The 141,643-nt window shown below is 52.6% G+C and overlaps 2 protein-coding genes across 20 annotated transcripts in view; both read right to left on the reverse strand.

Annotated features, from left to right (window-relative positions):
- LOC126078281 (E3 ubiquitin-protein ligase RNF144B-like) overlaps window positions 1-1,127 on the reverse strand; it is an 8,292-nt gene extending 7,165 nt beyond the window's left edge. For 4 of the 6 annotated variants that reach the window (XM_049888628.1, XM_049888629.1, XM_049888627.1 and 1 more), the window contains exon 1: window positions 1-816. This exon is cut by the window's left edge and continues 672 nt beyond it. The gene's annotated coding sequence lies outside the window, so the exon portion shown is untranslated. The other 2 variants (XM_049888625.1, XM_049888630.1) reach the window with 2 other exon arrangements.
- A 5,288-nt stretch (window positions 1,128-6,415) lies between these two features.
- Window positions 6,416-107,197, reverse strand: KIF1A (kinesin family member 1A). 14 transcript variants are annotated; one of them, XM_049888632.1, is made up of 50 exons: window positions 107,124-107,197; window positions 73,362-73,526; window positions 65,700-65,776; window positions 65,366-65,545; window positions 64,636-64,701; window positions 64,019-64,197; window positions 63,352-63,463; window positions 62,446-62,523; window positions 61,766-61,831; window positions 61,005-61,022; window positions 58,950-59,025; window positions 56,582-56,660; window positions 55,567-55,709; window positions 54,902-54,943; window positions 53,456-53,589; window positions 51,756-51,835; window positions 51,213-51,288; window positions 49,467-49,546; window positions 48,834-48,940; window positions 47,654-47,737; window positions 46,039-46,219; window positions 45,610-45,682; window positions 45,251-45,344; window positions 43,608-43,756; window positions 43,084-43,262; window positions 40,713-40,850; window positions 39,737-40,003; window positions 32,463-32,581; window positions 30,616-30,701; window positions 30,048-30,186; window positions 29,664-29,832; window positions 29,372-29,462; window positions 28,355-28,473; window positions 27,209-27,264; window positions 26,623-26,731; window positions 25,593-25,659; window positions 25,305-25,389; window positions 23,446-23,551; window positions 20,689-20,715; window positions 16,003-16,117; window positions 14,486-14,619; window positions 14,114-14,175; window positions 13,466-13,611; window positions 12,885-13,085; window positions 12,408-12,485; window positions 12,048-12,169; window positions 11,134-11,286; window positions 10,341-10,533; window positions 9,585-9,703; window positions 6,416-8,920 (listed from the first exon to the last, which is right to left on the reverse strand). In XM_049888632.1, exons 2-50 carry the CDS (start codon window positions 73,465-73,467, stop codon window positions 8,878-8,880), a joined length of 5,403 nt encoding a protein of 1,800 aa, XP_049744589.1. In that variant the 5' UTR covers window positions 73,468-73,526; window positions 107,124-107,197; the 3' UTR covers window positions 6,416-8,877. The 14 variants fall into 14 exon arrangements, with proteins under 14 accessions (XP_049744589.1, XP_049744591.1, XP_049744592.1 ...); XM_049888634.1 differs by lacking the exon at window positions 107,124-107,197 and adding an exon at window positions 106,151-106,262 and having other exon boundaries at window positions 47,654-47,734; XM_049888635.1 differs by lacking the exon at window positions 107,124-107,197 and adding an exon at window positions 106,151-106,262 and having other exon boundaries at window positions 39,737-39,982.
- Window positions 107,198-141,643: the final 34,446 nt, after the last annotated feature.

The raw sequence follows: 141,643 nt of genomic DNA on the forward strand, positions 1-141,643 counted from the left end.
GTCCCCAAACAGCAACAACCCAGTGGGGTGGACTGGACATGAGCCAGCAGGAGCCAAGTGAAGTAGTAAAAATGCATTGTCTTTAGTGTTTTAATATTAGAGGGAATATATTTTCTGATTTGTCTTAGTAGAGCTGTATAAACTGTGATTAATCTCTAGTCCTTGGAAAATGGTTCAGGCTCTGTTCAAAATATAGCTGAGCGGCCTGTTCCGCTCTTAAAACGTAATAGACACCCTAATACCTTACAACAGGTTTTCCCCTATTCAAAATAGGTGACCGAGAGCTTGACATGACTAACGCCATAAGGATGCTCTACGTAACCTCTAAACATTTTTTATCGCACCAGCTGCACCCGTCTCTTCTAAAGGGGTGCAGAGCTCTCTCAGCTCCTGTGGCCTCGGTCTTCTTTTTTGTCCTCTTGAGAAATGGCCCTCAGCCTGCAAACCGACAGGAAGGCTCTCTGGCATTTTTAATCTGCAACGTCCCTTCTTGCTCCCTATCTCAGCCGCAGTGGACTTGGCAAAACAGCTCCACTAGCAGGGAGATTCTTATGTGAGTTTTTCAGCCTGTTACAAATATACTGATTAGAGTCCGGATACCTGATATGCAGATATCTTTAGTTTAATAAAGAGTGTTTTGTAGTTGTTTTGTGACGTATAAGACCATCGGTGGACTACGTGCTCAAAACATTAGGTAACCCTGATCTTCCCCATATAAAACCCTCCCATCAACCCTTTAGGGTAGACAGAATTTGGGAGAAATTTAACTCCCTCTGTCTCTCGGGTACCGGTATTCAAGAGGTAAGCCCTCTTACTGCTTACCTCCTCCTGTCTCAGTATTGGCTTTGCGGCAGGCAGCTCGAACCCGCGATTTGCGACAACACCCGGGCAGCACCAGTGTTCTCAAAGACGCTTCTTGTCCTTGGTGATCGATTACCAGCCAGTGGCTGGGTGCCCTGTCATTGTGACTGGTGCCATTTCTTTTCCTCGAGAGTGCCAGTGAGTCTGCCAGGCCGAGGTTGCGGCTCTTTGTCTGCAGCCCAGTGGCCACCGCAGGGACCCTGTGGGCTCCACACAGGGACAGCAGGATTCACGCTGGTGCCAGCTCCTCAGGGTGGGCGGGGGGCCTGGGGGGGAGGGAGAATTGGGGTGGGGATGTGGGTCGAGTGCTGGTCCTTCAGGGCTTCCTCCTCCAGGAATTTTCCCTCCCTGCCCCTGTCACGTGACCTGCAGCTACAAGTTCTCAAATGCCTCAGAAGAGAAACAAAACTGAAACAGAGTTTCAAACACTGACCCTCCCCCATTCCTTGCCCTGGCTGTGGAAGGGGCCCAGGCCCTGGCCTGAGGAGCCGTAGCCGGTCCAGTGCCAGCTCACCACCCAGAACCTTCCTTGGAGGCCAGCAAGGAGGGTGTTGTACCCTGGGGGCAGGGCAGTCTCTCACACTCCCAGGTCCCACATCCCTGCGCCCTTGGGCACATTAGTAACCCTCTCTGAGCCTCCGTTTTCCCACCTCTCAGCTGGGGGTGCTGCTGGGAGTGACCTGGCCCCTGGCTGGGAAGGGTGGTTTAAAAGAAAAAAAAAAAAAAACCTGTTGCCTTTGAGTCAATTCTGACTCATAGCGACCCTATAGGACAGAGACCCTATAGGACTGAGTAGAACTGCCCCATCGGGTTTCCAAGGAGCGCCTGGTGGATTTGAACTGCTGACCTTTTGGCTAGCAGCTATAGCTCTTAACCACTAGGCCACCAGGGTTTCCACAGGGTGGTTGGGTTCCTGCGATTCCCTTGCCCTTTCTAAAGCTGGGGCCAGCTCCTCCTGGCTACTTGCGTAGGGTGTCCGGGAGGGTCCCGCCAGGGGTTTTGCCCAGCGTCCCTCCCCAGGCACTGCGACCCAACCCTCAGGAGATGGCGAGTAGGCTCCAGCACCCTCGCACCTTGTTCCCCAGAGTGGAGCGCGGGACATGGGACCCCCACCTGGGATTCCTGGAGTCTCGGGGTCCTGCAGTCACGAGAGCCACAGTGGGCACCAGGAGCTGGAAGGCGGGCGCAGGGTGGGAAGCGGGGCTCCTGCCCCCAGGGCAGTGCTGAGCCGAGTGCTTGTGGGACTGGACCTTGGAACCCTGCTCACCTCCCCACCAACGCTGCAGCCTGCCATCAAGGCTTCTGGGGAGTTCTCCGGAAAGGAGAAGCTGGCCGGCTGTGTTTTATGCCCAGACTGTCGAATTCCGGACTTGTTATTCATTCCTGATTCTTCCCTTGGCCTGGTAAAATTTCTACCTTTTTTCTCCTTATGTTGTCTCTTTGTTTGAATGTACGGGAAAGGTGTGGGACGGGATAACGGTGTGTACCTCCATTCAACTACTCTGCCCTCTCTGGTCCCCACCTTACGTTGATGCCATCGTGACAGGCAGAGAGAGTGGGCTACCGGGGCTGGGGGCCGGAGCACTGTGCTGGGGGTTGGGGGATGTTCAAGGAAGGCAGTCCTGGCCCTCAGCCAGGATGCGCCCTAGAGGGTTCTAGTCTGGAGAGTGGTGGTCTCCCACTGACATTGGCTCCTCTGAAACCAGAACACCAGTTAGGCTGCGGGGGAGCTCAAGCGGGGCCAGGCGTGCCAGGTTTTTTCGAACAGAGGCCGTGTCTGCCCTGTGTGCCCCTCGGAGCTCTTGGGGGTTCTTGCGCCTGTTGTTGTGGGATGCCTGGTCCTGTGCCATTCCCATGATTGGTTGTGGGTCAGACCATTGTGACCTACAGGATTTTCACTGGCTGATTTTCCGAAGCAGATCGCCAGACCTTCCTTCCTCGTCTGTCTTAGTCTGGCAGCTCCACTGACACCCGTTCCACGCGAGCCCCCGCTAACAGACAGGTGGTAGCTGCCCATGAGATGCACTGGCTGGGAATCGAACCCAGGTCTCCTGCATGCGAGGCGAGAATCCTACCACCGAACCACCACTGCCTCACAATAATTCGTTAACCGTGTAATATTTATATTTGATTGTAGGAGAATGTGAAATCCTAAGTGTTCACCATTCATTCTTCTGTCGTTAAACATGTTGGCTGTGAGTTAATCGGGTTAAGCAGTTTTCTCCTATTCCGAGTTTTGATCAGGAACGGATGTTGGGTTTTGTCAAAGGCGTTTTCTGCACCTGTAAGATGATAATGTGGTTTTTCTTTTGTGAGTTTGTTAATGTGGTGAATTGCATTGATCGGCTTTTGAATGTTGAACCAACTTTGTGTTCCCAAGATAAGTATCAATTGGTCAAGGTGTGTTATTCTTTTTGCCTATTGTTGGATTCAATTTGGCAAAATATTATTGAGGATATTAGTATCTCAATCGATAAAAGATATTGGTCTGTAGTTTTATTTTCTTGCAATGTCTTTGCCTGGTTTTGGTATCAGGGTGACGCTGGCCTCATAAAATGAGTTCACTGTAGCGTTGATATTTTCTCTTCCTTACGTGTCTGGTAGAATTCACCATTGCAGCCATCTGGGCATGGATTTTTCTTTATATTGAAACTTTTAAATTATGAGTTCAATTTCTTTAATGGATATAGGACTATTCAGGTTATCTATTTCTTCTTGAGTGAGCTTGGGTAGTTTGTATCTTTTAAGAAATGTGTTCCTTTCATGTAAGTTTTCAAATTTATGGGCATGACGTTGTTTGTAATATTCTGTTATTATTATTTTAATGTCTGTAGAATCCATAATATGTTCTCTTTTATTAATTTTCTAGAAATAATTAATTTTTCTTGAGCATTTTAGCCAGAGGTTTACAATCTTATTAATCATTTCCAAGAATCAGATTTTGGTCTCATTCATTTATTATTCTTTTTGTCCTGTTTTAAATTTCATTGATTCCTATTCTTTATTATTTTCTTCCTTCTGCTTGCCTCGGGTTTAACATACGAAAAAAAGTCATCGACACGAATAAGTAAAGTTGAAATGTAACGAGGTACCATTGATCAGCCGTCAATCAGGAGAAGAGAGGAGACTCTTCCGGTGTAGCCTGTGGTGAGAGTACCAATTGGCAATGCCCATCAGAAGCTGTGTGTGCACGTGGGTACATGTGTCCACACGCATAGGTACATACATATGTACAGATATGCATATGTGTATAAACTCAGACAAAGCAATTCCAGCTAGGAATTTGCCCAAAAATTTAGAATAAGGGCACCGTTTCATGTATAAAGATGCTTCTCGCACCATTGTTTATTATCCTGAAAAGTTGAAGAATAAGTTTTATTATGGTACATCCACGTGGTGACATTTTATGAAACCTTTAAAATGCTGTTGATTCCTGTTTGTTGACAAAGAATAAAATTCATTCTTTTATTTTAAACCGAAAACAAAGGTTCTGTGCGCGTGACAAAATCTGCCTCCAGCAAGAAAGCGTGCCGGTTTGTCAGAGCAGTCTTACATCTGCCCTCCGCTCCATCTCGCATTTCTACGGAGAAGCTGTTTGGAGGAGCTGGAGAGGGACCCCTTTGCTCCACATGGCAGAGGAGGGGGGCTGGGGTGAAGAGCGGGGCGGAGGCCGACTCCACGGGGGGCAGCAGGAGAGGAGTATCCTGGGACCTGGAGCCGACACGTGGGGAAGAGACAGGTAATGGGAGTTCTTTGGGAATACTGTTTGCTGTGAGGTGGGGGCCGTCTGGGCACCGCACACGTGACAATCAGGATCTCCTTGGTGTGACTGGGTTTGGGGGACACTGGGAGGGGCTGTTGGGCCTGGCAAGGAACAAGCTCAGCCCACAGGGCGCCCGTAGCTGAGGGTTTTAGTCGGGGAGATTTTGCATCCCAGTCCTGCATTGTGCTGAGACTACAGGTCATCCCTTTCTACCAGCTGGGTGAGGGGCACACAGGACCTCTCTCTGCACTATTTTCTGCAACTTCCTGGGAATCTACAGTTATCTGAAAACTAAAGAACAATTTTCCCTACAATTTCTAACTTTCCCTACAATGGCTTTGGATTTCTGCATGACCCTTTTAAAACAGAGCAAAAAGTAAATGAAGGCAGAATTCTGTGCGAGGCAGAGTCTTAGCCACAGCCTTGTAGGCTGTCGACAGGTTAAAAGATGTGACAGCTGTAGAAGGCTCAGACCAGGGCCTCACAGACTGAGTGTGGGTGGGGTTAAGTTTTTATTTAAAAAAATAGTAAACAAAAGTAATAAAATACTTTACACAAGAGCATGCATTTCAGGTTCAAGGAGACACCCACCAGCACCTCAGCACTCTGGCTCCACCCAACCTTCCTTGTGGGGGATCCTCGGAGACCAGTGTCCTCAGAAGGTTCTGGAAGAAGGCAAGCGCTGAGAGCCCCTGACTGGCCCAGGCTCTGATGCTGGGTCTTCCCCTTTGGTGTGGAGGCTGGGACAGTGTCCTCTCCATGGGTAGCTCTGGGGTGGCCTTGTTGTGGGGCCTTGTCCACCTGCCCTGCACAGCCCGTCCTGGCTGGGATGGCCTTTCTCTCCTCACTGGTTCTGGCAGTTACCTGGGCAGTCCTCCGACCCCGTCCCTTCTGCCACCAGCCTGCTTGGTGGGCCTCCCTCATGCTGCTGCCTCAGAGCCAGAACAGGCCACTGTGGGTCCCTGCATTGCCCCTGAGCCCCCCCCCAACTCTCCCTTTCTCAGCTCCAAGGGGTGCCGGCCTCCTTCTGAGAGCAGGGGACTGTGTGGAGGCAGGGTCTGGGGCGAGGAATGGGGTCAGGTGCTGCCCAGCAGCGGAGTTGTCCTGAGGCCCTGCCTGAATGGCAGCGTCTGAGAGGTTCTGGGGCCCTGGTACAGCCAAGGCTGCTGGGGACCCTGGGACCTTGGGACCCAGCCTCACAGGACCCTGGCCTGTCCCACCAAGACCTGTACTCCAACCCCAGGTGCCCCTAAAAGTACTCTCCCAGCCTGACCCTGTGGCTGTCTCAAGGTCCACAGGTTGCGGGCTGAGTCGTCTTTGGGGCTGAGCCCAGCCTTGGGGACGCCTAGACAGGAACCTTAGTGAACCTCCCTCACCCTGCAGCCTTCTCCTCCCCTGTCCCCACCACCCAAAGCCTGAACCCACTGGACTGCTACTCCCTGCACTGGTGCTCCCCAAGCGTGGCCCCAGAACCTCTGAGCCTGAGCCCCCCTCCTGAACCTGAGGGTAAGCCCTCCTCTTTGCTGGCCTGTGTGCAGCCAGAGGGTCACCCCCTGTGGCCCTGGAGCCCATGGCCCAGCCTCACTGGGCAGGGCTCTGAGGGGCAGGCCCCAAAGGGTCAGCATCCCTGGGGAGGGCATGGGGAGCAGGTGGGTGTGCCCGAGACCATCACTTTTTCCCTCTTCCATCAGAAGCCAGCTCTCCAGGCCTCGTCTCCAGACTGGGTGCCTGGGTGTCTCAGCCGCACCAACTTACTGAAGCTCGAGTAATGACACGGCTGGTTGTGCTGCGTAAGAGCCACATTTATTTCTTACTAGACAGAGTCTGGGAGCACACAGACAGGACAGGGCCACAGCCCACCACGCAGCAGAGAGTGGGGCTCAGTGACGGGGTGGGTGCGGTACAAGCGGGCCAGTCAGTCACGTATGTACAAAGTGGGGATGCAGCTCGGTGGTGGGGGAAGGGCTGCAGGGGGGCTCAGGACGGAAAACTGGGGCCAGGCCGGGAGGAGGATAGTCAGCCACGGCTGGACCTTGGGGCAGGGGGCCGCCCTCCCAGGCCCTGTGACCTCACTTATGCCCTGACAGCGACATTCAGGGACCTCACCTGAGCTGGGCAGCAGCCCATCCTGAGGTGGGAAGGGGGCAGTGGGGAGGGAGTCATGGGGCAGGGGTGATGGTGGGAACCTGGGTCACTGCAGAGGGCCCAGCTCTGTGTGTGTGTGGGGGGGGGGAGGGCCTGTGTGTAACTCGCTGGTATCTTAGGTACAATCAGAGTCTGGACCCCCCCTTGGTGAAGCCCTGGACTGGTGCTCAGGGCCCCACTTCCCCCAGGGCCCCTGGTGGGTCACTGGGCAGCAGTGGAAGGGGCACCCTTGCCCTCAGGGACAGAGCGACCCCCCAAGGGGAGGAGAGTGGTCCCCAAACCATGGTGGAGCCACAGCCTGGGCAGTGTCAAACATGACAGCAAAAACCACCCAAGGGGCGACTTTGTCTCCACCTCTCAGGGTGTGGGAGGCAGCAGCCCGAGACTGAACCCCCTCAACTCCCTTGATGGGCATGGTGCCCTTGCTGTCTCAGGAGCAGAAACCAAGTCCCAGGCAGGTGAATGAACTAAACACACCATGGAGGCAGTTGCGGGCAGGGCAGTACAAGAAGCCAGGAGTCCTGACTTAGATGCGTGTTCCGGACTCCACTCGGGGGGGCCCCCCATTGAGCAGACTCAACAGAGGAAGCAAACGGGGCCTGGTGCCCCCAGCTCCGCAGCAGTGCAAAACCGCTCCAGGCCCAAATGAACCAGCCGGAGTCTGGGAGTCCTGGATGCTGCATTCAGCTGGCTCCCACCCCTCCTTCCTCCCCCCATCCCAGGCAGTAGGTGCTCTGCAGGTTGGCTGGCCTCAGACACCTGCGTCCTGGCGGGAGGGCTCAGGCTGCCCACGGCCGGGCTTCAGGTTGGCTGACCTGCACCCTGAGTGGGGTGGCCGGCCCTGCGCCCCCCCACCCCCTCTTGCTGAAGGGAAGGTGGTTCTCAGGAACCCTTCCATCTTAGCTTGCTCCCCCCTGCTGAGTGTGTACATGCTCCTGACATCCTGTCACCTGTGTCCCCTGCTGGAGTGGGAGCACTGGCCCTATGCTCCCCAGGATGGGAGCCCTCCTCTGGTCTGAGGAGAGCTGCTGGTTCTGTGCGTCATGGATGTGGTGAAGACACCCCCTGTGGGGATTTCTCATTGCATGCACAGAAACTCTCCCTGGGGCCAGGAGAAGGAAGCTCTCCTATAAACACGTCTGTCAGGGAGCCATGGGCTCCTCAGCCATGCTGTGCTCAGTCACCCACTTCTCGGCTGCACCACAGGCCGCTGGCCACCCCAGAACTCTGCCCCGCCCTGCCATCCTATAGCTCTGCCTAGAATTCCAGTCACCATCCAGGTGATGGACAGGTGGGGGACTCGGCACAGTGGCACAACCACTGTCACCTTGGTGGCTGTGAGGCTGGCACCCAAGCCTTCTCCCATCTGGCCCCGCCCTGGACCCTGACCCGCCCCACCTGTGACTGCTGACACACACACCCGCTCCCATGGCCTTTGGTCACATCCCAGGTGTGCCCAGATGGGACATGGGCTCTACCTCCCACTAGAAGCGGTGTGATACCGCCCATCCCAGCATCAGGGCATTCCCCCCCCACACACACACCCTGGGACAGTGCGGGGGAGAGGCCCCAGGCCAGGGCTCCCCACGAGCGCTGCCCCAACCCTGTCTTTCCCTAAGAGGCTGGGGATGAATGTGGGGACAAACGGGGTGGGGGCAGGAAAGGGGCGGGGTCCATGGGCATCTGCCAGGTCTGGTGAAGGCGTCAGAAATAAATATTTATAAATAGAACAAGTCTCACAGTTAGTTTCAGGAGGGACTGACTGCTTCATTGTCACTAACTAGCGATATATTAATTATAAGTCTGTCTATCCTTAAAAAAATATTAGAAGGGCAGTGCCCCCACCCTACCCCGCCCCCCACGTGTGCCCTCTGGGGGTTCCGGCGCCTCCCGACTCTTCCTCTCCAGTAGCTAAAGAAATGATAAGAACGGCGTCAGCTGTGAGCCTCGGTCATGTGGCTGAGCCCCTAGGTGGGGAGACCCCGGGGCTTGGTGCCCCCCACCATGGGCATTCACCACCTGGTGGGGGCAGGGCTGATGGCAGATGACAGGACAGATGGGATAGGGTGGAGGCAGGCTGGGTCGGTGGCCATCACTGGGGGCTTCGCTCAGACCCTCATCTGGGCAGACCGCCTCCGGGAAAGCTTGGACCTGTGTAGGGGTGGGGAAGGGTGGTCACAGCCTATGTCAGGGAAGGCAGAAGGCTGGTGAGAGGTGCAGCCCCTCCCTGGGGGCGCCCGGCCCTGCACGCCCCTGCTCACTTTTCAGCCCTTCCCCCAAAAACCCATTGTTGCCATGGAGTCGGCCCCAACTCCTGGCACCTCCGTCTGTTAGAGCAGAACTGTGCTCCACAGGGTTTTCAGGGGCTGATTTTTCAGAGGTTAGTTGCCAGGCCTTTCTTCACAGGTGCCTCTGGGTGGACTCAAACCACCAACTTTAAGCTGAGCAGCTGAGCAGATTAATGTTTAGCATTCCTCTTTTCACCCCAAACAGAGGGGTTTAACCCGTTTCCTGCAAATACTTGTGGCAGCCCTCTGCCTGTCCCTCCCCACTGATTTGTATAAAGGCATGGAGGAAAGTTTCCAGAAATCTACAGTCTGTGTTTTTTCTCCTTTCATCAAGGCCCACTCTGGGGTCTAAACCCTTCTTGAATAGAAATGACCCCACGCAAGCATCGACATCCCCACGAACACCTGCACTCCCTTCTTTGGAACACTCGGGTGGTGCCCTGGAGGCCGGAACCTCATCAGGGTCCCCAGCGGACCTCTGCTGAGGCCGCATGGGGAAGGGGCACCCCGCCCGGGTCCCCACGCACCGTATGGTCCCGGCCAGGAGGGGGTTGAAGGCGTATAGCCAGTCATGCATGTCCTTGTCGCTGTTGGCCTGCAGCAAGATCCCACGGTGCTCCGTGCACACGGCAAACGTGTTAGGTGTCTATAGTTGGCGGGGAGGTGACTGGTGAGACCCGAGGTCTGCACTGACCCCCAGGGCTCAGGCTGGGGGGTAAGGACCCCACCAGGAAAGCTCAGGGATAAGGGGGCAAAAATGGCACCAACACCAGGGGCTAGAGAAACTGAACACAGGCTTCGACCCCTTCTGGAAACCTGACCCCACAGCTCCCAACCCAGGGGCACCCCACAGGGAGCATCACCCCTCCCGGGTTCCCTTCCCTGCTGGCCGGGGTGGTGGCCACCAGGCCTATCAGTGGTGGTGGACATGCCAGATGGTTGAATTCACACTGCCCTCCCCTCCACCCTCCCACGGAGGGAGTCCGACTCGTAGATTCCCCCTGCAGGCTGCAGCAGACACCTGACCCAGACAGCAGGAGCGCCTTCCCCTGGGGCCTCCATGGCTCAGCGAGGAGCAGGGTAAAACCCAGGAGCAGGAGGTCAGCGCCCACCGCGCTGCCCGCCCCGGTCTCAGTGCTGCCTCACCCTGGTCTTCACCAGGACTCTGCAGGCAGGCAGAGACCCCAAGATGGTGGGGGGCTGGCCATCAGGTGGGCAGGCGAGCCCAGCCCTCCTCTCCGGGGCTCTGGGCCCCGCTCGCACCCTGAGCCAGCTGGGCTCACCTTGAGCATGGCCTGCTGGTCCTCACTGTACTCCACCTGGGCAGTGGACAGGTTGAGCACGAACCTCTCCACGCTGTCCTTGTCACTGTTGTACATGTAGGCATAGGGGCGCCGCACCACCACAAAGCGCTTGGCCCAGCCGGCTGTGTGCGGCTCCAGGAAGTGCAGGTAGCCCTTCTTGGAGACAATGGGGCTGGGCGGGGAGGGGTGGGGGGGATAACCTGCTTACTCAGGTGTTCCAGACAGTCAGTAGGGGACCCCAACCAGGTCCTCCATGACTCCCGAGCCAGGCCCCACGGCAGAGCCAGCCCCAAGGAAGAGCATCCAGAGCCGGGTGGTAGGGGCACTGGCAGACACTTCTGTGGGGCTGGGACCACAGCCGTTGGCCAGCCCCTCGTCTTCCAGCTGTGAAGGGTGGGCTTAAGGAAGCTAGAGACGCCCCCTTGGGCCTGACACCGAGGCCTGACCCCACCCAGCTTGTTGCAGCCTCCTCAAGGCTGGAGGGCCACGGGGCCTTGTCCAGAGAGGTCGAGCCAGCCAGTGAGCAGAGGCACCAAAGCCACCCTCCTGCAGGGCTGCCCACCAGGGCGGACCTGGCTGACACATCCTCTTTCCTGCTACTGTCTGCCCACTGCCTACACCGGCCAATGAGCACAGAGCCTCCCCCCACCCACGGCCCAGGGTGCTGCCTGACCCTCCTGGTGCAGAGCTGGCCTCGCTTGCAGGCTGGGGTGGATGCCTGGCCCCCAGGCCCCCTGTTTGGGGCAGGTCCAGGCTAGACGGCCTTACACACCTGACCCTGATCTCCTGGATGTCGGGCACTAGCAGACGCTGGGGCTCCTTGTCCGTCTCTGTGGTCTGGGTGGGGGAGGGGGACTTCTTCGTGTCCACCTCAGGCACTGGCTCGGGCTCCGGGCTGGCTGGCCGAGAGCAGGGCTGTGGGGTCCTGGGAAGCAGAGGGGACGGATGTGTCCCTGTTAGATGATCCTCACTGGGCCAAGCCAGCCCACCTGGGGTCCCCCGCACGCCCAGCCACAGGTAAGCCCCCACCCCCACCTGTGTGGGCCAGCCCTCACCCCTGCCCCTGCAGCAGGGCAGCTGAGATGAGGGTGCCTGGACCCCAGGGCTATGTAGGCACCACGGGGAGGGCTCCCCTACTGACCCCAGTGGCTGGCCAAGGGGCACAGCTGACCATGTAGGCTACTGCTCCCCCCCTGCCCCCGCCCCAATAAAGCGGGCCCAGCATCTCCTCATCCTGTGACATGCTCAGGGAACCCATGGCACTGCCAGGCCCAAGTGACTGGACCTTGGGGGGGGGGCAATGCCTACTTCTATCGTTTTTAAAACAAAATTTGGAAACCCCAAGGTACTTTAAAAACAAGAGCAGAAATTGCCAGCAACAGAAACACTTTATAATCGGTGCCTATATACGACTGGTTTATACCCGTCCCATCTGTTTGCAGCCTGGTTTTTCTCCAGAGTGTTTACGAACTCGGATCCGTGGAAAGGGTGGGATTTTTACAGCTCTGGTGTTGGCCACTTTAGCAGACAGGCCGTCTGAAAGGTAACCACGCCCAGGGCTGTGATGGAGGTGGAGGGACAGCACTCCCACAGTGAGGGGCGCACTCTGCCGCTCCAAGTCCTAGTCTCGGCCACTGTCACTGGTCATGATGCTGGAAGCTTCTACAGGCACCGGCGATCACTCACCTCAGGTCAGTGTTGTAGCGCCCTTCGACCAGGGAGGGGCAGGTGGAGGAGGGTGTGAGCGTGGCTGCTCCGAGAGGGGACATGGAGGGGTCCCGCAGCAGGGTGACGGACATCTCAGAGAGCTGAGGGAAGGGGAGAGAGTGCCTTTCCTGGGGGCCTGGGGCAGTGTCCCGCCCACTGTGCGAGGGGACACCCCTCGGTGTGGACTTGGCTTCCCCCTCCTCCATCTCTGCTGGTCTTCCTCCTGCTCAGGAAGACAGGCTCGGCCCGGAGGACGCTGCCTCTGTCCCTCTCAGCACCCGGCTTCCCAGGGCCAGGTCCCCAGGCCCTCAGAGGGGCGTCCCTGGCACCCCCACCCACCTTGCTCTCACTGGCGCTGATGCAGACGTGGCTGTGGGTGTACTCTCTGTTGAACGTGTGCGTGAGGAGACGCAAGCACTGTCAGGGAGGGGACAGCATCGTCAGGACCCCCTAGACCTGGCAGACAGTCGGGGGCCACAAGGGCAGAAGGTCGAGGTGGGCAGCATCCCCTCAGGAGGTAGGGAGAGGCAGGGAAACCTCAAGGTCAGGCCCAGCACAGGGCGAGGGCCAGAGTGGCAGCTGTGCCTGGGGTGGTGAGCTGCCCATTCAAGGGGGTATTCAAGGGGGTGAATCACAGCTGGTGGAGGAGGCTGTAAAAGGCCCCAAGATCCCAGGGCAGGTTGAGAAGTGAGCAAGGGGACTCTAAGAGCCCCCATTTCCCTCTCCCAGTGGGGTGGCCCCAGCCAGGAGCCAGCTGCAGAGAAGCCCCAGAGCAGAGGTCCAGTGCCCAGCTGTGCTGCTCCCAGCCCAGCCCACCTTGACGGCCAACTCCCGCTGCCTCTCGTTGGGGACCTCCAGGGGTGATGGCCGGCCCTCGGCCGAGAGAGGAGAGGAGGCACCAGAGGAGCTGCGAGATTCGGAGTCCTCGCTATAGATGGGCGACAACACCTCGGGGCCGGGCCGCTGGGTGGTCTCCAGCTTCTCCCGCAGGAGCAGGTAGTGCCTGGTCTTCTCCACCTGCCCAGGATGGATGGGCGGCCTCACTCACTGCTGCCCGGGGTGCAGCCACCCTGGCCTCCATCGGGGCTCCTCCCCACCCCATCCCCTGGGTGCTGCCCCATCCTCCAGGACTCCTGAGACCCCAGGCATCATCCCACCCCTCCCCGGGCCAGCTCACCCTCCCTCCCATCCCCCACCAGCCCTCCCCCTACCTCCTGCGGGACCCCTCCCTGAGCCCTGCCCCACCTCCCTGGCCACCTACTCCCCGGCCCCCTCCCTGGATGCTGTCCCACCTCCCCCTACTCCCCAGCCCCCTCCCTGGACGCTGTCCCACCTCCCCCCACTTCCCGGCCCCCTCTCTGGACGCTGTCCCACCTGCCCCTGCCCTTCCACCCTACCTCCTGCAGCAGGCTGAGCTTCTCCAGCTCCCACTGGTGGTCCAGGATGAGGCTGTCACTCCGCGGCCTCCAGCCTGCCAGGTTCTCCTCACCACGCACGTAGGCCACAGACGTGTCCAGCACCCGCCTGCGGCGTCGCTGCATCCCTGGAGGACAACCCAGGGTCAAGTGCATCCAACCATAGCCCAGGGGCGACCTGAGGTCAGGCGCTTCCGACCACTGCCTGGGGGGCCATGGGTCCAGGCCCTACCACCACTCACTCTGGGGCCATTCTGGCTGCTGGAGTCCTGTCCCCTCTGGGATCAAGACTGGACTGTACCGCCGGGCCCACCCCCACCCCCATGCCCAGAGCCCCCCAGACCCTGTGCTGCAGGTGAAGAGAGAGCATCAGATGAGGGCTGTGTTAGACCCACTGCCCGACCGTGACCCCTACCCCTTGCTGGCCCCTCAGGGTGGCCACGGGAGGCACCGAGTCTGACCTTCACGCCACCCTCACCTCCCTGACCCCCTTGGTTCTCAGAGTAAGCCAGGGCTGCAGGTGCACACGTGCATGGCAGGTGAGGCCACCTGATGATAGCAGAGCTTCCAGGGACCCTGCCCCAATACTCCACAAGGTGCGCCACCCCCACTGGAGGGTGGGGCGCCTACCTGGGCTGCCTGCGTCGGCCACGTGGCTCAGGCTGAGCTCATACACGCCCGTCACGCGGTTGCTGTGGGGGCAGAGGGGGCGACGTCACCCCAGCACGAAGAGGGGTGCAGATGGCGGGCCCCCTCCCACTTCACCATGCCCGCTGGCACGAGTCCCACCATACTGAGCCCTAGGTGGCCTCGCTGGGTGACCGCCACACGGGTGGGGGTGTCGGAATCCCCATGCTGCAGGCCGAGGCAGACAAACACCCAGCCCCTTCCAGCCCTAGTACTGGAGGTTACCCGGAAGCAGGGAAGCAGCAGGGACCAGGGCGAGTCCCCCTCCCATCCAGGTCCCCCACTGCTGGGGTACCTAGTGCCAGGGCTGCTCACCTCTCTGAAGCCCTCAGGCTCCCACTGCCGAACAGGTTTCGGATGGATCGAGAGGCGGGCAACTTGGCATCCCGGGAGTAGAAGACCATGCAGAAGTCCTTGGTGACGACGGCCGGCTGCGTGCAGTTCTCCATCTGGGGGGTGAAGGGCGGGGCGGGCTCGGCATGGGGACACCGTGTGCCCCCCAACCCTGCCCCGACCTCCCCCTGGGGGCCCAGGCTTGGCCTCAGACCAGGCAAAATCTCTCCTCCTCCCCAAGACAACTGCCACAGGAAGAGAGTACCAAGGTCCTGCTGCCAGCCAGGGTGCCTGGGACAGGGTGTTAGGGCATGGGGTCCCCAAAGGACCCCAGACAAGGCTCCTCGGCAGCACAGACCCCGGCAGCTGGTGAGGAGGGTGTCAGGCCCTGCCTGTGCACAGAGACCCCAGACACCCTGGAGACCACTTCACAGCAGGCCGTGCTAACTTTCACAGTCCTGCCTTCTGGCTTCCTGACGTTTATAGTAACTCTGTTGTGTGGACACCTGCTGATGGGTTGAGCAGCTAGCTAACTGTGTCTTCATCACCGTCCCAGGAGGCACTCACACGCCGTCCCCATGTGACAGACCAGGCACTCAGGCTCCAAGGAGAGGTGGCGTCCCACTGGTTATCCACTACAACCTCCCTACCCCTCACTACTGCAGTGCCCAGCTAGAAACGCCCATACTGCCAGTGTCCTGTACTTCAAAGGAAGGCCACGACCCAGCACTGGGCTGCTGACTCTGTGGGTGGGGGGGTCCTTCAGCTTCTGAGCTGCCTGGAATAGTGATGCAACGTGTGGTGGTGTTGCAGCCATCTTTCGACCCCGAGGACAAAATCCACACACTACAGATTGAAGAGTGGGTTAACTCCAAGCATGCCCATTAGATACATGGGTTTAAACTGAGGACTTGAGAAGTATCTGGGGTTGTCCAGAGCTAACCAAACAAAAAAACCCAATTGCTGTAGGGTTGATTTTGATTCATAGCATCTGCTCTATAAAGATTAAAGTGAACCCACTGCCATCAAGTCAACTTCAACTCACAGTGACCCTATAGGATAGAGTAGAACTGCCCCATAAGGTTTCCAAAGCTGTAAATGTTTACGGAAGTAGATCGCCACACCTTTCCACCACAAAGCAGCCGGTGGGTTGGAACCGCCGACCTTTTGGTTAGCAGACAAGTGCGTAACCGCTGCACCACCAAAGCTCCTTCCACATGGATTACAGCCTTGGAAATCCTATGCGACATTTCTACTCTGTCCTATGCGGCCACTATGAGTTGGAATCGACTCGATGGCAATGGGTTTGGTTTAATCTTTAGGGAGGCTGCTTGCTAGGTCTTTTCTCCAGCGGAACAGCTGGTGGGTTCTAAGCTTAACCACTGCACAACCAAGGCTCCTTCCAAGGCTAACGAGCACCCTCATGTCCCCTGTGTGAGCACCCCAGGCTTGCGAGGATGGGTGATTTGTGGGGAGGGCCCCGGACATAGGACTCTTGCCTCAATGTAGGCAGAGAGGGTCATGTAGATTTTCTCCCGGTAAGGGGTGACCCGGTTCAGCAGGAGAGAGTTGTGCATGGAGCTGTCCCACGCGGCCTCAAACTGGTAAAAAGTCCTGGAAGGAAGCAGACATGAGGTAAAGGTAACCGTGTGTTGCCGCTCTCAGCTGGGAGGGGACATGCAGACAGACAGACAGACACAGGGAGAGCCAAGGAGGTGCCTAGGAAGGCTGGGATCCTCCTTACTCAGGACCCAGGGTGCCGCGAGGGGCCTCCAGTGCCCTTCCAGCTCCACGCAGGCGCTCGGTGGGTGGGAACAGAGTCCTCCCAGCCCCACGCAGGCGCTGGGTGGGTAGGAACAGAGTCCTTCCAGCTCCACGCGGGTGCTGGGTGGGTGGGAACTTGGTTGCTGCAGCCCTCTGGCTAAGGCTGGAAGAGGAGGGTGGTGGAGAAAAGAAGGGCAGAGAGGAGAGGGAAGGGAAGACAGGGAGGGTGTGGAGCGGAGAAGAGAGGGCAAGAGAGGAGGAGGGATGGGATGGGAGGGGACTGGGTGGCCCGGCCCCAGCCCAGCCTTGGTCTGAGTAAGGAGGCGCCTTCACCTCTCCCTGGATCTGAGGGGACCTGGCCTGGGCTTGCCGAGAACCTCCCTGGGCCAGCCCCAGTGCTGTCCATGTGGGGACAAAGCACCCACTGGGGGAACGGATGCGTTGAGTGGAAACCGGGGAGGCGGCCCCGCTGTGAGTGAGCAGGTCTCTACTTGGTGCTAAGGAGAGCCACCTCTCCTCTCTGTCCCTGATCTCCAGCCCGGAAAGGTGACGAGGGAGTGGGACCACAGACGACCAACCCCTCCTCAAGCCAGCTCGGCCCACCCAGGAGGTCCCACCAGGCTCTGGACACACCCGGTGCCCCCTCCTCTGAAACAAGGCTTTCTGTTATGGGACAGTTTCTGTTCCCAACCCGTCCGAATGGTCAGTAAAGCCAGTCGCCATCAAGTCAACTCCGACTCCTGGCAACCCTACGTGTCAGGTGAGAACTGTGCTCCGTAGGGTTTTCAGTGGCTGATTTTTCTGAAGTAAACTGCCAGGCCTTTCTTCCGAGGCACCCCAGGTGGACTCAAACATCCAACCTTTCAGTCAGTAGCCGAGTGCATTAACGCTTTGCACCACCAGGGACTCCAGTCCTGCCGTGGGCCTGGGCTCACGGAGGGCCATTCACTGTGAGGTTGGGAATTTACCTTGATCCAAAGGCCCTGGGTGGCCCCCTCAGCTTCCCTGGTTTCCATCAAAGCATCCTCACAAACACACAGCTTCACAGAGACATGTCAGCGCAAACAGTGAGGGTAGCAGCTCGCACCCCAACACGGCCAGGCCCTTCCCACGTTCTGGGTCCCCCGGGGCACCCAGGTAAGGCACCCAGCCTCTCCTGGGCAGAGCCAGCTCCCCTTGGGCATGGCCACGTTGGGGCACAGACAGTGCCACCACCGCCAACTACTCCAGAGCCAGTCCAGGGACACAGGGACATGGAGTGAGTAGAGGGACGGGGCGGGGCCACTACCACACACGTCACCAAGGACAGAGCTCCAGAGGACAGTGAAGACAGGGAGCCAGATGGGGTGGAGGGGAACGTGAGCAGAAGGGATCTAAGAAGCGGAAGAGGACAGACCAAGCAAGGGTGGAAGAGAAAAGTGGGGTGTACCTAGTGTCATTTCCGAGTGACAGGCTAAAGCGGAGGCAGCCCGGCACACACACGACACACACAGAAGAAATGAGAACGTCAGAACGCGTGTCAGCCACATGGTGCCCAGGTGCGGCAGGCGTGTGGGGGCGTGCCCTGTGCCCCCCACTCTCCCCGTGAAGCCTGGCAGCATGGATACCCCCTCGCCCAGTGTCTGCAGGGAGAACCACCACTGAGGCCGGGAGACACCTCCCCTCCGAGCAGGGACTGCCGGGGCCGGCCCCGGGGTCTAGAGCCAGAGCCCAGGACACCTCAGGAGGCCAAGAACACCCTCCAGATGCCTGGCTTCAAACACCACCATGCCACTTCACAGCCAAGTGACTTCTGGGGGCCACAAAACGTCTCTGCCTCCGCCAGTGCAGCAGGGCTGTGACGTCCCTCCACACGGGAACACGGTGTCAGTGAGAGGGAAGGACTGATGAGAGGTTTGAACTGCGACTCTAAAAGCGTCAATTACACTACATCCGCCCCCACCGCCTCCGTCTGCTCTCTCGGTGGCCCTGTGCAACGCGTCTGTGTGACCTGGAACTGGTCACGATCAGCGGCAGAGATGCTCAGCTCAGTGAGTGTGTGTTTTTAACCCGACACTAACTGGGAGGGGGTAGCCACAGCGTCACAATCACACCTGTGACCTGACCCGTGCCAGGCCCCCTGCTGGGAGATTTCTGTGCCCCGTCTCACTTAATCCTCACCACAACTGCGTCGGGCTATCATGGCCCCCATGTTCCGGGAAGGTTCCAGGGTGCTCGGCCACTTGCCCACATTCACACACTTAGCAAAAGGCCCAGCCAGGCCACCCAGAGCCCAGCCTCACCTCCAGGCTCTGGGCCCACTCCTGGCTCTGGGACCAGGCCTGCCTTCCCCCACCTCCGCACCTCTGCTTGTCCCCTGTACCACTGCCATGATGGCTCTGTGCCCCGCAGAACGGGGCTCTGGGCAAGGAGGCTCAAGCAAGACCGCATCTCGGGGCCCTCACCCTCGCTTTTCCTCTCAGTGCCCTGAGCGCAGTCTACTGTCCACCGAGGAGCTGACGAGCTCACCTATCGAATGGAGAAGGAGCTCATGTATAGGAAAGACCAAGGCCCACATGTTCTGGTACAGGGGCGAGGAGCCCCGGCCCACCTGCTCAGGTATGGGGGTGAGGAGCCCCAGACCACCTGCTCAGGTACAGAGTAGGGAGCCTCATAGAGGCCAGTGAGCTGGAGTCCTCCTTGATCCCTGTTGCAAAGGAGAACCAGCTCCCTCTTCCTTGGCGCCTCCACTGGTTGCCCCCCAGCCTGAGACTTTCTTTGCTTACCTTACCCAGAACCCGATCTAGGGTGGAGTTGGGGGGTGGTTTGGAGACCAGCCTGCATGCCACCCTCCAACGCACTACGCTGTTGTGAACCTAAAAACTTGACAACTGTGACTTCAAACCTTGCGCAGGATAAGATCTGACTGACAGGCCTGGGCATTGCCATGTGTGAAGCATATAGCCTCCAAATCAGGCCCCTCCCCAGGGACACCCTGTGTTGCTCTGAGAACAGGGAACTGCCTGAGCAGGCTGCAGCCACCCTGGCCAATCCGACCCGCCCTCAGAACCTAGCCAGCATGCTGCCTCCTCCAAGGAGCCCTCTCTGACTTCCAGGGAGACCTAAGTCCCTGCTTTGGCCCTGCAGGGCAGGGTTCCCATCTCCGTCGTATGCACCACCACTGCAGTTTTTCGTTACAAGTCCCATTTCCTTCTGGGAGCAAGGGGCTAGGGGTATCTGCCTTACCTGGCTCAGGGCCCTAAAACTAGCACAGCCCCAGCCTGTAGCCCCTTTGGAAGCAGGCACGTCTGCACACTTGCCCAGGGAACATGCGAGCAAGGAAGTCCAGCTCCACTGCCCTAAGGGTCTCCTTGTGGCCGCAGTGGCCTTCATCCACAGCTGCTCAGGCACACTCACAGGGACGTCTGTCCTGCCCCCCATGGCTATCATGGCCAGATCTCAGAAAGCCCTGGCTGGGCACCCACCCTACCCTGAAGGGTCAGGCACGTCTTCCATTGACTTTAAGGCTCAATACGCTTGCGTTGGAGATTTCTGCTGCTAGTTCATGAAGATGCTGTCATCCTTTCAAACAAGCCAACCCACAGAACCACCTCCAGGAAGCCTGGCTGGAAGCCCACGGGCCCCGACTCCCATTTGGAATGGATTTGAGTTCTTGTGGCACTTGGAAGCCAGCGCGGGCAGGGGCCTTGCTTGATCCAGCAAAGATTCACAGCTCCTTGCCCAGGAGCCTGTGGGGCGCCTGAGTCCCTGACAGCCCTAGCCTCTCCATGACTTTACCACCTGCCTACTTTTCAAATGCTGGTGCTCTGGCCATGGCCAACAAGTGTGGCTGGAGGCACCATCCCTCCTCCCGGCCCGGCCAGGCGAGAGGATCACAGGCAGAGAGGGAACTTGCTGGAGCCTGAGTCTGCCGTCGGCCCCTCCCCGTCCTTCACTCCTGGTGAACTGCCTGCTAGGCCCCTGCCCCTCTTTTCTCTTTCACCTTGCACAGAGGGCCTGGTCCTCAGGAGCCGGTGCAGCCACAGGCAGCCTGGCTCACATGCAGAAGCGCTGGCTCTGCGCGGCCAGGTGCAGTCAGCACAGGGCAGGCAGGGCTCAGGGCGGGAGGAGCGGGGGCCAGCCAGTCTCTACGGAGAACAAGATGCTAGGAAAGCAGCCAAACTCAAGAGTGAGGGGCAGGAGGGGCTCAGCCAAGAAGATAAAGGAGAGAAGCGATTAAAAAAAAAAAACCGAAGGAATACCCCAAGGAAATGAAAATAAAGGAGACAGGAGAAACAGAAGAGAAAAAGTGAGCAACTGTGTGAGGAACCCAAAAAGCTGAAGCTAAAGGTGATGTCCGGGATTGTGGGGTGGCGGGGGGGGGGGGCTGGGGAAGGCGGGAGGAAGAGGAGGCTGAAGTAAAGCCAGGGAGAGAATGATACCTAGGCAGGTCCGAATCAAGAAACTGCCTGCAAAACACAAACATCACACGTTAGTGAGGCCGGGCGGAGGGCCGGGTGGAGGGCCGGGTGGAGGGCAGAGGACTGGGCAGAGGGCAGAGGGCCAGGCAGAGGGCTGGACAGAGGGCCGGGTGGAGGGCAGAGGGCAGAGGCCAGAGGGCAGAGGCTGGGCAGAGGGCAGAGGCTGGGCAGAGGGCAGAGGCTGGGCAGAGGGCAGAGGGCCGGGTGGAGGGCAGAGGTCTGGGCAGAGGGCAGAGGTCCGGGCAGAGGGCTGGGCAGAGGGCTGGGCAGAGGGCAGATGGCCAGGTAGAGGGCAGAGGTCTGGGCAGAGGACAGAGGGCAGAGGGCTGCGTGGAGGGCAGAGGGCAGAGGTCCGGGCAGAGGGCAGAGGGCAGAGGGCCGGGCAGTGGGTGGGGCAGAGGGCTGAGTGGAGGGCAGAGGGCAGAGGGCTGGGCAGAGGGACGGGCAGAGGGCAGCGGGCAGCGCAGCAAGTGGGTGCTGCAGAGGGAGCCAGAGGCTCTGGCGGCCACATCCGGTGGCCACTCTGAGGGGAAGGCAGCCAAGCATGGCCTCTCAGCCGGGAAGGGTGAGACAAAGCACAATGGTAGGCTGGCCCTCGGCCGAGCCAGGTCTGGGTCTCAGAGTCTCGGCATTTGTGGGTAGAGGAAAGCTGGACTCCCCACGGGACCCATCATGGCCACAAGCCAGGGAGGAGGGGCCCTGTCTGCCTGGCCAGCTGAGCCCCCACGGTGGAGGGTTCTGAGACTTTTCTGGGCAGGGCTGCGGGTGGGGTGGTCCTGAGGCAGCACCAGCGTGGGCAGAGCCAAGCAAGGCCTCCAAGTAGCTGAGGGCAAGGTCTACTCCCGTCAGCCACGGGCCTTCCTCTGTCCATGGTCCTAGGGCCTGGGCCCTGAGGTGGGTTGGGCAGACCCCAGAGCTGCCGGCCTCACTTCTCACAGCTCACAGGGAGCAGGAGGGAAGCCCCTTCAGCAATGGACTCCAGGGCCAGGGCCTGGGTCCTCGGGCCCCAGGAACAGAGATAGACCCAAGGACAGGCCCCCAGCTGCTGTCTCCTAAGCTCCCCTCTGACTCAGCCCTGGGACTAGCTTCTCCCCCACCCCGCTGGGCAGTCCAGGGGCCAAGCTGGCCAGGAGGACGGGCAGACCCCAGAACACAGCACTGGGCCTCAGTCAGGGAGCTCGAGGTGGGAAGGGCCAGAGATACCCATCATCCCACCCCCCTCTTTGTGCCCTCCACCCCCCAGATGCTCAAGAAGCCAGGAGTTTCTGGGGCTAAGGGACAGTCAGAGGTCAGGGGGAACACCGAGGTCACCTCCCAGGCTCCAAAGCATGGCTTAGCAAGGCAGACAGACCCCTCCCAGAGGCCCAGGCATGGTTGCCCACATCCCTTGGGTGGCCCTGTGGGGCAGTCCCTACAACTCTCTGCTGCTCCCAAGGCCAGAGCACGCCCCTGCGGGGCCCCAGGCCCACCCTCTGCATGAAGTCTTAGCTCCCAGGTGTGACACCTCCACCCTGGCCTGCCTTTAAGTGGAACACAACTCCCAACCCAGCATCCTTCACCCACTGGACATGAGCAACAGGGTAAGCTCTTCTGGAAGGCCCCTGCCCATTGGCCCCACTGCCCCCCTGCACTGCCCACCCCACAGCCCCTCAGCACACAGCCAGCTCCCACCCTGAAGCTGCTGCTCTGCTACCGGCACGGAGGAGGTTCTCTTAAAGTTCACCTCCCACATCCGTGAGGAAACCAAGCTCTGTCTGAACACAGGAGTCGAAGGAACAGGACGCGACCCCCAGGATCCTCTTCTCCTGTGGGACAGGCCTCCTCCTCCTCACCCCTCTCCGAGCACAGCGGGCCCTCAAAGATGGTTTTCCTGCAAACTCGGGAGCAGTGGGCAGACGCCCCTAGCTAGAGCCCTGAGAGTCAGCTCCACCTCTGTGTCCGGGGGGGATGAGGGGTTGGGAGTGGCCCTCGGGGAGCCCCCAGCACACACTCAAACTCTTTCATCTCCTCAAACTCCTGGAGAGCTGGCTTTGCAGATGTGGTCACAGCACCTGACGTACCCACCAGCACCGACCAGACAGGGGTCTCGCCCACCTGTGAGCTGAAGCGGCCCCACCCTTCTCAGAGTCTGACCGCACATGCGCCCCCGGCACATCCCACACCACTGCAACCACAACCACTCTGACCGCCCAACCAGGGGGCTCTGGCAGGCTCGAGCGCCTGGCTCATGGCCCTGCCCACAGCCCCAGGTGTGGCCAAGGAGAGGCCCAGGCAGGGCTCCAGCTACAAGCTCTTGGCCACCTCCCCCAGGAGCCCCAAGAGTAAAAGCCCAGTGACAGGGAGGATGCGTCAAGCCATGCCCTGTGGGCCCACCACCTCCAGGTGCAGGGGCAGGCAGAGCACAGGACCTCACACAGCCTGCCTCCGAGTAGCTCAGGACCCTGTCCCAGAGTCTGTGCAGTGTCACCCTCTGGCATGGGCCTACAAGTCTGTCCACCTACCCATGACACTCCCAAGGACAGGACTCTGCCAGCCACATCTGCTAGAGAACCCCACGAAGGGGCATGGATGAGTGTGACTGCAGACAAGCGAGGCCACCAGGCCCCCTCACTGCCCAGCACCCTCGTTGTTAGTGCAATTGGTGGAGCCTAGTATCCTGACCCAGGCCCGACCCCAGGGAGCAGGGGCAGAACCCACCACCACCCCACAGGGACTCACCGGTCATCCTGGGCAGGGTGAATGTACCCAGATGAAAGGATGTTGAGAGACAAGATGTTGGGGTCGATCAAAGACTCGTCGGTTTCTGGGGTGTTCCGGATGCGACCTGCGGGAACGCAATGTGTTACCCCAGGGGGGGCTGGTGGGGTGCTCTCTCTGCCACTGTCTCCACCTGGCAGGGACCAGGAGACTGTGATTCTGCATCTGGGGGCCAACTCCACATGGCCAGAGAGGACTCTGAGGTCAGAGGCTGGCCCCATGCCATTTGTCCACAGGCTCCCATTCATTCCAGCTTCCTCCTTCCTGAAGTCCCAGTTCTGAGCATCTCAGCCATAAACTCTGTGTCCATCCAGGTCTCTTTCCCTTTTCCCTTCTTCTTTTCCTGTCTGTCTTTCTGTGTTTCTCTCTGTATCTATATTTCTGTCTCTGACTCTTCTTTTCTTCCTCTCTGTATGTCTCTCTATCCTGGCAAGTGGTGCCTGCAGCGGGGCATCTCATAAGACACCTGTGCCTGGGTGGTGGCTCGTTTGGTGACTTCACCCTAATGGTAACAGTTAAATTGGCCTCTTGTTTATCCAAAGGCAAAAACAAACACCAAAAAGTATCTTTGTTATGGGAAGAGGGTCACTGTCCCCCACCCCGACTCCCACGCGCAGTGGAAGTGAAACACAGGACTGGCTAGATTTGTGCTTCCACACACACTGGGAACTGCCCGGAGCCCCCTTCTGGAACCTTCTTGATCCTGCCTGGCAGCAGTATCCAGATTCTGAGAGGAGGCAGATGTAGGCTCTCCCCAAGGCGCCCTTTCTCCAGTTTAGGGTGGGGCTAGCTTGAGGGTGCATCCCCCATGCTGCAGGCAGACAGGGTATCCACAGCCAACCTCCAGGCTGGGGTTCAAATGCAGGCGGGAGCTCACCCAGAATCAGCCTCATGCCTCACTGAGCCTAACAGGGGAGCCCAGCCTGTAAAACCGATGCCCGTAGAGCCACCCTGGTCAGGGTGGAGATGGGGGGATGTATGGATGCAGGAGCTGGGGTCCTGCTTCTCATTGTCTGCACCTCCAACCCAGCCCCAGAAGGTCTTATCCAGAGCTCCCATGAGCATCGTGGCCACCGCGGGGTCCCTGCTTATCACTCACTGGGAACAGGGGAGGTCTTGTCCCTTTTTCTGAGCCCCCCCATACCATGTCCAGGTCACTGGGCCCAGAAACCCTCACAGCTCTTGCTCCACTGGGGTCTCACAGGGGAGGGGGCACTGGGGTCGGAGGAAGCACGTGAACAGTGAGTTCAGGGTCCTGGGGGGCCAGAAGAGAGGCTTAGATCCCCCCAGAAAGACTCCACTGCCCTGGAACTGTGCCCAAGCACACATCGGCTTGATTTAAGACTCCCAGAGAGGCAACTTGGCGGGATTGGTGTTGACAACAGCATCTCCAAAAATCCCTTTACGTAGTGCCCCTCCCACACACAGATGCCCCTCTCCAGGCTCTGACCTGGGGCCCAGGGGGCAGCCCCAGAGACACTGGTCTGGAGCCACCACCCAGCCACAGGCACCGAGGGTGGAGCTGCAGGGGGGGACCTGGGGGCCTCCTGCCGACCAGACACATGAGTGGACAGTTGACCCTGCCCTCCATGATGCAAATGGGAAGGTAAACTCCAACAGCTGGCAAAGGAAACCTGAGGAGTGGAAGGAAAATGCCTGACACCCTTGGTGATCCTGCAGAAATTCGGGGATCATCACTTGGCCCAAGGTTCTCCCCTTCAGGTCAAGTGGTAGCCGCGAGCACACAGCAATAGGGGCAGGGCTGCGTTAGAACGCGGGTGTCTGGCTGGGGCTAGTGTTCACACCCCGGCCCCGCTCACCCACGACCAGCTCGCGCACTTCCTTCCAGCGGATGTGGCTGCCGGTCTCGTGCAGCAGTGTCACGGTTATCCGCCTCTGGATTCCCTGCAGGGGTCAGGAGAGAGGGCCATCAGACCACCTGGGGCCACGCGGGCATGGCCTTGGAGTGGGGAAGCCAACCCGACCCGGACCTCACGGGGCGGGACCTGGGCCAGGGGCGGGGCCTGGGCCTGGGGCGGGGCCTGAGCCGGGGGTGAAGGCAAAGGTTAGGTGGGGCCGTCAGAGTGCGGTGGCGGTGGGCTGCACACCTGGTGAAGCAGGAAGGTTCCCATACAGGGCATACCCCCTCGGTGGTCCACCACAGCTGGGATGTAACTGCAAGAGAAAGATGGTAAAGCGCTGGCCCCGCCTCCCTTGTCCCCTCTTGACGCCCAGCACAGCCCCTGGTTCCGGAGTGGTCAAGAGGTGGAGAACCAGGACACATCAGTCGCTCCCTAGGTCAGAGATGGAGTCTACAGAAACCAGAGCCTGCGGGGCACAGAAACCCTCCCTGGGCCGCAGCGCCCATCACCCACCCAGTTCCCCCCACTGCGCCAGGAGGCTTACGGCAGGACGAGGTCAGGCCACTCCAGCAGGCCGTCTCCTGGCTTCCCCTTGCCCCTACAGATTCACAGCCTACAGCCAGAGGGCTGTGATAGAGTCGGCCACGCACCCCCAGGCCTGAGGCTCCCTCCAACTCAGGGCCAAAATCCAAACTGCCCCCTGCCTGGGTGGTGGCCCTGCACCTTCCCCCCCCTACCCCAAGGCCTCGCCTGCCCCACTCCAGCAGCAGCAGGGGCTCTGTGCTAGTCCCCACACAGCAGGAGATGCCCCCTCACCCCTACCCCTGCCCCGCCTTTGCGCAGCTGTTTCCCCCCAGCACCCGCCCCGGCGACCTGGGCTGCTGTCCCCCCGATATTTGCTCATGTCTTCCTTCCCGGTGAGGGCTCCCCTGTCCCACACTGCAACCTCCAAGTCCCTACCCCAGCCCCCCTTCACTCATCACCATGAGGGGACAGGCGATTGCTTCCACCCCACCCCTGCCTGCCCCCATCAGCTCCGAAGGGCAGGGTTCTACTCCCCAGCACCTAGCCGGGCAGCATGATGCCTGGACTGCACCAGGTGTACAGTATACACCTGCTGAAGAATGACCACCTGCACTGCCAAGCCTTGAGGCAGCCCAGCACCTGGCCCTCTCCTTCTCCCCCACAACCCTCAGGGACACCCCGGCTGAGCCCCCAGGGCTCTCTCCTCCCCACACCATACTCCCACATGGTCCCCCAGCCCACCCGCACTCACTCTCCATTGGCCTCCAGCTCGCAGATCTCGAAGTAGACCAGCAGGTCATACTTGCAGTGGCAGGGCCCTGGGGAGGGCCGTGTCAGTGTGCTCAGCTTGGTGGCAGGCACTGAGGAACAGGAGGAAGCAGGTGGGATCCTGGCCCATCAGGTAGGGAGGGCACATGCTCCGGGAGGGGCAGGGAGGGGAGAGTGTGTGTGCTTGCCTGAGCTTGGGGGCAGGGGCCTCAACAGTAGTGAGGGAACCTCCCTCCACTCCTGCTCCCGCCGGGGAAAAACCAGCCACCCGCCCTGTCTCCAGCATCCAGCCCAGTCCTGGCATGGTCAGGCCCTGGCACCCATGTATGCTCCCTGCCCCATCTGACATGTCCTGCTGCTCTGTGTCATCCTGGAGGGGTGAGCAACAGTTCCACTTCTGAAGCCCTCGCCCCAGAACGGAGCACCTTGCAGATCAGGGGACAGGAGAGGGTGGTCAGGTACAGGGGCCCCAGGGCCTGGGCAGGTACAGCCCACCTCGGGAGGAGGGCACAACTTCGGTCCCAGACTGGGACACGGTGGGGCGCACGCTGGCTGGGAACCTCACCTACCTGGCTTGGACAGTGGCATGACTCTCGGAAAATGCCGGCGTGATGGCCTCAGGGGGCTGTGTAAGGAGAGGCGCAGGCTGAAAGGGAGCCCCTGCTGTGAGGCAGCCCTGGGCAGGCAGGCAGAGTCTGCGGGGACCCTGGACCAGAGTGGCCCCCACCCACCAGGCCAGTCTCTGGGGCCTGGAGACAGCAGGGATGCTGATCCCATGCCTGTCTGTCCATCTGTCCTCCCTCCCACCAGGCTTGGGAAAGGCCCCTGTCTCAGGCTCTCCACCATCTTGAAAGGGAGAGGAAGGACCTTCAGGATCCCCCCTCAACTGCTCGCCGGACGCCTGAGGCCCCCAGAGGCCACAGAACGTCAGGCCAAGGACCAGGCACTGATTCTCATCCCGGTCAGAGCTACCCTCAGCTTCCTGGGACTGATGAGGCTCCTAGGGCCAAACATCCCAAAATCAAAGCCTCTCATGGCCCTCTTCCTGAGCCTGGACGTCCTGCTCAGTTCTGGGTCCTATACGGCAGCTGAGGAGGGATGGAGTGAAACCAGGGGATCCCAGAGCCCTAGGGCCTGTACACGGTTCTCTTTGCTCCCCAGGCCTGGCCCCAGAGAGGACACCCTACCCACACGCTACAGGGTTTGGGGGAGCATGGCCCACGGTGATACACTGATGAGGGTTCTGGCCTTGACCCCCAGCCCTGGGAAGCCATGTCGATGCGGGGACTGGACACATACTCCCCAGTCGCTAAAGACCTGGGGTGAAGGACGAGCTGGGCTGCCTGCAGAGGCCTGCCTCTGGCCCAGCACTGCTGCCCACGCCCTGCCCCGCTGGGAGTCCAGGTTCGGATATCAGGGCTCTTTAGAAGCCCCCTCCTCAGCCCTGCAGGGGAAAGCCGGGTGCAGGCCCAGGTCTGATCAGCTCTGAACTGTGCCCACCTTATGTAAAGGGCTAGGGATGGAGAGGGAGGTGGGTGTTGGGAGGAGCAGGGCTCTGTGCCCCAGACCCAGCCAGGGTCTGCCTCACAACTTGGAAGTGGAGGTGCTACTGGGAGGTAGGACGAGGAGGTGTCCAGAGTGGGCTTTAAGCCAGCAGTCCCTGCCCCATGCCACCCAGAGCCTCCCCATCCAGCTCCCCTTGTCAAGGTGCTGACCTGAGCACGTCCTTGCAGAGGGGCGGGAATGGGTGCTGCTGGTAGTGGCCGAAGACTTCAAACACGATAGGCTGGCTCTTGATATACTCGATGAAGGACTTGGTCACCTCCACGGCGATCTGGTGGCAGCGCCGGAGGGGGAGGGGAGTTGCACAATGAGCGCTCAGTGGAGACCCAGGCCTCCTGGACCAGCCCAGCTTCGGCCAGCGCCCCCAGGTGGGGCTCAGCGGCCCTTTCAGAACTCGGAGGTGGAGACCATGAGAAAGGGCAAGCACTGTCTCTGCGGGCACTGACCCATAACAAGCCCTCACTCATTCATAGAGTGTCCCCAGTATCAGAACTGGCCTTACACCCGGGAGTAAAAAAATCAGAGTCCCTGAACGCCTGTTGGTCAGGTCTGGCTATGCAATCTACAGGGGCCCAGGGCCATGTGAGAACTGGGGCCCATGAAGCAGTGATGAAGGTCACATTCACACTCAAGGCTCCACCACCCACAGCTTCTGTGGTCACCAGTGTCCACACATCTCTCTCCCTGCTGCCCACCTAACCCTGTGTGCAGCCCACCTAACGCTATGTCTAGCCCCAGGGAGCTGCTGCACCCCAAGAGCCTCTGCTCTCTACCATCCTGACAGCCTGGCACTTGGCCCTCTTTCTGCCCGGAACACTTTCCTGGCTTCTCTCCCCTGGAATATGCCCCCTTTGTGCACGGTACGGCCCCTTCCCTGATGTCCAGGCCAGGGGTGCCTAAGAGCTCCCAACTTCCCAGGGATAGTCCATATGCCTCAGCCTGGCACATGGCAGGGGTTCAGAACATGGAGAACGGACGACGGGGAGAACAGACGACGGGGGGAACGGACGACGAGGGGAGCGGAGGACGGGGGGAGCGGACGACGGGGGGAGCGGACGACGGGGAGAATGGATGACAGGGCAATGATCAAGAGGAGAACGGATGACGCGGAGGATGACTGTATGCTCGGTGGGAGGGTGGAAGTATGGACAAGGGCTCCAAGGACATACATTCTGGACGTGATAGAAGCCAAGCGGTGGGCCCCGGCCTGTGTTCTTCAGAGGCTCCGTGGAGAAGGCCTCATCATGGCGGTGGATAAAGCTGCAAACCAAGAGGATACATGGTTTAGCCCCACAGGGGCACTTGGGACAGGGGCGGAACCCACACCACATTGGAGGCAAAAGGGGGCATGTGGGCATGCACACTGATCATGCCCCCCCCTCCCGCTCCCCGGCTTGTGTCGTGCTAACGGCAGAGAGCAAAGACCACCAGTGCCCCCGGAGACACAGGACACCGGCTCACTTGAACTGGCAGAAGATGTCAGCGTATTCAGCGGAGATGCTGGATGCCTGTAGGACTGTCACTCGGAAGGTGAAGGTGCTGCCGAGGCGGAGGTGGTCCAGGGCAGCGTCCAGGGGCCCATCCAGCATGGATTTCTCTGGGCTGTCTAGGAGGCCTTCAGGAGGCACTGCTGCTGGAGACCAAGTGGACAGTGATGTGATGGGGGACCCCAAGGGAACCTGGGCCTCCAGGGGTCAGGCAAGGAGCCCATGAAGGCCTTGGCTGTCTGTGGGGTTCATAGCTTGGGGGCTTGGAGGGGTTGGGTCTAGAGCTTGGTCTGCTGAGCGGGGATACCCACGTCTCTGTGTGCCTCAATGTCCTTGGCAGCTGAGCAGGACAGCCTACCTGAGCAGGTGTTGTTGTTGACCTCGTCAGCAGAGGGTCCCACATCAGCACCCTGGCCCTGGCCTTCCACGATGCGTAGCTCTTCCTGGGAGGTCCCTGAGCGGGACATCCCCACCACAGGGCAGGACTCGGACTGGAACTGTGGGGAGGAGGAGGAAGGCAGAGTCAGAGGGGATCCGGGAACTGATGGAGAGCCCACCCAGGGTGGGGCCATCCACAGTCCTGTCCAGGGCCCACCACCCCCACTGCCCCTGTAAGTGTGGACCTGAGCCTTCACAGACCTGTGTTCCAGATCTACCCTGCCTTGGATAGGACACCCACTTCCTGAGGCTTCAGTTCCCCTGCTATGAATTGGCCTCAAAGTCACCTTTGGGCTCTACAGTTTGTGGTTATCTGAAGAGTGAGCCATTTTAGTAACAGCTCACCACCTGCCCCTCAGCTCAGCAAGAGAAAGTGGCAGGGAAGGAGCAAAAAGGTGTCTGATCTCCAACTATGCCTCATCACAAACATGGCACCCCAGTCAAGCATGCCACAGCCCTTGCTTCTGCCCACCTCATCCTCATAGTACCTTTTCGAAATGCTGGTCATCAAAGGAGATTTTGGCAGTTCCCGACTGGCGGACGCCTGAGCCATAATCGGGGGCTTCTTCATCAGCTGAAAGAGGAACCGAACAGGATAGTTGGGGACCAGCTCATCCCTGAGAGGTGGGTATGCTCAGAGCTCAGCCAAGCCTCCCCATTGGGAGGGGGTGCACAGGAACAGGACAGGTGGCAGGGCTCCGACCCACACTAGGGCAGCTGAGCCCTGGCAAAGCCCCAACACTGCCAACTGCAGCTCAGTAACCACAAGGGTGCCCCTCTTGGCATACCCGGACACCCAGCCTGTGCCACAGCAGGGTCCCAAAGTCAGCTGTTCTCTCAGCACAGCCCACTCTGATCAGTGCCGTGAACTTGACATTTTAAAAAACAAAATTCCAACAAACTAGACAACCTGGATGAAACGGATAAATTCCTAGAAACACACAAACTACCTAAATTGACTCCAGAAGAAACAGAAAATCTGAGCAGACCTGTTAAAGGGAAGAGATTGAATCAGTAATCAAAAACGTGCCAACAAAGAAGAGTCCAGGACCTGGTGGCTTCACTGGTGAATCTACCAAACATTTAAAGAATTCGCACCAAATTCTTCCCAAACGCTTCCAAAAACAGAGGAGGAAACAAGAGTTCCTGACATTCTGAGGCCAGCATTACCTTGGTAACAGCCAGGCAGAGACACAAGAAAACTACAGACCAATATCCCTTGTGAATATATGTGCAATGATCCTCTACAAAATACTACCAAACCAATCCAACAGTATGTTAACAGCATGGCAGCCATGACCAAGCAGGATTTATCCCAGGACTCGAGGTTCTACATACAAAAATCAATCAACTTAATACACCACATTAATGTTGGTGTCGTGTGCTGTCAGGTTGGTTTTCTTCTCAAAGGGAAAAAACAACCAGAAGGTCATCTCAACTGACCAGAAAAGGCATTTGCCAACATCCAACACCCTTTTATGACAAAAGTCCTCAGCAAACTAGGAATAGAAGGGAATTTCCTCAGCCTGATAGAGGTTTTTATAATAAACCCACAGCAAACATCATACTCAATGAGAAAACACTCTCTTCTCACCCCTCTTTTGTTTGAAGCTCTCAGTGGCTTCCCACTGTGCCTGGGTTAAAGCCCGAAGCCCCTTTACCTGTTGCCTAAAGGCTTTTGATCCAGTTTCTGCCACCACTCCACTCTGGCCACTCTGGCTAAACACCTCACCCGAGGGGACTTGCAGGCCTCCCTCCAGCGGCCTGGGCCTTCTGTTACACACCTCCACCCCTCCTACACCCAGTGCAGCCTGGGGGACTGTCACGCTGCCCCAGGGGATCCTTTGAGCACCAACACTCCTGGTTCTAGCCTGTGGCTTCCAGGGCAGGGCACGTAGCACTTATCTGCCATTGCCCAGTGGGGCCCAGTGCCAACCTGAGCCCATGGCCGAATCCCCCAAGTCTGTAGGTGTGGTCAGCGGCCTTTTCTAAGACTCCTTTGCCACCACAGCCACTGGACTGTGGGAATGTCATGTGTGGCCCAAAGTAAAATCAAGGTCACCCTATAAAGCGTCCTGCTTGATGGGATCCAGGTTCAACTGGCCCAGCCTGTCAGGATCCCAGGGAGAACCGAGAAAAGCCAAGGAGGGCAGAGACCCCCACCACCACCCCGGCAGAGTCTCCTCCTTGAGACAGCATCATTGCTGCTCCAGCTGCTGGGACGAGCCTGGAGTATCCCGACCCCTGCAGCTCCCACCCCAGAGCCCCCACCTGCCCACACAGTGCCTAGGAGACCCCTGCCCCCCAGGCACCCTCCGGGACGGCCTACACACACCTGAGATGGCCTGAACAGCCACTCGGAGGAAGCCCTTGACTTCGCCCTTCTCGCTGACAATGGCCACACGGTGCACCAGGGGTACAGGGTACAGTAGGTTGCTGAGATACACAAAGGCCCTGGGGAGAGGAGAGGCCGAAGTCAGGGCCGCCTGTGCACTCCGACCAGAGGTGGCGGCAGGGCCCAGCCCACAACACGATGGACACGGAGCTGCAGAGCAGAGCAAGCGAAGCGGCCATAGCCAGCAGGGCAGCGAGCAGGTGGGCAGCCGGGCGTGGGGGTCCGTGGTGCTCAGAGGAGATGGAGGAGGCCCAGAGAGACATCGAGGAGGGAGGGAGTGGGCTGCAGAGAGCCGAGGGGGCAGGAGGGAGGAGTGAGGTGAGCGCAGGCCGTACCTGTCCAGTCCAGGAAGAACGTACTGGGGAGGGGAGGTTCCAGCCTGCTTCAAGAGGACTGGAGGGTCTGAGCAGGGCCTGGACCATAACCTACAACCCTAACACAGGCACTGATGCTGGCTGGCCCCCCATCCCTACTTCACCAAAAAAACAAAAAACCGACTGCTGTAGAGTTGATTCCAACTCATAGCAATCCCATAGGACAGGGAAGAACGGCCCCATAGGGTTTCCAAGGCTGTAATCTTTACGGAAGCCAACTGTTGCATCTTTCTCCCTCAAATGGCTGGCAGTTTTGAATCGCTGACCTCTGGTTTAGCAGCTGAGCGCTTTAACCACTGTGCCACCAGAGCTCCTCCTTTCCTTACTTCACAGGCCTCCACAATTTCTTTCTGAATCCATCCCTGGAAACGGCAGGGAGTCAGCCGAGCATGGGCATGCCACCCACAGCCCAGTGCTGAGTGGGCTCTCTGAGAGGTGCCTAAGGATGGCCCCGGCTGCCTGGTGCGCCCCCTCAGCGACCCCACCCTGCTAGAGCTGGGAGGGGCTGAAGCAGGGGGGGCCACATGGGCAGCCAGGTGGCATTGGCCCTGTGTCCCTGCCAGGTGGGTGGCAGACATGGCACAAAACTCCCCTGCTGTTCCGGGCACCTTCTAGGGGTCACCATCCTGGTGGGGTCACCCTACTGGGGCAGAGGGAGTGAGGTGAGTATCGCTGACCCACTCAGGCTTCAGCTAGAAACCAGCCCTCATCTGCCCACCCACCCCTGACTTCCAGGTACAGCATCAACCCCTGAGAGGCACAGATATGAACAGCCCCAGCCCCCCACAAGGGCAGCGGGGAGGGGTCCTGGAGGAGGGGCACCAGAAGAGCAGGATTTGGACACAGGGGTGGGTGGGAGGCAGGGAAGGGCATACATGAACAGGTGTGGTCACCTGGCCGGGTCTAACGCAGTGCCAATGGCAATGACAGTGACAACGATGACAACCAGGAGGGAGCAGCTAGTGACAGACACCCAGTGAGTCCAGGTGCTTCTCAGGGGTCCTCACCCGGGCATGTCAGCCCCCAGGGGCATCAGGCAGTGTTTGTACACACTAGACTGGGGAGTGCTACTGGCACATAGTGGGCGGAGGCCAGGGATGCTGCCAAACACCCTACAATGCACCAAACGTCCCCAAAAGGACTACATGACCCAAAGGTGGATGGTGTGGCATGAGGATGCCTGTTGTACTGCGTGGCCTTGTTATGTTGCCCACGCTGCAGAAGGAGGGGTGTCACTGTCCACAGAAGAGGACCCACACTAATGCCAGCCCGGGGCTGCACCCAGTGGCTAGCCCCAGAGCCCTTGTTCTCACACCATGCTATGAGGGGGTGCAAAGAGAAAGGGGGCTATGGGAGCTCCCCGAGGACTGAGGGTGTCAGAGCAGACAGTGAGTCAGGGAGGGCTGTGTGTTTGACCAGGGAGGTGGAGGCAGGAAGAGCTCCAGAACCAGTCAGCATAAGGGTAGGTGAGGGGCAGGAGGCAGGAGTTGGAGGCTAGGTGGGGTCCAAAGGCGTAGCCCTGAGATGTCCAGGGCCTGAGCCAGGGTGCTGAGGCAGAGGGTCTGGGGACAGGGAGAGTTTGCCCTGCTCTGGCCAGGTGGGCGCTGGGGCCAAAGGTGGGTGGCTGAGGGTGTGTCACTTGTCCCTGGTTCACTCGCCCCAAGGTCAGACCCCAGGCTGTCCCTTGGCCTTGCCTACACCTCAAGCCCCCGCACACCCCACTCCAGCAGGAACAGCTTTGAGTGCCATACGCTGGGCACAGAGAAGGGCCAGACTCCTGAAGTGGCACTGATGACCCAGCCGAGTGGCCCAGAGATCAGAGACCTCAACATGCCCCAGCTGGCCACAAACACCCTGGCATACCTCTTAGGGGCCCTGGTCTTGCCACCCCCTCCCCACATCAGATGGCAGGGACCTGGGCACCTCCCTGGCTCCGTCTTTCTAACTAAATCCTCAGTTCTACCTAAATCTCCTCACAGTCCCCTTGGCTAACCCACCATTGTCTCCTGAACGGAGCCTCCAGCTGCCTTCCTGCTGCCCCTACAGCCACATGGCAGCCAGGGGATCTTAGGGAGCCATCGGAACCTGCCCCTACACCACTGGATGAAGTCCAGGCTCCGGGCAGAGGCAGCATGGCCCACAAGTCCCCAGCCCTGACTCGCCCTCCTGATACTGCTCAGTCCCGCCCGCCCACACCAGCCGCTACTGGGCCCCTCTAGCAGATGTTCCAGGCCTCTAGCCTGCACCCTGAAGACCTCACTGGCCGGGCCTCTTCCAGGGAGTAGTGCCCACTGCAGCAAGGCCATGGCTGGGAGACAGAGAGGCCCTGAGGACGTGGAAAGTGGCCACACCAGGAGCAGACGCAGAGTACCACAGCCCTCACCACCCTCGGGCCTCAAGACGGGTGGGATGAGGACACAGTGCCAGGCACGAGGGCCCCTTAATCGGCACAGTGTCCCTGGAAGAAGAGGTCAGATGTTCAACCAGGGCTGCCCGGCCAGCAGGGTGGAGCCAGAGAGCTCAGAGCCCCAGTTGGCCCAGGCCGTCCCCTGGAAACCCAAGGGGTAGTTAAGAAGAGCTTCCTTCTGGCTAGCTGGCCAGGCTCTGGGACCCTGACTTGCAACAGGCACTGTCCTATCACTCTTGGAGCCACGGAGGTGACCCTCAGGCTTGTGGGTGCCCCTGGATTCATATTGGAAGGGACAAGGCTTCCCTAGCCCCAGTGGGTGCCCCTCTCTCTTCCTGAATTCCCAGAGTTAACACAGACCGGCTCCCGGCCTCTCCCACCCTGCTCCCCAAAAGGCTAGGCCCCAGGGATTTGGAGGCACATTCTATCCAACGGCCCGCTACACCGAGAAGGAAACCGAGGCAGAGGATCAGGCCTGGCCCAGGTCACATGGCGAGGCTGCAGCAACACAGGCCCCGCTTGGCTCCCCACCAGGGCCTCTCTGCACCCCAAGCCTGCTCACCCAGAGTGGACGCTCTCCTGCCATATTGCTAGTGGTGAGCTCAGTAACAAGCTGTACACTGCACAGAGAAGTCAGCCACAAATTAGATGGGGGCGGGGCTCATGGACAAGGCCCAGACCCTCATAGGTCCTAGGCTCAACGTGAAGCAACATAAGAAAGGGCAATCCAATTAGAAGTGACAGCAACCACTACGTGCAGGGGTGAGCATGTGACGGGGCTGGAACAGGTAACTTCCAGCACCCTGGAAGGGGGAGGGTGTCCTGTCTCATGTGTCTAAGACACACAGTTTGTTCCCATCTCAAAGCTGATCTGGGACATGTCCTCCCCAAAGGAACATCTGAGTTCAACTGACGGCAAGGTCCCTCTCTTGGGCACACAGAATGCGGTGCCTTACACCTCAGACGGCACTCAGACCTGGTAATATGTTATCCACACCCCATTCTAGAGGAAGAAACTGAGGCACAAGGAGGAAAGGAAGTTGCAGGGCCAGAAGCTTAATAGAGCAGTTAATCAGTCAATTAGATAAATTCTTTCATGATCTTCCAGAATGCTCTCTCGTCAAAGGTAGAAAACTCAGACCCCCGTGCCACCCAGGGTAGCCACTGACCACGTTTCAACTGTCAGACAAGCTGGAACCAGCTGTGCCCCAGAGAGAGGGTTCCCCACAGGATGGGAGGCTGCAAGGGGCTCCCGGTTGGGGGCTGGGGTTATACCCCTTGGGTCTGTGGTTACCCTCTTCTCTGCCCTCCCAATCCGGCTGTGGGCAATGGGTATCCTCAGGCCCGTTCGCCGGGATGCCAAAGCCAGGACACCCAGGTGGGATCACAGACTCAGCAGCATCTCTGCTGCTGGCTGTTCCAGAAGGAAATGGAGGCTTGCTGGCTCCTCTCCCAGACCACAGTGGGGGACTTGCCTGAGCTGGAAGGGACCTCTGGGCCAGCACCCCCACCCCATGGCCTGCACCTGCCCCATGACCAGCATCCACCCAGAGGGAGCTGTGAGCCCAAGCCTGGGGACTACGTGGCACCCAGGCTACAGCAGGACATGGCCTCTTCCCAGGTCTCGCAGGACCCGCACCTGGCTGACTTCACTTTGAGGTGTGAGGTGCCAGGCACGTGGTGCAGGCCTGAGGGGCCCACGACTTTGCCCCCCACCCTCCAGGTGCCAGAGACCACCTGGCATCAGCTCCCACCACTGTGGGGGCCAGGACCCAGACCCTGGACACCTGGCTTGGGCACGGCACATGGACAGCTCTGGGTCCCTGGGCTGAGAGGCTCCACCTTGGCCATGCTAGCAGAGTCAGCCCAGCGTGTGGAAGGCACCACTACGCAGTCCCCGGGGCTCGGAGTGGGCACCCAGGCCCTCCGTCTGCACCCAGAGTCCTGGACCCTGTCCCTGGACAGCGCCTCTGCTCCCTGGATCCTTCCTCCCCCTCCGCAGCCCCTGCCTGCCCAGCCTTCTCCTGTGCTACCCCCTTTCTGGAAGCATCGGTGGTCCAGGCAGGGAGAACTAGCCTTAAGAGCCCCAGGCCAGTTTTCTGTCTAGGCAGCAGGAATCAGGAGGCTCTGTGGCCTACAACCCCTCCCCAATTCACCTGGCACCCCAGATGCTAGAGGGAGAGCCCCTCGGCCCTGCCAAGGACCAACCCAGGGCTGGGGAAAGGGGCCCTGGCTCAGGAGAAGTGGGGTCCCCGCTAGGCGGCCTCGCCTAGAGGGGAGAGTACCTTGAAGCAGACTGAAACCCCCTCCCAGAGAGAAAGGAGGCGGGCGGGACAGGCAGAGCCGGGGGTGTGGGAGGGAGGAGGCAGGCGCTGGCCACAGGTTGGTGAGGCAGAGACGCATGCTGGCTGAGAAGAGCCTTTCAAAAGAAGACAGAATGAGGCCCCCAATTTTGCTGAAGCTTTGGAGGAGAGCCAGCAGCTACAAAATGGTGAAAGGAGCTAAAAGATGGGGGTTCACCCACAAACCCGTGGAAGCACACGTCACAGGGCAGGCAGGCGGGCCTGCACAGCTGCTGCATGAAGCCAAATTGTGCCAAACCAAAAAGATTGTCCAGAAGCTTCCGAACGAAGCCCTTGGCAGAGGCCCCATGATGCCAGGCGGCCAGGCCTCGCATAGATTACTTCGGTTTGGTTTGGTTGTTTTGTAAAATCTCAAATTCACAAGGAGAAAAAAAAAGTGTTGGAAGGACCCAGCTCTTTTCGGCCGAGACTGTGAGAGCCCACCCCGTTTCTGCTCGCGTCCTTGACCCCCTGCACCCCCTGGTCTCGCAGCCACCTCACAGCCTCTCAGGAGCCACCCCTCTAGCCACCCTGGCTCAGCAGGTGAGGGGGCATGGCAGCCAGTACTCTGACCGCAGGGGGCTGTTCCTCACTCTTGGGCTCAGCAGAGCCCAGACCCAGGACATCATGGGGGACAGCGCACAGGGTCTGACGCAGCGGGGCAGCATGTCACAGGCGCGACTGGCCCAATAGCCTCAGGGGAAACTAATCAGAACCAATCCATGGTGCTGATGTGCACCCACAGGAACATTTCCTTCTGAGGATGGCTGGGGCTCCCAGTGTAGACCCCAATATCTGGAGGTCACCGTCAACTTTCAGCACTGGGGCTCCAAAGTCAAGGCTTCTAGAAACTTCTATCGGGCTAGCCCAAGGAAACAATCTCAAACTCCTAAAAAAGTTTCTATTAAAAATTATCTTTTTCTATACCTAAAATACGTAAAACCTGTTTCGTGAGCCGAATTCCCCACGACAGCCTTGTTTCCAAAGCTTCCCCTCACCTGTCTGGCCTCCATTTCACAATAATAAAACCATGCGTGGTGCGCTGTAATTGCCAAATCTGCCTGCAGGATGCCTCTCCCCCCCTCCTGCCAGGCGTGGTCCCTGACGGCCTCTGTCCCCTCTCGACCTCTGCCTCGCCTTGCCCATCTGGGAGACATAGCCCCAGCAGTTCTCTGCAAAGGGCACAGCTGGTATCTCTCACCACGGCAACCTGGAGGTCAGCAGGGATGGTCCTGTCCTCACCTTCACACAGGAGACAGGCTGGGAGACAGGCAGAGTCAGCCCCGGCTTCAGGGGTAGGTGACCGAGCTCCCGCAGGCTCCTGAGCTGAGGCCTGCCCCTCACCAAGCACCGGCCCCTCCTGCCCTCCCTCCGGCCTCCTCAGGACTCTGCCCCCCTTCCCTGTAAAACAACCCTGAGTGTCTCCAGGCTCCATGAACCTCCAGTGGAGAAGTGCCATCAGCTGGGAAGAAGCAGGAGGTGAAGCTGGTCCGAGGTGTCAGCTCGGGGGCCCGCCTCACCTTCCAAATGTCCCCTCGGGCTGGCTCAAGAACTCCTAGAGGATTTTGGGCATCTGGGGCCTGGTTGGCATTCCCATCCCCCCTCCCACAGCCTCTGCAGAAATAATCCCACCTGCCCAGCTGGGTGACCCGCGCTCAGGTCTGTGCCCGGGGCCACAGATGCAAGCTCAGGGCCACCCTGCCCTTTCCATAACTGGTACCCTGGCTCTGCCTTGCCCCAGCCAAAGCGTCATGAAGACCAACTGAGAAGACGAGTGTTCTGGAATGTGCCGTGGGGAGCCTTTGTGCTCCCTCGAAGCCCTCTCCTGGGGGAGGCCAGCCCCTCTGTCTGCCCCACTGCCCAGGGAACACACCTGGGTCCCTCATACCTGGGTCCTGCATATCTGGGTCCCTCACACCTGGGTCCCTCACATCTCGGTACCCTCACACCTGGGTCCCCTCACACCTGAGTCCCTCACACCTGGGTCCCTCACACCTGGGTCCCGCCCTGTGGCGGCCGAATTATGCCCCAGCAGTGCTCTGTGCAAAAGAGCTGGGTCCTTCCCAGCATGCGCGCCTCGATCTCACCAACCTTCCTACTAAACTGAACAGGGGGGGCCGGTCGTAAAACGGGTCCCGGCCGTGGCACAGCGCGTGCTCCGGAAAGACGTCGTCTTCCTCCAGGTCCTCCTCCTCCTCCTCCTCCTCCTCCTCCTCCTCCCCCATGCTCTGCTCCTCGGCCGGCTCGGTGACATCGGAGTCGGGGCTCGAGAAGGTGGGGGAGGGGGTGAGAGCAGCCATGCGCTCGCTCATGCATGTGTTGAGAAGTGGGTAGCTGCTGCAGCCAGAGATGACTGAACTGAGGTTAGTACGACAAGACAGAGAGAGGTTAACACCAGCAACTTGCGGGGGCGGGGTGGGGCGGGGGAGCATCTCTCTAAAACCAAACACACAGGCCATCAAGAATGCAGCTTTCAAAGATGAGAAAATCCAAAAGGTACCCCATCTCCAGGCTTAGAAAGAAACGGCAAGGTGTGGTAGGCCAAAAGGTGCCAGAAGGTACTGGAAGGTACCATGGAAGGCACCAGCTGGTTTAATGGAGAATAGGGGTGTGACTGAGGCCGTGTAAGACCTCATAAGCTTGGTCCCGTGGGTGCAGGGGGCCTCAGATTGGGAGACGAGGGAAAGGTGGTCGGTGAGGGTCTGGGGTGACACGGTCCTGCTCCCTGCTCACCCTCAAGGCCATGAGGTGACCCCAGAGACCTGCCCAAGGCCCAGGGATGCTTGGGTATCTTACATGTTCACACACGTAGACATGTGCCACCTGGTGGCTGCAGCCCTGCAGCAGGTGTAGGGACAATACCGGGACCCCGCGCCAGGTCCCCTGAAATCACAGGGCCTCCGAATATGGAGGGTGGGCTGGGGCACTACAAGCCGGGGGACGACGGGGGGGTGCAGTCTGGGCAGGCACGTGAAGGGGTGTCTCGCTGGCTCCCTTCCCCACACCAGGGTCCAGGCCTTGGCTCTCTCTCCCTTTCACTCTCCCAGCTGGGGGAGGGGGCACCCACCTGCCCACGAGCCGGAACCAGGGGAAGCGGTCGTAGAAGGGGTCTCCACCGGTGACCACGTTGTCACAGTCCTCGATGATGCTGGAGGGCACCTCGGCCGCTCGGTCGTACATCTCCCGCATTAGGTCTAGGCGTTGCCTGTGGAGACCGAGGGGTCAGTGGGCGCAGCCCAGCTCCAGCCACAGCTCCCTGTTTGGCCCTGGTCATTCCTGGACCCAAATGCCTCGGCCAACTGCCAGTGGCAGGTTTCTGGTGAAACACGCAAGTTTACCAGGAATCCCTCCCAAATCTACCAAACAACAACAAAGCGATCTTAACAGGTAGGATGGGCCAGGACAAGCCCACAGGATGAGGACTGAAGAGGGGGCGGCTGTGCTTGGAAGCTGGGAAGCCGATGGGAAGGGGGAGAAAATCCCAACTGAAGCTGGCTGGTGTGGGGAGGGCTCAGAAATGGGGCCCCACAGCAGACCCTGGAAGGTTAGGAGTCGGGACAGATTGGTGCTGGGGACGCAGAACACTAATACTTTAAACATTACCGTTCCCAGGAGAAAGCGTCATACAAGGAAGGACATGCAAAGTCAGGCTGTCACTTCTAGCCTATCGGACTGTGAGAGAATAAACTTTTCTTTGTCAAAGCCGTTCACTTGTGGCATTTCTTTTATAGAAGCACTAGGTGACTAAGACAAGTGTGCCAAGTTCCTGAAGGGTCATTGAGCTGCACACTTACGGTATGTGCGTTTTCCATACGCACGTGACACTTTAAGAGTTTTTAAAAAGTTACACAGGGCATGGGACAAGCCTTTGATGTGTGGTATTGTCCAGGGCATTGCAGGACCCATCGTTCCTGGGCCCCGCCCACCAACTGTCAACAAAACAAAACAAAAACCAAATGTGCGAGTTCAAGTGTGAGTGTGTGACTGTATGTGTGTCTTCCAAGGTGTGTGAGTGTACGTGTGTGTCCATGAGTGTATGAGTAGCTGCCAAGGTGTGTGAGTATGTGAGTGTGTGTATGTTTGTGAGCATGTGTGCATGTGTGAGTATGTGAGTGTGTGTGGGTGTATGCATGTCTGCCAAAGTGTGTGTGTGTGTATGTGTCTATATGAGCGTGTGTCTGCCCATGTGTGTGTGAGTATGTGCATGTTTGTGACTGTGTAACTGTGCTTGTGAGTGTGTGTGAGTGAACGTGAGGGTACGCGTGTCTGCCAATGCGTGTGAGACTGTGAGTGAGTATATCAGCATTTGCGTGTATTCAAGCATGAATTATTGTGTGTGTGTTGGGTGCCTGAGTGTGTGTGACTGTCTATATGAACGTGTTTGTGTCTGTGAATGAATTGTACAAGAAAGGAAAGTTTATGAGTGTGATTATGTCTGAATGTGTGTGAGTGTACTTGTGAGCATGCATGCCTATGTGTGAGTATGCACGTCTGCCAATGTGTGTGTTATTTGTTAGTGTGAATGTGCTTGTGTGTGGGTATGTGAGTGACTGTGTGTGTCTGCCAATGTTTGAGTGTAGGTGTGTATACAAGTATGTATGTATGTGCACGTGTGTGTATGTGTGTAATAAGCATGCGTGAGTGTACATATGTGTATATGCATGCAAGTGTGTATTTATGCACGTGGGTAGTGTGCATGCGTGTGTGGGCATGTGTATGAGTGTGGTGAGTGCGGGTAGAACTTTAGGAGAGACACCATCTCTCAAGCTGAGCAATGGAGGAGGCAGCGGGATAGCAGAACATGTGTGTGTGTGAGAGTGTGTGAGTGTGAGAGTGTATGAGTGTGAGTGAGCAGTGGAGGAGGCAGTGGGACAGCAGAACGTGTATGAGTGAGTGTGTATGTGAGTGTGTGTGTGAGTGAGCCTGAGTGTATGAGTGTCTGTGAGTGAGCAGTGGAGGAGGCAGCAGGACAGCAGTGGCCTCCTCGGCTCCCTCCTCACCCTCAGCCCAGCCCCCCGCCATGGGGCTTCCTCCACAGCCCCCCTCACCTCTACTGGGTTGGCCAAGGGAAACGTCTCCTGCAGGGGTGGGGTGGAGGAGTGAGAGGTGGGGTGCTCCTCCCCCCATCCCTGTGTGGCCCAGCTCAGGTAGCCCAGCTCCGCCTGGCTGTCATACCACCGCCCTGCACTTCAGGCCCAGGCAACAACTCCCTGCTTGTCCCTGCCAGCCCTGCTGCTGCCCGCAGCCCTGCCCTCACCCCCCAGCAGCACTGTGATGAGCTGGTGGCCCTCTGGCCTTCACCTGCCCCTTTCTCCATGGAAACACTAAAATGTCTCTCGACCATGCTAGCATCAGGAGATACTCCATTTCTGTGGCCTCGGCCCAGGACCCCGCCTGCCCTGTCCACTGTCTACCCCCTGCCCGTCTACCAGCCACACCTGAGCTTCTCCAGTGTCCAGTAGTGAGTGGCCCCATTCTTCTGGTCCTGCACCTCCACGGCCACAATGGTGCGGGGAAAGGGACGCGTCTCCCTGTCTTTGGCGGCCTCGGGGGGCAGCAGGTCGGGGGGCAGTGGGGAGTACAGCGTGTCCGTGAGGAGGACAAACTGGAACTGGACCTGGGGCAGGCGGGAGGGGCCATATGTCAGCCCCATGGGGTGACCGGGTTCCCCAGGGGTGCCCGCCCCACCTCCCGGAGGCCTGTCCCGAGACCCCTCTGCACCCACAACCGTTCACCAGAACCTTCCAGCTATCCTGGAGCGAAAGCTGCGCCTGCCCACCACCAGCCCATTGGCCTGAGTTCCCCCACCGCCTGCCCTTCTTGGGATCCAGGTGAGGTGGGGTCCATTCCACTCTCCCAGGCTGGTTGATGCCCCATCCCAGCTGTGAGCCAGGGTCCCCATCACTCATGGATGGGCCATTGTCTCTGATACATGCTACTGACTGGCAGGGAGGGGGCCCACCTTCTTCTTGAGCTCCACGCTGATGGCATTGGCCTCCTTGAGGAAAATGGCATTACCCCACAACAGGTCACGCAGGGACGTGAACTGGTACCACTTCCACTTCCGGAAGGCCCACAGTGCCAGCTCACACTCCCGTTCCGTCCACTGGACTGTGGAGACAGGCACGTGGTCATCATGGGAGATGCCATGGCCTGCCTGCCAAGCATCCTGGCCTCAAGGAGGCTGAGTGGACAAGACAGCCCTGGTCACTCTGTAGGACTGCCCTGAGCCGACCCCATGCCCTTGCAGCCAGCACTGCCAGCAGGGCTGGAGCTAAAGGTGGCCCTACCCCAGGGTCGCTGTGACTAGAGGTGACAGGAGGAGGCCCAGGCCCCTGTTCCACACACACTTCTCTTCCGGGCCCAGAGAGAAGGAGGCAGGAGAAAGAGCTGCCTGAGGAGCAATGTGCAGAGGCCCGTGTACCCCAAAGAGCAGAGGCCTCAACTCCATGAGCTGGCTGGGAGCTGAAGGGAAGCTCAGCACAGACCACGGGAGCCTCACAGCCAAGTACAGTCCCACGCCATTGGGGGTTGGCATCCGTGGGAGAGGAGGCAGGTGGGCAGGTAGCCCTCACCCTCACCCAGCTCACATGCCCTCTCTGAGCCAGGACTCCAGGAAGGCTGGTCCTGGCCCCAGGGCTCTACCCTGTGCTCCCCACGCCCCTACCGGCCTTCAGCTGCCCACCCAGAGCCCATACTTTGGGCGGGAAGGAGCCTTGGTGGGCAGATGAGGCAACAAAGTCCAGACCACGGAAGAGGCCTGCTTGCCCAAGGTCACATATAGGCCAGAGGCTGAGATGGATACGAACTTGTCCCCAACTCCATACCCTCAGACCCCAGGACAGCCAGCATTCGACATCCAGCTCACGAGCAAACCCTCAGACAGGGAATTCTGAGGGGAGGTGGAGCAGTCTCCGTCCTGGAGGGACACCAGACACATGGCTGGCTGGGTGGGGTGAGCCAGGGCCACTCCATCACCCATCAGAACCAGCTGTGTGCACATGTGTAAGTACATTGTGTGTGTACAATGTGCACATATGTATGTGTGTGCACGTGCATTTTATATGTGCATGTTTGTATGTGCACATGTGAATGCATTGTGTATGTATGTATGGCATGTGCACATGTATGTGTGAATGCGCATTTACACGCATGTGTGTGCATGCATGTGCCTTCAGGTCTATGTGTGTGTGACTCTGTATATACACAGGATGCACACATGTATGTGCATGTGTGTTCACTGCATACACGTGTGAGCACATGTGCGTATGGCACACGCACACGTACGTGTGTTTATGTATCTGTGTGCTTGTGTGTGTACGTGCTCGTGTCCTTTAGAACCAGCACGTGCACACATGTGTATGTCATGTACACTCATGTGTATGCATGTTTGTATGTGCACATGTGTGCACTGTACCTGTGTGTGCATCCCTGTTGCATTACAGCCCCCCTGAGTCCCACCTTGGTGGACGCTCCCAGGAATGAGGTGCCCTCTCCTGGGGGGGGGGCAGGCTGGGGCCTCAGGGCAAAGCGATGACCACTGACCTCCAGAAGGACCTGGGGCTACCTCTTCTCCAAGACCCCTCCCCACTCAGGCCCTCTCACCTTCATCTTCCAGCTCCTCCTCCTCCTCGTTCACCTCTGGGTAGTACCTGGAGTCCATCTGCTTCTTCAGGGCCTCCAGCTTACTCTCATAGTCCTATGGGGGGAGGAGGCCACACCAGCTGGCTCAGCCCCTCCACAGCTCTCCTGGCCTGGGTGGGGCTGCCCCCGGGGAGCCTGGACACGTCCTCGCCACATCCCACTCTGTAGGGGCAACTGAGGGCTGGGCAGGTGCGCAAGGGTGGGCTCTGGGAAAGCAGGCACACCCCAGCTTCTCCAGAGCCCCCGACCACCCAGCGTGGGCCAAGAGCCTGGGCAGGGGCTCCCCAGGGTGTGGCATGTAGATGGGGCTGGGTCCTCACCAGCCTCTGCTGCTCCAGCAGGTAGGTGGCCTCCTCCCGCTCCTTGCGGTACTGGTCCTCCAGCTCCTGGAGCCTGCGGGGGCCAGGGGTGAGCAGGCACTGAGGATGTGGGGGCACTGGGGCACGGCGGCCCTACCTCTGCTCTGCCCCCCACCTCTGCTCTCCACCTCATCTCAGCCCCACCTGCCTCACCTCTGCCCCTCTCTTCTCCCCTCGCCTCTGCCTCTCCACCTCTGTCTCCCTCACCATTCCCCACTCCTGCTCCCTTCACCTCTCTCCCACCCCTGCCCCACCAGCCTCACCTCTGCTCCCTCTCCTGCCCCCATCTCCCACCCCTGCCCCACCCATCTCACCTCTGCTCCATCTCCTGCCCCTGCCCTGCCTGCCTCACCTCTGCTCCCTCTCCTACCCCTGCCCCGCCCACCTCACCTCTGCTCCATCTCCTGCTTCATGTCGATGCCCTGTTTCTCCAGCAGCTCTCGCTGGGCGAAGGCCCAGTCCACGGGCTCAGCGGGCGTCTCCGCGCAGGGCGTGCGCTCCCGCTCTTGCCGCGCCTGCTCCGGGTGGTTGAAGCGGAACACGTGGCTCTTCCCCATGATAATGCGATTCCCTGGGGTGAAGGCCAATGATGTGAGGGTGAGGAGGGAGAAGAAGAAAAGAGGGGTGCCGGTGCCCACTTGAACAGCCTGCAGCCTCTCCACCTCGAGGGGCCCTGCCGGCTGCCATCCAGGTGCTCAAGCCAGAACCCAGGGGCACCGATACCCGTCCTTAGCCTACATCCCCTTCACCGTACCCCTCCCTGGTCAGGCCACCCCACACCTGGGTCTGGACAGGCCTCCTCACTCCCCAATCCAGCTGAGCCCCACACCCATGTCTGTAATCCTCCCTGAACCCCCTGCCCCATGTCTGCAGTCCTCCCCAGGCCCCCCACCTGTGTCTGTAATCCTCCCTGGGCCCCCCACCTGTGTCTGCAGTCCTCCCCGGACCCCCCACCCATGTCTGTAGTCCCCCCCGGGCCCCCCACCTGTGCCTGTAATCCTCCCTGGGTCCCCCACCCCATGTCTGCAGTCCTCCCTGGGCCCCCCACTGACCTCTATGTTTACAGTCCTCCCCAGGTCCCCGCCTGTGTCTGCAGTCCACCCTGAGCCCCCCACCCCGTGTTTGCAGTCCTCCCCAGGCCCTCCATTGACCCCCATGTTTGCAGTCCTCCCCGGGCTCCTCCCCCCGCAGGCTCTGTGTCTGCAGGTCAGTCTGCCCTCACTCCTGCTGGCTGCCTGCAGCATGTCACCTCCTCCGTCCATCCTGCCCTCGGGCCTGCATGCAGCTCAGCTCAGCTCAGGCACCAGGAAGGAACCCAGACTGAGGTTCCTTCTCAACCCAGGCTCTGCCTGAGCCCCTGGGCATCAGGGACACCCCAAAATGTCCAGTGGAGGATGGAAGCAGCTGTCTGAGTTGGCGCCACTCCCTCGAATGGCACCAACCAAACACACTCACCAGTGGCTGACCCAGCTCCCACCCCCTGGATCAGCTGCACAGGGACCCCACCCCCTCCACAGCTTTCCTGGGGCCCAAAGGTAGGACCCCTGTGGCCTGGGGGTTTCTACAGAGGCTAAAAGCTAAGCCCTTAAGGGGTGGGTGGGTGGATGGGACAGGAAGCCAGTGTCCACCCCCAGCCCTTCCTGTCCCTTCCACCTCCCCCAGGCTGTCACCCAGTAGAGCCACCTTCTAAATTTTTACTTTTCTAAAGAACAGACTTTAATACGTGTGTGTGTCCTAGAACACTGGTGGTCTCTACTCCCAGAGCCAAGCCCAAACCCGGGGTGCTGACTGCAGAGGCTGCGGGCCGCTGCCCCTCTGCAATAGCCCCTCCCTGCCGGGTCCCATCAGCCCTGGAGAATGGTGCTGCCAAGTGAGAGCAGACGGGCAGAGCAACGGGCCTCCGGAGAAGGGGCGACCAGGCATGGGGGCAGGGCTCCCTCATGGCCCTATGCGCCAGTATGCAGTGGGTGTGGGCTACAGGGATGGGCCCACACCCCTGCCATACCTGACCGAAGGATGCTGGGCTCTGTGACTTTCTTGCCGTTGACGTAGGTGTCTGCACCCTCACAGGGCTCCAGGGTCACCACTGCTGTGGGACAGATGGGGCGGGGGCCGGGAGGGGCCGTGAGGGGCCATGAGGGGCTGTCCACACTTCCCCTACCTATGCAGGGGCACCACAATGCCTCTCTCCTCTCTGCTAGTTGCAAAGACACCTAGGTTGGGCCTCAGAGCAGCGAGGGGCATCCCACTTAACAGAGGGAAGTGACCCCTGGGAAGGAGACCTATGTGCCTGAGTTAGAGTGCCAGGCCGTCCATGGGGACTGACCCGGGCGCCAGACACTAGCCCAGGGCTCTCTCAAGGTTTTGGCTAAGGGCATGATGAGGAAACAGGGGCTAATATCTCCGGGCCCCAGTGATGCAGCGGTTAAGCGCTCGCCTGCTAACCAAAAGCTTGGTGGTTTGAACCCATCAGCAGCTCCACGGGAGAAAGCTGTGGCAGTCTTTCCTGTAAAGATTATAGCCTTCGAAACCCTATGGAGCAGTTCGACTCTGTCCTAGAAGGCCGATATGAGTCGGAATCCACTTGTGAGCAATGGGTTTGGTTCTTTTTTGTTTTACTGGAGCCCCAGGGCCTTAGGCCATCAACATGGGTCGGGGTGGGGGGGTGGTGCAGGGCTTTGTGGGCAGAGCAGCACTGGGGCCACCATTCTGAGATGGCCCCAGAGGCCATGGGGGCCTGGAGGGAGCACGCCCTCAAACTGGGCAGATGGCTGCTCCATACCAACACGGAAATGGGAGTTAAAAATCGCTTCCTTTCCCATGTCTGGAGCCCCCTCCTCACATAGATACGGTCCTGTCCACCGGCCCCCATGGCCGCCAAGCTCCTGGCCAGCAGCCTTGGGCACAGGGAAGGTGAGGAGGCAACTGGCCTCTGCCCCCACCCCACTTGCAGCCTCAGAGAGACGAAGCTTTCCAGGCGCTGGGCCCCCAGGGTGAGGGAGAAGCCAGTCATTCCAACTACCTTCCTAGTGGAGCTTCATCCCCAACTGTTGCCCCCCAACATGACGTCATGACGTGGGGACTGACTTAGCACCCAGAGGCAAGGCTGGGGGACCTGGGCTGACCCAGCCAGCAGCACCGCAGGGAAATGAGGGGGGACCGGGAGCAGGGGAGGGCGGGGATACCTTCGGTGCCTCCCCTGGAGTCACTCCTGAAGATGCAGTGCTCCTCCTTGATGAAGTGCCCGCTCAGGACAATGTCCTGCCGCCTCTCTCCATCCTCCCGGCCCACTCTGCAAGAGGACATGTGTCACTAGGGCCTGGACTCAGTGCAAGGGGACACACGTCACACCAGGCCCAGACCCAGTGCACGGGGACATGCATCACCCCAGGCCCGGACCCAGTGCAAAGGAACATGCGTCACCCCAGGCCCGGACCCAGTACACAGGGACATGGGTCACCCCAGGCCCATACTCAGTGCAAGGGGACATGTGTCACCCCAGACCCAGTGCAAGGGGACACACATCACCCCAGGCCAGGACACAATATACAGGGACAGACATCACCCCAGGCCCTGACCCAGTGTGCTCACGCCGTCGCCCACCAGGCTACTCTGGGGAGCGCTGGGGTGAGTATCAGCAGGGAGTCAGAGGGGACACAGCCCTGCCGCAGAGTGCCTGTGCCCAGCATGGCCACAGGAAGCAAGTGGCAGTGGGTAGGAGCCACAAGCCCGGGGTGGGGGTGGCCCTGGTGGCCACAGGAGGCAAGCTGGTGGTGGCAGGATCCGAGATCCCCCCAGGTCTGGTCAGCCCCTTGCACCTGGTGATCCCGTCCTTGATGTAGTAGAGGAGACACTCGGACATCAGCGGGTCCTCATTCAGGTTGACCAGATGTGGTGTCTAGAGGGAGAAGGAGGGTCGCCCTGTCCTGGGGAGGGGGCTGGAGCCCAACATCACCCCCCATCTCTCCCCAGAGACTGACCACCACCAGGCCTGCTTCACAGGGGGCACGGGCCATGAGGAGGAAAGCCTCCAAGGAGGGGCCTTTGCCAGGACACGCCAGCCCCGAGCCCCCATCTCAGCTGCCCAGCAGGCTAGCTGCTCTGACCAGAGTAAAGAGCAGGGTAGGCGCAGGCCCTGCCTGGTGGGCAGTTGCCCAGAGCAGGCTCCCATGCTGGAGTGGCACGACATCCCTGTGCTTCAGGGGAGCAGGCTGGGGGGCGCCCAGCTCTACCACTCCACCCAGCCTCAGACTGTGCCTGGATACAGGGAGCCCACAATGGGGGGACAGCAGTAGGTGGGTCAGGGCCCATCTGCTGCTGGGGGCAGAGCAGGCTGGGTGGGATGTGCAGAGTTCAGCAAAGTCCCTTTGATTCAGTGCACCTTAGCACCTGGAGACCACCTGTGTGTGCCAGCAGCCGATGGCAGGGGCGTAGGAGGGCCTTGCCTCCCCCCTCCCCGCCCCGTGCACACCCCAGAGACCACCCTCCATGACCCTGTACTCCCTTAACGGAGGCTGGCACATGGGGAAGCCACCACCACAGGCATCTGGCCCTATGGCCACATCTCCCCCCCAGGAGGAGTGAGAGGAGGTGGGGACAGAAGAAGCCTGAAGCTCCTGGCCCCTATCCCCACCCCCAGGGAGTGGCTGCCCTTGATAATGAGGCTCTTCTTGGGCAGGGCCCTGAGGGCCTTCCCCCTGGGGGTCTCCAATGCCAAGGCCTCCAGGGCAGTGACTGGCAACTGCAGAAACCCTTCCCCTAAACAGAGTTGACCAGGGCGCTGCTCTGGAGGTGGAAGGTGGAGCTAGGACCCAAGAGGCCAGCACTGGGGGCCAGACAAAAAGCCACTTCTCCAGGGAGGCTTCCTGGGACCCTGGGCTGATCTGCAATGTTCCAGGTGCATGTGTGTGTTGTGTGTGTGTGCGTGTGTGTGCGCACACAAGGATCAGGGTGTCTGTGCTCTGAGAATCACCAGAGACCTCTCCTCAAATGGTGTGCTAGACCTGCTCAGTTGGGGGAGGGGCTCACATACATCCTGAAGAAACTATGAGGGGCTCTGCTCCATGAGAGGAGAGAATCCCATCTGGAAGACCCCGCCCCCCCTTCCAGGGAGGGAGCTTTCCAGTGCAGGAGCCAGGCCTGGGTGAGAGAAGAGTGGTCCCTGTCGAAACCGGTGGCTATGACTGGCCTCAGCTCCATGTTCAGTAGCCCAGGGTCCTAGCCTCTGCAGGTCTGCAGCCCTGGGCTCCCAGGCTCTGAGGGGACCCCAGGTCCTCAACCTTGAGGGGATGAGCACACCCCTCAAACAGCTAAGTGACTGGTCCCCAAAGCCACAGGTAGGCCCACAGTGGGGGGTGGAGTGTGGTGCCCTCAAAGGGGGGGTCTGGTTGTGGGCAGGAGGTGGAGCCCCACTCTGCACCCGGGGCCACATAACCCCACACTCATTCCCCTCCCAGGACCCCTCTGGCCTCCCAGGAAGCTGGGCCTCTGCTTGTTTCGTGTGGCACCCATAGAGCCAGCGGGCACCCCCAGGGAGTGTGGAGGTCACAGAGGGACCAGCCTACCTTTTTTGGAGAGAACACACCCAGGGTGCCACCGTCCTCCCTCATGGCCACGCCCATCTCGGCCAGCAGTGCCTCCCTGGGAACATAAGATGGGTCAGCAGAGCCCCTGCGGGATGCTGGACTGGCCACGCAGGCTTGTCTTGGTTGGTGAGGGAACCCCTGATGCCACATGTATGGCAGCAATTTAGGGAATAAACCCCCCAACTCCGTGCAGGGGAGTTGGTCCCCTGAGAATGCCCCTGAACTCACGGGCAGACACCTGTACCCTGGTGGTGGTGACACAGGGCAGGGGTCCCTCAGTGAGGGGGCAGAGCCCCAGGGTGCAGGAACCCAGGGGTGGAGCTCAGAGCCGAGTGCTAGCGCTCCTCGGCCGGGTGCTTGCTGCCTGCCCCCTGCAACTGCCTCAGTTTCCATGAGCTCACTGGTTGCCCGACTCAGCTTCCGCGAGCTTGCTGGCTGCTCCCATACCACCACCTCAGTTTCTATGAGCTCCCTGGCTCACTCCCCAGCCACCTCATTTTCCCCACTGCCTGCGGCGCCCACCTCTCCATCCGGATGGCCTCTGTGCGCCGCAGCTTCTCCTCCCAGGTCTCGTTCAGCTCAGCGATGATCTTCTCCGTCTCCTGGGGGCCGAGAAGGCAGTGAGGGGTGAGGATGAGCAGAGACAGGCAGGGCATGGAACAGAGCACACGACCCACCAGGTCCCAGAGCACCAGCGCCGGGGCCGCCCGAGCAGACAGGACCATTGCAGGGTTCAGGGTCTGCAGACATAACCACAGGGAAGAGGAGAGGGCAAGCATACCTGGGACCCCAAGACATGGCTTCTCAAGCCCACTGTCCCTTCGCTGCTGAGAACCCCGATGTCCTCGCCCTTTTAGGGCACATCCACATGGTCTCACCCCTTCCGTCCCAGTTCCACACTCCAGTTGGACCCTTACCCCAAGTGGGCTCCCGACACCCTGAGAGGACTCCCACCTCAAGTGGGACCCCTCTAACCCAAATGTGACACCTACAGACCAAGAGTGTCTCCACGCTTCAAGTGGACCCCCACACACCCCCACTCCCAGTGGGACCCCCACCCCAATGGGTCACCTACATGCCAGTGGGACCCCCACCCCAAGTGTGGCTCCACACTTCGTGGACCCGTACATCCTAATGGCACCCCAACACCCAAGTGTTACCCACATCCCAAGTGTGACTCCACACTTCAAGTAGACCCCCATATCTTAATTGAGCCCCCACACCCAAGTGTTACCCCACATCCCAAGTGTGACTCCACACTTCAAGTGGACCCCCACATCCTACTGGGGTCCCCACAGCCCAAGTGGGCCACATGTCGACAGCCATCCTCCAAGCCACGAGCACCCCCAACCCCACAGCAGCCTCAGGTCCGGCCTTGTGCCTCTGTCCTCACAGTGCTCACCCTCCCGGCCCCCTCCTTGCCACAGGAACGCGTGGATGGAGGCCCTAAAATAAACCTGCAAGGCCCACTCGATAACCCAGGACGGTGGCTGTGGGGCAAATGGCTTGGGCGGCTGCATGTATGTGCAGTGTCAGAAAAAACACTTCAGAAGGGCTGGGAACCGACAAGTCACTGCCCTTCTCAGCACCTGGAGCCCTGGAGTGGCGCTGGGTAGAGAGCCAGCAGAGGGGAGCAGGTGGGGTGGGGAGCAGACAGCGGAGGGAGGTGGGTGGGGTGAGGGGCAGACAGCAGAGGGGAGTGGGCAGGCTAGGGGGCAGACAATGGAGGGGGACAGGTGGGGTGGGGGACAGATAGCAGCAGATGCCAACAGACTGGGTGAGGGCACAGACAGTGGTGGAGGGGTGTGAGAAGGGGGCGGACAGGGACGGCTCCCCAACCACTCACAACGCTCCCTGATCTCTGAGCCTCATGCAGTGACGTCACCTCTTGGGTGGGTGGTCCAGGGGATCGAGGTCCCTTCTCCTCCACAGCGCACTGAGTGTGCCGGGTCCTGTCGATGTCCCCACACAAACGGGGTGCTTTCTGCCAAGTGGTCTGTCTGGCCACTGGCCAAAACTGTGCAACCCCAGCCCAGGACCCCCAAAAGGACCAGGCTGCTCTGGCACTGTGGGTGGGCTGGCACCGGTCACAGCCCTGTGTCCTGTCTGGTCCCGTTGGCCACATGCTGGGGCATCTGCTGGCCACCTCCCTGGCCCTGTGTGGGAGGTGGACTGCCCCACCTCTTCCAGGGCCCCAGCCCACAGTGCCCAGCCGCTCTCACCTTTAGCCTCTCGATGGCCTCCTCGCTGCCCGGGGCAAACAGGATGCGCTCGTGCAGGCTGGACACAGAGGCAGCGCGGCTCGACAGGGCTGAGAGCGAGGATGAGGGGCTTATGCCCACCAGTGCGTTGGTCACTGTGGAGAGAGGGTCAGGGGCGAATCAGCCCGGCCCTGCCACTGCATGGTTACTGTTCTAGAAGTCTGACAATCTGCGGGGGGCGGCGAGGGGCTGACAGATGGAAAGAAAAGACGGTTGGGAAAAGCCAGAGGTGGGGAGGAGGGGGCAGAGCCAAAGCCAGAGCAGCACAGCGGGACGAGAAGCAGTGCGGTGGACAGTGCATGCTGGGCCCCCGTGCCTCCTCGCCCAGGCAGGCCACTCCCAGGTGTCCATCTGCCTTCTCCCATCTGCTCTTCAGGCCTCAGGCTGGTCGCCTGTCCACGTCCACACCTGGGCCCACACCCAGCTCCAGCTGTGCCCTGGACCTCCCCGACCCTTGTGCATTCCTGTCCCCTGCCCTTTGCTGTGATCTGTGGCTGCCCGGCACCCCCGTGCTCCTGCTCCCAGAGGATGACCCTGGCCCTCGTCCTCTCCGCGGTGCCCCTGCCCCTTCCCACATGCCCACCCCCAGCCCGTCAGCCCAGCTGGGCATGGGAGCCGGTGCAGAGACCATCCACGAGACCATTGGGGAGCCCCTCCTCCCTCTTCCTCGAGGCACTGTGGAGCACCGAGAGTTCCCCTACACAGCTCGACACCCCCAAGGCAGGAAGGGGAGCTGTGACCCCTTGTGGGCTGTGGAGCCCAGGGCCCCTTCTGGCAGAAGCAGACACGCAGCAGAGCAGCAGCAAGCACAGGATGGCACGGATGGGGAAACTGAGGCCACCTGCAGCCCCAGGGAGGGGCTCAGCCTCGTCCTGTGCCCTGGAGGCAGGCCCGAGGCCAGTGGGAGGCTTTTCCCACTGTGAGCATTTCCAGGCAGAGGGACCTTGGGGTGCGGAGGAGCAACTAGGGAAACCGCAGCACGGGGGGCTCTGGGCCAGGGGCCAGAGGACCGGGCTGCCTCTGTCTCCTCAGGGAGGCTCAGACTAATACTCCCTGAGCCTGCGGCACCAACATTCTGAGCGTCCGGGCCTCTGGGTGTGCAGGCAGGGTCAGAGGGCCCGGCCTTGGCCTCGTGGTCCCAGAAAGGTGTGCTGCAAGCACCTTGGCCTCCCTGGGCTGCAGTTCTCCATATAAAAATGGGGGTGACCAGCGGTGGACTCACACATTAGGGGAAGTCCCATCTACCAGGAGGGGCCCTGAGGGCAGAATGGGCCTCAGACCTCCAGCTCTGGAAGGACAGGCGGGCCTGTGAGCCTCCCCACCTCCCTGGGCTGGGCCCCCACCGTGCCGCCCTGTGCCCTATGGGGCTGGACCAAGCAGAGCGCAGGCAGCAAGGGGAATACACACATTTGGGTCCTCCGGGCACAGTGTTGGCTAAGGTGGGAGAGGCTTGGGGAAAGGAAAGACAGAGAAACAGAAGAGTAGGTTTGTCTCCAGGGTCCCTGCCATGCCCGTTGCAGGCCGGGCAGCCAGGAGCAGGGCTGGCGGCCTCAGCGCAGTGAGGGTCTTCAGTGCAGGGACATAGGGACCACTGAAGCCCAGCACCCTTGCCTGATTGAGTGGCTTCCAGGAATACCATTTCTGGCCAGCTTGGGCCAGCACCAAATGCAAACCAGGCAGTTCCATCCAGGCCGAGGCCAGGAAACATCCCTCTGGTCCAGGGCCCACACTCCAGCCTCCCACCCACAGGCGGTGTCCCCCAGGAGCACAGGGCAGGGACTGGGGTTTGCCAGAGGGGGCATTGAGGGACTCAGCCAGTGGGGGTGGTCCCAGAAGGGAGGCCCTGGATCTCAAAGCCCAGCTGCTTGGGCCAGGCTGGGCTGGTCAGACACTCACTGTCTGCGATGTGACCCAGACCCTGGGCGTACAGCAGGTCCCACAGCTATGAGTCTGAGCCTGCTGCCCTGCCCACGCAGACACTCACTGTCTGTGATGTTGCCCAGACCCAGGATGTACAGCAGGTCCCACAGCTATGAGTCTGAGCCTGCTGCCCTGCCCAGGCAGACACTCACTGTCCGCGATGTCGCCCAGACCCTGGGCGTACAGCAGGTCCCGCAGCCGAGTCACCTCGTCCTTCAGCTCGCGGATCAGTCTGTTGTTGGGGTCCTCGTTGATGACTGCGTTGCAGCGGATCTGCTTGGCCCGGTCAGCATACCTGGGCAGCAAAGGCAGGTGTGGGCTATGCCTGGGAGAGGGCTGTGCCCGGTGGGTCCAGGGCACCCAGAGCCCTGGTGGGGGAGGGGCCTCCGCAGCTTTGACACAGCCTGGTGTGGACTGAGGAGTCATCCCCACTGCAAATCACTGGGGGTGGCTGCTGGGCAACTAGCCAGAGACCTGTAGGTGGGGCCAGCAGCCTCCACCCAGGGAAACAGGCCCCAGGACACAGGACAGGGCAGTGTCCTCTCCCCATGTTGAAGGTCTCAGCATCTGGCCTGTGGCCCCAAGGAGACAGGAGCAAGTCCAGCCACAAGGGGGCAAGAGGAACTGAATGAGAACTTACACATGTATGTATATTGTACCCATACCGAATATAAGCAAACACCCGAGAAATGCTATAAGTAAGATGTATCTATATGAGACACATGCTCTTTTTCTTCTTACTAGTGGTGGCACAATGAAAAGAGGGTAGAGGACCCAGACTACCAAGCAGCCTCTGTGGGGTTGGGGGGCACAGGTTCCCCACCTCTAGACATCCACCCTACAGCCAGAGGGATCTTTTCAAACACAACTGTGCCCCTCGTTAATTAAAAACCTTCGGTGTCTCCCACTGTTGACAGGTGAGAAAACAGCACACAGGGCTCACCAGTCTAATGCTATGGTGCCCTCTGCTGTCCGCAGACCCGAAGTATACCCCATAGAGTGGTAGGAACAGAATAGGGGACATGAAGCCCTGGGAGCTCTGTAGCAGCCACTTTGAGCCTCACGGAGTCACAAGTGAGACCCCCCCAAGAAGTACCCCCTTTCTCACTGGTGTTCCTGACTCGGGCACAAAAGGATCTATCCCCACCCCCAGACAGGAGAGCCCACCTCAGTGTGCTCAGGGTTTCATCATAGTTGATGTCTGCAGGGCTCAGGGCTGCCACCATCGCTGTCCTTGAGTTACCACCTGCAGGAAGAAAACTAGGTCATGTTCAACAGGGAGTCTGGCTGCACTGCTATGTCCTCTTCAAAAATAACCACATGGTTATCCAAAAATAAACACAGGGGTCCTCCCTGGCTACATCTACAGCTGATTAGGCTGAGGCTCAGAGAGGTAAACCAAGTCATGGGCTGACCTAGTGAAAGCAGACAACTGTGGAGAGGTCTCTTGCCATCTTTGGCTGCCCCCTCATCACTGCACTGGGCACCTCTGTGATCTCTCTCCTACTCAGTGTTTTTCTTACATTTGGGCCCATTTTACAACAACCAGGCCTCACCTTCCCTCCCCCATAAAAAAAGGAAAGTTTTAGAGGATCTTACGGCATTTACTGCAAGGTCAGGACTGTTGGTGTCCAATAATTTTTCACACACTTTGACATTTTGTTTGAAAGAGTTTTCTCAATATTTAAGGTCAGATTCCTAGTCCAGGGCAGCACAGACCCAGCATCAGGTAATACGTTGTGTGAGAAAATGGACTGTTCTAATTTTTCTGTCACTAGATCATTGGTGGGGCCCGAATGCAGTGAATATTTAGCAGTCAGTTCTGCCAGGGGCATCGGCCTCGAAATCCTGACAAGGCCTGCTCATTAACCCACCTGGCTACATCACCAGGACCTTGGCCTGTCTGTGCTCCAGCTTTGGACACGTGCTTCACCTGCTTGACCTCAGGTGCTTGTGTTCTCAGGGCCATCTCTCTGGAATATGACTCCCCAGTGAGGTGATGGTGTGAAGGAGGGCCTGGAGCACAATGCTGCGTTGGGCCGTGTTATGGATTAAATTACATCCCCCAAAATATGTGTTGTAAATCCTAACCCCTATACCTCTGGAGGAAACCCTGGTGGCATAGTGGTTAAGTGCTATGGCTGCTAACCAAGAGGTCAGCAGTTCGAATCCTCCAGGTGCTCTTTGGGAACTCTATGGGGCAGTTCTACTCTGTCCTATAGGGTCACTATGAGTTGGAACCGACTCGACGGCAGTGGGTTTATACCTCTGGGTGTAATCCCATTTGGGAATAGGGTTTTCTTCGTTACGTTAATGAGGCCAGTGTAGGATGTGTCTTAAGCCAATCGCCTTTGAGATCTAAAAGGGGCAGATTAGGCACAGAAGCAAGCAGAGATGGGGGAAGGTAGATGCCATGTAGAGATCTTCAAAGAACGCCAAGATGAATGCTAGAGAAGCTGACACAAGAATTTTCCCTCAGCGCGGACAGAGAGGGGCTTCCCCTAGAGCTAGCGCCCTGAATTTGGACTTCCCATCTCCAGAATTGTGAGAATATATTTCTGTTCTTCAAAACCACTCACTTGTGATATTTCTGTTACAGCAGCACTAAGAAACTAAGACGGGCCCCAAGACGGGTTCAGGGTTTCCCTTGCCCCTACCCTGGGGTTTCCTTCAAAGGATTAGCTTAGGAGTGGCCTTGCGGTAGGACCTCCTTTCCAACTCTTCAGATGAAGGGACACATTCCTGTGGCACTCGTGTCCTTGCTCAATGGGGTCAGCCTCCCCCCAGGAGCTCCCATCTGCCCCCTCCTCTACCAGGAGACCTCAATGCTGGCCAGGGCTGGGGGTCAGCCTGGCTGGTTCTGGGGTGTAGGGCCTCAACCATGCCTCAGCCATCCAACCGAGGAAGGATAGGAAACCCCAGTTGTCTATGTGCACCAGGTCAGCCTGATCTCAGTTTTTCCTATGGGTCTCAGCCTACCTGACTGTAAATGTAGCCAGGGAGGACCCCAAGGCTATTTTGTGGGAAAGGGATCTGTGTGGGACATTTTGGCCTTCGTCGGCCAGCCCCTCCCCGATTCTCTCTCACTGGCTCAGAACTCAGGTGGGGAGAAGGTTGTGATTTATCTCAGTCCCTCAAAACACAGCAATCAAGCAGGGCTCCCCAGAATCATCTAGTCCTGGGCCCGCTGTTATATTTGGAGAAACTGAGACCAGAGGGGTAGGGACTTGGTTTGGGTATCAAGTCGACCTGAAGCAGGAGTGCTGGCACCAGTGGGTGGGTTCTGTGGAACCCATGGGACCATCCTGGTTCCCAGACAAGCTTTGGTCAACCTATTGCCAGTCGCTGCCCCAGGCCCTCTGGAAGGGCCACGCTGAGCTGACTGCACCCTCTAGGCTCGCCTCTTGGCCCTGGCACAGAAATGGTGAGAGGCCTCCCAGTGGTTGGGCACCCCACCCCATCAGGAAGAAGACATAGATGGCAGCCCGGGCTGAAGATTGGAAGCCAGGAGTGGGCAACCCTGACAAGTGCTCACCCAGGTTTTCCCGGAGAAGCCAGGTCAGCACGGAATCTCGGTATGGAATGAAATCTGTCTTCTTCTTTTTCTTGTTCTATAAGGGAGAAACATTCAAGGGGTCAATCCTGAGCCCCTGAGGGGAGGAGAAAAAGAGAAGGAGGGGAACACGGCAAGGTCTGCCACGTGGCTCCCCAAAGCCAAAGGCTGGGGCATGGGGCGGGCCCTCAGAAGGTCAGGGTACCTGCTTGGTGCATGACCACCCAGGGCAAGACCCGCAGGTGCCTCTATTCCAGGCCAGAATTAAGGACTTGCTAACACATCCCTCAGGTTCCTCCCAGCTCCACCCCTGCTGCGTGTCTGGGATGCACAACTGACTCAGGCCCAGGAGTGCTGACACCACTGCCTACCCACCACTCTGTCAGAAAGACCGATCTGAGTCCACTGCCCCTCCTCAAGCACACCACCACTAAATGTGACTTTCCAGGCTCCATAATCTCCACCAGTCCCCCACTGAGCTCACCTCTGCCCATTCACACAGAATTTTCCTTCCCTCACACAGTTCCTCACAGAGTTTTCCACACTGTTTCCCACAGTCGTCACACATGCCTCATACAAGTCTTCACAGTTCCTCACAATTTCTCACAGCTCCCCACATAGTTCCTCACAACTCTTCACACAGTTCCTCACACAGTCCCAAACAGTTCCTCATGCAGTTCCCACATAGTTACTTACATGGTTTCCCACACAGTTCCTTCAACGGTTTCCCACATAGCTTCTCACAGATTTCCTCACACAGTTCCCTATACAATTTCTCACAATGTTCACAGTTCTTCAGAATTCCTCACAAGGTTCCTTATACAGTTCCTCAGAGTTTTCCAGGCAGTTCTTTACACAGTTCCTCACACGTTTCCTCATATGGTTTCCTCGCAGTTGTTCACACAGATCCAGACACGGCTCCTTATGATGTTCTTCACACAGTTCCTCACACAATTCCTCAAGCAGTTCTTCCCACAATTCCTCTCATAGTTCCTCGAAGCACCACACACAGTTCCTCCCTTAGTTGCCCATGCAACTTCCTTCACACAATTCCGCATTTTTTTCATATAGTTCCTCACAGTTCTCACACATTTCCATAAACAGTTTCCCATGATTTTTTAGTTTCCCACACAGCTCCCCAGTTTTTCACACAATCCCTCACAGTGCCTTCAGATTCCTCACACACTTCCTCGTACAGCTCCCCATGCAGTTCTTTAGTTCCTCACAGTCCTTCCCGCAGATCCTCACACGGTTCCTCACATAGTTATTCACACAGCTCTAAACAGCTCCTCACACGGTTCCTCACACACTTCCTAACTCCTTACACCACTCTACACATAATCCAACACGGTTCCTCACGCAGTTCCTCACAATTCTTCACACAATTCTTCACAAAGTTTCTCTCATGCACAGAGTTTCTCACACAGTTCCTCTTCAGTCCTTACAGTTTCACTGTCCCCACAATTCCTTACAGTTCCTCACACAATTCCCCGCTGTCCTACACACACTTCCTCACACAGTTCCTCTCGGTCCCTCAGACATTTCTTCACAAGGTCCCCATACAGTTCACCACACAGCTCGTCACATGCTTCCTCACATACATGGCACAGGTGCTCACCCTCTCGCCTGCCTCACTCCTCTCCACCCCTCAGGTTTTGCCTGGGAAACTGTCCTGTCCACGTAGACTAAAAACCAGCTTTCTTGTGGGTTGCTCTCCTCATAGCCCATTTCCTTCCTTTATGGAGTGCACCTCAATTTGTAATTACATTTTTATTTGTCAGTTTCCTTGTTTAGTATATGCCTCCCCCAATATTCTGTGGCCCCATAATGCCTCTTTGTTCACCACTACAGCCCAGCTCCCAGCACAGCGCCTGGCTCAGAGTTGGGCTCAATAAGTTTATTAAGTGAGCAAGTGACGGGGTTAAATGTATTGCCAGGCATCACAGGGAGAGCAGGGGCCAAGGGCATGCTGCTTCCAGGTCCCTCCCCTGCAGGGAGTGAACTCCCTCCCCCTAGGGTGTGACAAAAGCTGCTTACCTTGTTGGGCCCGGAGTCCTGAAAAAGAAAAGACAGAAACAGTCTGAGGACCTGGAGTGAGGCCACGGTCCCAAGAGGAGGGGGACTGGTTACGGAGGGCAAAGGAGCAGGCCAAGGACTGGTACAAGCAGGGACTCCATTACTGCCATCTGGCCACAGCCTCTGCCTTGAACTGGTCCTGACAGGCAGGCCAAGGGATAGTGTGACTACTTGGGCCACTGTCACCTGGTAGCTCTTACTTCCTCACCCCCGACAATTTCAGAGTAAGGTTGGTCTTCTGAAAGCCATCCTTTCCTGACCTGAGACCTGGACCTCTTGGTGAGTGGACAATGCTGCCTGTCCCATGGGGCCTGCCAAGTCCCTCAGCTCCAAGAGCCATGGGCTCCACCCAGGAGGTCAGCTTGGCTTGGGCCAACCAAATCAGAGCTTACAGCAGCCTTGTCTTCCCAGAAGTACGCCAGCAGCACACTCACCATGCCAGTGGTGACCCTCAGAAGAACCCTGTGAGGAAGGCAGCAGTGCAGGCCCTTCCCATTTTACAGGTGGGGAAACTGAGGGTGAGGGCGTGACAGGAATCACTACACCATCTCCAGCTTCATGACCCCTCATCTCTGGCTGTCCCTTGAACCCAGGCCACCTCACCAGAGACAGGCCTGGGCACAGGTGTGACAGGCTCTCAGCACCCTCCGTGGAGGGCAGGATGTGAGGTATTTCCATGGTCCCTCCCATCAGCTGGTCCTAGAAGCCCGGAGCCAGCTCACCATTTCGGCCAGAGCAGAGATGACCTTCCCCAGCGTGGTCAAGGACTTGTTGATGTTGGCTCCCTCCTGTGTGCAGAGAAGACAGTCGGGTGTCAGGACACCTCAGGACCCTCTTGCTTCTGCACATGACCCTGGGGCCTGATCTGTGTGGTATGGGCTGAGGCTGGTGGCCCTGAATGTTGACCCTGGGGCCACCAGGGGCACAGGACCCATGCAGGAAGCCGGAGTGAGGCCTAGCCCAGCCGGGAAGCCAGGTTGCCAGCGTTTCTCCACCAGAATCTTAAGAACACTGCGCACACGCCTGCCCCGCCTTGAACAACTTCCAGAGCGCCTTCCTACCTATTGGATAATGGGGACCAACAGGGGTGCTCAAGGAAACAAAGACTCCCCTTCCTGGCACCCAGGGCTGTTTGGCGGGAAGATGTCGCTGTCGCTGGAGGGTGCTGGATAGCCACCTTGCACCTAGCCTTGCAGCTGCACCAGCGCCACCTGTCAACACCCCCAGGGGATACAAGGTCCCATGAGGGCCCCAGGGCAGTGCTACAGCCCTTAGGGGAATGGGGCTAGCTGGCCCTCTGGCTGCTGGAGGCCCACCCCTCACCCTGAGGTGGCCCCAGCCCCAGCCCAGATGGCCCTCTAAGCCAGGGACTAGTGGGTGGGCCAGTGTAGGCCGGGCCTACCTTGAGACGCGTCCCCTTGGCACCAGTGGAGTCAGCCCGCTCGCTGCCTGCCAGATCCACCAGGCTGACCTTGCTCACCTGCAATCGAGGGGCACCGTGAGGCCTAAGGGGCCCAGCAGGGCCTGCGGGGCTTCCATCATGCCCCCAGCACATGAAGCCAAGGGGCTCCTGTCACTGTCACCCCATGTCCTCAAGGCACTATCTGTGGTGGGATTCGAACCCGGCACTGCTCAGGCCCCTCAGGTCAGCTGCCCTCAGGCCGGCCCTGAGCGGGTGGCTCCTACAGAGGCCACAGACCCCTCCGCGCCCATGCCAACAGCAGAGCAGGAACGGCAGCCAGACAGACTGCATCAGCCAGGCCTCATGTCTCTTGAGCCTCCGCTCTGACCGCCCTGGGCATCCGGGAGGCCCCGTAACCCCAGGGTTCAGGGGAGCTGGGGCTGCCAGGAGAGCGCAGCTGCTGAGGGTCCAGAGGCCTGGGGATGGGACTGCCCAGAGTGAAGGCCGGGCAGCCACAGAATGCCCCGCTACCTGGGTCAGAGGTGCTCCCCACCCCCCACCCCCCCACTCAAACTTAGGGAAAGACAACCACCCCAGGAGACTCTGGGCAGCAGCAGCAGGCAGAGTGGCATCTCCTCAGCAGGTAGGAAGGCGCCCTCATGGCCTCTCCTCTGCACCCCATCTCCCAGGCCCAGACAGCTGGGACGGGATCCCTGGCCAGCCTGCGGGGTGCGCAGTGGACCAGGACGGTGCCTGAGGGCGGCCCTCAGCTGCTGCACATCTGCACAGGACCACTGGCCTGCATGGGCAGAGGCGGACCCGTCTGCAGCCTGAGCCCAGCCACACCGGGGGCCTGAAGCCTGAGGCCAGGGTCTTGTATATGGGGCGCCCCGCTGAGCCACCCACCTTCTCGGTGGTGATGTTGGTCTCTGCGTCATGGCGCTTCTGAGTGAAGATGATATTGAAGACTGCATGGGAACGGCTGCTAGTCTCGTTCATGTTCGTGGCTGCCACAGTCCTGGGGACAGCAGGAAGGGATGTCACCCCAACCCCCTAGGCTGGCGAGGGGACACCTCATGGTGCCAGTTGCCCCACAACAGGGCCGGGGCAGAGTGTCCTGGCAGAGTTCTCAGGCCTCCCCTCTCCCAGCCCTGGGCTACTCCAAGTGCACACCCCCGCTGTGGATCAGCCACAGGTGACAGTGCCCCTTACAGGTGAGAGCAAGTGACACTGTCCTACAGGTGAGAGCGGGTGGCACTGCCCTTACAGGTCAGAGAAGGTGATGCTGCTCCCTACAGTTGACAGGAGGTGACAGTGCCCCTACAGGTGAGGGCAGGTGACAGTGCCCCTACAGGTGAGAGTGGATGACAGTGTCCTACAGCTGAGGGCGGGTGGCACTGCCCCTACAAGTGAGAGCAGATGACAGTGTCTCTACAGGTGAGACCAGATGACACTACCCGTACAGGTGAGAGCAGGGGACACACCTCCCCAAGGCTACAGCCGGGCATGTCCTCCTTGAAGAGGGTCACGGTGGGGTGGGGGCAGTGTCATCCAGGGATCACCCCACACACACCTGGCCTTGTTCCCCGAGTCCATGAGGTCTTGGATGTCATTGTAGGAGGTGACAGCCAGCTTGGAGAGGTCCTCCACATAGGGTCCCAGAAGTGGGTGCTCCCGTACCCGCAGGTTGCCTTTATTCTTGGGGTTCAGGAGGTCGCGGACACGCTCACAGTAAATCTCCATGTAGCTGACCTACAGCACAGAGGGCCTGCCATCAGGGCCCTCCAACACAGGCCAGGGCTCCACAGGTACTCCAAATTCTCCCTCAAAAGACACAGGGCCACAACCCCTGGGGGTATGCAAGGGGGCCAGCACCAGGCCACCTGCCCCCCCCCCACCCACAGCCACCCTGGAGGCTCCCTCAAAGGCACTAGCTGAATTCAGTCACGCCCAGTGCCCCCTTGCTGCAGCCAGCCCAGGACCCACAGCCGAGATGTCTGGACTTCTGCCCCCAAAGCCCCTGGTCCCTCACTCCCCCTCCTACCCCACGTGCTGTGCAGACACACTGGCCCATGTTGTCACATGGGCGGTTGACTGACAAGGGCTCAAGCCACCAAGCACTGGAAAGGTATCACAGTCCAGTCTGGGCCCTGGCTGTTCCCAGGGGCAGGACAGAGGGAGGGGGCCCACCTCCACCGAGTAGGACATGTTGTCATTGGTTGTGTCATTGATCCGGGAGAAGAGGTCTTCACAGAGCTGTATGAGAGGGACCAGGAGAAAAGAAGAGATATGTCAGGCAACGGGGCTGGGGGTGTCGGAACCCCAGAAGCACATCCCTCATGGTGCCCTGGGCAGCGTGCCCCCAGCCAGGCCCCTCATCAGCACTTCCATCCCAAAGGTACTGTTGAGGCCCATGGTAAAGAAGCCCGCATCATCCTGCTCAGCCCAGTCCCCACACCTGCCTGAGGTCTGATCCTTTCCTGTGGATCGCCCCTCTGCTTTCTCTCCCCACACCCGGGCCACATTTGTGAGGGTTGGGCCCACCTGCCCTCTCCACCCCCTGAGAGGAGCCGGCTGTTCTCTCTCTTCCCTGACCAGGTGGAGCCGTGGCCAGCTGGAACCACAGATGTGTGTGGGTGGGGTGGGCACTCTGTCCAGGGTCCCTCGCCTCTCCATCCCAGGTTCAGGTCTGCAGCCCTCAAAGCCAGTCCTGACCCTCCCCCCAGTTTACCTCACCAGAGCATGCCTCCCCCACCAAGCAAGGTGTGTGTGGGGGGGGGGCTCCAAGTCTCTCCTGGGCTGCCCTGTAGGGTGCCCAGCTGGGTTTCCCAGCCCTGGGTGCCTTGTGGCCGACCCAGCCTCCTGCCTGCCCGTCCCCCACTGGTCCCTCCTGGTCCCTGCATGTCTCCCCGCCTCGTGCCTGTGGGATGATGCCCTGCTGGTCCTTCTCCTGCTTGCCCATCATGGTGTAGGACTTGCCAGCACCCGTCTGCCCATAGGCAAAGATGCAGACGTTGTAGCCCTCAAAGGCGTGCTGCAGCATCTCCTCGCCGATGTCCCGGTACACCTGCTTCTGGGAGGCGTAGTTAAAGTCTTCAGGCTGGGAGACAGGTAGGGCAGCGGTCAGAGGCTGGTGGCCGTGAGTGCTTGGGACACTGAGCACCAAGCCCACCCCAGCCCCCAGTGTCACCGCCCACTCACTAAGCACTGGCACTGAACCCATCCCCGACACCCCCACATCCCTGCTGGCTCACCGAGGTGTGGGACCAGTAGGAGTAGTCAAAACTGAAGCTCTTGGGTGTCTCTTTGGGTTGCTTGGGGTTGACGATGGCTGTGGAGAGGGAGGCCGCAAGGTTAGGGCATTCATGGGGAGGGGTCCCCTTAACTACAGAGCCCACATTGGACAGGTCAGCCTGAGAGCCTGCACCCCTACAGCCTCAGGGGATGCAGCCTGGCCAGGGAGACCCCCTTTTCCAGGCAGACAAGCCCCTGCCCCTCCTCTTTGTGATGGAACCTACAGTGGCCTGCAGCCCCCACTGATGCCCACTGGGCTGGGACTCCCAAGAGAGCCTGGAGTAGTTTCTTCTTGCAATGCAGCGAAGCCCGCCCCCACTGCTGAGGCCCGCACCCTTTTATCTCCCTAGGCCCCAGCCACTCTGCTTCTGCTCGGCACATGAGTCCTAGAAGCACCGGGCAGGCCCGCCTGAGTCCACGCTCTGGGCACACTGCCAGGTGTCAGGTTTGTGAGGATGCCAGCTGCTGCCGACCCTGCTGTGCCCTTTTGAGAACACCTCCCACTTCACTCAGTCTCCTGCTAGGGGAACCTAAGTCCGTTCCAGGGTTTGCTCTTGTGACCAGAACCATGGGATGGTCTCATGTGTCTCCTTCTGCACAAGTCTCTGTGGTCAGGCGTATCCCTGACCGGCATCACATTTTCCCCCCAGCTGAGGGCCCACAGAGCCACAAGCCTGTCCCAGGCACCCAGAAGCCCCCTCCCCAGAGCAGAGCCAGGTCAGGTGTCCCCAGGGTCTGCCCTGCACCTTTGGAAAGAGCTCTGGTGTGGGGGCAGCAGTGGGCAGGTGACTGACCTCCACAGGGCAGAGAGGTGGTGGCACCCATGTTGTTTCCAGGAGCAGGGGCAAAGAGCAAGTGGCCTTGCTTCACCTCTTGCTGGGACCCAGGTAATGGCACCCAGAGGCATCGGTGTTTGCTGTACACCACATGTGGACAAGGAGATCCCTAAGGTACGCCCCCCAGGGACAGGCACAGGTGGTGCTCAAGGCATAAGGGGACAGTGCAGGGCAGCCCAGCCAGTGTGGGTCACAAGAGTGGTGAGTGTGCCCCCGCACCAGCCATCAGAGCGCCACCTAGCAGCACTGCTCAGGCCCTTGGTCCCTCCCCACATCCTCACCCCCCACCTTGGCTCTGCCTTTCCCTCACCCCTCTCTTGCGGCCTGTGGTGTGGATTTGAAACACCCTCTGCCGTTACAGTTGGGACTGCGAGCCCAGAGACAGGGCATCCTCTCTCCAGGTCACAGGATGCACAGCAGGAATGGGACCCAGGGTCCCCCAGTCTGCTTTCTTCAGGCACCTCCAAGCCTCCTCGCTGTGCTTACTGGCAGCCCTTTCCTCCCAGCCTGACTCCCAGGAGATGAGCAGAGTTCCCTGGAGAAAGGGGCTTCCCTGCTAGGGTCTCGTGGGTTTTTCCGGGTGTGGGTTTGAAGAGTGAGAACGGAGAAATGGGCCCTTGGGGGCCTGCTGCGCGGGGCGGCTCTGGCTAGCTCATTAAGACCCCCCCCACACACACACACTTCGCCAGCCCCTGAAGTAGCTGGGGCTCCTGAGGCCCCCCAACAGCAGGACAAAACTTCCCAGGGCTCAGCAAAAGGAACACAAAGGGCCAGCGCCCTGAGGGAAGACAAAGAGGTGAGGGCTGGGGTGGCTGGCCCAGCCTGAATAGGCAGAGGGAGGAGGAAAAGAAGCATAACGGAAGCGGTTTTCTAAGAGTCTGAAGGTCCTCAGGCCTTGAGCACAAGAATGCAGTGTAGCCCAGCTGGCTCTTCCTGGACGCTGAGCAGTTCTTCAAGCTGCTGTTGGTAGCTGGAAACTGTCTGGGACAGGAGTGGAATATTTACACCACGGAAACTGGCAAGTGTAGACTGTTTTTTGGTTTGTTTTTAGAGAGCTGCCAAAATGTACAGGATCTGGGGGGCTGCTTAGTTTGCAGGAGACACATAGAACTCACTGGGGTTTTGGAGAACAGTTAGCTCAATACTCGAGCACTTGTCCATTCTTATGGTCCCGCAAGCTCACATATGAGCCAGGGTCCCGGAGAAGGGCTGGAGGCAGGAAGGAGAGGCTCAGTGTGGGCCAGGGCCCCAGTGGGGCTGCTGGAGGCCAGGCCCCAGTCAGACCAGCCCTGCAGCTTTGTCTGGGACCCTTCCCCTCCACAGGTGCCATCGTCCCATTGGTGTAGAGAAGGGCTCACCATGGACAATTCCCCCGGTGCCCTACCAAGACAGCTCTGGGGTAGGAGTGAGCCTGGAATGGAGGGAGAAGGCCTGGGGTGGAGTCCCAGGTTACCTCTCATCCCATCTCTGAGTTCAGCTTTCCCACCTGTTACCTGTAGAACATGGGTAGGGACTAAAGGCCTCCTAACCCCAAGTCCCCTATATGGCTTTCTGAAAGGCTGGGAAATAACCTGGAATCAGAGCCTGGGCTCAGGGAGTATCCAGCACACCCCCTCCCACTACTGTGCAGATGGGGAAACTGAGGCACAGAGGAAATAAGTGTAGAGCACAGGACAGGGCCCCCTGAATCCCAGGCCCTCGGTCCTGGGCTAGCCCGGAATTCACTTCCGGGAGCTCACATTAGGCATCGTTCTCTGGTGGGGCCAAGGGGGCCATGCCACCATCTACCTCGAGGGCCTGCAGAGAAGTGACTGGGGGCAAGGGGAGATGAGAATTTTCTGCGAGTTTCAAAGTCTGTCCTTTGTAAAGTGAGGGCATGGGGATAGAGGGGAAGGCAGCTGATGCGAGTGACTTCTGCACTCCCGACCTCCCACGCCAGCTCTGCTATCAGGGATGAGGCTGCAATATGTGCAATTTGGCCGGCTCCTCAAATTGCTAGGTTTGGTATGTTCAAATGAAAAGTACTATTTATCCAGGCAGTGATTACATGATGACAAATTAAATTTACTTTTAAATGTTCTTAACGGTATTGCAAGTGGCCCACTTGAGAACCTAGTGCTCCTTCGTATGCACCAAGTTTTGAGGGATCTGCCAACAGCCCCTCAGGGCAGAGCAGGGCCGGTGGGCCTGATCACCTGCCACCCTGACATCCTGCATCTGGGACCCTGCTCCTCACCAGCCAGAGCAGCTCTGCAACCTCGGTTTTATTTATTTCAGCTCAACCTGAGATATTGTGAGAGAAAAGTGTGCTCCCCCCGCCCCAGTGCTTCTCTGGCTGCCAAAGCCGAACCCAGCTAAGCATGGACCCCTCCTCATGCACACGGCAGGCAAAGCAGCTACTGCTGGTGCCACGCCCGGCTCCCCCGTGTGTCCGTCTCTGGGCACGTCCTTGGGTGCCCACCAACCCCTAACACCCTGCCCCTCCACGCCCAGGCGTCCTCAGCCTCTCTAATGCCTTCCCTTCAGGCAGGCTTCCCGAAGGCTGAGTGTTTACAGGTGTCCTCCTCTCCAGAGTCCCCTCGGATCTTCACCCAGAGTTTGGGCAGGGCTTCTAGCTCTTTCCGCATGTACCATCGCTGTTTAGTTTTCTCCAAAATGAGTATGCTTTCAAAAGGATTTTTCCTGACTATTCGTATTCTCTCCCTCACACACATTCACACACACACTCTCACATACCATCTTTTATACTCACTGTCTCTCACACACATCCACTCTCTCACACGTTCACTCACATATTGTCTCTCACCCTCACTCACTCACACACGTACACACTCTCACTCTCACATTCATTCATACGTGCACACACACACCCCCACACATACATTCTCACACATACTCTCACTGTCTTTTACACTCACTCTCACACCTCACACGCTCTCATATACTCACACACATACTGTCTCTGATACACTCATTCTCACACATTCACTCCCACACACATACACACTAACACATTCACGTACCTGCACACTCTCCCTCACACACATAATACAATCTCTTACACACACACTCTCACATACGGTCCCTCACACGCTGTTTTACTTACTTTCTCATACTCACATACACACTCTCTCACATACACACTCACACATGTACACACTCTAACACGCTCACTGTCTCTCACACTCTCACTCTCACACATTCACTCCCGCACACGTGCACTCTCACTCCCTCTCGCCTTCACTCACACACACTCTCTCACACACACTTTCACTCACTCTGTCACACATACTGTCTCACACACACACTTTTACTCTCTCACACATACTCCCACACACACTCTCTTATATGCATTCTTACATACACACCCTCACTCACTCTCACACACACTCATATGTATCCTTGCACACACACATGCATACACACTCACACATTCATTCTCACACACACTCACACGCATTCTCACAGACACACACTCACACACACACGCCCAGTGCGTATGAAGAAATTTAATGGGTGTTCTCCATGCTGTTCTATGGCCCTCTTCCTCATTTTCCCAAGATCATAAACACAAAGCTACCCTCATTTTGACAGTCACCAAAGTCCATTGCTGCGATACACCGTATGTACTGTAACCAGCTCCCACTGGTGGACAGCCAAATGGCTTCCCCTGGCTTGATAAAAACAGGTCTGAGGAGAACATTCTCAAATGCACATCTGTGAACACGTGCTTGACCGTCTTCTGCGTCTCATTTCCTACAAGTGGCCTGGCAGGGCCTGGCATAGCCACATCCGACACCCACCCCAGGCTGCCCCCAGCAACAGGGGTCCCTGTCTCCTGCCACCCTCCCCAATGCCGGATTTGCCCACTCAGCTCTTGTATCCAGACCCTGGTGTCACAGGCACATGGCACTGCTGGCTCCTGGCACACCTGTGGGAGCAGTGGGGCCAAGTGCTGCTCTCGCCCTGTTGCCCTGGCTCTTATTTTGTGGAGCCGCGAGCACTTTGATTTCCTGGAGCATGAGAAGCAGTATCTTCCAAAGAGTGTCTCCGTTCCCTGGAGAGCACACACTTGACTTGTACTCCCTCCTGCTTCTGTAGTCCACTTTCCTGGCAGAACTTTGTGGCAGAACTTTGCTCCAATCCTGGTGCACATGTGGTTTGGCTAAGTTTCTTACTCATCTTTGAGTAAGGACAGTTCTTTCAGGACCTGCCTACTGGTCAAAAATAGTGTGGAGGGGGTACTCCTTGAGTCCCCACCTGACTCCGTGGACCCATGTGGACCTTCTGCTGAGAACGTATTCAGGGAGCAGAGGTTGCTGGTACACAGGAGAAATCCCAAAACTCCAACACCTTCAGGGTACCCCAAATGTCCGAAGCAGGGTAGCTTCCCTGTATAGGGCACATCCTGCCTGCATTGAAATTCTAGTTTAAAACCACAGCTGGCCAAAGAAGCTGTGGCTGCCCACAAATTCAGCGTGGTGTTTGTTCAGCATTTGCTCGGGCCTGAGGAGAGGGCAGGATGATGGGAGGGGGCAGCCACAGCCTGAGGCTGGTCTCTGAATCAGGGGTGTGTGGTGTCCCTCTGGAGGGAGCTTTGTGGACAGCCTCGGCCATGTAGCACTGCCCTTGGCTCAGCAGCTCTTCGCCCCACGGATGGGGCTCAGCAAAGGTGACTTGCCTCCCAAACTCGACCTTCCTGCTTCTGGAGCCTGCCAGAGAAAGGCAAAATGGGGTGTTTGTCCACACAGTTTCTCTACAGGGCAGGTCAGAGGCTTCAAGAGGGTGCCCATGCTCCCTCGGCCCCTCCCAGCAGGGCCATGCAGCCCCCAAGAGCATCTGTCTCTCACTCTGTGACACCCGTTCCTCGCGCCTTCGCCCAGCCCTGAACTCAGTTTGTGGCCTGATGTTGGGCCACCCTGAGCGCCAGGAAAGATGATTTCTGCCTCTGATTTTTTTGTTCTTTCTGTTCATTTTTCAGGTTTCCAGTAGGGCTTAGTGGTCCCAGTGGGGTTTGGTGGTCCTGGTGGAGTTTGGTGGTCCTGGTGGGGCTTGGTGATCCTGGTGGGGTTTGGTGGTCCTGGTGGGGCTTGGTGGTCTTGGTGCGGTTTGGTGGTCCTGGTGGGGCTTGGTGATCCTGATGGGGGTTGGTGGACCTGGTGGGGCTTGGTGGACCTGGTGGGGCTGGGTGGTCCTGGTGGGGTCCAGTGACCCTGGTGGGGTCTGGTGGTCCTGGTGGGGCCTGGGAGTCCTGGTGGGGCTTGGTGGCCTTGGTGGGGCTTGATGGTCCTGGTAGGGCTTGGTGGTCCTGGTGGAGTTTGGTGGTCCTAGTGGGGTTTGGTGGTCCTGGTGGAGTTTGGCAATCCTGGTGGGGTTTCATAGTCCTGGTGGAGTTTGGTGGCCCTGGTGGGGTTTGGTGGTCCTGGTGGGACTTGGTGGTCTTGGTGGGGCTTGGTGGTTCTGGTGGGGTTTGGTAGTTTGGATAGGATTTGGCAGTTCCAGCAGAGGTTGGTAGTTCTGGTAGGATTTGGTTCTTGTGGTTCTTGCTGAAACTGAGCCACGAATTGGAGTTACCTATTTCCTCTCATGCTCTGGCCCTGGGGTGGGTGAGGTTTCCCATGGCCATTTCTGAAGTCCTGTTGGTACCTTGCCCATATGCCCTCTGCCCACCAAAGGTTACAGTTCCTACCTGGGGATCACAGTTCCCACCAGGGTTCACAGTAACAACCAGGAGGTCACAGTTCCCACCCACAGAACACCTTCTCATCCAGGAGTCACGATTTCCACACGGGGGTCAGAGCTGCATCTGGGGGACACAGTTTCTGCACAGTTGATGGCTTACCCCCTCAAAGCTTTCTCTGGGCACAGGTGGGACAGGCCAGAACTGCTAGAAAGTCAGTACCCTGGATCAACCCCCAACAACATGGCAGGAGTTTCTGGACAAACAGCCCAGCGTCCTGGCTCCTCGAGAGGACACTTTGGGAGCACATTCTGCATGCTAGAGGACTCCAGAAGGGCTGAGCCCACTGCCCACAACAGTGACCACTCATCCACACCCCCTCATCAACCTCGCCCCCCCCACCTCCCTAACCTGACTGGCACCCACATCCACTCCTGGCACTCAAACCATAGTCTCAGTGCCTGCTTCTGGGGGCCAAATGAGGCGCCCTTTCACAACCGCAACAACAAGCCCCAAGGTATGCACTGAGTACCATGCCAAACATCAACCCCACGAGCTCGCCATACCCTGAATTTAAGGAGAGTCTCCGATAAAGGCCCACCGAGGTCCCTAGGCTTCCAGAACAACCACTGCCCAGCCCAGACCCCACTCCCACAGGCCCTGAAGAAGCCCCAGGGCCCCCCAAGTCTTCCCCCCATCATACTAGGAGATCAACCCCTAGGAGGCAGGGCCATCAGGATTAAGTGCCCTCTGCCCTTGGCAACCCCTCCCTGCAAACCTGCAACAATAGGCAGGCAGAGCATGCCACTGCAGAGCACCTGTGCATGGGTGGGGCCTGTTGTTCCCTGATACTTGAGGATGAGGCAGTCAGAGGACTGATCTACCTGAGAGGCTCCAGCACAACTGCCCAGCTAAGCTCAGCCAGCCACAGACAACAAGAGCACGATGAGTTCATGGGCTGAGGCTCATGCTCTGGGTAGACGGTTACCCAGCAGTAGTAGGTAGATAACCAGACGCTGTTCTATCTACATGGACCCAAAACACGCACAACCATCTTGAGTGTGCAAGGCAGGGGTGATGGCCCCTTTGTGTCTCGTGGTACTCACTGGTGGTGCTCCCGGACATCTGGATGATGCACTTTGAGTCACGGCTCATCTCTCTGGAGTTGAAGGGGCGGACACGCACCGCCACCTTCACCGAGGCCCCAGCCATCGCTGCGGCCTCTGTCGGTCACTCCTGCAGCAGTGAGGCCTTGCGAGGGCAGGAGACACCTGGGTCAGAGAGGGAAATTAGAAATAACATCTAAGAAAGCAGAACAAGTGTTCAGCGGCCAATAGAGTACACAGGTTCTTTTTCCCTCCTTTCCGAACCCCCCCCAAAGAACACCTCCACCAGGTACAAGTCCGTCAGGATGGAGAGGATGAGAAATATCACAGAATTCAGAGCATGGGAAGTGATGGGGACTGTGGGACATGATTTAGAAATCTGGGAAAGCTAAAACTCAATGCAGGAGATAGGCCAATATGCTCTACAGAACCCAGAGACTCCAAGTGCCTCTGAGGCCAGCCTCTGGGGGGGACTGAAAATGCTGTTCGTGGAGAGTCAGCATAAGGAGGGTTGAAGCCCAGGTCCCCACTCTGTCCCTCAATATTAGAACACTGCCCCCAATAGGCAATGAAGCTTCAAGGGCTAGCAGAAGGTGGGCTTAAAGCCTCTCTATTGAGAAGCGGGTGCTGAGGTGCACGCCAAAGGCTGAGCAGCTGCCCCTAGCCTCCTTCAGTGAGCCAACTGCCAGGAGCAGGGGGCTAACCAGGACAGAACCAGACCAGGACAGAAGTAAACATGGACAGATGAAGACAGTCAGGCAACAACCCCACCAGGCCACAGGGTTTCTGTTCAAGAGTTCACTCTCTCCTTCTTAAATGTGGACAGACGGGTGTAGATCAGTAGATCTCTGATGAAATGCTCTAACTAGAAACACAGAGACTAAAGGGAACACAAAAGAAACAAGGCAGGGGTCAGAAGAATTAATATCCTCCAAAAGAAAACAACAGCTACTAAACCTGTGCATGAGTGCAGGATGCCATTAAAAAAAACTTTTAAAGAGTAAGAGATTTTCAGGAATTAAAAATATGAAAACAGAAATTTTATGAGTTAATAAAAAGGTTAAAAAATAAAACCAAAGAAACATGAAAGTAGAGAAAAGAAAACAGAGAATCAATGAAAAAAACTATTAAAGAAAAAATTCAAGAAAATTTCTGTGGACTAAAGGTCATGACTTTTCAAATTAAAAAGGGTCTGCTGACCCTGGTAAATATAAAAAAAGACCCACACCAACGGAAACTGTTGTGAAAGATCAGAACCCCAAGGCTAAAGAGGAGCTTGCAGAGAGAAATCTCGAAGGGTCGAGGATCAGAACGGCATCAGGTAAATCACCAGCAACACACGCTAGACAATCTGAAGCCTCCAAAGTCTGAGGAAAGTCATTTTTACCCTGAATTCTATGCTCAGTCAAACTCCTGATCCAGTATGAGTAGAACGAGGGCCTTTTAGACATAAGGTTTTACTTCCTGTGCACTCCTAGGAAGACATTGGAATGTGCGCTTTGGCAGCTGAGGGGTTAAGAGGAGAGAGGAAGATGTGTGGGACCCCAGCCAGAAGGACACTGAGGTTGCCCCAAGGGTGACGTCCCTCCTCAGAGGAGGACGTGGAGATCCATGGAGGGGATCCCACAGGGAGAGAAGACAGGGCCAGTGATGGCTTTACTGTCTGGAAGGGTCTGTCTGAGGGCTTGGTGAGGAATTAGCAGTGGACCCAAGGAAAACGATAGGAAAAAGGCTGCATCATTTATCATTGATTCCAGAGAAGATGTTCTGTAAGACAGAAAACATAATCATAGTACACATTTAGGCACGTAGAGAAGAATATGTACCTAGTCCCAGTACTGTAATATGGAATATTTATTCAACAACAACAAAAGAAATATAGTGGCGAGGAGGAGGAGAGAAAGTCATGTGTGGTGGCGGAGAAGGGGCGCTGGTAGAGGTGTGGTACAGAAGAGCTGAATCTGTAATAGTGGAAGACTCTAGATACAAATCCAAAATTGAAAAAAGAAGAAATAGCAATGTGTGCATGATGTGAACTTACCCAGTCCTGGTCCTGCCTTGACCTCAGCTATGTGACTTAGCCCCCCAGGCCTCAGTGAAATGACAGCATTCCCGGGACCCTGAGGAAGGCTGGTGAAAATCCCGAAAGAGTAATGATGACACAGTCGCTGGCTGTTCTGGTGAGTTTACGAGGTCATTCCCAGAGGACATGACGGAGCTGACCAGCTGGACACCCACTGACCCACTGAAGGCTTTGGAGCTGAAGAATGGGAATACTGGTAACAGAGGAAAGGGAAAGGTCAGGGTAGGATGGGAGAGTTGCCAGCTATGGGAATAGCCAGAAGCCCCAGGAAACAGAGTTGAGCCTGCGGTGAAGAGGAGTCTGGACCTCCATGCATTGCTGTCTAAAATGGACTCGGATGCCCACAAGGCAGTGAGGCGTTCGAGTAGAGCAAAGGCTGGGGTGGGGCTGTTATGAGTTGAATTGTGTCCCCCAAAAAGATATGTCGAGATCTTAACCCCCGTACTTGTGAATGTGGCCTTCTTTGAAAATAGGGGCTTTGAAGACGTTATCAGTTAACCTGAGGTCATATTGGAGTAGGGTGGGCCCTGATCTAATCTGAGTGATGTTCTTAGAAGACACAGAGAGACAGATAGAGAAAGGACGCCCTGTGAAGACGTATCTATCTACAAGCCGAGGAATGCCTGGGGCTACCAGAAGCCAGGAGAGAAAAAGAAGGATCTTTCCCTGGAGCAGAGAGAGCGTAGCCCTGCTAACACCCTGAATTCAGGCCCCAAACCTCCAGAACTGTGAAACAATACATGTCTGTTCTTACAGCCACCTACTTTGTGGTATTTTGTTAGGGCCGCCCTGGGAGACTGAGACAGGCGCAGCCTCCGAGACCCTCCCACTCTGAGATTCCATAGAATCCCTCTCCTAGAAAGGAAGCTTCTGCCTCACCCTCCCCACACTGCCTGCTCTTGGGAGAATCTGGGCAAGGGGCCCTCCTGTAGTGTCCCAACCTCTCATCTGTGAAGACTGAGTGACTGAGGACCTCTGAGCATGCCCTCCAGGACTCCAGGATCAAAGCATGAGGGGCTGCAGAGCCCCCAACCCATCTCTGCAGACAGAGAAGGGGGCACAGCAAGGCCTGGAACTGAGGCAGGGTGCAAGCTCTAAACTCCCAAATCATGCCTGAGGCCAGCGCCTTGGTTCCCGAGAACTCCGCCAAGCAGGCTGGACATGGAGGAGAAGGACTGGCCCTCAGGTAAGCCTAGATCCTCCAGAGGCCCCGGGCAGAGAGAGGGAAGCACCAGACCACCCTACAACTGAGGGCCAACAAGTTTAGGAGGGGGGTGGGGGCAGAATTCCAGATGGCTGGAATCATGCCCAGCCATGCCACCACAGCCCCTAACAGCCACAAAACGCATCCACATCCAAACATCCTGAGTGCTTTTCCATTATGGGTTGACATTTGTAGATCCATTAATGACCACCGGGAGCAGAATGAAGGGACGTGGCCCTCTGAGATTCTGTGAAACTGGAATAAGGCTTAGAACACTAAGGCTGAGATGGAAAGAGAAAGGTAAGCTAGTGAATTCCTGCTGGGGATGCAAACTGGAACAAGACTTTCAACAAGCATTTAGCAGCAAGCTTTTTGTCTTAAAAAAAAAAAAAGTTTATATCCTGTAAGCAACTCTATGTACTGAAATGGGAAGTTATTAGAAATGAAGAAAATATTTATAAGCAGATGCTCAATCAGATATTGCAGAATTTTCAGTTCTCACGAATTTAGCTACTTAAATTAAATGCAGTCCCAATAAATAAAATATTTCAACAGGATTTTCAGTGGAATTTGAGAAGCCAAGAGAATTTTGAAAAAGAAGGGAAACTTCCCCTACCCGCTATCATACATATTACAAAGCTAAAATAAGTTCCAAAGTCTAGTAATAACACAGGAACAGAGAGAGCAATGAAAAAGACTAAGCATGTACAAAAACAGACAAACACACACACACACAAATCCAAAACACTATCAGGCAGCATTTCAAATAATCAAGTAAGGCTGGTATTGGGGCAACTGGCTAGCCCACTGAAAAACAAAGCTAGAACCTTCTCTTCAAAAGCCTTACAAAAAAATACAGGAAATTGTGCTAATGGCTCCAGGGCAGAGAACAGGCATTAAAACAAAGCATAAAAAGGTCAGGAGGACTTCTGGTGGGGGGCAGGGTGGAAAGGCTGGCAGCAAACCAATTCTCCCACCATCCACAAGCAGAAAAGCTGTGAAAAATGATCTATTTAAAATAATCAAAGAGCTATTGAAGCAATCAGGAATAGCAGGCCAAGATTCCAGAGAAGGGGGGCTGCCAAGACAGGAGACAACATTCCACAGCACTTTCTTCCTGGGAGAGTTTGTACACTGGTCACAGAGCAAGAGGCTGGAAATCTGGAGTTTTCCCAGGCAGAGAGCTGTTGCTGAGAGACAGAGAACCTGCAGAGAGCTTCTGGTCTAGGGAAACAAACTTGACAGACCAAGATCCCAGGAGAAGGGAGAGGTGGCAAACTAAGCCCCCCAAAATGATCAATTTTTCCCTTAATACATTTGCCAAATTCTGAGACAAAAAGGCTCTGAAAATCAGAGCCAAGTCTTCTGGAATCTCAGGTGCTAAGAAGACAAAAGCCAGAGTTCAAGATCCACCAGGAAGAGGGGCCTCTGATCATACCAGGGTCTGAGAACCCTAGAAGATACAACCTAAAGCCAGGGGAGACTCATAAACAGAAGAACTCTTATCCAAACTGCAACCCCAACCTGACTGAGCTTAGTCTCTGAATTAATAATCAGCCCTTGCTCTACCTAAAAAAAAAGCAAATCATCTCTGCTGGAGTTCAACATGATCTGTAGCCTCTGCAATGTTTTAATAGACAATGCCTGACACTAAATCAAAAATTACTAGGCATTACAAACAATGCACAAACACCAAAAGATAAACTAGGTAATGGGAAAAAAAAAGTAAAAAAACTTTCCTAAAAATTAAAACACATACTCATCAAAAGGCTCTACCAAAAGAGTAAAAAGAGAATCTACAGACTGGGGAAAAAAAAAAAAAATTGGCTATGACATATCTGACAAGGGCCTAATCTCTAAAATCTATAGAATACTTCAACACTCCTCAGTAACAAAAAGACAAATAATTTCAATTAAAAAAAATGGGCAAAGGATATTAACAGACACTTCACCAAAGAAGACATTCAGGTGGCTAACAGACACTTGAGGAAATGTTCTCGATCATTAGTCATCAGAGAAATGCAAATCAAAACTACAATGAGGGGGGGCGGAGCCAAGATGGCGGACTAGGCAGATGCTACCTCGGATCCCTCTTACAACAAAGACACGGAAAAACAAGTGAATCGATCACATACATAACAATCTACAAACCCTGAACAACAAACACAGATTTAGAGACGGAGAACGAACTAATACGGGGAAGCAGCGATTGTTTCCAGAGCCTGGAGCCAGCGTACCAGTCAGGTACGGCACAAGCGCAGAGAGCTGCTCCACCCCCCTGAACTAACCCCGGGAGGGGGACCAGCCAGTTCCGCGGGCGGCGTGGGACGCAGCCGGTAGGAGAAGTCCCCGGGGGGTAGTGACTGGTCTTGGAACGGGGAGAGCAGCGTCCCAGCCGGGGAACCGTCCCGCCGGGATCTGGACTGGACGCGGCGGATTTTCTGGAAAAACTAGTTTCCCAGTGATGGCTCGGAGACAACAATCCATATCAAACCACTTAAAGAAGCAGACCATGACAGCTTCTCCAACCCCCCAAAGAATCAAAATCTTTCCCAAATGAAGATACAATCCTGGAATTATCAGATACAGAATATAAAAAACTAATTTACAGAATGCTTCAAGACATCACAAATGAAATAAGGCAAACTGCAGAACAAGCCAAGGAACACACTGATAAAACTGTTGAAGAACTCAAAAAGATTATTCAAGAACATAGTGGAAAAATTAATAAGTTGCAAGAATCCATAGAGAGACAGCATATAGAAATCCAAAAGATTAACAATAAAATAACAGAATTAGACAACGCAATAGGAAGTCAGAGGAGCAGACTCGAGCAATTAGAATGCAGACTGGGACATCTGGAGGACCAGGGAATTAACACCAACATAGCTGAAAAAAAATCAGATAAAAGAATTAAAAAAAATGAAGAAACCCTAAGAATCATGTGGGACTCTATCAAGAAGGATAACCTGCAGGTGATTGGAGTCCCAGAACAGGGAGGGGGGACAGAAAACACAGAGAAAATAGTTGAAGAACTCCTGACACAAAACTTCCCTGACATCATGAAAGACGAAAGGATATCTATCCAAGATGCTCATCGAACCCCATTTAAGATTGACCCAAAAAGAAAAACACCAAGACATATTATCATCAAACTCGCCAAAACCAAAGATAAACAGAAAATTTTAAAAGCAGCCAGGGAGAAAAGAAAGGTTTCCTTCAAGGGAGAATCAATAAGAGTAAGTTCAGACTACTCAGCAGAAACCATGCAGGCAAGAAGGGAATGGGACGACATATACAGAACACTGAAGGAGAAAAACTGCCAGCCAAGGATCATATATCCAGCAAAACTCTCTCTGAAATATGAAGGCGAAATTAAGCTATTTACAGATAAACACAAGTTTAGAGAATTTGCAAAAACCAAACCAAAGCTACAAGAAATACTAAAGGATATTGTTTGGTCAGAGAACCAATAATATAGATATCAGCACAACACAAGGTCACAGAACAGAACGTTCTGATATCAACTCAAATAGGGAAATCACAAAAACAAACAAATTAAGAGTAATTAAAAAAAATATACACATAACAGGGAATCATGGAAGTCAATAGGTAAAAGATCAAAATAATCAAAAAGAGGGACTAAATACAGGAGGCATTGAACTGCCATATGGAGAGTGATACAAGGCGATATAGAACAATACAAGTTAGATTTTTACTTAGAAAAATAGGGGTAAATAATAAGGTAACCACAAAAAGGTATAACAACTCTATAACTCAAGATAAAAGCCAAGAAAAACGTAACGACTCAACTAACATAAAGTCAAACACTATGAAAATGAGGATCTCACAATTTACTAAGAAAAACGCCTCAGCACAAAAAAGTATGTGGAAAAATGAAATTGTCAACAACACACATAAAAAGGCATCAAAATGACAGCACTAAAAACTTATTTATCTATAATTACGCTGAATGTAAATGGACTAAATGCACCAATAAAGAGACAGAGAGTCACAGACTGGATAAAGAAACACGATCCATCTATATGCTGCCTACAAGAGACACACCTTAGACTTAGAGACACAAACAAACTAAAACTCAAAGGATGGGAAAAAAATATATCAAGCAAACGATAAGCAAAAAAGAAGAGGAGTAGCAATATTAATTTCTGACAAAATAGACTTTAGACTTAAATCCACCACAAAGAATAAAGAAGGACACTATATAATGATAAAAGGGGCAATTGATCAAGAAGACATAACCATATTAAATATTTATGCACCCAATGACAGGGCTGCAAGATACATAAATCAAATTTTAACAGAATTGAAAAGTGAGATAGATACCTCCACAATTATAGTAGGAGACTTCAACACACCACTTTCGGAGAAGGACAGGACATCCAGTAAGAAGCTCAATACAGACACGGAAGATCTAATTACAACAATCAACCAACTTGACCTCATTGACTTATACAGAACTCTCCACCCAACTGCTGCAAAATATACTTTTTTTTCTAGCGCACATGGAACATTCTCTAGAATAGACCACATATTAGGTCATAAAACAAACCTTTGCAGAGTCCAAAACATCGAAATATTACAAAGCATCTTCTCAGACCACAAGGCAATAAACCTAGAGATCAGTAACAGAAAAACTAGGGAAAAGAAATCAAATACTTGGAAAATGAACAATACCCTCCTGAAAAAAAGACTGGGTTATAGAAGACATCAAGGAGGGAATAAGGAAATTCTTAGAAAGCAACGAGAATGAAAATACTTCCTATCAAAACCTCTGGGACACAGCAAAAGCAGTGCTCAGAGGCCAATTTATATCAATAAATGCACACATACAAAAAGAAGAGCCAAAATCAGAGAACTGTCCCTACAACTTGAACAAATAGAAAGTGAGCAACAAAAGAATCCATCAGGCACCAGAAGAAAACAAATAATAAAAATTAGAGCTGAACTAAATGAATTAGAGAACAGAAAAACAATTGAAAGAATTAACAAAGCCAAAAGCTGGTTCTTTGAAAAAATTAACAAAATTGATAAACCATTGGCTAGACTGACTAAAGAAATACAGGAAAGGAAACAAATAACCCGAATAAGAAACGAGAAGGACCACATCACAACAGAACCAAATGAAATTAAAAGAATCATTTCAGATTATTATGAAAAATTGTACTCCAACAAATTTGAAAACCTAGAAGAAATGGATGAATTCCTGGAAAAACACTACCTACCTAAACTAACACATTCAGAAGTAGAACAACTAAATAGACCCATAACAAAAAAAGAGATTGAAATGGTAATCAAAAAACTCCCAACAAAAAAAAGCCCTGGCCCGGATGGCTTCACTGCAGAGTTCTACCAAACTTTCAGAGAAGAGTTAACACCACTACTTCTGAAGGTATTCCAAAGCATAGAAAATGACGGAATACTACCCAACTCATTCTATGAAGCCACCATCTCCCTGATACCAAAACCAGGTAAAGATATTACAAAAAAAGAAAATTATAGACCTATATCCCTCATGAACATAGATGCAAAAATCCTCAACAAAATTCTAGCCAATAGAATCCAACAACACATCAAAAAAATAATTCACCATGATCAAGTGGGATTTATACCAGATATGCAAGGCTGGTTTAATATCAGAAAAACCATTAATGTAATCCATCACATAAATAAAACAAAAGACAAAAACCACATGATCTTATCAATTGATGCAGAAAAGGCATTTGACAAAGTTCAACACCCATTTATGATAAAAACTCTTACCAAAATAGGAATTGAAGGAAAATTCCTCAACATAATAAAGGGCATCTATGCAAAGCCAACAGCCAATATCACTCTAAATGGAGAGAACCTGAAAGCATTTCCCTTGAGAACGGGAACCAGACAAGGATGCCCTTTATCACCGCTCTTATTCAACATCGTGCTGGAAGTCCTAGCCAGGGCAATTAGGCTAGACAAAGAAATAAAAGGTATCCGGATTGGCAAGGAAGAAGTAAAGTTATCACTATTTGCAGATGACATGATTATATACACAGAAAACCCTAAGGAATCCTCCAGAAAACTACTGAAACTAACAGAAGAGTTTGGCAGAGTCTCAGGTTATAAAATAAACATACAAAAATCACTTGGGTTCCTCTACATCAACAAAAAGAACACCGAAGAGGAAATCACCAAATCAATACCATTCACAGTAGCCCCCAAGAAGATAAGATACTTAGGAATAAATCTTACCAAGGATGTAAAAGACCTATACAAAGAAAACTACAAAGCTCTACTACAAGAAATTCAAAAGGACATACTTAAGTGGAAAAACATACTTTGCTCATGGATAGGAAGACTTAACATAGTAAAAATGTCTATTCTACCAAAAGCCATCTATACATTTAACGCACTTCCGATCCAAATTCCAAAGTCATATTTTAAGGGGATAGAGAAACAAATCACCAATTTCATATGGAAGGGAAAGAAGCCCCGGATAAGCAAAGCACTACTGAAAAAGAAGAGGAAAGTGGGAGGCCTCACTTTACCTGATTTCAGAACCTATTATACAGCCACAGTAGTCAAAACAGCCTGGTACTGGTACAACAACAGGCACATAGACCAATGGAACAGAATTGAGAACCCAGACATAGATCCATCCACGTATGAGCAGCTGATATTTGACAAAGGACCAGTGTCAATTAATTGGGGAAAAGAAAGCCTTTTTAACAAATGGCGCTGGCATAACTGGATATTCATTTGCAAAAAAATTAAACAGGACCTATACCTTACACCATGCACAAAAACTAACTCCAAGGGGATCAAAGACCTAAACATAAAGACTAAAACGATAAAGATCATGGAAGAAAAAATTGGGAAAACCCCAGGAGCCCTAATACAAGGCATAAACAGAATACAAAACATTACCAAAAATGATGAAGAGAAACCCGATAACTGGGAGCTCCTAAAAATCAAACACCTATGCTCATCTAAAGACTTCACCAAAAGAGTAAAAAGACCACCTACAGACTGGGAAAGAATTTTCAGCTATGACATCTCCGACCAGCGCCTGATCTCTAAAATCTACATGATTCTGTCAAAACTCAACCACAAAAAGACAAACAACCCAATCAAAAAGTGGGCAAAGGATATGAACACACATTTCACTAAAGAAGATATTCAGGCAGCCAACAGACACATGAGAAAATGCTCACGATCATTAGCCATTAGAGAAATGCAAATTAAAACTACGATGAGATTCCATCTCACACCAACAAGGCTGGCATTAATCCAAAAAAGACAAAATAATAAATGTTGGAGAGGCTGCGGAGAGATTGGAACTCTTATACACTGCTGGTGGGAATGTAAAATGGTACAACCACTTTGGAAATCTATCTGGCGTTATCTTAAACAGTTAGAAATAGATCTACCATACAACTCAGAAATCCCACTCCTGGGAATATACCCTAGAGATACAAGAGCCTTCATACAAACAGATATATGCACACCCATGTTTATTGCAGCTCTGTTTACAATAGCAAAAAGTTGGAAGCAACCAAGGTGTCCATCAACGGATGAATGGGTAAATAAATTGTGGTATATTCACACAATGGAATACTACGCATCGATAAAGAACAGTGACGAATCTGTGAAACATTTCATAACATGGAGGAACCTGGAAGGCATTATGCTGAGGGAAATTAGAGGCAAAAGGACAAATATTGTATAAGACCACTATTATAAGATCTTGAGTAATAGTAAACCTGAGAAGAACACATACTTTTGTGGTTACGAGGTGGGGAGGGAGGGAGGGTGGGAGAAAGTTTTTTATTGATTAATCAGTAGATAAGAAATGCTTTAGGTGAAGGGAAAGACAACACTCAATACATGGGAGGTCAGCTCAATTGGACCGGACCAAAAGCAAAGAAGTTTCCGGGATAAAATGAATGCTTCAAAGGTCAGCGGAGCAAGGGCAGGGGTCTGGGGAACATGGTTTGCGGGGACTTCTAAGTCAATTGGCAAAATAATTCTATTATGAAATCATTCTGCGTCCCACTTTGAAATGTGGCGTCTGGGGTCTTAAATGCTAACAAGCGGCCATCTAAGATGCATCAATTGGCCTCAACCCACCTGGATCAAAGGAAAATGAAGAACACCAAGGCCACACGACAACTAAGAGCCCAAGAGACAGAAAGGGCCACATGAACCAGAGACCTACATCATCCTGAGACCAGAAGAACTAGTTGGTGCCCGGCCACAATCGATGACTGCCCTGACAGGGAGCACAGCAGAGGACCCCTGAGGGAGCAGGAGATCAGTGGGATACAGACCCCAAATTCTCATAAAAAGACCAAACTTAATGGTCTGACTGAGACTAGAGGAATCCCGGAAGCCATGCTCCCCAGACCTTCTGTTGGCAGAGGACAGGAACCATCCCCGAAGACAACTCATCAGACATGAAAGGGACTGGTCAGCGGGTGGGAGAGAGACGCTGATGAAGAGTGAGCTAATTATATCAGGTGGACACTTGAGACTGTGTTGGCAACTCTTGTCTGGAGGGGGGATGGGAGGATAGAGAGAGAGGGAAGCCGGCAAAATTGTCACGAAAGGAGAGACTGAAAGGGCTGACTCAAGAAGGGGAGAGCAAGTGGGAGTAGGGAGTGAGATGTATGTAAACATATTTGTGACAGACTGATTGGATTTGTAAACGTTCACTTGAAGCTTAATAAAAGTTAATAAAAAAAAAAAAAGTCTGATAAAGGCCGCAAATCACAAAAAAAAAAAAAAGCTTGCAAGTCATCACTGGACATGGTTTTCTGATGTTTCAATGTTTTTCGTACACTCTAAGTGTTAATCCTACGTGTAATGCATTTACAGGTATGGGTATGCAATATATTAAAAGTGAGGGGCTTCAAGTTTGCTTTCGGGTTATAACTTGTCACTTTCAGGACCACTGGAACCACTGCAACCCAATAAAATCTCTTTGAGGGGAAAAAAAATAAAAACTACAATGAGTTACCATCTCACCCCGACATTACTGGCACAAATTAAAAAAACAGAAAATAACAAATGTCGGAGATGCTTCGGGGAGTTTGGAACTCTTCTGCACTGCTGGTGGGAATGTAAAATGGTACAACCACTAGGCAAAATGATATGGTGCCTCTTTAAACAGCTAGAAATAGAAATACCATATGATCCAGCAATCCCACTCCTAGGAATACGTCCTAGAGAAATAAGAGTTGCCACATGAATAGACATATGCACACCCATGTTCATTGCCACATTATTTGCAATAGCAAAAACATGGAAACCACCTAGGTACTCATCAACAGAGGAATGGATAAACAAATTATGGTATCTACAATGGAATACTACCCAATGATAAAGAACAATAACGAACTCTCAAAACATCTCACAACACGGATGACTCTGGAGGGCATTAAGCTGAGTGAAGTAAGTCAATCACAAAAGAACATATATTGTATGACACCACTTTTATAAAAACCCAAGAAAAGGTTTATGTGCAAAAAAAAATCTTTGATGGTTACAAGGGAGAGGAGGGGTGTTGTTGTTGTTAGGTGCTATCGAGTCAGTTCCAATTCACAGCGACACTATGTACAACAGGACAAAACACTGCCCGGTCCTGCATCATTCTCGCAATTGTTGTTATGCTTGAGCCCACTGTTGCAGCCACTGTGTCAACCCATCTCGTTGAGGGTCTTCCTCTTTTTCACTGTCCCTCTACTTTACCAAGCATGATGTCCTTCTCCAGGGACTGATCCCTCTTGATAACAAGTCCACAGTATGTGAGACGAAGTCTTGCCATTCTTGCTTTTAAGAAGCATTCTGGTTGCACTTCTTCCAAGACAGATTTGTTCATTCTTTTGGCAGTCCACAGTACATTCAATATTCTTCACCAACACCACAATTCAAAGGCATCAATTCTTTGGTCTTCCTTATTCATTGTCCAGCTTTCTCACACATACGAGGTGACTGAAAACAACATCGCTTGGGTCAGGCGCACCTTAGTCTTCAAGGCGACATCTTTGCTTTTCAACAATTTAAGCAGGTCCTTTGCAACAGATTTGCCCAATGCAATGCGTCTTTTGATTTCTTGACTGCTGCTTCCACGGGTGTTGATCATGGATTCAAGAAAAATGAGGACCTTGACAGCTTCAATCTTTTCTCCACTTATCATGATGTTGCTTCTTGGTCTAGTGGTGAGGCTTCTTGTTTTCTTTATGTTGAGGTGTAATCCATACTGAAGGCTGTGGTCTCTGATCTTTATCAGTAAGTGCGTCAAGTCCTCTTCACTTTCAGCAAGCAAGGTTGTGTCACCTGCATAACACAAGTTGTTAATGCGTCTTCCTCCAATTTTGATGCCCTGTTCTTCGTAGAGTACAGTTTCTTGGATCATTTGTTCAGCATACAGATTGAATAGGTATGATGAAATGATACTACCCTGGCACACATATTTCTTGACCTTAAACCGTGCAGTATCACCTTGTTCTGTTCAAACTACTGCTTCTTGACCTGTGGACAGGTTCCTCATGAGCACAGTTAAGTGTCCTGGAATTCCCATCCTTTGCAATGTTATCCATAATTTGTTATGATCCACACAGTCAAATGCCTTCGCATAGTCAATAAAACACCCTTCTAGTATTCTCTGCTTTCAGCCAGGATCCATCTGACTTCAGCAATGATATCCCTGGTTCCATGTACTCTTCTAAATTTGACTTGAATTTCTGGCAGTTCCCTGTCACTATACTGCTGAAGGTGCTTTTGAGTGATCTTCAGCAAAATTTTGCTTGCATGTGATATTAATGATATTGTTCAATAATTTCCACATTCAAATGGATCATCTTTCTTGGGAATAGGCATAAATATGGATCTCTTCCAGTTGGTTGGCCAGGTAGCCGTCTTCCAAATTTCTTGATATAGATGAGTGAACACTTTCAGCGCTGCATCCGTTTGTTGGAACATCTCAATTGGTAGTCCATCAAATTCCCGGAGCCTTGTTTTTCACCAGTGTCTTCAATGACTTCTTCCTTCAGTACCATTGATTCCTGATCATATGTTAAACGCTGAAATGGATGAACTTCAACCAATTCTTTTTGGTACAGTGACTTTGTGTATTCCTTCCATCTTCTTTTGATGCTTTGTTCACCGTTTAATATTTTCCTATCAATTTCTCATACACAAGTTCAAGCTGAAACTGAAGAAAATTAGAATAAGTCCACAAGAGCCAAAGTATGACCTTGAGTATATCCCACTTGAATTTACAGACCATCTCAAGAATAGATTTGACACGTTGAACACTAATGTCCAAAGACCAGACGAGTTGTGGAATGACATCAAGGACATCATGCTTCCTTCAAAGCAAGAGGTCATTAAAAAACAGGAAAGAAAGAAAAGACCAAAATAGATGTCAGAAGAGACTCTGAAACTTGCTCTTGAACGTCGAGTAGCTAAAGCAAAAGGAAGAAATGATGAAGTAAAAGAGCTGAACAGAAAATTTCAAAGGGTGTCTCGAGAAGACAAAGTAAAGTATTATAATAACATGGGCGAAGAGCTGGATATAGAAAACCAAAAAGGAAGAACATGTTCAGCATTTCTCAAGCTGCAAGAACTGAAGAAAAAAAAATTCAAGCCTCAAGCTGTAACAGTGAAGGATTCTATCTAGCCAAATGGAAGACAAGTGTTAATTTTAATGAAGGGAAAGACAACACGATACAGGGGAAGTCAGCACAACCTGACCAAAGTAAAGTCATTGGAGCTTCCTAGACACATACCTTGAAGGACCAAGTTACTGGGGCTGAGGGCTGGAGACCATGGTCTTGTGGAACATCTAGGTCAATTGGCATAACATAATTCATAAAGAAACTGTTCTACATCCTACTTTGGTGAGTAGGGTCTGGGGTCTTAAAAGCTCATGAGCAACCACCTAAGATACATCTATTGGTCCCATCCTGTCCAGGGCAAAGCAGAATGAAGAAAATCAAAGACACAAGAAATATATTAGTTCAAAGGACTGATGGACCAAATGAACCACAGCCTCCACCAGCCTGAGCCCAGAAGAACTAGATGGTGCCTGGCTACTACCATCAATGGCTCTGATAGGGATCACAATAGAAGGTCCCAGACAGGGAGGGAGAAAAAAGAAGAACAAAATTCAAATTCAGACACACACACACACACAAAAAACAGACTTACTGGTCTGACAGAGACTGGAGGAACCCCCAAGACTATAGCTTCTTAGTTCAACCAAAAATACAAGACTGAATGATCAACACCCGCCCAAAAGCAAAGATAAGAAGGCAGGAAGGGAGAGGAAAACTGGACAAATGGACATGAAGAACCCAGGGTAGAAAGAGAAAGGGGGAGAGAACTGACACATTGTGGGGATTGCAACCAGTGTTATTTATATTTGTGTATAAATTTTTGAATAGGAAACTAATCTGTACTGTAAACTTTTACCTAAAACACAATAAAATTAATTAAAAAAAAAAAAACTACTAGGCATGCAAAGAAAATCTGGTGGTATATTGGTTAAGCGCTACAGCTGCTAACAAAAAGGTCAGCAGTTCGAATCCACCAGGCACTCCTTAGAAACCATATGGGGCAGTTCTACTCTGTCCTATAGGGTCGCTATCAATTGGAATCGACTCAATGGCAACGGGTTTGGTTTTGATTTGGGGTTAGGCATGAAAATAGACAGGACTATTATGATTAAAAACAAAGAGAAAAAAGAAAAGAAACACACCCATACTCAATCCAGATCTAGAAGTTATCAAGGATGTTAAATAACATGATTAGTATGCTCAAAATAAGAGAGAAAAAGATGGAGAAGATAAATAGCAAAATGGAGAATTTTTCCAGAGGATTGGAAACTATTAAAAAAATATATATATATCGAACAGAAATTCTAGAACTGAAAAACACAATAACTGAAATTAGAAGCTCAAGAGATTAGACACAGATGAAGACAGCGTTAATGAACTGGAGGAGAGGTCAGCAGAAAATATAGAAAGCTAAAGAACAGATAAAATCAGAGGTTGAAAGTAAAAGGATAAAAATCCTTGGTTTATCTGTTCTATCAGCTACTGAGAAGGAAATCTATATACTACACACATTCCTTTAAAGTGCACATAGAACATTTACCAAAATTTGACATATGCTGGCCATAAAGCAAGCTTCAACAAATTCAAACTTCAATTTCAAATTAAAATCACAAGGCATGTGTTCTCTGACCACAGTGGAATTTAGCTATACATCAATCAATCAATCAATCAAGGCCTACAAAATCCACCATTGCTTGGACATTAAGCAAATACTTCTAAAGAACCCATAAGTCAAAAAGAAAAAAAAAAAGAAAGAAAGATCATATTGGGTATTAGAAGATATTTTGAACTGAATGATAATGAAGGTACAACATATGGAAATCTGTGGCACCCAGGCGAAGCAAGACTCACAGGAAGTGCATAAATTTCAGAGCAAGGGGGATCAGGGAAGGTGTCCTCACATCGCTCTCAGATTGATTCAGATCCAGCATCCCTGAGGGAGCTGTGGGTTCTCTGGAGAAGACCAGGAGTTCCGAGGGTTTGCCTTAAGAAGGACTCAGCAGCTTGTGAGCCAGCAGCTGGAGGCTCCACCAGGGTAAGACTCTGTCATCCGGTTCAGCCCTAAACCCTGGTGTCCAGCAGAATTCAGGAGTTTGGGATATGCAGAGATATCAAGGAGGTGGTTGGATGTGTGGATTGAAGAGGGGTTGGTGGGAAAAATAAATCAGTCACAGCTTTGCCTCTTGGAGATTGGAGATCAATAAGGAAGAAGGGTAGGAAGAGAAAAAATGAAAAGCCTTGGGCTCAAACTGTGTCCTAAGTTGACTTTGGAGTCCCTGCGTGATGCAAACAATTAAGCGCTCGGCTGCTAACTAAAAGGTTGGAGGTTCAAGTCTACCCAGAGGCAACTCCTGAAGAAATGCCTAGAGATCTACTTCCAAAAAATCATCCATTGAAAACCCTATGAAACCCCTGGAACTATTGCCCTGAGATAATCTTTAAACCTTAAACCAAAAATACTCCCCAAAGCTTTCTAAAAACCAAACAATAGTTTAGCTTAACTGGTAAAGAATGTCTGCCTTGAGTATTACGCTCTTTTAAGATCTATCTATAAAGTATCAAAGTGGCAACAGCACTCAGAAAAGGAGGACGAAAATGACTGCATGGGTTGAAGAATGTAATCAGTGTCACTGAACTGCACATGCAGAAACCATTGGATTGGTATATGTTTTACTGTGTATATTCTCAAGAACAACAAATAAATTATTTTTAAAAAAGCCTCATAGAGCACAGTTTTACTCTGACACACATGGGGTCACCATAAGTCGGAGTCAACTCAATGGTCATGGGTTTCTTGACTTAAATCCCCCTGTAAGAGGTATCTGGGGTCACCTTCCTGAGCCCTGTGGGGTGCCCACAGCACACATCAGGGGGCTTTGCAGCTTTCCCTACTGCCGCCTTTGAATTCAGCTTTCCAGATGTCCTAAGTCAGTTACATGTATCCTGCTTTTCCATTTCCAAAACGTGGCTGCTCTGCGTTCTCTCCTGTTCTTTCATCCCTGTGGAGGGTTTAGGTCTTTTTTTTTTTTAGGTTACCTTTGCTGTTATTTTGGAAACTCTGGTGACATAGTGGTTAAGTGCTACAGCAGCTAACCAAAAGATCGGCAGTTCGAATCCACCAGGCACTCCTCAGAAACTCTATGGGGCAGTTCTACTCTGTCCTATAGGGTCGCTATGAGTCGGAATCGACTCAACTGCAATGGGTTTTTTTTTTTTTTTTGCTGTTATTTTAGTGACATTTCAAGACAAATGGCTAACCCTCACAAATACAACATTGAGAAAAAAGAAGCCAAACACAAGCGAATACACACCTTAAAGTTCAATTTAAGAAATCTTCTAAAAGAGTCAGAAATTAGCAGGATAACCACATTATTTAGCAACATAGAGCTAAAGAAAGAAAGAAACAGCTAAGGGAGCTCAAAGGGGCTAGGGATGCGGAAACTGTTGATTTTCTAGATAAGTTGTGAAGATTTGCTTGACTCCTCTAAACTGTGTTCATATTTGACTTAAAAAGAATTATTTTTAAAGTCATTAACAAATGGTTCAGGTAAAAAAAAACCTCATTTTGGTTGACAAACACCGGTGTGAGTAAAGACAAAAACCAGCTTGTTCATTCAAATTAATATTTCTCAGCAGAGAGTAAAAATAAAGGATGAAAGACAGCCATCCACTTCTAGCAACATGGTAGATGATTATAAAGCATCTAGAAATTCTGCATAGATAACAAATATCAGAAGAACTCCTGAGGAGAAAAAAAAAAAAGGAGGAGCTAAAATTAAAGTGACAAGCCAGTGAGAAGGCCTCCGAGAGGAAGCTGATACCAGGAATCCAGAGAACTGGTTTTCATTTGCTGTTTGGGGGATGGGAGGAATGCTTCAAACATATGAAAAGGCAGAATTGGAACCAAGTCGCCACAAAAACCTGGAAAAGGCAGAATTGGAACCAAGTCGCCACAAAAAATCTGGATCTTCCAAAGCTACAATCTCAGTGAAATGGGAGGCTGGGAGAAACCTATCCGCCATCAAAGAGACACAGGGAAATTAGTCTGAATGACTCTCAGCTCCAGGTGACAAAAAAGAAAGTGTTTCTGAGAATTTGAAGTCACTGGTCTATTCCCACGCAGGTTTGAATTTCAAATTATGATACCTGCAGGATTAGTAGTAAAACCCAGGAACCCAAGGTTGAGAAATTAGCTCAGAGAAGTTCTCAGTTGTTAGCACCCCCACCCCCCCCAAAACTGCCATCAATTCAATTCCAACTCACAGCAAGTGACCCTACAGGACAGAGTAGAACTGCCCCACAAGGTTTCCAAGGAGTGGCTAGTGGATTTGAACTGCCAACATTTTGGTTAACAGCCAAGCTCTTAACCTCTGCCCCACCACGCCTCCGTTAGCATCCAAAGCACCAGGCAAAATCAAACACAAATCCTCCATGCAAAAAGCTTCCTGCCTCCCCCCACCCAGGTTCCCAAGATTCCTACAGATGAAGGTCAGTCAAACGACAGCTCACAATGAAATGCTACCAAGTACATGGAGAAGCAACTCACCATGAGTGAGAGTCATAAAAAAAAAAAAGAAAGAAAAGCTAAATTAGATCCTCAAGGACTTCAGATTATAAAACAAGCATGCTTAAAATAGTTACAGAAATAAGAAGAAATGGAAAATAAAGGGGCAAAATATGGGGAAAAAAGCCATGCAGAATTTTTAGAAGTAAAAATGTAATCAATTACATTGTAAAATTTAGTAGACATATTAATCAGCATATTAAATGGAGCTGAACAGAGAATTAATGAACTGGAAAATATCAGGAAAAAATTACCCTGAATGTCCCCAGAGAGACAAAATAATGAAAATATAAAACCAATGTAAGAGTAGTAGAACATGGAGGAATTAATACATCATGACAGGAATTTTAACACACCATTCACCAACTGACAGATCAAGGAGACATATAATTAGTAAGGCTATAGAAGATTTGAACAACACAATAAGCATGAACTAGTGGACATACATGGACTCTTGTTTCTGGGAATTAGAAAAACATATTGTTTTCAACACATATAGAACATTTACAATATTTTACCATGTACTAGGCCATAAAGCAACTTGTAATAAATTTCAAAACACTGTACCAAATAGATTATGTTATTTGTCTACAACAAAATTAAATGACTAAAAATCTATATGTTTAGAAGTTTTAAAAGTATACTTCTAAATAACTAATACACCAGAGAAGAAATCATGATGGGAATATAAAAATACTTAGTATTAAATGATAATGAAAGTACTACTAGCAAAACTTATGGACTTCCACTTCCATCCATAACGGAGTAACAAGAACCACAGTTAACCTCCCACTGTAAACAATAACTAGGAAGCTGTATAAGATAAAGGAAAAGAAATGTTTTCAGACATTAGACAATGGGCGATACAGAACTGTGATCCCTGAGAGAGGGCGAACATACTAGGTGAGCCCTATGATTGCTCCAAATATATCTGGAGACAATTTACAGATCTCGGGGATCGGGAAGTCGAACGCAAACAGCTCAGCAGCTTCAACGAGTTGAGGAGATTGAGGTCAGAGTGTGGGTTAGTTGAGGCAGCTGGAAGTTGTGGATCAGAGTTCTGGAAAGGAAGGAGCTGCTCAATAACAGAACTCCAGAGATTTGCATAGGCATACCCTTGAGTATTTGCAGAGTATTAGCTCATGCATGCGTAGGCTAGGCAAAAAAAAAAAAAAAAAAAAAAATTGGATGTTGTAAGCTGTACAATTCCCCAAGCTCGCACAAAGTAGGAAGACAGTTGTGCTCCAACGAGCTGAAATGCAGAGTCTTCTTTGGCCCCTCCACCCCAGACATTCAGTGGAGACTCCAGAGAAGTCATGCCTTAGTAGTTAGTGGAGATAAACTATCCCTGGAATGAAGGCCATTCTAGGCTAAGTCTAGAAAAGCTTAAGAACAAGCCTTGAAGGATCAAACTGATCATCAAGTAATTTAACTGCCTGCCAAACAAAACTCAAATCCTTTAAAGGCAGAGAACATAATTCAGACACTCTACAATCAAAATGTCTAGCACCCAATCAAAAATTACTAGCCATGCCAAAAACAGGAAAATGTGACCCATAACCAGGAAAAAAAATTAGCTAGCAGAAACCTGAATTTTCTTACAATCATTTAAAAATCTATGTACCAAAAAGCAGTAGACTTGCACACTTTTTATAGATGAACTTTACAAACATTCCAAAAAAAAAAGCGCTAATTCCAATTGTACACAAACTCTTTAAAAGAATAGGAAAAAGGCAGACAGAGAGAATAAAACCCAACACATTAACTGATACATTGACATAATATAATCTTGACACAAAACTAGACAAGGAAAATTTGGTAAACGAAGATTATGACAAATTTCACTGATGAACATAAATACAAAAATCCAAAACCTTAGCAAGAAAGTCCAGCAACAGATAAAAAGAATAACGCAGATAGGCTTATTCCAGGAATGCCAAGATGGCTTAACATTAGAATATCTATTAATACAACACACCACATACCCAGAAAAACCCAGTACCCTCGAGTCGATTCCGACTCATAGCAACCCCATAGGATAGAGCAGAACTGCTCCCTAGAGTTTCCAAGGAGCGCCTGGTGGATTCGAACTGCCGATCCTTATGGTTAGCAGCCGTAGCACTTAACCACTACGCCACCAGGGTTTCTCTCACCACATAGCAAGGAGGAAAAAAAAAAAAAGCATAAGGTACTCAACAGATACTAAAAAGCAGTCAATAACTTTCAAGGTTCACTTGGTAAACCTCTTAGCAATATCAGAATAAAATAACGTTTCTTTAACCTCATAAAGTTGTTGTTGTTGTTGTTAGAGGCTGTCGAGTCGGTTCCGACTCATAGTGACCCTATGTACCACAGAACAAAACACTGCCCGGTCCTGTGCCATTCTTACAATCATCGCTATGCCACTGTGTCAATCCATCTCATTGAGGGTCTTCCTCCTTTCCTCTGACCCTGTACTTTACCAGGCATGATGTCCTTCTCCAGGGACTGTTCCCTCCGGACATGTTTAAAGTATGTAAGACGCAGCCTTGCTATCCTTGCTTCTAAGGAGCATTCGGGTCGTACTTCTTTCAAGACAGATTTGTTTGTTCTTTTGGCAGTCCATGGTGTATTCAATATTCTTCACCAACGGCACAATTCAAAGGCGTCAATTCTTCCCTGGTCTTCCTTATTCATCATCCGGCTTTCACATTCATATTATGTGATTGAAAATACCATGGCTTAGGTCGCACCTTAGTCTTCAAGGTGACATCTTTGCTTTTCAACACTTTGAAGAGGTCCTTTGCAGCAGATTTGCCCATTGCAATGCATCTTTTGATTTCGTGACTGCTGCTTCCATGGGTGTTGATTGTGGATCCAAGTAAAATGAAATCCTTGGCAGTTTCAATCTTTTCTCTGTTTATCATGATGTTGCTTATTGGTCCAGTTGTGAGGATTTTGGTTTTCTTTATGTTGAAGTGTAATCTATACTGGAGGTTGAGGTCTTTGACCTTCATCAGTAAGTGCTTCAAGTCCTCTTCACTTTTTCAAACAAGGTTGTGTCATCTGTATAACACAGTTTGTTAATGAGTCTTCCTCCAATCCTGATGCCCCGTTCTTCTTCATATAGTCCAGCTTCTTGGGTTATTTGCTCAGCATACAGATTGAATAGGTATGGTGAAAGGATACAACCCTGATGCACACCTTTCCTGACTTTAAACCACTCAGTATCCCCTTGTTCTATCCAAACAACTGCCTCTGGATCTATGTACAGGTTTCTCATGAGCACAATTTAGTGTTCTGGAATTCTCATTCTTCGCAATGTTATCCATAATTTGTTATGATCCATACAGTCGAACGCCTGTGCATAGCCAATAAAACACAGGTAAACATCCTTCTGGTATTCTCTGCTTTCAGCCAGGATCCATCTGACTTCAGCAATGATATCTCTGGTTCCACAGCCTCTTCTGAAACCAGCTTGGATTTCTGGCAGCTCTCTGTTGATATACTGCTGCAGCTGCTTTTGAATGATCTTCAGCAAAATTTTGCTTGCATGTGATATTAATGATATTGTTCAATAACTTACGCATTTGGTTGGATCACCTTTCTTGAGAATAGGCATAAATATGGACATCTTGCAGGCAGTTGACTAAGACAGACTAGAAAGAAGGATCCGGCAGTCTACTTCTGAAAAGAATTAGCCAGTAAAAACCTTATTAATAGCAGTGGAACATTGTCTCATAATAGTGTCAGAATTTGAGCCCCCCAGGTTGGGAGGCACTCAAAAGATGACTGGGGAAGAGCTGCCTCCTCAAAGTAGAGTCGACCTTAATGATATGAATGGAGTAAAGCTTTTGGGACCTTCATTTGCAGATGTGGCACGACTCAAAATGAGAAGAAACAGCTACCTCATAAAGAATGCCTGTCAAAAACATACCCAAATATCATAATTAGTGGTGAAATATTAGAAACATTTCTTTTAAATTCAGGACCAAGTCCAGGATGTCTACTATCACCACTTCTACTTAACCCTGTAGTGAAGGTTCTATCCAGAGCAGTAAGACAAGAAAAAGAAAGTAAAAAGGCATAATATGGAGTGGAACTAAAGAAGCCAAATTGTCATCATTTGCAGATCATTTGTTTAGCTACACAGAAATCAAGAGGAAACACAGACAAATTATTTGAATTAGTAGGAAGATTCAGCAAGGTTACTGGATGAAAGCCCAATATACAAAAACTAACTACGTTGCTCTACACCAGTGACAAAGAGTTAGAAAATACTTTTTAAGGTACCATTTAAAATAATAACCAAAACTATAAAGTACCTAGGAAGAAATGTCACAAAAGAAGCATATAACATTTATGAATTAAATTTTAAAACTTTACTAAAAACATTACAGAAAACCTAAACAAATGAAGAACTATAATTCATTAATAGAAATCTCAATATCTTCAAATGTTGGTTTTCACCCAGATTAATTCAATGCTATTTCAAATGAAGTCTCAAGAAAGTTTTTTTGTTTGTTTTGTGAAACTTGACAAATTGCTTCTAAATCTGTATATAGAAGAGTAAGGGGCCAAGAACACCAATAACACATTTTGAGGGGGGAAAAAAAAAAAGGTATAGAGGACAACATGCCCTACTGATTATCAAGACAATACAACCAAAAAACCCATCGCCATCAAGTCGATTCCAACTCATAGCGACCCTATAAAGATATTGTTTTTAGTACAGGATGGTATCGGGGCAGGGAGTGGTAACTAACAAGGAAACAGATCTACATAGATATGGTACTTTTTCTGACTGCGGTGGCTTTGCAGATCAATAGTGAGATGAAAGACCATTGAACCAACCATGTTGGGACCAAAAAACCAAATCCGCTGCCATCAAGTCAGTTCCAACTCATAGCAACCCTATAGGACAGAGCAGAACTGCCCCATAGGGTTTCTGAGGCTGTAAATCTTTACCCAAGCAGACTGCCACATCTTTCTCCAGGGGAACGGCTGATGAGTTTGAATCGCCGACCTTTCAGTTAGCAGCTGAGTTCTTTAACCACTGTGCTACCAGGGCTCCTTCATGTGGGGAAAAATTAGACTCCTTCTTTATACCAAAATAAACTCCATGTGGATTAGAGACGTAAACGTAACAAGAAAGTTTTGAAAGAAAATGAAGAGTGATGTGTTCATGCTATCCTTTAAAAGGATTCCTTAACCCACAAAAGCTATAAAAGGAGAAGTCTGGCCATCAAAAATACCATTAAGAAGGTGAAGAGAAACCCACTGACTTGGAGAAGATAGATGCAGCACATATAACCCAACAAGGGATTCATATGCAAAATATATAAAGAGCGTATATAAATCAATAAGAAAAAACACACTAAAGATATAATAGGCAGTTTACATGAAAAGATACAGCAATTAGAAAACCATTTTTTAAAACTATACCCACCAGATCGCAAGATTAAAAAGGCTGATGGCACGGAGCAAGAGAAATTCCTAGAGATCACCTTGGGAAAATTAACTGGGACAACCACTTTGAAAACAATATGGAAAAACCTAGTAAAATTGTACCGCATGTGACCCAGCAACCCAGATGCCCATCGTGCTCTATTTGCTACACAGATTTCAGAGCCGATGAGAGGGGCCATAAGCATCCTTGGAGGCAGGGAAGGTCTCTTCGCAAAGGTGCAAGACGTGGAAAAGCATACAGTGAGATAGAACCCCGAGAACGTTCAAACACGCAAGCACTGCTCCGCAGAGCAGAGGGTAGGGGATGACATCCTGTGAATGGCAAGTACCACATTCAGGGTGGTGGGAAGTGGGAGGTCGTGAGGTTAAGGTCTGGGGTCTCTCGGTGCACCAGCTGTGGATGTGGGTGAAAGCATTCTTGCCTCCATGGCCTTCTCTGTAAAGTGGGGTGGCGCTGGAGCCTCTCCCCCTGCTCCCAGGGTGAGAAGGAGGGGGGATGCCATGGAAGTGCACTTGGCAAAGTCTGGCACGGCCAGCTCTGCACCTGCCTGGCGGGAGGCAGGAACCGCTTTACTTCCTAAGCTGAGGGTGGGGACGTGGCTGTTAGTGTGATACTCTTTATTCCTTTTTGTTATGTTATAACTCATGTAATAGAATTTTTTACAATTTTTAACTTCTTCCTAGAAGTCTTCCTGTGAAGGGGAGCAAGAAATTGGGTGGCCAAGGAGGGGACTGGGTATCCCTGAGGGGGTCCACAGACTGTCTGTCGCCTGCAGCAGAGTGTGTTAAATTTGGGGCGGGGGGAGCGGGAGGCAAACCTGTAGCACCTGAGAAGGTAGAGGGCATGGGGGCCACTGCCTCTGACACACCACTTGCAGGAGGATGGGGAAGCAGAAGCTGCCCCTCCAAGGCAGAGAGGGATGGGCTACTAGGGTCAGGGGGGCAAGACGTTTGAGAAGAGACCAGAGCGTGAAATGGCCCTTCAATCACGCTGACTGAAGTGGCTCTGTAGGCTGCTAAGCATGATGGCAAGGACAGGCAGGAGGCCGAGCAGAGCCCGCAGAGCCACGGGACTGGCTCCTGAGCTGGGGGCAGGGGTATCTGCACCCAAGACCTCACAGGGGGTTCAGCCAGTGTCAGAGGGTGACAAGACCCTAGGCGTGACCATGAGAGTGAGGGATGAGGGGCCGGACAGTGGGTGGTCATCCACATGGGTGTGGAAGTGATGGAAAGTGATGCCACCATGCGAGGGAACAAGGAGCTGGGCCTCCAGGAAGGAAGAGAGCTGAATTCGTTCTCAGCACAGCACCTGCCAGCCACGGTAGCACAGGATCAGCCTGGCCTCGAGGAAGTGCCGTCTCTTTGTGGCTGGCTGAGCATTTCAGATCTCTGCACCCAGACACGGCATTGGCACTGACACGGGGCAGGTACAAGGGCACGAAGGGCAAGAGAAAGCCAAAGCCCTGCAGAAAGAGGCCGCAAGATGATGACTGAGGTGCACGGGTGAATGTGCTGAGGACCCAGGAGTAGAACTGCCCCACGGGGTTTCCAAGGAGCCGCTGGTGGATTCCAAGTGCCGACCTTTCAGTTAGCAGCCGTAACTCAGGCTCCTCTTAATACTGAAGAGGATAAGCATCCTAGCCAGCACCAGGCCACACTTCACACACCCCGGAAGGGTGAGGAGGGGCCCCTTGGGCCTGATGACCACTGGGCACACTGGTCATCCTGAATCCCCACTGAAACCATTTGCTGTGGAGAATCAACCCCCAGCAGCGGAGGGACGTTCTGGAGGGTAGAGAGCAGGAGTCAGAAACGGGCCCAGGGGGCTCTGTGCTTGGGGCTCAACCCAGTGGAAGTCAGGAGGGAGAAGGATGGGGCTGAAAATGGGGCCCTGGGTGCAGGTCTGTCTGCGGAGCATCTAGATGAAACAGTGGGACCCTCACCTCATCCCACTGCCCACCCTCATAGAAGACAGCAGCTGCTTGCACCCCCAGGCAAACACCTGAAGGCTTTTCTCCAAAGAAATGGAAGGAAATGCCTGGCAAGAGCAAAGCCTTCAGTGTGGGTACTGGCTGGTACTGGAGAGCAACTTGGCAGCCAGACCCTACCATTCCACCTAAATCAAAGCCTCCAGTCAGAATCCCACCCAGGTGGGAGTGGGAGAGACCCAGAGGGAAAACAGAAGCAGCAAACCCATGCTACTACCCAGTGGTCCCCCCTAAAATATGAGTGGATAGACAAGGAGGCCCACACACAAGAGAAGAACAAAAAGCTTAAAAACAAAGCCTGAGTAAACCAGCAGAAATGGGCCCTGCAGGAAAGAGAGGTAAACCAAGGAACAGAAGTGAAAACAAGCAAACAAAACCTCTAGTTAACACACTCAGAGTGTCTCAGGAAGATACCACATTTCCCAAACAAAAACAGAATGCTATGAAGTAGGAGCACTTAGAGACAAGGGAGATGGAGCTCTTACCGATGAAAAATGTAAGTGCTGAAATACAAAATTCAAAAAAAGAACCAGAAAATGAAGTAAAAAAAAAATTGTCCTGAAAAATAGAACATAAACAAGGAGGCAGAATATATGAGAAAGGCAAGAACGCCAAAGATCAAGCTAGGAATTCAAGAAAGTAAAGAGAATAAATGAAGGGGAGTAAATTATGAACAGAAAAAAAGAAGAGAATTTCTCATCACTGGAGAGGCTGAGTCTTCAGCTGAAAAGGACCCACGAGGACCCATAAAAGCAAAACCCCACACTTGGAGCCAGTCTTGTGAACGTTCAAAACACAATAGATGAAGATGGGATCCTGAAAGACTTCAGACAGAAGTAACTAGTCACTGGCAAAGACTTCTCATAAGAAACTGGATGCAAAAAGACAATGGTGAGGATGCCCTCAGAGTTCTGAGGGAAAAGATTCACCCCAAAGGATTGCTGCCAAACAAACCACCTACCCAGTGTGAAGACGGAGTAAAGACACCCTCCCACATTCATGTGTCCTTTTTAGGAAGTCACACAAGGATGTACTCCAGCAAAACAAGACAGGAAAACAAGAAATAAACAGTTTTGGGGTCCAAGAAAAAGAGATTCCTATCCAGGGGTGTGGCCAGCAGTCAGAAGGTCAGGATGGAAGGCAGCAGGGAGGGAGCAACTAGCTCAGATTCCAGGAGGGGGGTGCTGGGAAAGAGGGGACTGCACAGAAGAAATAGTACGTACGGCTGAGAGCTGAGAGAAGGTGAGGACAAAAGAAGTACATTCAATGTAAGAAAAAGTTAACAGAAATCTAGGCAAAATAAGACATCCTGCCTAAATATGAATCGAATGCAAAGAGAACGAGGTCCTGTGGCTTCCCTGGTCAGGGTCTGCTATAGCAGTCCCTGCTTACCCTGGAGCTGCCGCCCTCCTCCCAGGCACCAGGGTCCTGTGGCCGTGGAGTGGCCCCAGACTCGCAATCCGTGAGAGGCAGAACCAGATGAGGCTAAGCAGCTGAGTAGCCCCTGCCCCAGTCCCCATCCCCCGACAGCGGCCACGTGCCTGGAACATCCATGGCCCCGCCCTGCCTTGAGGGGACCAGAGACGTAGAAGGGAACTGAGGCCCAGCTGAGAGTTACTGGCATTGGCTAGGACAGGGCCAGGACTCCTGAAGCCCCCTTAGGACACTTCTGAGGGCAGGCCAGAGGCTGGCTCAAGGAAAGGGGCCTGCAGAAGCAGTTAGGGCTGCCTCCCCAGAGCGGCAGGTCAGGAGTCGCACAGGAGGCCCAGAGGAAAAGGGGGCCGCCTGCCCAGCCAGCCTGGGGAATCGGTGGGTGGAGACACACAGAAGTCCCCACCCCTGATACGGTGCTCACCCAGCTCCACCAGGCAACAGACTACTCAGGCTAAAACCTCTGCCTCAGTAGGCGAAAGGGGCAGGAATTGAGTTCCCACTGCTTACGAGGCACTGTGCCGGCCTTGGGGTTAGGGTGGAGGAGGGGGATGGGGAGGGGCTGGCAGCGGGCAGAAAGCAGGGCAAACACAACAGCTTTGGAGTTGGAGGAAGCTGGGGTAGAATCCCAGGCCTTGTACAAGTCACATCCTCCCCAGACCCTCAGTTCCCTCACCTGGAAAAGGGAACACCACCTGCCTCACAGGGGTTGTTGGGGCATTAGACGAGGGGAGCCAGTGAAAATGTACCCCAAAGAGCCTTCACTCTCCTCACTGCCCCCCAACCTACAGCGGGAGGAGGGGTGCTGGCGCAGACCAGTACACAGGCAGCCCCAGGAAGTGCCAGTGAGGTACTGGGGGCGGTGCAGAGAGGGAAAAGGAAAACCTTGGAGCGTGGTGGTGACGAGGGGAAGGGCTTAGGGCAGGCTTTGTGGTGGAGGCAGCATTCAGGGGGCTGGAGCTCTCAGGTGGAAGGTGGGTGGAGAGCTCAGGGGCTCGTGGTGGGAAGGCTGCCCTAGCCCACCCAGGGGCAATGTGGGGGAGGAGGGAGGGGGCTGCCCTAGCAGGCCCAGAGGCAATGTGTGGGATGCGGGCTGTCCCAGCCAGCTCAGGGGCAATATGGGGCAGGGAGACGGGTAAGAATCACAAGTAGGGACAGCGGGTCCTTGGCTCCTTGGCTCGCTCTCCCCAGGCCATGGGGAGCCCTGAAACCTGAGCAGGTGGCGGCATGCAGAAGGCACCCCCCACGGCCCATCTGAATCCTGGGGCGCAAGGGCCAAGGGCTTGGCAGGCCCAGACCTCTAGCCGGATTAGATTAAACCCAAGATGTCCCTCCCACCTCGACTCCCCGCAGCCCTGCAGCCCTGTGTTTTCCCCTCAAAGCCCGGCTGCGAACGGGGCGTGGCGCCCAGACAGCCTGGTCAAGGCTGACAGGAAGGGCTGGGGGAGGGGCTTGGAGGGGTCAGGAGGCCCAGCTACACAGTGTGTGTGACTTTGGCTGTGTCCCTTACTCCTTCCAGTTCTGGTCTGAAAATGGCAGCAGGGCTGAGCCAAGACTCTCATTGTGTTCTTGGGTCCTCCCGTACAAGGACAGTCTCATCCAGCAAACTTGCTATATTCGGTGAGCCCAGAGCCCATCCCTGCCTGCTGCCCCTGCCCCCACCAGGAGGGCTGAGGGACCCAGCTGCAAGGCTGGGATCCCAAACTGCCGTCTGGACATCGACAGGGTCAGAGGCAGGGGAGGGTCCCATGGGCTAATGGAGCAGAACCTGCAGGGCTGTGCTCTGGGTACCACCCCTCAGGGAGAGGTCCAGCTGGGCAGAATTCCTGAACAGCTCCCTGGTGTGGGTGGGGGAGCACAGGTTGCATACCTAGTTGCCTGTGGCCACCTGGGGCTGGGGGCTGGTGATCCCTGTCCTTGGGGGCCTAAGAACACTAACCCTGGCAGTGCCCTGGGGAGCATATGGGACTGTGCTCAAGGGCACCCTTCTGTCCTCCCAGTGGTAGCTGCTGAGTGACCCAGGCCAGCCACGCCCTCCCCAGGGTGGCCGTTCAACCCCTGTCAGCTCTCAGATGTACCAGGCAGGGTCACAGGCCTGAAGGACTTGGGGCAGCCTGGCTCTAGCTCTGGCCCATCAACCCTAAAGGACAGGGCACATTCCCAAATGTCCTTTGCTGGTGCCCCTCCACGGACCCCAGTGGAGTCGCATAGGACAGGCTGGGCAGCAGGCCCCCCTCTACCTGCCAGCCAGCCAGGCCCCAGCTCTGGACTGTGGGCCTGTGGCTGGCCAGTGGGGGGTCCTGAGTGGAACAGTCTATGGGGCACTCCAGCGGGGTTGGGGAGGGAGCACCCAGAAGAGGCAGTGTTAGGGGTGGGGCTAGCAGACAGCAGGCTTCTTGCAGGTCCTCCCTGGAAGCCTTGGGACTGGGGGTGCCTACTCCATGCCCCACCCCAGCCTCTGTCTGCCCTGTGGACCACATCCTGCAGGGCCACCCTACTTCTGATGGAAGTGCTCGTCTGGCCCTTCAGGACTTCCCGGGCTGACCTCCTCCACCTAGGTCTAGACAGGGCCCAGCATCTGGGTTTTCCACAAGCTCCTCAAATCCCCCACCCCGCATCAACTGACAGCAGCTGAGCAATACATATGGCCTTCACTTTAAGGTCAGACAGAGACCCCGGGGGAGGCCGAGGGGTGGTTGTCACTAGGACAAGTCACGCAGGAGGAACCCAGGTCCTGGATCCAGTCTCTCCCCACCCCCAGAGAGGCCCTGGATCCTGACCCTAGGCCCCTGGCCTACAGGCAAAGAACCCACCTCCGGACGTGCTTGTACCGCCTAAGTGGCCCTGAGATCCACCTGCCCTGCTCCTCCCGTAGCCAGGTCCCTTACTCTACACCGTAGATGCCAGCACCCCGCCCCCCTTGCTTTAGGCTTGCAGGAGGGAGCAGAGCCCCTGACCAGCCCTGCCTACTCCATCCACACCCCTGCTTCAGCCAACCACACCTGCAAAATGGCCGCCGCAGGTGTAGCCCCGACCCACCCCCACCCCCAGCCTCCCTTCTAAGGTGCGGCCACCTTCTCAGAGGGAGGGGAGGGTGGGCATGGCTACCTCGAGGGCACAGAGCGGGTGAGTCTGGGGTGTCTCCAGCACGAGAGAGGCTCTGTGTGCCCTTGCGGTCTGTGTGCCCCCGGGGTTCGGATGGGGCCAGCCACCGCAGCCGGGGCCTCTCCGCACCTCCTCCTCCTCCTCTCCGCACCTCCTCCTCCTCCTCTCCGCGGCCGGCCGCAGGATCTAACCCGCTAGCCCGGCAGACCGCTAATCCCAGCAACGCGAGAACCGCCGGGGGAGGGGGGTGGCCGCTTGCGGGGGGATCCATCGGTCTCTGGGGCAAAGTCCCTATTCCTGGGTACGTGGACGCGCACTGGGTCCGCGTGGGGCGACGTCGCGCCCGGCCCTGCAGGCCCCATGACTTGGCATTCCCTCCTTCCCTTTCCCCTCCCCCTCCCGCCCCTGCGGCAGCCAAGAGCGACCCTCCCCGCCGGCGAGGATGCCTCCGGCCCCTTCCTGAGCCCCAGGGCTGCGCTGTTGGTTTTTCGGGGAGTCGGGGTCTTCGCTGCCAGGATTCCTTCCTGTCATCCGAGCCTGGGCGCATGGGGAGCGCCACCAGCCAGACGATGCGGCCCGGCAGCCCTCTCCCCGCCCGCGGCCAGGCCACACCTGTTACTGGGGCGCTGGCTGCATAGATGCAGGCCTCGTCCTCTGGCGGCCCCTCCCAGGCAGCCGGCCTTTCGGAAAGAGGACTGGGGTCTCTGGGGAAGGGAGCACGGACGGGGACAGGGGCTGACGGGCAGCCCCGCCCGCCTATTATGCTCTTTGCACCAGCATCTGCCCTCCCCCACCCGGGGACCAGGGCTGCTGCCTGCGCCCGGCTGTCCCGGGCGCCCTCCCCTCGGGCGGAGGCGCTGCAGCAGAGCCCCGGGGGCCCCCACCGGCGCCCCCTCCCCCGTCCTTCATCCCTCTCCTCCTCCACCGGACCCGGAGCAGCCCCGGCTGCGTCTCTGCCCGGGGTGGCTCCTGTAGGTGGAGGGGGCTAGCGGGGAGGGGAAGGGTCCCTGTCGCGAACCTGCCGCTGCGCGCCCTTCCCAAGCGACCCTCGCCTACCCCGGCCAGATTCCAGCCACAGCAGGATGGCCCTGCCAGGCTGCGGGTGAAGGGCGGGCGCCCCTGAATTTGCCTCTTTGTTCTCTGCGGGGACCAAGGAGGATGGAGAAGGACGGGTCCGCGGTGCCCGCGCCTGGCGGCGCAAGGACACAGGCGCCTGCAGGGACTCCCACCCCGGGAGGGGCGGCGGCGCGCGCAGTGGTGCAGGTGCGGGATGCGGGTGCGGGGTGCTGGTGTCAGGTGCGCGGGGTGCGGTGCGGGGCGCTGATCGAGCGGGCGGCCGCCTCACCTCTCCGGCGTCAGTGGGTCAGTGGCGGCGGCCCGGCATGGGCTCGGGCTGTTCGCGGGTCCCCGAATGCGGAGCTCTGCCTTCTCCTGGGCTGCTCTGGGCTCTGTGACGGCGGCTCCGCGTGATGGTCTGCGCGCCCCCGGCCCGGCCCGCCCCAAGCCCCTCCCGCCGCGCTGGTTGGTTGCGCGCGGCGCCCTAGCCCCAGCCGCCAGCTGGTTTGTCGCACAGGGAGAGGGACGGGCGTCGCCGCCACCGCCAGGGATGGGGCTGGGGCGGGCTGTGACATCACTGCTGACACCACGGCGCGCTCGGCGGAGGGGGGCGCAGATTGCCGGGACAAGGCGCCCCTTCTCCCCGAGCGCCCGACCTCGCAGTGGGGAGGGACTTGCGGCGCCCAGTTCGCGGCCCCACCCGAGCGTGCCTGCCGCCCCGCGCCCCCCACTGGGTTCCTTTTTAAGAGAAAGCACTAGAAAGATCCGCCTGTCCCCACCCGGGAAGCCCCCCAGCACAAACGCACGGTCTGGGAGGAGGACAAAGCTCCAGCGGGCTCCCCGCGCTGGGGGTGGGGGCGTGGGGGTGATAGTGGGGACTGTGTAACAGGTGAGGGTTTATTCATTTCCATTGCTGCCCGGGCCTGAGCGCTGGAGGAAGACGCGCGCATTGCGGACATGTCACGTGTGGCTCAGCCCTCCTCGCAGGGATGATGCAACCGGCTGGGTACCCGCGTCTCTCCTCCCAGCATGCCTTGGGGTGAGACCCCCAACCCTCTCCGCCCACTTCACCAGACCACCAGCCCCCGGATCCTCACACCCTGTCTCTCCAACCTGACTCCCCTGGACCAACCAGGCGCCGAGGCTCTGGGTCCACAGTGGCAAACCCTGCCTTCTCCAAATCAGCCACCGAGGGCTGACTGTACCTGCATCCCCTGCCCCCCAGGGCTGGGCAGCCTTGAAAAACCCTAGGGCCAGCTCACCGCGGGACCTCCTTCACCGCCTGCGGTGGGTGCAGTGACGTCACGCCCTCACCAAACCGGGCGCCAGGGCTCCTCTGCCACCCGCGCCTGCTCTCGGCATCCTCCGCACTGGCGGCTAAGCCTGCCTCCGCCGGGTGGGTGCCTGGCGCTGCCCTGAGGGCTTCACTCTGTAGACCCATTTAACCCTCTCACAACCAGGGAGGAGGTGGTTTCGCCTCCCTCCGCTGCCCCTTCAGCAACTGCCTTGTAAGTAACAGGGCAGCGACCTTGCCTTGCCTTTTCTCACCCACACTTCCCTGCAGACGAGCTGGACAGATCCTTTTTTTCTCCTTCCTGGAACCACCGCAGCGGTAATAAATGAATGGAGCTTCCAAACTTTGGTAGGACCAGCCATCCTCTGGGCCTCTCAGGACCTGGAGGAGTCTTTAATCCTCACCTCCGTTCCCAATTTAGGTGTTGATCCGGTCAAGCTCTCTCTATCTTCTTGAGCCAATTTGGCATTTTACATTTTTCTGGGAATTACCTCATTTCATTTTGATTTTCGAATTACTAACATACTTATATTTATTGTTTCTGCACTTTTATCACCTTTTTATTCTCTTTTGCTTATTTGCACTTTTCGTTTGAATAAAAAAATAGTTTTAAACAATTTCAAAGGACCAACTATGAGTTTGTTAATGTCATTTTCTCCTTTATTTGATTTATTTCTCTCCTTTTCTATTATTTTCTTCCTTCTTGGTTCTTTGGATCTCATCTGTTGCTTTGTCCTCAGCTAGGTGTTTAGCTTGTATATTTTTAACGCTTCTGACTTTCTGATTGATCTATTAAAGCTATGAAATTTCTTCTACAGTATTGCCTTAGCTGGGTCTCACAAGCTTAGATGAGCAATGTTTTCATTATCATTCAGATCTACGTATTTCTTAATGTCCTCAAGGCTCTCCTTTTAAACCCTTGGGTTATTTAATAGCGTTATTTACTTTTCCAACAGTGTTTTTTTTTTTTTAATTGTAATCTTTTGTTCCCTATTTACAGTTTTTGTATCACTGTCAGAGAACAATGTCTGTGTTCAGTCAGGATCCTGACAGGAAGCAGATGGCACACTCCAGTGGAGACATTTGAGGAGGGCTTAACAAATGGACTATTGACAAAGGTGTGGGCAGGTGGTGGGGAAGCCTCAGGGCTAGGGGGTGGTGCAGCCTCACCTCCCGGACAGGGTCAGACCTTGGTGGAGGGATGCGGCCAGCTGAGCATCATTGTAGAGAGAGAGAGCCAGAGCAACCAAGCCCTGGACCCACTTTCCCTCCCCCTGATCTGGTGGCGCTCTCATTGGCACAGCCCAAGGGGATGCTGAAGAGCAGGGGCATATATTGGTGAGGAGCTTTTACAGTGGGATCCAGGGCCCAGAGCACGGACTAAGGGGACTTAGAAACACAAACAGATTCCAGCTCAGGCCACGTGACATTGGCCCTCTGGATCTGTTGGGGCTTCTTTAGGTCCCAGCACACCACCTAGTCGTTGTCTATTTCTGTAAGTGGTCTGCTTGTGCTCACAAATGTTTTATTCCCTGTCTGATGGATACCATTGCCTTTGTTAGGTGCCGTCGAGTCGATTCCCACTCGAGCGACTCCATGTGACAGAGCAGAGCTGCCCCATAGGGTTTTCTTGGTTGTACTCTTTACCAGAGCAGATCACCTGATCTTTCTTCCAAGGAGCCGCTGGGTTCAAACCTCCAACCTTTCTGTTAGCAACCGAACACTTAACTATTTGCGCCACCAGGGCTCAGAGGACACAGACTGACAAACGTCACTCAGGAGCACATCTTTCTCCTCACCTGGGCGCATCCCTCGGGTGCTGAGGCTCCATTCCTCTGGGGTGGCAGCTCCTCTGTCTGGCAGCATGTGGTAAGGGAAGCCCTGGTGAGCTGAAGGAGGGGCTTGGGGAGGGCCCCCACCCACAAAGCTGCTGACCCTCACTCGATGCTGCCCCCAACCAGGGAACTCCTCAGGTCAAAGTCTGACCTCTAACCCTTGGCCGGAGTCTGATACAGTAGCAACCAGGAAGGTAAAATGCCCAGGAAAAGCTAACGAGCAATGTACAGTGTACAGGTTTCAAGTTTATAAAGAAAAAATGTAGACAAATTTGGAGATCCACTGAAGAGAGGTCAGTAGATGGAAAGGCATAGCATACTCTTGGAAAGGAAGAAGCAATATTGTAAAAGTGCCCGTTTTCCCTAAATGAAAACTACATATTCAACACAATCTCAGTTAAAATACCAACACTTGGAAAAATAAACGTGTAAGACTAACCAGGAGACTTTAAAAAAGAATGAGGCATGGCCTGCCCAATCAGATATTAATATACATTATGAAACTCTGGTAATGACAAAATGTTAGTACTGAAAACGAAATACTATAGCTCAAAAGTTTATGATAAAGGTGTCATTTGAAACAACTTAGTGAAAACAGGTAATTTGTTAACTGGTATTGGGACACTAAGAGTCCGGGGAGGGGCACAAACGATTAAGTGCTTGGCTACTAGCCGAAAGGTTGGTGGTTCAAACCCACTTAGAGGCACCTCAGAAGACAGCGATCTGCTTCCAAAAGGTCACAGCCTTGAAAACCCCATGGAGCAGCTCTACCTTGCACATGTGGGGCCCCCATGAATCGGAATTGACTCAACGGCAACTAGCAACAATTGAGACACTATACGGACACTGTGGCAAAAAAAAAAAAAAAAAAAAAAAAAAAAACTGGATTTCTTCCTGACACATGACATCAAAATAAATTCCTGAGGGAGTAAGTATTTAAATGCAACAAATGAAACTCAAAGTAACCAGAATAAAGCATGGGTGGAAGCAGTCATGTCTTGGGGTGGAGACAGCAGGGTAACCTATGCAAGCAGACCACGTAAGAAATTAAACAGCTCTATGTCCCAGACACCTTAAACAAAGAGTGGCCCCACACTGGGAAAAGTATCTCGACACATACGAAGATGAAGGGAATTTCCCAAAAGCATAAGAAGCTTCTACCACCTGACAGTTTGTTGTGTTATGGTGGCTTCCATGTCGCTGTGATGCTGAAAGCTACGCCACCAGTATTTCACATACCAGCAGGGTCACCCGTGGTGGGCAGGTTTCAGTGGAGCTTCCAGACTGACAGACTGGGAAGAAAGGCCTGGTGACCTACTGAAAATTAGCCAGTGAAAACTTTACGGCTCACGAAAGAACACTGTCTGATTCTGGCTTTGGACGCACCACCAGGGGATCAGTCACTGGAGGAGGACACCATGTTTAGTGAAATAGAGGGTCAGCAAGGGTGAGGGAGCCTGCATTGAGATGGATTGGCACAATTCCCACAATTGTGGGCTCAAACATGCTGGCGATGGTGAGGAGGATGCAGGACCGGGCAATGTTTCATTCTGCTATACATAAGGTCAACATGAGTTGGAGTCAACTCAACAGCAGCTATCTATTTATCTTTTAGGAGCTAATGCAAATCAATAGCAAAAAATCATGAGAAGTCACAAGAGGAGTGGGTAGAGACTATACTGGAATAGTTTTCAGAAAGAGAAAACCAGAAAAAGAACAGGCCAATAAACAAGCAAAAAGATAGTCACAGTTAAGTAAATGCAAGTCAAAACAGTGAGATCTGTTTTCAACCTATCGGATTCTCCAAACTCAAAATGTCTGGTGATGTCTGTGGGGCCAGGGTATGGGGTGGCCAGGGGCCAGTGGGTCAATTTTTCAGGAGGGCACTTTGTCAAGATGTCAGCATTTAAAGTACTCGTACCTTGAGGCGGGACCAAGATGGGAGAATAGACAGATGCTTCCGGCAACCCCTGTTACAACAAAGACCCGAAAAAACAAGGGAAACAAGTATACTTATGACAAGCTAGGAGCCTTGAACACCAAAGGCAAAGTTAGAAAACAAACTGAGGGGCAGGGGGAGGAAGAGATGGTTCAGAAGTGGAGAGGAGTCACGAGACCTGAATCCCCGGGAGCCCACAGGCACCATTCCCAGGAGTGGCTGCAGCCGGCTGGTACAAGCATTCGACCACGGTTTCCTCACGAAGAAGCAGCCAGCCATGCAGCCTACTCACACCTCCGGAACCAGAGAAGAACGGTGCTCTCGGCAAAAACTAAGTACTTGTGTATATTTTACCACACCCCCGACCCCCACACCGGCTTCATGGGCTGTTGATTTCCCTGGGCCTGAGATAGGCCCTGTTGAGTGCCTAGAGCCATCCTCCTGGCCTTGGAGAAAGAATAAATTCACAACCAGGGGAAAAGATAATTTGCCAGCTCCACTAACTGGGGGAGCTCAGGACAGAAGCAGCTCCTGTCCAGGCATAAGTGGTCCATGGACTTTGAGTACCTTTCCCCCCTGCATGGACTGTGTGGGCCTATTTCAGGAGAATAGGCCCTTGTTGGCAGACTACAACTGTTTCAGCTGTGCAGTGGAGAGGTGGGTGTTTGATGTTTGACATGGCTTTGGCAATTAAACAGGGTCCTCACCTACCCACATCAGGGGCCTAAGGACTGGTGGCTCCACTCAGGTCACCCAGCCAGCCATGACAGGGGTTCAAGGATAACTGGTACTTCTCAGTCCTTACAACCAAAAACATTGGGTGCCCATGGTCCATCTGCAGAACCTACCCACCTGTACGGTCTAGGGAAAAGGGACACACTTTCCTCAGAGACACGTGTGGGATAATTCTCAGCCCCCTGCCTTGTTCAGAGCGTGACCCCCTGCTGCAACCACATACCTGTACCTACACCAATCACCCCTGCCCCTCTAAGACTGCAGGACAGAGCCTGTACCACACACTTGATGATTAGCTACCTAGACGCCTGAGTTGAATTCATACAAGAAAACTGAATGGACTCCTAAACTGATATACATGATAACAGCTCTAGCCAACTGGGGACAGGACATGAGAGCTCCAAGGGTGAAAATAATCAAGCTAGCTCACTCAAGCAACCCATTTGGACACATCAAAACAAAACAAAGCAAGAAGCTACAATACAGTAAGCAAACATAACACAAACTAATACAATAACTTATAGATGGCTCAGAGACAACAGTCGATATCAAGTCACATAAAGAAATAGACCATGATTGCCCCAACAAGCTCTCAAAACAAAGAATCAAGGGATCTTCTAGATGAAAGTGCATTCCTGGAACTACCAGATTAATTACTAATTACAAAAGATTAATATACAGAACCTTTCAAGACATCAGGAAGGAGATCAGGCAATAAGCAGAACAAGCCAAGGAAGACACAGATAAAGCAGTTGAAAAAATTTAAAAGGTTATTTAGGAACATAATGAAAAATTCAATAAGCTGGAAAAATCCATAGACAGACAATAATCAGAAATTCAGAAGATTAACAATAAAATTACAGAATTAGACAACTCGGTAGAAAGTCAGTGGAGCAGAACTGAGCAAGACGAAGACGAAAGCAGAATTGGTGACCTTGAAGATAAAGCACTTGGCACCAACATATTTGAAGAAAAATCAGAAAAAAGAATTCTTAAAAAATGAAGAAATCTTAAGAATCATGTGGCAATCTATCAAGAGAAATAACCTACGAGTGATTGGAGTACCAGAACAGGGAGGGATAACAGTAAGAACAGAGAGAATTGTTGAAGATTTGTTGGCAGAAAATTTCCCTGATGTCGTGAAAGATGAGAAGATATCTATCCAAGACGCTCATTGAACTCCACATAAGGTAGATTTTAAAAGAAAGTCACCAAGACGTATTATAATCAAGCTTGCCAAAACCAAAGATAAAGAGAGAATTTTAAGACCAGCTAGGGATAAACAAAAAGTCACCTACAAGGGAGAGCCAATAAGAATAAGCTTGGACTACTCAGCAGAAACCATGCAGGAAAGAAGCTAATGGAAAAAAATTGCCAGCCAAGAATCATATATCCAGCAAAACTGTCTCTCAAATATGAAGGTGAAATTAGGACATTTCCAGATAAACAGAAGTTTAGGGAATTTGTAAAAACCAAACCAAAACTACAAGAAATACTAAAGGGAGTTCTTTGGTTAAAAAAAAAAAAAAAAAAAAAAAATTTTTTTTTTTTTTTTTAGAAAATCAATAATATCAGGTATCAACCCAAGAGTAGAACACTGGACAGAGCAATCAGCTGTCAACCCAGACAGGGAAATCACAAAAATAAATCAAGATTTGAAAAGTTCAAAACAGGGTAACAGTGATGTTATTATGTAAAAGAAGACAACTTAAAACAATAAAGAGGGACTAAGAAATGTAGTCATAGATCTTTCATATGGAGAGGAAGATAAGACGATACAAAGAAATAAAAGTTAGGTAAATTTAGAAAAATAGGGGTAAATATTAAGGTAATCACAAAGGAGACAAACTATCCTACACATCAAAATAACTACAAGAAAAGAATAGAGATTCAGCAGAAACAATCAACAACAACGAATACGAGGAAAGGACAATATATGAAGATAAACTCCTCAGCGTAACGTACTCTTACCTTCGATTCAGAACCCTGGTGGCACCGTGGTTAAAGCATTTAGCTGCTAACCAGAAGGTGGACAGTTCAAATCCACCAGCCGCTCCTTGGAAACCCTATGGGGCAGTTCTACTCTGTCCTATAGGGTCACTAGGAGTCAGGAGCAACTCAACAGCAACGGGCTACCCTTGATTTAGTAACTCCGTGGCTAGAAATTTGCCCATGGGATGGATATACACACGATATTTTGCCAAAATAAATAGGCAAGAATATTTACCACAACACTGATGTTAAGAGCAAAAAACTGGAGATAATCAGGGTGTCCACCCACGGGAACTGGTTAAGTCAATCGGATTACTTACAGGAGTGGTTTCTGTGAAGCTCCTAAAAACAGTGAGAATCGAAAGTATGTGATGATGTGGAAATACAACCAGAGTGCTTTATTCGTTATTAAAATGGGGTATGCCGGTTTTGCCCTGAAAATCGCAAGAAGCTGTTGGTGGTGTGTGCAATGGTTGGGAGCTGCTGTTGAGGGGAGAAGGCATCTGAGGTCTTCAATTTTTTTATACAGTTTTTCTGTATATACGGCTTGGATTTTCTAATCTTATTCAGGCTTAATTTTTTTATGTCAATGCAGTTTTCTAAGAGTGTAGATTAAGATACATTTTCATTTTTAGTTTGTTTTTTACTGTTCTGAGTGGTGGCTGAGTCCTCGCCCACTCATGGTGAGGCCATGCTTGTTGGAGGATAAGTGCAGTAGACGGGGTTTTCACTGGCCCATTTTTCACAAGTAGACTGCCAGGCCTTTCTTTCGATGCACCTGTAAGCAGACTGAACTGCCAACCTTCCTGTCAGCAGCCAAGGAGTTACCCTTTGCACCACCCAGGTGCTCCAACCGGATTGTTAAATCCCTGCTGAGGAGTCTGGGTTTTTACAACCAAGCGATGCGGCGGTGGGGGCTACAATGAATAGACTGCGATGTAGAAGAATGCCGCGGGGCCTCAAACCAGCTCTCCTCAGAGGGCGCCCACCCAGCCCTGGCCCCTCCCAGCGCCCCGCTCTGAGTCGGCCTCCACCCTCGGACCGCAATCCTGAGCCCCGCATTTTTGGGGGGCGGAGCACCGGTGGCGGGGGCGGGGGATGCGCGGACCCTGGGTCAGAGCTCCAGCTAACCTGAGGGAGCGGCCTGCCGGTCTGCTCAGGCCTCTCGCACGGGTGCCCCGCCTCCCCTCATCCTTCACTCTTGCCCTGGACACCTCAGAGATGCTCAGGTGCTCCCTGACCCCTCGTCTGTGTTCCAAAAAAACCCGAACTCGTTGCCTCCTATGCATTCCGACTCATAACGACCCTACAGGACAGAGTAGAACTGCCACATAGGGTTTCCGAAGAGCAGATGGTGGATTCGAACCGCAGACCTTTTGGTTAGCAGCCAAGCTCTTAACCACTGCGCCACCAGGGCTCCCAGGTACCCCAAACCCGTCAAGGCGCCCGGGCACCTCACAGATTCCCTCCTCTGGCCTCACAGGCGCCACTGGCAGCCGCTGCACCCCGCTCCTCACCGGCGCCCCGGCTCTGCTTCCAGACGCCGCCGGTACAGGAAGGGTCAGTTGCTCCCCGGCCCTCTGCCCCAGTGGCCGCGCTGCCGTGGGGACATTGCGCCCCAGCAGGGTGCAGCCCCCCAGGGGCCCGGCCCCGCTCTCCACCAGCTCCCGCCCCCCCCCCAGTGGCCCCCAGGTTCCCCGGCAGAGCACTGGGCGCCCCGGGCGATGGCGGGTAGGTGGTCCCTGGGAAGAGGAGGATTGGAGGGACTGAGGCGGCCGCAGGCACCACCCTCCCCCCGAGACCCCGCCCGCCGAAGGCTCCGCCCAGTTGCCGTGACAACCTCTCCCATCTCCCCAAGTCTCCAAGTTCCAGGCTCCGATCCGCCCGGAACGCCGCTGCCATGACAACCACCCAGCGCTCGGAGCCGGTAGCGCAGTCCCTGAGGGCTGGCACAGGCGGCGGGGGGCCGGGCACCAGCCGCAGGGCGCTCTGTGGAGTCGTGGTGGGCTCGGGTTCCAGACGCCCAGACCTGACTCTGGAAGGCGTTTGGGGGGATCCAAAGCCACCTTTCCAGGTGGGGAAACGAGGGTAGAGATTTGCTCCAAGTCCACCACGCGCTAGTGTCCAAGTTCAGGCACGACCCCAGGGGCCTCTGGCCCAGCCGAGGCCCATTTCTTCCCAGCTTTGCTCAGCCGGCTCCCGGAGTGCAGGCCACATGGTGACCCGTGGGGGACAGCCGTTCTCCAGACCTGGACCTGCCACCCCGGCACGACAGAGCTCCGATCTGGCCTGGGCCCCCTTGTCCACCGTGTCCCCACTGGTGCCCGCTGCGTCTGCCCAGCCGCACCATTGTCATCCTTCTCACCTTATGAAGTCTTTCCCTGCGACCTGACAGCCGCACCTCTCAAGGCCCAAAGCCGGTTCTCACGCCGCCTCTTCCATGAGGCCTTCAGCCCTGACCACTGCGGCAGCTTTCCTGTCCTCAGAGCGGCCATTTGAGGAAACCGAGGTTGAGAGACTTGAAAGGGCCCTGAGGGCTAGTAGCTTCTCCTGGGGCCAGAGCTACAGGGGCCAGGCTCCGTGCAAGAGTGGGAGGAAGCTAGTTCCCCATGGCAATCCCCACCCCCCCTCCAACCCCCCACCCACGCCTTAATTATCCGAGGGGCAAGATCAGCCCCTTTCTGCACTGATGGCAAACCTTGGAGGGGACCTCCTCTCCGTACTCAGGGCCCAGGTGCCAGCCCCAGATCCTGGTGGTGCCTTCCAGCCCAGGGGCCTCAGCCCTGGCCACATATCAGAGCCACCTAGAGATTTTACCAATGCCCACATCCCCCCGCCCTCTCTGAAGTCCTACTGCAGTTGGTCCAGGTGGGTCCTGGGTGTTCTAGAAGTGGCTTAGAGCTACAGCTGCTAACCAAAAAGTCAGCAGTTCGACTCCACCAGGCGCTCCTTGGAAACCCTATGGGGCAGCTCTACTCTGCCCTATAGAGTCACTATGAATCAGAATCTACTCAAAGGCAATGGGTTGGGTTGGGTTTGGATTTTTCTAAGTGATTCTAATGTCTAGGTGGCCATGGAGAGCCCTGGTGGGGCAACCTGGAGTGGGATTTGAAATGATGTCTTCCCTGCAAACTTCCGGGCATGAAGTTCATGGCTGCTGCTATGTTTCAGTCTACTTAGCTCAGTTGGTGCACATTCATGGAGTCCCCACTCTGTGCTCCGGGTGGGGGTCCAACCCCCCCTCCATGTGACACCCAGAAAGGAGTCAGTCCTGACCCAGGTGATGGCCAAGCAAGACCGGGACCAGGGACTCTGGAACTCAAACTAACTATCCTTCCTATTTCCCTGTGGAAAGAACAATTGTCTGCCTGTTCCTAATCTTTCTTCTGAAAACCCAGATATTTATAGAAACACAAACCATGAAAGGAAATATACAAGAATGTCTTTGCTCAGAAAACTGGGTTGTGCCTCTCTCTGGAGTAAGGGGGTTTATTTATCGGAGACTCCTTGGGGACTGAACCCCAAACAAGAGAAGAGGGCAAGGAGGAGAAAGATGGAATCTCACCATTTCATCACAGAGTTTGAGAGGAAAGTCAGGTCAGTTTCTGACCCAAGGGGCACTGTGAGGGTGACCACGCCAGGCCTGCCTGGACAGCCCTGGTTTATCTGTCTTCCCAGCACCCCCCTTCACAGTGCTCTGGTGTGCCCGCTAGATGATATGGCCACCGTCCTCACATTGCAGGTAACTGCCCGTGACAAAGAGAACCCCAACACCGTTTCTGGGACTCTGCACCACATGCTGGACCGATGCAAGTTCATGTTTGGACACTTTGTTAGGATGTGGGGGTGTGTGTAGAGTCCCTGGGGGGTACAAATGGTTAAACTCGGCTGCTAATCAAAAGGTTGGTGGTTCAAGAAGAGGGCTTGCCAATGCAATCTACACCCAAAAGGTCACAGCCAAGGAAAACCCTGTGGTGCTCAGTTCTCCTCTGACTCACCTGGGGTCACCGCGAGTCGGAGTCCTCTCCAGGGCGGCTGTTTATGGAGCACAGTTCTACTCTGACTCACCTGGGGTCACCGCGAGTCGGAGTCCTCTCGAGGGCAGCTGTGTAGGGAGCACAGTTCTCCTCTGACTCACGTGGGGTCACCGCGAGTCGGAGTCCTCTCCAGGGCGGCTGTTTATGGAGCACAGTTCTACTCTGACTCACATGGGGTCACCGTGAGTCGGAGTCCTCTCAAGGGCAACTGTTTAGGGCGTGTGTGTGTACTGTGTACTCGTGTGTCCCATTCCATCTGTGAGTGTGGGAAAAAAGAGGCACCTGGAGGAAAGGCTGGTAGACTGGGCCGCAGCTCCAGGTTGTGGAGAGGGGTCTGGGTGCAAAGAGAAGTGGGGAGTGGCAGGGAGACCTCCACAGGACCCCCAGGACTCCTGGGCACCAGTTAGCCATGCACTCCTGAGCTCTCTCTGGAGACTCGGAGGCAGCAGAGCTGGGATGAGGCCTGGACTTGGTGTTTGTAGGAGCAACTCACCCCTCCCTCCACAAATCCTAACCCCGCTTCACTGCAGCGTCACCCAGGAGCAGAGCTCTGTCACAGCATTCCCCGAAGACAGGACATGATCTGCAAGAAAGGGGCATGGCTGGGCCCCAAGCTTAGAGTCCCAGAGCAGAGCTCCATCCCACTCCCCCCACAACCGCCTCGCTTGGGAGTAGAGGCTGGCACGGGCCCTACTGAATGGCCCCATTGTCTGGATAGGAGGCCCATGAGAACCTGCACCACAAACGCTCTGCTGGGCTCGACTCTGGGTGCGCTGGACAGAGAGGTGCTGACTCGGTGTCTGGCCAGCAGCAGTGGCAGCTGGGGAGTGGACATGGGCCAGGAAGAGCCCAGTGTGAGAGCTGCCCTTCCTCTTGGGCCCTCAGTCTGTGTCCACTGACCCAGGCCAGAAGGGAGCACTGGCTCTTTCATGGTCGGCAGAGTCCCCCACACTGCTGGCCCCCCACCCCATCTGTTCCTCCTCCTTCCTCCATCCACCAACAAGATCCGGGCTCCCTCTGTATCAGGAGCTACAGGGTGTGGGGTGCACAGATATGTTGCCTACTAGCTGGGGGCTAATAAATCAGGATACCCCACTGTCCCCCAGAGCTGAGTGAAAGACAGGCAGCAGACTGGGGGCTCCAGCACCAGTCTGTTGTCGGCCTGACATAGGGCGGGGGACTGAGAACACAGAGCAGGTGTTGGGTTCAGCCCCTGGAGGATTCTGGCTGTGTAGTTGGACACTCGGGTTTACTGAGGAGGACACAGCCTATCTAGGGCAGCAGTGCGTTCTTACTGAGGACAGACACGGGAGTGCTTTCAGCACAGCGGGAGAGCTGGGATGGAGGTACCCGGGTGTGCTGGCTGGGAAGCACTGTACCCCCACCAAGATACACCCCCTTCCACTCCCCAGACCACTCTGGGCCCTGAGGCTGACCTTGGTCTCTAGATTCTGGTTTCAGCTAATAGGAGGGAGGGACAGGAGGTTAGAGGGCAAGAGAAGATGGATGGGAGGTAGAGCTGACTTCCCTAGTTCCCTCCTTTCCACTGGGTGGCCTGTGGGCCTTGTTGACGGTTCTGGTTCTACAGTGGCTTCTTCACTCAGCTCTTCTTCAGGTTCCAGGAATGGCTCCCTCTCCCTGCCCTCCAGGTCAGGGGTAGTAAAGAGCTCCAATGTTTCTAACTCCTGGGTGCCAGCCCTCCCTTGGTGGGTCCCTAACCCTGTCCGCCCCCCCCAAACCAAACCAAACCAAACCCACTGCCATCAAGCTGATTCCAACTCATAGCAACCCTGTAGGACAGAGTAGAACTGCCCCTTAGGGTTTCTAAGGTTGTAAATCTTTATGGAAGCAGACTGCCATATCTTTCTCCCACGGAACGGCTGGTGGGTTCAAACCACCAACCTTTGAGTTAGCAGTTGAGTGCTTAACCACTGTGCAACCAGGGCTCCTTTAACCCTCCCCAAAAGCCAAAAAAAAAAAAAAAAAAAAAACCATTTCCATCAAGGTGATTCCAACTCATAGTGACCCTGTAGGACAGAGTAGAACTGCCCCATAGAGTTTCCAAGGAGCGGCTGGCAGATTCAAACTGTCGACCTTTTGGTTAGCAGCCGTAGCTCTTAACCACTACGTCACCAGGGTTTCCTAATCCTGCCCACACCTGTGTAAACAGCCCATCATCAAACTCTCTCAATTACCTAACTTGAATGAGCCAACGAGTTTCTCGCTGGAAGCCTCACTGATACTTGTGAGTCTTTCTCAAAAGCCTAAGAACACTGTTATAACATGAGTTAGCCATAGTTGTTGTTAGCTGTCAAATAGGCCCCCAACTCATGGCAGCACCATGCACAATGGAAGGAAATGCTGCCTGGTCGTGCACTACCCCATGATCAGCTGAGGAGGCAACCATTGTGATCCACAATGTTTTAATTGGCTGATTTTCGGAAGTCAATTGCCAAGCCTTTCTTCCTAGTTCACCTTTGTCTGGAAGCTCTACTGAAATCTGTTCAGCATCACAGCTACACGCAACTTCCCACTGACAGATGGGTGGTGGTTGCACATGAGGTATTTGGCTGGGAATTGAACATGGGTCTCCTGCATGGAAGATGAAAATTCTACCACTGAACCACCAACAGCCCCCTTAGTCATACAAAAAAAAAAAAAACCCTGTTGTGGTCGAATGGATTCTGACTCATAGTGACCCTATAGTACAGAGCAGAACTGGGGTTTCCAAGGAGAGGCTGGTGGATTCCAACTGCCCACCTTTTGGTTAGCAGCCAAATGCTTAACCCTTAGACACAGAGCCTCCCCCACAAATAGCAATAAATTACTCAAAACAGAAATCATACAGGTCATTGTTCTATGAGCCAAAGGTAATAAAACAGGAAATGAACAAGAAAAGTATATGGGTCAGGAATGGGGTGGAGCCTAACACCTTGGAAGTTAAAATGGAAGTTTAAAAATGTATTAGGTTAAATGAAGAATCAAAATTGAAATTACACTCTACTTAGAAATGAATGACGAAGATAACACACTTTATCAAACCAATGGGATGTAGTCATTGTGGTAAAAGGAGGAAAATTCAAAGCCTTAAATGCTTCTATGTGAATTCAAGGAAACTGAAAATTATCAACCTATACATTCAACTAAATAATTTAGATAAAAAGGAACCAAAAAAAAAAAAACCCCAGACACAATTGTTGTTGTTGTTAGGTGCCACCGAGTCAGTTCTGACTCCTAGCTACCTTATACCCAGCAGAACAAAACACTGCCTGGTCCTGCTCCATCCTCACAATTGTTGTTATGCTTGAGCCCATTGTTGTAGCCACTGTGTCAATCCACTGCATTGAGGGCCCTCCTCTTTTTTGCTGACCAAGCATGATGTCCTTCTCCAGGGACTGGTCCTTCCCGACACCAAAAGAGAGTAGAAGAAAGGAATTAAGTAAGATAAAACCAGAAATAACGAAATAGAAAATTAACAAAAATTAGACTTAGAAAAAAATAGGACAGGTTCTTTGAAAAGTCACAACTACATCAGTTTTGACGAATAAAATGAGGAGGGGAAAAGTGCCACACATAAGGAGTGAGAGGACGTAATTACAGAAAAGAAATTGTTCAAATTAAATATATAAAAATGAAAGAGCTAAATAAAATGGATAATTTTCCAAGAAAATATTAATTACCAAGATTTTCTCACCAGGAGAGAGAAAGCCCAAATGATTCAATAACCATGGGGGGAAAATAGAAGCTACAGTAAATTATCTGGATCTTAATTTTCCCACTCACGCTTACGATGTTACCAGACCCAGTGCCGCTGAGTCGATTCCGACTCCTAGTGACCCTATAGGACAGAGTAGAATCGCCCCATAGAGTTTCCAAGGAGCGCCTGGCGGATTCAAACTGCTGACCCTTTGGTTAGCAGCCGTAGCACTTAACCACTGTTAGGCCCAGATTATTTCAGGGACAACTTCTCCCAAATCCCCAAGGAATAGGTAATGTCTATTTTATTTGAGGAAACCCTGGCGGTGTAGTGGCTAAGTGCTACGGCTGCTAACCAAGGGGACAGCACAAATCTGCCAGGCGCTCCTTGGAAACTCTATCGGGCAGTTGTACTCTGTCCTATAGGGTCGTTATGAGTTGGAATCGACTAGACGGCACTGGGTTTTTTTTGTTTGTTTGTTTTTGAAGTGTTCTAGAGCAGAGAAAAAGACGGCAAGATTCCTAATGCATCCTCTGAGGATAACATGATCCTGTAACACAAATCATAGCACAAAAGAGAAAACTCAAGATTAATATCACCTTTCTTACAGGAATTCAAAAATCCCAAATGGAATTTAATAGCATAGTGTAAGCGTGATATATTATGACCACACAGAATGCATTCCAAGAATACAAGGATGGTTCAACAATAGAAAATTTTGCAACGTAATTTTATTACCTTAATAGTTTTTTAGAGAAGGAAAAATCAGGTCATATTGATTAAAAAAAAAAAAACTGTTGCTCTCGAGTCTATTCCATTTTACAAAGACCCTATAGGATGGAGTAGAACTGCCCCACAGGGTTTACAAGGAGCGGCTGGTGGATCAAACTACCGAGCTTTTGGTTAGCAGCCAAGCTCTTAACCACTGCACCACCAGGGCTCTGTTATATTGACAGATACTAAAAATACATTTGATAAAATTCAATGATCATTCCTAATACAAGTTCTTGGTAAATTAAAAATAGCATGAAACGTCCTACGTTTGTACGGCTAGCTATCAAAACTGAACAGCAAACGCGGCCTCCGTTACTCTCAAGCGCGGTTGGTCCCTGATTCTGTTTTCACAATCATATTTATCTGGCTCTGAAATTATCTATTTTCTTGTTCATTTCCTCTGTTCTTCCAGGTAGTGGAGATTTTGTCTACCTTGTTCATAATTGTATCCCCAGAAAAAAGAACAGTGCCTGGCTCAAAAGTACACGCGAATAAACATTGGATAAATGAATGAATAAATGAAGTGATGAGTAACTTAATGTATTTCAATGCAAGCTAAAAACAAAATAAGAATGGTTGTTATTGCTGTTGATATTCAGTGTTATTGTGGGGCTCCTGATTAATACAAAAAGACGAGAAAAAGAAATGCTAGACCAAGGCATTGAGAAGGGAGAAGCATAATGATCATTTCATTCAGGTGAAATATATATATATATATTTTTTATTTTTCCACGTGGAAATTATTTTGTGTGAAGATTTAAACACATACAACAAAACGATAAAATTATAGTATGAGACCTTTGACGCGTAAGACCTGTCAAATTTGAAATAATTATGTATACAAGTCATTATTACAGAAGTAATCTTTGTCATGTAGGACAAAAAAAATTATGTAAGTGTCCAAAAATTAAACAAGAAAGTGAAATATTTTTAATTCTTAGAAAATTTAAAAGAACAAATAAGAAAAGTTGGTATGGTGACTAAATACCAAATAAGGCAAAAAAAACTCAGCAGTGAGTATGAGAAAATGCAAAGGCAAGGATACAAAGAGGCCATTCCCAGGGGAGGAAGCTCAAATGATCAGCTAGCATGAGAAACACATGAAAAGGGCTCACATTACTGTTGTTGTTAGGTGCCAGTTCTACTCATACCGACCCTATGTACGATCCTATGAAACACTACCCAGTCCTGCACCATTCTCACAATTGTTGTTATGCTTTAGCCCATTGTTGCAGCCACTGTGTCAATCCATCTCGTTGAGGGTCTTCCTCTTTTGCTGACCCTCTACTTTACCAACCATGATGTACTTCTCCAGGGACAGATCCCTCCTGACAACATGTCCAAAGTACGTGAGAAGTAGCCTTGCCATCCTTGCTTCTAAGGAGCATTCTGGTAGTACCAGTTGTACTTCTTCCAAGATCACCTTGTTAGCAATCAGTAAAAATCAAAATTAATGTATTAACGACATACCATTGCTTGACCTTCAGATCTACAAGCACTGAGTCAGACCACACCCTGGTGGGCAGGCTGCTGGCCATCATGTGAATCCTCTCACGCCCTTTGGAACTGTGGTGTGGGATGTGTGCTTGCCCCAGGACCCAACCATCGTGCTTCTGTGTGTTAGGCTAGCCCAAGACCAGAGGAGACAAGCTGAAGATGTTCATCACAGCATTGTTTAACACCTCAAGTTTAGAAACCACCTAAGTGTCCATCAATAGAAGAATGGATAAATAAAGTGTGATGTGTTTATATAATAAATGCTATAGCAGTTAGCCACCCCCCCATCTGACACTTTGTCGTACTAGGACAGCTTTCATGTTGCTATGATGTTGGAAGCTATGCCGCCAATATTTCAAATACCAGCAAGGTCATCTATGGTGGACAGGTTTCAGCAGAGGCTCCCAACCAACACAGGCTAGGAAGGAAGGCCTGGTGATCTACTTCCAAATATCAGCCAATGAAAACCCTATGATCACAACAGAATATTATCTAATATACGTTGGGCAACGAAAAGGAGGGAAACTCTCAATGAGATGAATTGACACAGTGGCCACAGCAATTGACTCAAACATACTGGTGATCGTGGGGATGGTACAGGACCTGGTCATGTTTTGTTCTGTTGCACGTGGGGTCATCATGAGTTGGAGTTGACGCAATGGCAACTAGCACCAACAGGGTTATTTTGCCTTTTTTTTTTTTTTAGAATCTCGCACAGCAAGAGTACGTTAGCATGTACTCGCGCGCTTGGATGCTTTCACTGAGCATCACCCTCTCGAGAGTCATCTGTGCTGTTGTATCAATCGTCTGTTCCTTTTTATTGCTGAATAATATTTCATTGTATAGCTTATTCCACAGTTTCTTTATCTACTCTTTCGTTGATGAACATCTGGGTTGTTGCTAGTCTTTGGTTATTATGAATGAAGTCTGAACATTCTTTTTTTTAATTTAATTTTATTTTTTATTGTACTTTAGATGAAGATTTACAGAACTAGCTTCTCATTTAAACAGTTAGTACACATATTTTATGACATTGGTTAACAACTCCACGACATGTCAACACTCTCCCTTCTCGAACTTGGGTTCCCCATTACCAGGTTTCCTGTCCCCTCCTGCCTTCTAGTCTTTCCCCTGGGATGGTGTGCCCCTTTAGTCTCATTTTGTTTTATGGGCCTGTCTAATCTTTGGCTGAAGGGTGAACCTCAGGAGTGACTTCATTACTGAGCTAAAAGGGTGTCCGGAGGCCATACTCTCAGGGCTGCTCCAGTGTCTGTCAGGACAGTAAGTCTAGTCTTTTTTGGCGAGTTAGAATTCTACATTTTTCTCCGGCTCTGTGTGGGACCATCTATTGTGATTCCTATAAGAGCAGTCAATGGTGGTAGCCGGGCACCACCTAGTTTTACTGGACTCAGCCTGGCAGAGGCCGTGGTAGCAGTGGTCCATTAGTCCTTTGGACTAATCTTTCCCTTGTATCTTTAGTTTTCTTCATTTTTACTTGCTCCCAAAGGAGCGAGACTAGTGGAGTATCTTAGATGGCCCTCACAGGCTTTTAAGACCCCAGATGCTACTCACCAAAGTAAAATGTAGAACTTTTTCTTTATGAAACATTTTATGCCAATTGAGCTAGATGTTTCCTGAGACCGTGGTCCCTACACCCTCAGCCCAGCAATTCGGTCCTTCAGGGAGTTTGGATGTGGTTTTTTTATGGAGCTTCCATGACCTTGCCTTGTACAAGTTGTGCTGGCTTCCCCAGTATTGTGTGCTGTCTTACCCTTCACCAAAGTTACCACTTATCTATTGCCCATTTAGTGTTTTTCCATCTGCACACCTCCTCTCCCTCGTAACCATCAAAGATTGTTTCTTTTTATGTGTTACCCTTTCATAAATCTTTATGGTAGTCGTCTCATGCAACATTTGTCCTTTTATGATTGACTTATTTCACTTAGCATGATGCTCTCCAGATTCTGTGTTGTAAGATGCTTCACAGATTGATCATTGTTCTTTATTGTTGTGTAGTACGCCATTGTGTGTATGTACCACAGTTTGTTTATCCATTTATCTGTTGATGAGCGTCTAGGTTGTTTCCATTGTTTTGTTATTAAGAACAATGCTGCAGTGAACATGGGTGTTCGTATGTCTATTTGTGTGACGACTCTTATTTTTTCTCAGATATATTCCTAGGAATGGGATTGCTGGGTAATATGGTATTCCTATTTCCACCTTTCTAAGGAAGCACCATATTGTTTTCCAAAATACTTGTATCATTTTGCATTCCCACCAGCAGTGCATAAGAGTTCCCATCTCCCCACAGCCTCTCCAACATTTGTCATTTTCTGTGTTTTTGATTCATGCCAGTAATGCTGGGGTGAGATGGTATCTCATCGGGGTTTTGATTTGCATTTCTCTAATGGCTAGTGATGCCGAGCATTTCTTCATGTGTTTGTTGGCCGCTTGAATATCTTCTTTGGTGAAGTGTCTGTTCATTTCCTTTGCCCATTTTTTAATTGGATTGTCTTTTTGTTGTAGAGGTGTTGGATATTCCTGTAAATTTTAGAGATTAGGCCTTCGTCGATTTGGAATAGCCAAAAATTTTTTCCTGTTCTGTAGGTTCTCTTTTTACTCTCCTGTTGAAGTCATTTGATGAGCATAAATGTTTAATTTTTAGAAGAGCCTAGTTTTTTTTTTTTTTTTAGTTATCTAGCTTATCTTCTGAAGTTTCTGTGTTGTTAGTTATGGTTTGTATCCTGTTAATGCTGTATATTAGGGCCTCTAGCATTGATCCTGTTTTTTCTTCTATGGTCTTTATAGTTTTTGGATTTATATTTAGGTCTTTGATCCATTTTGAATTAGTTTTTGTGTATGGTGTGAAGTGTGAGTCCAGTTTCATTTTTTTGCAGATGGGCATCCAGTTTTGCCAGTATCATTTGATAAAAAGATTGTCTTTTCCCCCATTTGATGGACTTTGGGCCCTTGTCGAAGATCAGGTGATCATAGGTGGATGGATTTACATCTGGGTTCTCAATTCTGTCCCATGGGTCAGTGTATCCATTGTCGTACCAGTACCAGGCCATTTTGACTACCATAGCTGTATAGTAGTTTCTGAGGTCAGGTAGTGCAAGTCTTCCTACTTTTTTCTTCTTTGCTAGTGCTTTACTTATCCGGGGTTTCTTCCCTTTCTATATAAAGTTGATGATTAGCTTTTCCATCTCTTTAAAGAGTGGTGTTGATATTTGGAATGGGATTGCATTGTGTTTGTAAAGCACTTTGGGTAGAATCATCATTTTCACAACGTTGAGTCTACCCATCCATGAGCATGGTATGTTTTTCCATTTATGTAGATCTCTTTTGGTTTCTTGCAGTAGCATTTTGTAGTTTTCTTTGTATAGATCTTTTACATCTCTGGTTAGATTTATTCCTAAGTATTTTATTTTTTTTTTAGGGGCTACTATAAAAAAAAAAAAAAATTTTTTTTTTTTTTTTTACTATAAATGGTGTTGCTTTCCTGATTTCCTTTTCGTCATTCTCTTTATTGGTGTATAGGAATCCAACTGATTTTTTTATGTTTATCTTGTATCCTGATACTCTGCTCAATCTTTCTATTAGTTCCAGTAGTTTTTCCATGGAATCTTTTCAGTTTTCTGTGTATAGTATCATATCTTCTGCAAATAGGGACAGTTTTACTTCTTCATTACCAATCTGAATACCCTTTATTTCTTTTTCTTGCCTTATTACTCTAGCTAGGACTCCCAGCACAATGTTTAATAGGAGTCATGACAAACGGCATCCTTGCCTTATGCTGTTCTCAAGGGGAATGTTTTCAGCCTCTCTCCATTAAGAATGATATTGGCTGTTGGCTTTGTATAGATGCCCTTTACTATGTTGAGGAATTTTCCTTCTATATCTCTTTCATTGACAGTTTTTATCAGGAATGGGTGTTGGACTTTGTCAAATGCCTTTTCTGAGATGACCATGAGATTCTTTATGTGGTAGATTATGTTGATTGATTTTCTAAACTTGAGCCGCCTCGCATACCTGGTATGAATCCTAGTTGGTCATGGTGTATTATTTTTTTGATAGGATGCTGAGTTCTATTGGCTAGAAGTTTGTTGAGAATTTTTGCATCTATTATTCAAGAGCAGTATTAGTCTGTAATTTTCTTTTTTTGTGGTGTCTTTGCCTGGTTTTGGTATCAGGCTTACGCTGGCTTCATAGGATGAATTTGGAAGTACTCCTTACTTTTCTATGTTCTGAAACACTTTGAGTAGTACTGGTGTAAGCTCTTCTCTGAATGTTTGGTAGAATTCTTTAGTGAAGCCATCTTGGCCAGGGCTTTTTTTTGTTGGGAGTTTTTTCCTTTTTTTTACCTTTTCAATCTCTTCTCTTGTTAAGGGCCTGTTCAGATTTTGAACATCATTTTGTGTTAGTTTAGGTCGGTAGTGTGTTTCTAGAAATTCGCCCATTTTCTCTAGGTTTTCAAATTTGTTGGAGTATAGTTTTTCATAATACTCTGTTATGATCCCTTTTGTTTCAGTTAGGTCTGTTGTAATGTCCCCTATTTCTTTTCTTATTTGAGTTTTTGCATCCTCTCCTGTTTTTCTTTTGTTAATTTGGCTAGTTGTTGATATTGTTGATCCTTTCAAAGAACCAACTTTTGTTTTTATTGATTCTTTGTATTGTTTTTCTATTCTCTATTTCACTTATTTCTGCTCTGATCTTTATTATTTCCTTTCTTCTGGTGGCCGTGAGCTTCTTTTGCTGTTCTCTATTTGTTTGAGTTGTGTAGCTAATGTTTTGATTTTGTCTCTTTCTTCTTTTATGATGTGTGAATCTAAGGCCATAAATTGACCTCTGCCTTTGCTCTGTCTCAAAAGTTTTGGTATGATATGTTTTCATTCTCATTTGAGTCTGGGAATTTTTTGATTCCATCTCTGATTTCTTGTATTACCCGGTGGTTTTTAAGTAGGGTGTTATTCGGTTTCCATGTAATTGATTTTTTCCCCCTTGCTCTTCCTGTTGTTGGTTTCCACTTTGATGGCACTGTGGTCAAAGAAGATAAAAAAAAAAAAAAAAAAATTTTTTTTTTTTTTTTTACTTTGTATTATTTCAATGTTTTGGATTTTGTTGAGGGTTGCTCTGTGGCCTAAGATGTGGTCTGTTCTGGAGAACATTCCATGTGCTTTGGAAAAGAATGTGTACTTTGCAGCAATTGGGTGGCGTGTCCTACATATGTCTGTCTTAGTCATCTAGTGCTGCTGTAACAGAAATACCACAGGTGGATGGCTTTAACAAAGAGAAGTTTATTCTCTCACAGTCCAGTGGGCTAGAAGTCCAAATTCAGGGCTCTGGCTCCGGGGGAAGGTTTTCTCTCTCAATTGGCTCTGAAGGAAGGTCCTTGTGATGTATCAGTCTTCCCTTGGTCTGGGAGCATCTCAGCGCAGGAACCTCGGGTCCAAAGGACATGCTCTGCTCCCGGCACTGCTTCCTTGGTGGTATGAGGTCTGCTCGCTTCTCTCTTTTATATCTCAAAAGAGATTGGCTTAAGACACTACCTAATCGTGTAGACCTCATCAGTATAGTTGCTGCTAATCCATTTTATTTCATCATCATGATAGGATTTACAACACATAGGGAAATCCCATAAAATGGTGGACAATCACACAATGCTGAGAATCATGGCCCAGCTCAGTTGACAGATATTATGGGGGGACACAATTCAATCCATGACAATGTCTATGAGGTCAAGTTGGCTGATTGTGTCCTTTAGACCTTCCATATCTTTTTTCTTTCTGAATGTTCTGTCCTTTACTGATAGCGGTGTGTTGAAGTCTCTACTATTATTGTGGAACTGTCAATATCTCTTTTCAGTGCTGTTAGAGTTTGCTTTATGTATTGTGGAGCCCTGTCATTGGGTGCATAATTATGGCTATGTCTTCATGACAGATAATCCCTTTAATCACTACATAGTGCCCTTCTTTTTCTTGGATGGTGAATTTTGTTTTAAAGTCTGTTATCTGAGGTTAGTATTGCCACTCCTGCTCTTTTTTGGTAGCTGTTTTCTTGATATATTTTCTCCATTCTTTGATTTTTAATAAATTTACAGCTTTGTTTCTAAGATGAGTCTCTTGTAGACAGCATATTTATGAATCCTGTTTTTTTTTTTTTTTAATCCATTCTGTCACTCTCTGTCTCTTTTGGGTGCATTTAGGTCATTTACATTCAGTGTAATTATTGGTAGGTGTGAGATTATTGCTGTCATTTTGTAGTGGTTTTGTGTGTGTGTGTGTGTGGTGCAGATGTTTTCTTTGTTCCCCTTACTCTTCTTTGCTGGATTCCTTTTGCTTGTGGATTCTTTTTTTCATTTCTTTTGTTTTTACTGAGACTGTATGTTTTTCTTCTTTATTTTGAGGAGTAGGTTTGTTAACTTTCTTTGTGGTTACCTTGAAATTTACTCCTATTTTCCTAGGTTTGAACCAGCCTATTATTACTTGGTATCATCTTGCCTTCCTCTCCATTAGAAAGTTCTATACCTACACCGGTTATTCCCTCTTTTATTGTTCTGACATTGTTGTCATTTGCAAATTAACCTCTCTGGTTCCCTGTTGTAAATCTTTTGGTTTTGAAAAGTCCTTGAGAGTTCATTTCCTAGGTTGGTAGCTGGCTGGTGTGATCTTGTATCCTAGGTTCATTCAGGCTGTCATCTGATGTTGTTTTCAAACTGAAGGACTCCCTTTAGTAACTCTTTTCAACTTGATTTGGTTTTTACATATCCCCTTAATTTCTTTTTATCTGGAAATGTCGTAATTGCACCATCATATTTGAATGAGAATTTTGCAGGATATATTATTCTTGGTTGGCAATTTTTTTCTTTCAAGATTTTATATATGTCATCTCATCGCCTTCTTGCCTGCATGGTTTCTGTCAGGTAATCAGGGCTTAGTCCTTCTGTATGTGATTCTTCATTTTTCTCGAGCTGCTGTCAGGATTCTTTGTCTTTGGTTTTAGTGAGTGTGATTATGATATGCCTTGGTGATTTTCTTTCTATCCTATATGTGTTTTTTTGAGATTCTTGGGTGATCAGCTTTTCATCTTTCCTGATATTAGGGAAGTTTTCTGTCAGCAATTATTCGATGATCCTCTCTGTGTTTTCCATTTTTTCCCCCTCTCCTGGAACTCTGATCACTAGCAAATTTTTACTTTTGATTATATCCCACATAATTCTCAGGTTTTCTTCATTTTTCTTCGTACTTTTTTCTGATTTTTCCTCAAAGTTGTATCCAAGTATTTGTCTTCAATTTCACTGATCCTGTCTTCCATCATTTCAAACCTGCTCCTCAGACCTCCTATGACACTGTCTGATTCTGAAATCTTGTTTATCTTTTGGATTTTTAATTGTTGTTTTTGTGTGATTTTTAGTTGTGAATTTATTTTGCCATTTTGTTCCTGTGTTATTTTCCTGAATTCTTCATTTTTTTGTCTGTATTTTCCAAGAATTTTTCTATTTTTTCCTCATTTTGTCTGCTTTTTGCTTCATCTCTTGGATTGCTCTGAATATTAGAGATTTGAATTCCCTATCAGGTAGTTCTAGTGCCTTTTCTTCTACTAGAAAGTCATCTGGTGTTTTATTTTGGACATCTACTGGAACCATCCTGTCCTGTCTTTTTATATGTTTTGATATTGTCTGCTATTTTCAGGACATTCAGTAGTTATTTTCTTGGTTTATTGATTGTAGATTTGTTTGTTTCATCCTGCTTTTTTTGCTTTATTTGGTTATGTCTGAGCAGGTGGGCTATCTGTTCTTTGTTGTTTGCTCCTCTGTGGGCATACTTTTCACCTCCTTGTCCAATGGGCAGCGCCAATTGCTCAGCTGTGGTGCAGCAAGGCAGGTCCAGCTGAAGAGGAAGGGCTGGGGTGAGTTGTTTATGGCACACACTGGGGCAGATAGGGTGGTCCAGGGGCCAGTGCAGGGCAAGTTCTTGTAGGCCATACCTGTGCTGTTTGGGAGTGTGATGTTCAGTGCATGGTGCAGGTAGGCAGGAAAGAGGGGGGAGGTTGTGGTGTGTGAAGCTAAGATGGGAATGGGAAAGAAGAGAGAGAAACAGGAGCCAAAAAAAAAAAAAAGTGCGGAGGGAGCTTGCTGTTGGGGTGGAGAGATGAGAAACTGAAAAATGAAGAAAAACAAAAGGGAAAAGAGAAAAAAGAAGAAAAAAAAGCCCCCAGGGATTCCACTGATGACTGGGGAAGTGGCTCTCAGGCCTTGGGGCACAGCCTGTCTAGAAGGAGCAGAGATGATATACAGCACCATGTATTCAAGAGACAGGAAAAGAAGGAAAGCAGAGAGAGATGAGAAACTGAGAAATGAGGAAAAACAAAAAGAGAAAAGAAAAAATAAATAAGTTTTTTTTAAAAAAGGCCCCCAGGGATCCCACTGACATGGCTGCACAGATCAGGGAAGTGGCTTCCAAGCTGTACTATACTGCCCAGTATAAGGGGCAGAGATAGCACACAGTGCCCCGTATTCAAGAGATGGGAAAAGAAGGTAAGTTGAAAGAGATGAGAAACAGAGAAATGAAGAAAGACAAAAAGGAAAGAAAAGAGAAAGAAATACCCCCAGGTATCCCACCAATGCAGCTTTGCAGACCAGGGAAATGGCTCCCAAGCCATGCAGTACAGCCTGGCCAGAAGGGGCTCCCAAGCAGAGACAAGAAAAAGAAAACAAAGAGACAAAACAAAACAAAAAAAGGCCCCAGGAATACCATCAGCTTGGCGGCTTGGACCAGGGAAGCATCTCCCCAGGCGAGCAGTGGTTCACAGCCTGTCAAGAAGCAAAGATGGCACGTGGGGCCAGGTGTTCAAGAGAAAGGAGGGAGAGGAGGCGAGAGGCAGGGAAGAAAACAAAAGAAGCCAATGGAAGCAATGCCAGCAACAACAAAATGGCACTGTAGGAGCAGGCTGGTGTGGGTGGGGCGAATCCAAGCTGCACGGAGCTGGCACCTCCTGGGTCGCAGTCACTCAGCTTGCTGGGAAGAAGTGCAAGAGCAGGAAAGCATATATCGCTGGTTACCGGGTGCTCTTGTCTCCTGCTGGGAGCTCCGTGAATCTGCTTTCCTATACTCTCTGTCCACAGACCTCCAAGAGGAGTCCGAGATGGTGAATCCGTGCTGCGTTAGTTGATAGGGGTCCTCTGCTCATATCTCTCCTGTCCTCTGCCAGTTTCCTATTCCGTTCTGTGCTCGACTGAGCTCTTTATCTCTTCATTTGACACTTAGGGTCCCAGAACTGACATGTGTCTGTTTTACTCAGTTGTTTGGGTCTTTACTGTGGAGGGACGGCACGACGCTTCTGTCCATAGCACCGTGTTGGCTGTGCCTCCAAAGTTTGAACATTCTTGTACAAGACTTTTAGGGGCTGTGTGCTTTTAATTTATCTTTAATAAATACCTAGAAAAGGAGCTGCTGGGTTATAGCATAAACATATATTCAGCTTTTTAAGAAATTGAGGTACAGTTTTCCAAAGTGGTTGTAGTATTTGAGGTTTCTAACAGCGAGGTAAGAGGTTCTAACTGTCCCGTGTTCTCACCAACATTTGGTATCTTCAGTCTTTCATTTTAGCCATCTTAGGAAGTGTATTTCCTTGATGATTAATAAAATTAAGAATTTTTTTTCATACGCTTATTGGCCTTTCATATATCTTCTTTTGTGAAGTGTCCAAGTCTTTGCACATTAAAAAAAAGTTGGATATTTTTGTTTTTTACTACTAAGTTGAAGATTCTTAATATATTCTGGATATAACTATCTAGTCAATTACATGTGCTCTGAATATTTTCTGCTAGGGCGTGGGTTATTTTCTTGACTTGTTTTTGATGAGCAGAAGTTTTCAATTTTGATCAAGTCCAATTTATCATTTTTTTTTAATGGTTTGTGCTTTTTTGCGTCCTAAGAAATTTTTGCCTCTTCCAAGACTGCAAAGATATTCTCTTCTAGTGTCTTACTGCTTTAGCTCTTTCCTTTAGGTCTATGACACAACATGAATCGGTAGCCGGTTGTTCGTGCACCATTTGCTGAAGAGGTCAAATCTCTTTAGCACCCTTATCAGAAATCATTGACCATATGTTCTGGGTCTAGACACTCTATTCTGTTTCGTGTTTAGAACCTATGATACTGAAGGAAGAAGTCCAAACTGCACTGAAGGCATTGGAGAAAAACAAGGCTCCAAGAATGGATGGAATACCAAATGAAATGTTTCAACAAACAGATGCAGCACTGGAAGTACTCATTCATCTATGCCAAGAGATTTGGAAGACAGCTACCTGGCCAACTGAATGGAAGAGATCCATACTTATGCCTATTCCAAAGAAAGGTGATCCAACAGAATGCAGAAATTATCAAACAATATCATTAATGCCACACGCAAGTAAAATTTTGCTGAAGATCATTCAAAAGTGGTTGCAGCAATACATCAACAGGGAATTCAAGCCAGATTCAGAAGAGGACATGGAACAAGGGATATCATTGCTGATGTTAGATGGATCCTATCTGAAAGCTGGGAATACCAGAAAGATGTTTACCTGTGTTTCATCGACTATGCAAAGGCATTTGACTGTGTGGATCATAACAAATTATGCATAACATTGTGAAGAATGGGAATTCAGAACTCTTAATCGTGCTCACGAGGAACCTATACATAGACCAAGAGGCAGTTATTCAAACAGAACAAGAGGGTAGTGCGTGTTTTAAACTTAGGAAATGTGTGCGTCAGGGTTGTATCTTTTCACCACACTTATTCAACCTGCATTCTGAACAAATAATTCAAGAAGCTGGACTATATGAAGAAGAACATGGCATCAGGTTTGAAGGAAGACTCATTAACAACCTGCGTTATGCAGATGACACAACCTTGCTTGCTGAAAGTGAAGAGGACTTGAAGCACTTACTGACGAAGATCAAAACTATAGCCTTCAGTATGGATTACACCTCAACATAAAGAAAACAAAAATCCTCACAACTGGACCAACAAGCATCATCATGATAAACGGAGAAAAGACTGAAGTTGTCAAGGATTTCATTTTACTTGGATCCACAATCAATGCCCGTGGAAGCAGCAGTCAAGAAATCAAAAGACGCATTGCATTGGACAAATTTGCTGCAAAAGACTTCTTTAAAGTGTTGAAAAGCAAAGATGTCACCTTGAAGACTTAGGTGGGCCTGACCGAAGCCGTGGTGTTTTCAATCGCCTCATATGCATATGAAAGCTGGACAACGAATAAAGAAAACAGAAGAATAATTGATGCCTTTGAATTGTGGTGTTGACAAAGAATAGTGAATATACCATGGACTTCCAGAAGAACAAATAAATCTGTCTTGGAAGAAGTACAGCCAGAATGCTCTCAGAAGCAAGGACGGCGAGACTTCATCTCACATACTTTGGACGTGTTGTCAGGAGGGACGAGTCCCTGGAGAAGGACACCAGGCTTGGTAAAGTAGAGGGTCAGCAAAAAAGAGGAAGACCCCAGCGAGGTGGTTTGACACAGTGGCTGCAACAATGCGCTCAAGCACAACAATGATTGCGAGGATGGCGCAGGACTGGGCAGTGTTTCGTTCTGTTGTACGTGGGGTCACTGTGAGTCAGAATGGCTTGACAGCACCTGACAATTCTGTTCCATTAATCCACTTGTCTTTCCTTTTGCTGACACCATACTCCTTGATCACTCTAGCTATCTATAAATTTTATTTCTTAAAAAAAAAAAAAGATACGAAGCACAAGTAGGAAAATGTTAACCTTTGCTAAATTTGGTGATGGGTACATGAATTTTGAGACCTTTCAAAATATTTTAAAACATGCACTAAATATATAATGGAAGACTGATTCCAATCACACCAGCAACAGCATTTGAACAGACCTTGAAATAGATCTTATAATAAAGACTATAAGTTCTGGGTTTATAAGATGTTATTGAAAGACATAGAAATTACCGGAATAATTGGGAGATGTACTATCATCCTGGAAGGGAAGGCTATCATTATAAATTTGATATTATATATATAAAACACTTTGGCTGTTATGAATGAAGGTTTAGGATATTTTAGTAACTTAAATTAATTTTTATGTTAATCTAGGCAAAACATTTTTTTGGAAAACAAGACTAAGTGTTGTAAATTTAATGTAATTTTTATAAAAATCATAACTGAGTATTTTAGTAACAATTTTCTTCTCAAGTTGATCTAGGCAAAGCAAGTGGGAGTGGAGAGCAAGAACCACACTGAAACAAGAAGAACAATAAGGAGTAGGTGGTTACCTGCCTTGTGGCAAACCAACCTTGAAGCTACAATAACTAAAACAATGCCATCCTGGTGAAGGACCCGAAGAAAAAAAAAGAAACAGATATAAATAAATTTATCATATATGGACGACACTTGAAACCATTAAGAAAAGAGTCATTCAAATTTTCAAACCACGTTTGTTGAGTAAATCATCTATTGGGGGAGGTATCTTCCTCGTTTCACACACAAAAACAAATTCCAGATGGATTCAAGGTCTAAGATAAGAAATAAAACTTCTGGTTATTTTTTCAGTATAAAAACAATTTTATAATCCTATTTTTCATCTTCTTGAGGAATTTGGAAGAGCCTTGCTGAGCCCATAGGGACCTGAGAGCCATAAAAGGCACACCCAAAAGATGTGACCACATGAAAGTCTAGAGCCCAAGCATGACAAAAGCAACCACGGACAGGGTTAAAGACAAAAACCTACGTGGGAGAAGTTTCTGAGATCTGTAAAAGACAATGTGTCAGTATCCATAGTAAATAAAAAAAAAATTTTTTTTTTTTTTTTTTGTAATGAGCCACCCCCAAAAGGTAAATTGATGCTTCAATGTGTTTGGGTTGGGTTAGGGTTAAGGTGTGGCTCCGTCAGCCTCTCCTCTCCTCGGCAGCACTGCTCAGTTCTCTGATGTGTCCTGTGGTTTTCCCTCTGTGGTAGCCAGCAGGAACCAGGGAGGTGGAGTGCAGACGGCTGGAGGACTTGCACTTCTCCTCACTTCCTTGGGTGACTGCAGGGCCTGCCCTTTGGGCACGGCCTGGCTCTGCCAGACAGAAGACAGACGGTCGGGCGTGGCATGTCCCCTGTCAAGGCCAGGAATGAAAAAGAGTCTGGAAAGACAACCCCAAGATGGGGCCCAGGGCCACTGAGAAACGGAGAGGTCCTGAAGTGAGTCCCAGGAATACCTGGTCCATGAGCCACGTCTCCCTGTGCTTCAAGAATGGTCCAGTGCTTACCATGGCAGCTCCCACCCTGGTCAGGATGGGGCACACCTGGTCCCATTCCCAGCCTTACCTGTCACCTGTCACTAGTGGGTGGCTCTGGGCAGGGTACTCCTCTCGGGCCCTCAGTCTCCCCATCTGTACTGAGGAGCCCTGAGGCCACACTCTCTGAACCCCCTCCGCTCTGCTGCTTGGCTTGGGGACCGCTGCGCCCAGGGCCAGCTCAGAAGGAAGGTCAGAAGATGGCCGCAAAGCGAACTTGGCATCGGAAGTGGCTGGAATTGATCTTTCCTTAGGTCTTGGCAGAGGAGCGGCCGACCCTGGAGAAAGGAGTGAGGAGATCAATTTCTTTCTCATTTCTTATTCAGGAGGATGTGGGAGCAGCCAAGAGGCCCTCCAGCGCCCCTGGCTTTGTGGTTTCAGGAGCGTTCTCCGGGGCGACTGAGACACTCGGACTCCAGGAGCTGCGGCCGGACGCCAAGGGCCGCTCCGCTCAACTCTGGGCTCCTTGCACAGGGGTCGTGGCCTGCGGTAGGGTGCCTGAGCCCCCAGAGCCGTCGCCGGGACTTGGCGGGGTGTCCTGGGCAGCGGGAACAGAGGTGCCGAGGCAGCAGTGCAGGGGACATCAGAGGAGGCAAAGCATGTGGGCCCTGGTCCGCGGGCTGGGAAGAGCAGTAAGCGAGCTGCTTCGCTGGTCTCTGCTGCCGGGGTCCAGACATCTGAACCGGGGCTTGCGGCCCTCACAGCCTCCCCAGTTGTGAACTGCCCACTAGGAAAGCACGCCCTAGGGGATGACCTCCGCTGCTCCCTGAGGCGACGCGCCTCTTCCCAGAGGGGAGGGTCACCCTCACCGGGACAGGACGGAAGCCCCGCTTCATGACTTACGCCACACCCCGCCCCTCCCGCGCTCTCCCTCCCCCAGCCCCCTTCGCACCTCCCGGTCCCCTCGCCCGTGCTCTTCCTGGCCCAGGCTCAGTCTCTGCAGGCGGTTGCCCTTCCGCGGGTCCCTTCCCTGCTCAGTGCCCCAGTGTCGTCATCTGTATAAGGCGTGACCGCAGGCTTTTCTGGAGGGAGTGTGAGAATGGCTGAGCTGAGGTCTGCAGAGGTGAGGAACAGCCCTCGTTGTGGTCATCAGTCCTTGTTACAGCCTCAGCACTCCCCCCCCACGGCCTCCCCACGACCCCCCACTCTGTGCAGGCCCTGATGGGAAATCACACCCAAGCTTCTTCAGCTACCTTCCATAGCACCATGAAGGATGTTGAGGCTCTGGGCTCTGAGAAGACCCTGATACCCCACCTGGCTCCCTTCAATTAGACACCTGGAGTCACAATCCTGGCTCAGGAAACCGAGGCACAGAAAGAACCAAGCTTTCCTGTGAACAGCATGGAAGCCCCCAGCTGGTTCTGAGGACAAATTCCAGCCTGGGCCCTGCTTTCTCCTGCCTACACTGGTTTCCCAGAGAGCACCATTTCCTGGGTCTACACACCCTCTAGAAACCTCCGGTGTCTATGAAAACACTTGAATTTAGGGAAAAACCAAAATATCCAACCCAACCCATTGCTGTCGAGTTAATTCCTAGTGACCGTCCAGGGCAGAGTAGAACCGCTTCATAGGGTTTCCAAGGAGTGACTGGTAGATTCGAACAGCCGACCTTTTGATTAGCAGCTGAGCTCTTAACCATTGTGCCACCAGGGGTCCAAACCAGCTGCTGTCAAGTTTGTTTCTGCCTCGTGGTGACCTCACACGTGTCAGAGTGGAACTGTGCTCCATGGGGCTTTCGCTGGATGATTTTCAGAAGGTCACCAGGCCTTTCTTCCAAGGCACCTCTGGGTGGATTCAAACCACCAACCTTTTGGTTAGTAGCTCAGTGCTTAGCCACTTGCTCCACCCGCAACTCAGTAAGGGTCAGATGTAGGAGGGCATCGCACTGAGACAGGAAAGCAGAAATGTGCCTCTAGGACCTCAGATGACTCCAGGAGGGCAGTGCTGGGCCCCCCAGCCCCGCCCCACCCAGCGCTGAAGGAAAGAGCCTGGGCAAAGATGTTCACAAGGTCCCCTTCAAAAGTCCCTGAAACCCTGGCTCCTGACGCCTTCACTTTCCAGACTGTGTGGCCACTGCGGGGCTTCTGGACCAGCCCTAGAGGTCCAGACTCCATGCTGCCCTCCAAGATGGGCCTTCCAGGGAGGAACCCTGAGAGAGGGAGGTGTATGGGGAGCAGGGAGGAAACAGCCTGGGCAGATGGTCACACCCTTAGCCTGTGATCTGACACGCAGAGGGATGCTGAAAGGGACAGCCACTGGAGACTGGTTTTCAGACGTGCTTCCCCTCCAGGGAGGGTGGACCCAATCTGGGCCCTGAGGTGGGTGGCCCTCCTGGGGCTTCCCCTTTTTACAGCAACCTAGCAGTAGTGGCATTGTGGGGGCTGCGGCCACAGGGACAGATCCACTAGCTCCCCACAGCTGGGGGCCAGGGTGCACTACACAGAGCTCGCCTGGGGGCAGGGTGCACTACACAGAGCTGGCCTGGGGGCAGGGCCTGAGTGTCACTGCCGCCACTATTCCCAGGGTGCAGGCAGGTACCGTGATTGGCCTTGGTATATTAGTTATGCAAAGCCAGCCCCTCTGCCCCTGCCCCGGCCTCACCCTCCCAGCCTCCCAGCGCCTGCCTGATTACTCTGTCATCAGATTAGGGGGCAGGCTCTATGGGTAGCCATCTGGGACTCTAAGCTTAATAAGGGGCCAAATTCACCATGTCCAGAATTTAATTTGACTAAAATATTATCCAAACAATCTAAATATCAAGTAGTTAGCCTTGGAAGAAGCTCAACCAGAATGCTCCTTGGAAGCAAAGATGGTGAGACTACATCTCACATACTTTGAGCATGCTGTCAGGAGGGATCAGCCCCTGGAGAAGGACAGCATGCTTGGTAAAGAAGAAGGTCAGTGAGAGACGAAGACCCTCAACAGGATCGACTGACACAGTGGCTGCAACAATGGACTCAAGCGTAACAACGATTGTGAGCATGGCGCAGGGCTGGGCAGGGTTTCGTTCTGTTCTACAGAGGGTCGCTATGAGTCAGAACTGACTCGTCGGCTCCTAACAACAACAGTTAGTCTGAGCTTATAAAGATGTTCCCAAACTGCACGGTGGCACCATGGCATAAGGGGGGCATGAGAAACCCTGCTAGAGAAAATGCTCTCGTATTTAAGGAACTATGTACTGATTTCATCTCCAATGAAAACTCACCACCATGTCAGAATCCAGGCCGCACACGAGGCTGCGTCCCAAGTGGGGCCCTGGGGCAAGACCTGAAAGCAGCTTGGACTGGCCTGGAGTTGCCCCCAGAGTCTGCACCAGTTAGAGCCCACGTTCACTGAGAAGAGCTCATGTAGGTTTTTATTACATTACTGTCCTCAGTCTGTTATTTGAAATAAAGTGAACGAACAAGGAGACTTCTTTCTGGTGCCATTATGTGAAAGGGCACCATGATGCCCTGTGCCAGGATGAGGCACTGGTCACCGCTGTTACTGGGGTGGCCTGTGTGAGCCCAGACCCTGCTGGACCCCATGGCCCCCTAGAAAGCAGGTCAAGACAGAATCCTGCACAGCCTGCCCAGTGGCCAGGACAGAGCCGGCTCAGCCCCCTGCTCCCCGGTGATGTATGCATGGTGGAGGTTTACATTCTATCTCCTGTGTCTGGCGGCCCTCCCCCAGAGGTGCCCAAGCAGCATCCACCCCCTGGGGTGGGGCAGGGTGGTTCACGGATGGTGGCAAAAATATTGCCCTTTTGTCACTTCTCAGACAGCCACAACAAACACCGAGGGACATGGTGTTCCCTCCAGAGCCTGCTCATCAGCTCAGGCCTCACACCGCCAGCCCTCACCTGGCAGAGGCCTGCACCTGCCACTCAGAGTGCCACCCCCCCCCACCCCGGAAAGCTGCATCTCACAGCATGGGCCCTCCAGCACCCACGGGCCCTGCCCCTGTCAAGGCCTCGGATTCAGGCAGACCCTCTTCTCGGGGCCGGAGAACTGACTGTGGCCATGAGCACGAGGGCCTTGGATGGCCCTTGCAGCCCATTGAGACACTCCAAGGAGGGGCAGCTGGCCGCGGGGGTGAGGGGCCTCCCAGCGTCCGCCGATGATGCCGTTACCTGACGCGAATGGCCAGGGGCCAGTGGACCGTCCACATTAAGGCAACTCTGCAGAGAGCAGCCCAAAGGGCAAAAGCATAGTTTTTTACGTCAGTCAGAAAAAGCTCCAAGTTAAACTGAAAACGGAGACTCCATGCGGGATCTGGCAGTTTCCTCCAAGCTCCCACCTGGAGAACCTCAGCCACGTGATGCCCCTCAACACTAACCTGGGGAAACCACAGGGAGCTGGGCCCACTGGGGGCTGGGTGGGGCACCTGCCTGTCCGCTCAACGCTCATTTACTTGGTCCCATAGCGTTGCTCCCGGGCGAGCTCCTTCTCTGTCCTTGGCCCCAAGGCTGGCACTGTCTGCCCCACCTGGCCAGGTAGCCCTGAGCCCCAGGACTGGGGATAGGAGGCGGGCAACTGCCTGCTATTTGCTGACATCAGCGGCTGTGCAAACCACTGGGGAACCTCTCTCGGTTGCAAAAGCTGCCCCCTGAGTCAGGTCAACGCTGCTCAGGACACGCACACATCATCTGGCTTTTCCAGGGGATACCACCCACCAGAACCGCCGGCCAAACCCCAACAGGCCC

The sequence above is a fragment of the Elephas maximus genome, chromosome 6, assembly GCF_024166365.1.
Source record: "Elephas maximus indicus isolate mEleMax1 chromosome 6, mEleMax1 primary haplotype, whole genome shotgun sequence".
Lineage (NCBI taxonomy): Eukaryota > Metazoa > Chordata > Mammalia > Proboscidea > Elephantidae > Elephas > Elephas maximus.

Excerpts from the sequence above, each read along its gene's own strand:
- KIF1A (XM_049888632.1), bottom strand. The coding sequence starts at position 73,467 with ATGGCTGGGGCCTCGGTGAAGGTGGCGGTGCGTGTCCGCCCCTTCAAC. Across the intron at positions 46,220-47,653 it reads GCCCAGCATCCTTCGGTCAG|GGAATCGCATTATCATGGGG; the intron begins GTATGGCAGGGG and ends CCTTCACCCCAG. Across the intron at positions 27,265-28,354 it reads CTCTGCAAGGACGTGCTCAG|CCCCCTGAGGCCATCACGCC; the intron begins GTCAGCACCTTG and ends CTCCTTACACAG.